Raw genomic sequence first — 144,179 nt, 5'->3', positions numbered from 1 at the left:
ACACTTCACCCCTCCACACACTCCACCCTCCACACACTCCACCCTCCACACACTCCACCCTCCACACACTCCACCCTCCACACACTTCACCCTCCACACACTTCACCCCTCCACACACTCCACCATCCACACACTCCACCCTCCACACACTACACACTCCACCCTCCACACACTCCCTCCTCTACACACTCCACCCTCCACACACTCCACCCTCCACACACTGCACCTTCCACACACTTCACCCCCCACACACTCCACCCTCCACACACTCCACCCTCCACACACTCCCTCCTCTACACACCCCACCCTCCACACACTCCACCCTCCACACACTCCACCCTCCACACACTTCACCCTCCACACACTGCACCTTCCACACACTTCACCCCCCACACACTCCACCCTCCACACACTCCACCCTCCACACACTCCCTCCTCTACACACCCCACCCTCCACACACTCCACCCTCCACACACTGCACCTTCTACACACTTCACCCCCCACACACTCCACCCTCCACACACTCCACCCTCCACACACTCCCTCCTCTACACACCCCACCCTCCACACACTCCACCCTCCACACACTCCACCCTCCACACACTTCACCCTCCACACACTCCACCCTCCACATACTCCACCCTCCACACACTTCACCCTCTACTTTCGCCATTGTTACACAACTGCCGCGCCGGGAGATTAAACCCGTGACCTCTGGATTTCAAGTTCAGCGTGCTGGACAAATAATGACCCCCACACTATATGTAATATGTATCGTCATGTTTCGTGTTTATGTGTAATAGTGTTTCAGTGACAAAATTGTAAAGTTCGTATATATATAAAAAAGTGGAACCCAAGTAAATCAATCTTTTGCGGGTAATTCAGCCCAGCGATCGAGACTCAATTAATCAGCTTAGGCCGTGTGATTGATGCTAATTATGTCGAATTTACAAATTGTGACGGTCGGGCAAATACCCTATGAGCTCATCCACGCTACCATATACAACAGGCGGCCGTGCGATGCGAAATCCCCTTCAAATATCTTACAATGAATAGGCAAGCGAAATTGGTTGCGAGGGAATTTGTTGGTGATTGTTTTTATAAATGTAAAGTTAGCTAATTCACTTTACAGAAGCTTCCGAAACTTCGGCGAGACTTTCCCTTGCATGTATTTGTTTCTCCTTGTTCTCACCCTATGCGGATGACAAGACTGCGGCAAGTAACCTCCACCCAAATGTGTCGCAGTGTGTCAGCAAGGCGCACAACACCACAGATGTCGCCTTCTCGACTTGCTTTAAGATACAGGGGCATACCTGTCAACCCCTTATCAGTGCTGCCTACTTCATTACAGACCAATGCAGATCTTATTGGTCACGCTGTGCCCTTATAAATATCAACGTTCATTCTACAAAATCCCATCACAAGGGAGAAACACAATCAAATAGACAAAAACATGTTTTTGCCCGTATTGACACGACTGGTGATCCGTATGGGTTGACAGCTATGGAGGGGGTGGGAGGCCAAGTTAATCGAATAGACGAAGACTGTGGCACTGCCTTGGCCGCGTTCCGCTATTGCTGGGTGCGGAGTGCAATTAGCAGCCTGCTTTCTGTCCTTGGGAACATGAAACGTGTTATTCGGCTGCTGTGTTGGAGGTGGTGCTCAAAGTGAACAAACTGAACAATCTGTGGCCTTGAAAGAAGCAACATACAACAGGAGGCGTTGCGGGAAGAGGCCCCGAGCAAGTCTGATCTCCCGAACACGCGCACATGAAGTACGTACTTGCTATGAATGAGGGCCATTGGCCGGAACGTCACCTACGATATGTTTTCATTATAAGGCCCCGCACACTTAACGAATGTGTCAACTTTTTGTTGGTTATTTTCTGTCAAGGCCGTAACCATCGAGTCAACATTGGGGGGGACCAAATCTTCCAGGGGGTCTAGGACCCCCCTACCCCCCAGAAAAAAAATCTAAATTTGAAAACGAATTTCCTGCCATTTACTGCCTAAAATATTTAAAATTCACTAACACATGGGTTTATTATTTCTTTTTTACAATAATGTCAAATAGTGTATTGTATTACATTGCTCTGTTTTTTTCTTTTTTACCTTTTCTTGTTTCATTGTATGCAATGACAGAGATTAGGGACTTATAAAGTACAACCATAACCACAATCATATAAACAGAAATCTATGCATTGTTATATGAAAACAAGTCTAGACATCTACATGACAAAGGCTCAGTCCCAGCAGCAGCCGTACTAACCATCTCACAACAACTCATCTCCCGCGGCCCACCCTGGCTCCTCCCCCCCTTAACCAGTATATATAAGGTCGGGTCTCTTGGGACTTCTCTTTACTTGATACAGCAATTGTGCTGTGACGGTTCCATCTGAAGACAGAAGCTTGTGTTGCCTCCGAAACGTCGTGATTTATTATTTTATTTCTAGATTTTTCCTCTATTATTTTATTATTTATTTTTTATTTTTTCCCTACGTGACTTTACCGAAAAAAACTAAGAGTATGAATCCTTGCAGTCACGAAAGAATTGTGGCCAAGGGTTAGCTAATTTTTATTTTTATTTACATAGCATAGAATTTGTTTTTATATTGTTTATAACAATATATTGGGGTGGAGATTTGGAACATATTTGAATATTGGGGGAGGTGGAACGATGAAATGAACTTCGTGTGAAGGAGCGAGGTGGATTTTGTCGCATCGTGAGACGGTGAGTTGCGTCAGTGGCCTAGGGGATGCCCGCCCCACCCCCTCTTCATCCAGCTGTGAATAGATCATGGCTGGTGATTAATGTTGATCTGAATCGCGCATTATAGGGGCAATGTTTGTGGCTAGGGTCACAATCCCAGCCGCCTTTGTCTCACACGCAGGGCACACTCAGGAGTTGGTGATTCTGAATTGTATTACGCTCACGAGCTGATTTTTTAAATCGCTCCGTCTCTCCGGCGTTCGTCCACTCTGACACGTTCCCTCGGTTGTCACTCCCTAATTGGGGTGGTCAGGGTGGTGAGATGTTAACTACCTCGCCTGGTATACAGGAGGTTGTGGTTTCGATCCCGACCCTGACGCTTGCTGCTGTATATGTGGAGTTTGCGTGTTCTCCCCGTGGTCGCGTGGATTTTTCTTAAGGTTCTCCAGGGTTCCCTCCACATTTAGAAACATTAATTTAGAGTATTTGGCTGTAATAAGTTTGTGGCCAGGTCGCTTCTGAAAAAGAGCTATATAGCTCAGTTGACCTTACCTGGTAAAATAAATATATATATCGGTCTATTCTCGACGATCAGCCATTATCATCATCCCCTCTAACCGTGGGATGATGATGGAACACGTGGATTAAAGAACACACGCAAGTGTGAGAGACATCATTTTGACCATGGAAAAAGTTATTAGGTGCTCGCAAACAACACTTCCTTTCTTTCTGATAAGAGTCTACGACTTGATACACATGATCGTGTTTCCAACATACCCTGCCTGCTACGTGTTTATGTATTGTCGGGAGCGGTGGTTTCGTGGTTAGAGCACTGCACTACGAACCCAGCAATCGGCGTTCGTTTGCCGCTCACGGCCAACACCGGTGATGATTATCTGAACCAGTCCTGCGCCTCCCCTAGGTCGACTCAGCCTCACATGAGTACCTGGTGCGATGTGTAAACATCGCCACTGGGGAGACAAAAGCGGTCGGGGGTGGTGCTGCCTTTCCGACCCCCTCCTCGTGTGCCGTGCCGGCCTTCACAGGTGCTCGCCAATAGCACTTGCCCCACCAGTCTGTTAAGACTGCGCTAAGAACCCGGCTACGGCTAACGTCGATGCCGTGCCTCCCATAGGTCAACTCGGCCTTAAAACGAGCACCTGGTGCAGTTTGTATACATCAGCACTGGGAGACAAATACGGCCTTGAGAGGTGATCACCAGGTCACGCCATCATGTGCCATGCCGGTCTCAATAGGTGCTCGCAAACAACACTTACTCTAACAGTCTGTTAAAGGCTATACGGGGAATATTTGTCTTTGTCTAACATTGCCGCTGGGGAGAAAAAGGCGGCCGAGAGTAGTTGTTTGCTGCCATGGTTGGTCATCATAGCATAGGTGCTACTCGCTAAAAACACTTTCCCCAACAGTCACTCTAGGGCGATGTAATAGGTTGGAATCTTTATGTGTGTGTGTGATGAGTGTATGTTTGTTAATATCTTTCAATCCTGACAAGCGTGTTTTTCTAGGCACTGAGAATCTACATCTTCGGTGGGAAATCTAATTTTACCACAAATCATCTTCCTCCGTGACATTGCGTACGTTTTGAAACTACAACAACGATCAACCACAAATGTAGTCGATTAATCCACCGATTTAGAACGTCGTCTACACCAATGTGTGGTAAATGACTCCTGACTACTTTCAAGAAAAAAAAGATGGCCATCCCCCCGGTGAAAGCGGGCAACCCCCCTCCCCCAAAGAGAAGCCACGCCCCAAGCGATGTGACTGATTTTAACCAAGCTCCGCCCATCACCTCCCCATCCAGTGGCACACTTATTGTGACCAGATGTGAGATGGTTCCCCCCCCCCCAAATATTTTCGCATTTATCCGATTACTCGATTAATAGAAACGCAAATTATCGGTAGAGTAATCCATTACTTAAACAACGGATTACATATTCAGCTAGATTGGGTTGGTTTTTACAAGGAAGGATCTGGAATGGAATTCGCACAGATTTGACAAGGAGAGAGAGCAGTCAGAGAGCTGGGTTGGATTCCCAACACTGTGGGGTGTGTGTATGTTCTCCCTCTGTTCTGCACAGTGAGAGTGTGTGTGGTATGTGAAGTTTGTATATTCTACCCTGCTTCACAGAGTGTGGGTGTAATTGAGTGTGTGGAGTTTGTATGTTTTTTGTGTTTAGTTTGTTGTCCTTCCCCCGCACCTCCGATTTGCACGGTGCGAAAGAAGTTTAACGTACATACGTGTTCTCCCTTTGTTCTGCACGGGTTTCCTCCGGGTTCATCGGTTTCCTCCCATAGTTAAAAGAAAAAAATAAACACATACAATGTACACGTACGGTTCACGTGTTTATTTTAAACAAATACCTGCAAACTACTCAATTGGGATTACACACAGCGGCAACAACATCACACTATTGGAAAAACTCAGCAGGACCCCCCCTTTAAATAGATTATTGATGCTCTCATTAGATAAACAGGCGCATATAGAATAGCAAGGAGGCACCTGGATGGACTTAAATGATAGTGTCACTAATATTTAGTACACTAATTTTATATGGCCATTTACCCACCCCCTCTCCACGACCCGCAGAGCGTGGGGGGCGGGTTGGAGTGACTGATCCAGCAGTGAATTGCCAAAATATCTGTACATGTGCGTACGTACAAGGGCAGTCGGGGTGGAGGGGTGGCGCAGTGGTCAGCACACTTGCCCCATGACCTGAGATCGAGTCACGGTCACCACGTCAATGGCCGAGCGACATCTGAACCGCAGATTGACCAGCGTGGTGAAGTATGGTCAAACAAAGCCACACGACCAACAAGGCGTGGGGAGGCATTCATCCAGCAGTGGATTGACAAATTGCTGCAAACAAAAACAAGTTAAATCGGTAGTAATCGATACTAATACAAATATTAATCTCATTGTACCAGGTGTTTCTTGTAACAGTTTGGGATTTCTACTTAAAACTTTTGTGACTATATTCTTGGGTCTTTCGATAAAGTCACGTAGATAGGTAAAAAAAAAATAACAAAAAAACTACGACGTTTCGATCGCGCAACACAAGCGGTCGTCTTCAGGAAAAGGTCCTGAAGACGACCGCTTGTGTTGCGATCGAGTCGTCGTAGTTTTTTGTAATTTTTTGTTATTTTCTTTGAACCTATCTACGTGACTTTACCGAAAGACCCAAGAATATGAATTCCTGCAGTCACCAAAGCTTTAAGTCAACTGTCGTGACTGCAGGAATTCATATTCTTGGTTCTTTCGGTAAAGTCACGTAGATAGAGAATAAAGATGAAATTAAATAAAAATTTAATTAAAATTAAAAGCAAAAAAACATGAAGTTTCGATCGCAACACAAGCGGTCTTCATCATTCTCTCCGCCTGATGAAGACTGCTTGTGTTGCGATCGAAACGTGTTTTATTGCTTTTATTTATAACATTTTTTATTCTATCTTCGTGACTTTACCGAAAGAACCAAGACTATGAACAGTTTGGGCATTAAGACTCGATTCTGATTTCACAATCAGGATCTTTGTTTAGACCGCAGGAGGAACCGATGAGCTTGGAAACTCGTTTTCACAGATGTCCGATTTGGGCGGGCCAGTGAGCGAACAACACCGAGCACGTGACAAGTTCTGGAAATGCTTCAAAGTTCTTTAATGAACCAGGTGGGGGTCGGTAGAGATTCATTATCTTAATCGGTGTCCTTAATTTAACCATGCAGATTATGTTTTCCTCGACTGATTTATATATAGATATATCCTTCATACTAGATAAGTGTCAATTGAAATTCATTGCGTCTCTTGATTGACGTCCTTTATGTAACCAGGTTCACAACAGCCGACTCTGCAGTGTCGTATTAACCACAATGTATTAACTACAATACAGTCTTCTAGTATGGTTCTTGAAACATGCACTACCGATAATTGCTTGTGGAAAACCGGTAAAAACCGGTTACCAGTTTTCCCCACGAGTAGAAAATATCCGTCAATAATTACTCGATAGCATTTGTTGTACCGTTGCGAAACAGTGAAATGAGAGGAAGCTGCCGCGACGGAGGTGGGAGTATTGGGCAACATGTGGGACTTCCCAAAGGTCACAGAGGTCACAGCCCATTCGATTTTGATCTCACGGAGCGGCAGGTGCAAAAATGGGGCACGTGTTTTTTTTTTCTTCAAATGCTCTACCCCCTCCTGCATCTGCGCGCTCCCAGCAGCGTAAATTCAGAGTCACGGTTATTAATGCCTGTGTAGTGACATAGAACGGTCACTACTGTGTTGGCCCGTACAAGGGCTGGGGGCCCCAAGGGGGTGCCTGGGGGGTCACGTGCTGGAGGGATCCGGACCTTCCCAGAGGTGGGGGAAGTGAGGCGTGTCCTGGGAAGGGAGGCGTGGCCTGGAGAGAGCCAGCCACGCCTGGGCGGAGCCGGCCACGCCAAAGCAGATATAAGCGTGGTGTGAACGCAGAGCAAGGCTGTTGTACTGTACTCCAAAGTGAAGACATCATCGGTCGTCAAGTCCCGAGTCGTCGTCCTGGGCCAGGCAGGCCGTTGCCTGCCTGGTCCAGTCTGTGTCGTGTTCCAGAGTGTTAGTGAGTTGAGGAAGGTTGTCACCACCTCATGTACAGTGTTATATTACTTACCGTTTAATAAATAGTGTTGCCTCCAAGCTGCGTGTGTGTGCACCTAATTCGAACCCATTACATTTGGCGTCAGAAGGTGGATAAATAAATATTGCTAGGTGTTATCCTAGGGAAGTAAAATGGGCACACGAAAAACAAATATAAAACTCATCTGGACGTCTTCGTACGACGGGGACGGTGTGACGACTATCCTTCGGACAGCCCCGGGGATGGCAGCCCCGGTGACAGAGAGAGAGAGATGGCGCTGCACGCGGAGCGGCGGGACTGGCATCGCACCGCTGCTTCGCCGCCATCGGGAACGGAGCGACGGAGCCGCGGGGAGAGGACACCATCGTCGCTGCGGGGGCTGGCGGGGGAGGCCCGGGCATGCGGGCCACGTGGTGGGCCCGCCATTTCGGCGGCTGGTCGGGGCGCGGTTCCCGCCAAAGCGCCGCTCCCGCCATTTCGGCGGCGGGTCGGGGCGCTGTTCCCGCCAAAACGCCGCTCCTGCTGCCAAAATGCCGCTCCCGCCGACATCAACGCCTGCGGAGGTGGAGTTCCACACGTTCGGGTGGCGCCCCCGTCTTCTGCTCGAGCGCGAGATGGTGGATGGGTTCGCAAGAGCAGGCCGTGTTCACCATGCAAGATTCTTCGGGGTGTCCCAGTGCTCCACCTTGCCGCCCTCCGCTATTCACAGTTTGCCAGGCGAGTCGTGACATGACAAGCACCCGGCCTCAAGAAAAATAATAATAACTTCACCCATCTTGCGTGTGTCGGGTTGCGATCGCGGGTGTTTTTTTTTTAACTCGCTGGTTTGCGGAGCGTGTTCGTCCGGTTGTGTGCGTGATAAAGTGACGCGGCGACCATGCGGGTTTCTGCTTGTAACAGTGTTGTTGTTAATTATGGCGTCGAGATCGGTATCTTCTGGGTGTAGTTAATGATTAATTCGTTGTTGGTGTCCCGAGCTCCGTTGATATCCTGTATGTTGCCGTGTTAATGACTCGTGTTGTTACATCGTTGTGTTGCGAAATCGCCATTGTTATTATGTATACTGTATGGAGTTTCGCTCGTGATTGTCTCTTGTAACTGTCAGAAACTTTGATCGTCATTGTTGCCAATGTACAGACCGTATGGAGCTTTGCTTGAAATTGTTAACAGTGTAGGGACTGTTGGGTACTTGCTTGTGATTATTTACTATGTACGGATTGTCTGGAGTATTGATTGTGTGTGTTGCCATGTGGGGACTGGATGGAGCATTGCGCCAAATGATTGACTGTACGAACTTCGTATACTGCATATACTGTATTAATCTATTCGGCGATTTTTGACGTTTGTGTCTAGTTTTTTTTTGCTCTCAAAATTCGAATGCCCTAAGTCCCATGGTTAATGTTGAAGGGGATTTTGAAATGACAGGTTCGGTTTGTTTCAAACTCACTGGTTGGTTCCTGTCCGTTGTTGCACAGATGATGTCGTTTGTGCGGGAATGCTCCTTGTGTTCTACATGGATCGGGGGTGCGTTTCCGTTAATTGCCGTCAAATTGCGTTGCTCTCTCCACTCGGTTGGTACAGCTGCATGCTGCAATGCGAGTCTCGGAGATGATGTGTACGGATACGGGATGTGAGGTGTATTGTTGTGACCATTGAATATTCGGGATCGTCACAAATTGTGCGTACCTGTTCGGCATTGGATCAGTTCTGTGGGGGATCATAATTCAAATTGTATGTGTTGTGATGGTGTTAAATTGCGATGGTGACATGCTGCCAGGGATTTGGAATTGTTGTGCTGGCTGTCACTTATCTTTGGGCGCAGATCCTGACCAGGATGGCCCAGTGAGTGTTGCGTGTCTAACATGAACGTTGTGGTCCCGTCATGCAATGGCTGACGGCTTGACCTGACAGCCCGGAGATTGAAACACTCCGTGGCATGTCTAGCCTAGTGGGCTGTGTGCTCACATGGCTCGAAGAGTGTGGTCCCGTCATGCAATGGCTGACGGCTTGACCTGACAGCCCGGAGATCGAGACACTCCGTGGCTTGTCTAGCCTAGTGGGCTGTGCGCTCACATGGCTCGGGGAGTGTGGTCCCGTCATGCTGTGTCTGACGGCTTGACCTGACAGCCCTGAGATCGAGACACTCTGTGGCTTGTCTAGCCTTGTGGGCTGTGCACTCACATGGCTCGGGGAGTGTGGTCCCATCATGCTATGGCTGACAGCTTGACCTGACGGCTCGGAGGTTGAGACCCTCCGAGGCGCGTTGAAACAGTGGGCTGGAGATTCGTAAGGTTCAGGTGGAGTTGTCCTGTTACGTTGAGACTGTATCCCTCAGTTGTTAGGGTGCATGTTGTGCAGTGAGTGAACGATGGGTCGTCTCAGCTTGGTCGGTACAGCTATATGCTGCGATGCGAGTCTTGGAGAGAGACTGGGTCGTCTCAGCTCGGTCGGTACAGCTATATGCTGCGATGCGAGTCTTGGAGAGAGACTGGGTCGTCTCAGCTCGGTCGGTACAGCTATATGCTGCGATGCGAGTCTTGGAGAGAGACTGGGTTAAAATCCCACCGATATGGCCGACGCGTGCTGCTGGTTGATGACGCCGCTTCGGAAAGGCGGTGGGGTGGTAACATGGAAATTCCCCCCCCGATATGGCCGACGTGTGCTACTGGTTGTGACGCCGCGTCGGAAAGGCGGTGGGGGTGGTAACATGGAAATTCCCCCCCCGATATGGCCGACGCGTGCTACTGGTTGTGACGCCACGTCGGAAAGGCGGGGGGGTGCTAACGGGTGACTGTCATTGCATGTGTGATTCTAACGGGGGGGGGGGGGCTGTGCTGGAGCGTAAGTGGGTTAGCCAGTTTTCATGTATATTTGTTGTTAATTCCCCGTTTTCTGTGCGGTTCCCTTCTACCCTCGTCGATTCTGTATATATTACGTGATTGTATTTCTTATCGGTCGCCGGTCATTTATTGATGTTGCTGGTTCGGAGGCACACCTTTTCGATGTTTCACAGTTGTGTTACAGCCGGGGACGGCTGTGTGTTTATACAGGGGGGGGGGTGATGTAGTGACATAGAACGGTCACTACTGTGTTGGCCCGTACGAGGGCTGGGGGCCCCAAGGGGGTGCCTGGGGGGTCACGTGCTGGAGGGATCCGGACCTTCCCAGAGGTGGGGGAAGTGAGGCGTGTCCTGGGAAGGGAGGCGTGGCCTGGAGAGAGCCAGCCACGCCTGGGCGGAGCCGGCCACGCCAAAGCAGATATAAGCGTGGTGTGAACGCAGAGCAAGGCTGTTGTACTGTACTCCAAAGTGAAGACATCATCGGTCGTCAAGTCCCGAGTCGTCGTCCTGGGCCAGGCAGGCCATTGCCTGCCTGGTCCAGTCTGTGTCGTGTTCCAGAGTGTTAGTGAGTTGAGGAAGGTTGTCACCACCTCATGTACAGTGTTATATTACTTACCGTTTAATAAATAGTGTTGCCTCCAAGCTGCGTGTGTGTGCACCTAATTCGAACCCATTACACCTGTATAATATTGTGCCCGTTAACAATTTGCATCATTACATATTATTATTTTTTTACTGCAATTCCGCTGGAGTCGCTTTACCGGCGGTTCCTTACTTTCTAAACCGATTTACCGGTGAGGATTTAACAGTCCTACAAAACAATGCACATCACTGTGGATAAAAATTGCTCTGGTACAAATTATTAAGGAAAGAGTCAAAGGACATCAGTGGGTTGTCAGAGATTTTGGGAAGGTGAACTTGGTAATGACGAGAAACGGATCGATGTACCCACCCTAAAGAAGGATTTTTTCTTTAATAAACTAAAATTAGTGAATGCTACCTGTCGGGGCAAAGTTCAGAAACGTGCCTAATCAAGCCAAAAACGGAACAAAAACTGAAGAAAAAACCCCATGAAGAAGCATGGAGAAATGCGTGCTGGGAACTAAAATCAGAGACAGAAAGACGAATACGCGGATTGGAAAAACGTTCACAATCTTTCACAATCCTGCTGTGCAACCGATCCATCGAGCACCAGTGCATGGACTGATCTCATTACTTCATCGCCACGGTGCACCTCCTTTCAGACGTGTTCCATTATAACAATAATTTTTTTGTATTTTACCAGGTAAGGCTACATACCTATTTTTTCAGATGCCACCTGGCTATCACCAATGATAGCTCAACGTAGTGGCTTATCAAGTTGATTCTAAATGTGGAGGGAAACACCAGAGGACCTGGAGAAAAAAAAAACACGTGACCAAGGGGGAGAGAGACACCGCAAACTCGAAATATAGAGTGGGCGTCAAGGTCGGGATCGAACCCACGACGTCCTGTAAACCAGGCGAGGTAGTTAACATCTCGCCGCCAACAAAGCTGCCCTGACACCGTACTCTAAATGCCAATGGGTCAGCTCTGACATTATTAAGAATCGTTAGGAACATTACAACGCCGATGGTATCTCTGCTGGCGAAGGACGGGTGAATTGCAATACAGTGAGGGAAAAAAGTATTTGATCCCCTGCTGATTTTGTACGTTTGCCCACTGACAAAGAAATGATCAGTCTATTATTTTAATGGTAGGTTTATTTGAACAGTGAGAGACAGAATAACAACAACAAAATCCAGAAAAACGCATGTCAAAAATGTTATAAATTGATTTGTATTTTAATGAGGGAAATAAGTATTTGACCCCCTCTCAATCAGAAAGATTTCTGGCTCCCAGGTGTCTTTTATACAGGTAACGAGCTGAGATTAGGAGCACACTCTTAAAGGGAGTGCTCCTAATATCAGCTTGTTACCAGTATAAAAGACACCTGTTCACAGAAGAAATCAATCAATCAGATTCCAAACTCTCCACCATGGCCAAGACCAAAGAGCTCTCCAAGGATGTCAGGGACAAGATTGTAGACCTACACAAGGCTGGAATGGGCTATAAGACCATCGCCAAGCAGCTTGGTGAGAAGGTGACAACAGTTGGTGCGATTATTCGCAAATGGAAGAAACACAAAAGAACTGTCAATCTCCCTCGGCCTGGGGCTCCATGCAAGATCTCACCTCGTGGAGTTGCAATGATCATGAGAACGGTGAGGAATCAGCCCAGAACTACACGGGAGGATCTTGTCAATGATCTCAAGGCAGCTGGGACCATAGTCACCAAGAAAACAGTTGGTAACACACTACGCCGTGAAGGACTGAAATCTTGCAGTGCCTGCAAGGTCCCCCTTCTCAATAAAGCACATATACATGCCCGTCTGAAGTTTTCCAATGAACATCTGAATGATTCAGAGGACAACTGGGTGAAAGTGTTGTGGTCAGATGAGACCAAAATGGAGCTCTTTGGCATCAACTCAACTCGCCGTGTTTGGAGGAGGAGGAATACTGCTTATGACCCCAAGAACACCATCCCCACCGTCAAACATGGAGGTGGAAACATTATGCTTTGGGGGTGTTTTTCTGCTAAGGGGACAGGACAACTTCACCGCATCAAAGGGACGATGGACGGGGCCATGTACCGTCAAATCTTGGGTGAGAACCTCCTTCCCTCAGCCAGGGCATTGAAAATGGGTCGTGGATGGGTATTCCAGCATGACAATGACCCAAAAAACACGGCCAAGGCAACAAAGGAGTGGCTCAAGAAGAAGCACATTAAGGTCCTGGAGTGGTCTAGCCAGTCTCCAGACCTTAATCCCATAGAAAATATGTGGAGGGAGCTGAAGGTTCGAGTTGCCAAACGTCAGCCTCGAAACCTTAATGACTTGGAGAAGATCTGCAAAGAGGAGTGGGACAAAATCCCTCCTAAGATGTGTGCAAACCTGGTGGCCAACTACAAGCAACGTCTGACCTCTGTGATTGCCAACAAGGGTTTTGCCACCAAGTACTAAGTCATGTTTTGCAGAGGGGTCAAATACTTATTTCCCTCATTAAAATGCAAATCAATTTATAAAATTTTGACATGCGTTTTTCAGTATTTTGTTTTTGTTATTCTGTCTCTCACTGTTCAAAGAAACCTACCATTAAAATGATAGACTGATCATTTCTTTGTCAGTGGGCAAACGTACAAAATCAGCAGGGGATAAAATACTTTTTCCCCTCACTGTACATCTGAAATTTGCAAGCAAAAAGCAGACCGCGACGCGATATTCATTGCAGTAATGTGTCTGCAATTTGTAAGGGCGCGGTGACACAGACCTATTTAATTAAAAGGTTACAATCACTTGTTCATCGTGACGTTCTTTTTACTTTGATGTCTCAACAGCATTACGGAGATCGCGTGACGTGAGGGTTCTGCCCTTGTAGTGAGGGTTGTAAGTTGACGCCGAGGAGGGGAAGGAGGCGCCTCGCCCCACATGTGGAGTGACGTCAGCCGCTAATTATTATGAATTGGGTGGGGCGGTGTCCATTTGGAGGACGTCACCTTATAATGATTATTAATGAGGGGGGTTGTTCGCTGTGGAGTGACGTCACTTGCGCATGATTATTAGTGAGGGGGGGAGCACTACATATTGAGTGACGTCACCCACTCATGATTATTAATGAGGAGGGGGTGGGGGGTGTCCATTTGGAGGACGTCACCTGCTCATGAATATTAATGGGGGGGGCTGGTCGATGTGGAGTAACGTCACGAGCGTTAAGGACAGACATTCCTGGGTGATTTTTGTAGGTATGTTGGCAATTATAGTGATGTCGGTGAAAGTGGTGATGTTATTATGTTGGTGGTGATATTATTTTATTATGTTGGTGGTGGTGGAGTTGCAGTGCTGGCGATGATGGTCATGTTGGTGATGATAGACAACCTTAACGATCATGCCAGAAGCTCCTTGGCAGCTGCTCCATTATTAGTCTCGACCATCGGCCATCGTCCCTTCTAGCTGTGACGACGCATCCAGCCCAAGCTCCGCTCACTTTGATCTTTGATTAACGGTTTGGATGATCGAATTATGAACCTCTACGCGTGTCCTCGAACCCGTGCCTCTCCCCTCTTTCTCTCTCTCTGTCAGTGGAAATTCCCAGCACGCATCTCTCCATCCTTCTTTGCGCAATTTGTAAGTTTTTTGTTTCGTAGTTTTAATTTAATTGTATTTGTTTTGGCAGGTATCATGTTTATCACCTTCGTGTTCCAAAGTTCTTTCCAAATAGTCGTCGGTTGTCATATCCACACTTGTTGACAACTTTCACGCAAAACTCTGCTGCCGTAATATTTAGCAAAATTATCGAAAAATGACATCCCAAAACGCAAAGGTATCTGCCACCGATGGAGCTCGCTTCTGATAATTGCGGCAAACGAGAAATATAATTACTAAACGGGAATTTGGTGTGCCAGCTCTTCCCCCCAGAAATAGAATATATTAATCAACGTTTAATCAATGTAACCCTAAATTGAACTCAATATTTTCAGATTGCGTATGAGTAACTGGAATGAAGTGGACAAGTGAGTAGGGTCGAGAAAAGTTTAGCTTTTACATTTAAATTTCATGTTTTTATGCTGTATTGCTTTTGCACATTAGATTTTTGTTTGCACTCACTTCCTGACTGAGTATTTATCCAAATTCCCCGGTGATTTGGTCCGTGGAGATGTGCTGCATGGAAGGAGGGGTATCAATATTACATCCTGATGATGATGAATGAGTGGGTGATTGAGTGAGTGAGCGGATAAGTTCGTGAGTGAGTGGGTAAAGGAGTAAGTGGATAGATGAGTGAGTGAGTTGGTGGGTGAGTTGGTGAGAGGGTGGAATGAGTGGGTGGGTGAGTAAATTAGGCGGTGGGTCAGTGAGTGTATTTTGTCTATGCTGTATTATTTGTGAAATTTGTATTTGGTCTGCAATCACTTCCTTACTGAGTCATTATCTCAAATTCCCCGTGAGATGTATTGCATGGGAGGGTTGGTATCGTCATTACATTATGATGATGACGATATGGAATTGGCCATACATCCCAATGCAGGACCCTCCTGAAAGGAGTCTTGAGACTCAGTGATCCTTTCCTGGGTAAATAAAGGATTGCTATTCCTCGAGCAAGAATATTGGTTCGCACTTTAAACTTGAAATCCAGAGGTTCTCGGTTCGATCTCCCGGTGTTGCAATTGTAGCAATATTCTTAAACTCGCCTTTGGCCCGTCCAGGACGGGTGTATTTCAGTAAATATGAAATTTGCAAGCGAAAAGCAGACTGTGACGTGATATTCATTGCATCAATTCATGGTGACACAGACTTATTTCATTTAAAGGTTATAATCGCTTGTTCATCATGACGTCCTTTTTACTTCTATGTCTCAATAGCGTTACGGAGATCGCGTGACGTGAGGGTTGTAAGTTGACGCCGAGGAGGGGGGAGGAGGCGCCTCGCCCCCCCATGTGGAGTGACGTCACCTGTTCATGATTATTAATGTGGGCGGCTGTTTGATATGGAGTGACGTAACCTGCTCATGATTATTAATGAGGGGGGGTGCTACATGTGGAGTGACGTCACCCACTCATGATTATTAATGAGGGCGACAGCGCCGCAGCTGGCTGCAGTCCCGGATCGCTCTCACAGTTTATCAACCGTAAAGCGACTCTGAGCTTGGCTCCGCGCCTCTGAGTTGCGGCCACTACGTCTGCAAATTTGCGCGCGTTACAAATTGAACTATTATTATTATGTGGAGTACGTCCCTGTTCATGATTATTAATGAGGGAAGCTGGCCGACGTGGAGTAACGTCACGCGCGGGACACACAGACACTCTTGGCTCATTGTAGTCGTAAATACCCAGATGCCCACCAACCCCGCGCCTCTGTCCACTCAGCAGTCTTAATGGTAACAACCACAGTCCATCAGCAGGTCGTGTGTGTGGTGGGGTAACGTGTCAGTACTCTCACTTCTTCCAAGATCTCTGTGTGTTTCAGTGTTTTTCCGTATGCGTGTGTCGGTGTGTGTGAGTAATTGTGTGGGAAGCAGTAATGTAGTGGTTAGCACAATGCAATCAAGAACCCAGCAACCCGATTCAAATTCCCGCTCACGGCCAATATCGGTCACGAATGATCTGAACTGGTCCGAGATCTCCCCTCGGTCGATTCAGCCTCAAATGAGTACCTAGAGTCCTAGACAAAGGCGGCCGGGCATCGTGATGCCTATCCAACCCCTCGTGTGCTGTGCTCGCTTTCATAAGTTCTCGCGAACAGCCCTTGCCCCAACAGTCTGTTCAGCCTATGCGGGGGATCCAGAGGCGTAGCTAGGGGGGGGGGGCAGGGGGGTACATCTGTCCCCGGGCGCCAAGGTAAAGGGGCGCCAAAATGAGGCTTACAACGTTACATTATAACTTATTGCGGCGGGCGCGGCAGCCTGAAACTACTGCACAAATCTACACCTCAACCTAAAAGTTTATATATCCCGCCACACACAGCCTACATGTCATGTAATTACATTTTGATTAAACGGGGGGGGGGGGGGGGGCGCCAATTTTATAGTTCGTCCCCGGGCACAAAATATCCTAGCTACGCCTCTGGGGGGATCTTTGGCTTTTGTTTTTGTGTTGGATTTATGTGTTGTGTAAATGTGTGTTAAGTCTTGATTTCACGTGTTCGATTGAACGTTCATACAACACATTCCTGCGAAGGGAGCTGGTAGGAACGTTGGGTTGCTCGGTCAATGGCCAGGGTCAACGGCGGCGTGGTGTATTCCGCAAATATGCCCGACTGTGAGGGCGAGCACAAGCCGGCGTGAGTAGGTTAAACGTTGAGTTTTATAAGGGTACCACGGGGTGACCAGCCCCTCCACACCCAGCCGCACCCCTCCCACCTCCCACCCAGCCCCACCCTCCCCACCCAGCCCCTCCCCACCCTCCCCTTCCCACCCAGCCCCTCCCTGCACGACGGACGGACACAATAATCCCCTGTGGGCTGGTGTAACCAGGAGGTTCCGACCAGTATAAACACGTGCATGAGTGTATGTCTACAGTTCTTGTGAGTGTGTAGCATTGTATATCTGCATATGTATCAGTGTATAAAAAATAATCATTGAAAAAGTGTGAGCATGTATCGGTGTGTATATGTGTATATTTGTGGACGTATGTATTTATATAGCAAGTATGCATTGTATTTACACAATGACAAAGATCACTTTGGTCTTTAACAGACTGTTGGGTCAAGTGGTGTTAACGAGCTCCAATGAAGGCAGGAGAGGGGATGGGTGGCCAGCGACCACGCCTGGCCAATGCCGAGGTTTATACACGTTTAAGGCCGAGTCGACCTAGGGGAGGGTCCCGTAGCGGTTCAGATATCCGCCACTGTTATTGACCGTGACGTAGAATTGAACTCGGGTCGCCGGGTTCAAAGCGCAGTGCTACCTAATGCACAAAACAAAGATCCCCCGTATAGCCTTGACAGATCGTTGGGGCAAGTGCTGTTAGTAAGCATCTATGAAGGCCGTCACGGTACACAAGGGGGAGGGTGGCCAGCACCACGCCCGACCGCCTTTGTCTCCCCAGTGGCGCGATTTACACATCGCACCAGGTACTCATTTGAGGCTGAGTCGACCGAGGGGAGGCCCAGGACCGATTTAGATAATCGCCACTGACATGTGCAATGAATTCACCTTATTGAAGTCCATACATATGCATATATGTACATTTATAAGTATGTCAATTATTGTATGTATGTGTATGATAATGTATGACTTTGGTATGTGTGTGTGCATATGCAACTTTCATATGTACTACTTACTCTAGCTTTCTGGCCTCTCTGCGTGCTGTAAAGAAGGGCAATTGCCCGAAACGTTGACCATTATATACTTTTTCTCTTTAAGGTCAGTGTTATTGACGAATATGTAGCGTTTTAGTTGTTGTCTGTGCTTGTGCACCACTACATTACCAATATAATTGGTTTAGTTTTCAGTACATGTAGTACACATGTGTATTGCATGTTTACACATACACGTGGGCAGATTGGTACATATGTGTGTGTCGCTAATGGAGTGAACTTAATGAACATGAATAGCTATAATAAGTTATTTAGCGCATGTGTGTATCCATACATATACGTGCACGCATGCATCTACACACGTGCGTATGCAGGTGGATGCATTTGTATGTGTTGTAGCAGTGTATGGGAGTGCATGCATATGCGTGAAAGTACATGGGAGTGAATGGCCAGTGTACATATGCACACTTGTGTATGTATATGCCTATACATGCAGGTGTATGCATATGCACACGTTGCAGCAGAGTGTTTGTATGGCAGTGGATGCGTATGCGTGAAAGTACGTGGAGTGAGTGGGTAGTGCATATGCGTCCATACACACACACGTGTCCACGTGCGTGTACACGTGTGTATGTACCCTGCTAACAGCCCTCCCTGCCCACTTGCATGCACAGAGAGATTGGGGCTGTGAGGGTGGGGGCGAGTGCAGTGCTGGGGGGGGAGAGAAGAAGGGGGGGGGGTGAATGGGGGGTGAGGAGGTGGGAGGGAGGGTAGGGAGGGAGGGGCGGGTGGGGGCTGGAGGGGGAGGGTGGGGGCTGGGGGGAGGGTGGGGGGAGGGGTGGGGGGGCACTCAGCCAAAGCAGCCATTTTAGGATTCACGTCACGTGACCCCAACTGAGCTCAGTGAGTGAAATGGAGGCTGCTTTTTTGGGGGGGGGTGTGGGGGGAGGGGTGTGGGGGTCGGGGGGATGTGGGGGATGGGGGGAGGGAGTTTAATAGGGAATCGAGGATAGAGAGGTTAGCACAATGGCGAGACACATGGAATTACACATGTATTGACACACACACTGACACATACACATTAACACAGGCACACAGACACATTAACACACAGGAACATTGTTACACACTAACACCGGCACACTGACACATACATACAAACATACTTACACTCACTGATAATAGGTGCACTCTCAAAAGCCCACTGATACACACAGACTGACACACGAACACACTGAGACACACTGACATATACACACAGCACACTCACACATGTTAATATATTAACACCCTGACACACATTAACAGGCACACTGACACATACACACAGCACACTCACACATGTTAATATATTAACACCCTGACAGGTACACTAACAAAGGTACACATTCACACAAAGATATCTCATGTAGCCTTTAACAGACTGTTTTTGGGGCAAGTGATGTTGACACATACACAAATACAGGCACACTGACGTACACAGGCACACATTAGCACACATACAAACATGATAAATACAATATATTAACAAGCACACGTGGATTAAAATACACATATGATCAGGGCAGGCACACTGACTGACACACTCACACGCCAACACACACAAACACAAAGATCCCCCATATAGCCCTAATATACTCTTGGGGCAAGTGCTGTTAGCAAGCACCACGCCCTTCCGCCTTTGTCTCCCCAATGCCGGACGTTTTATTCTCCCCACCAGGTACTCATTTCAGGCTGAGTCAACATCGGGGAGGCCAACGACCGGTTCAAATATTCGCCGCTGTTATTGGTCGTGAGTATCGAACTCAGGTCGCCGGGTTCGTGACGCACCGACACTGCTCACGAGCACCTGGGGGGTGGGTGGCCAGAGCCACGCCCGGCCGCCTTTGTCTCCCCAATTGTTTACACACCGGACCAGGTGCTCATTTGAAGCTGAGTTGACCGAGGGGAGGCTCCGATTATTGTCACCGGTGTTGGCCGTGAGCAGGAATCGAACTCGGGTCGCTGAGTTCGTTGCACTCATGCACACAGCAACATACATACACACAGCGACACGCATACACACAGCGACACGCATACACACAGCAACACACATACACACAGCAACACACATACACACAGCAACATAAACTCATACACACAGCAACATACATACACACAGCAACAAACATACACACAGCAACATAAACTCATACACACAGCAACATACATACACACAGCAACATACATACACACAGCAACACACATACACACAGCAGCATACATACACTCAGCAACACACATACACAGCAACATACATACACGCAGCAACATACATACACGCAACAACATACATACACACAGCAACATACATACACACAGCGACACGCATACACACAGCAACATACATACACACAAAAACATAAACTCATACACGCAGCAACACACATACACTCAAACCCACACACAGAAACACATACACACAGCGACACACATATATTCATACACACAGCAACACACGTACTCACACAGCAACACACATACATACTGGAACACATACACACAGCAACATACATACACACAGCAACATACATACACACAGCAACATACATACATACACACAGCAACATATATTCATACACACAGCAACACACATACACTAACACCCACAGACAGCAACACACATACTCATACACACAGCAACACATACACACAGCGACACACACACACACAGCAACACACATCCACTCATACATACAGCAACACGCATTCATACATTCATACACACAGCAACACACACACATACATTCAGTGACACAGCAACACACACACATACATTCATACACACAGCAACACACATACACTCACACCCACAGAGAGCAACACACGTACTCATACACACAGCAACACATACACACAGCAACACACACACACAGAGCGACATACACACACTCATACAGCAACACACATACACTCATACGACTCCTAATATTAACAAAGACCCAGGAGCAGTTTATATATTCGCCACTGATGTTAGCCGTGATACGGAATTAAACCCAGCGGGAACCACTCGGAATACACACGCTCACCCATAGCCACACAATCACGCCAGTACATGTACTCACACAATCCACAAACACACAACACAGATATCCCCTTTAACAGACTGTTGGGGCTGTTAGGGAGCACCTATGAAGGCTGGAACGACACACGAGGGGGTGGGGGGCCAGCACTATGCCCCGGCCGCCTTTGTCTCCCCAGTGTCGATGTTTACACATCACACCAGGTACTCATCGTTGAGGCTGAGTCGACATAGGGGGGGCCTCGGACTGGTTGCGTGTGAATGTATGTTGAACTTCTTTCGCACCGTACGTGGCCTCCCGTGCTAATCGGAGGTTTCGATAATAGCCGCTGGTTTTGGCTGTGAGCGGGAATCGAACTCGAGTCTGCCAGATCGTAGCGCAGCGCGCTAAACGATGCACCACGGCTCCCCACCCGACACATGACAACAGCTGTTCTTTGTCACGAAGTGGCGGTGACGTCACCGCAGCGCTGGTGCCAGGCTAGGTGCACTCTAAGCCCACGTGAACCGCCAAAGACTGACACAAGCTCTCGGGACAGACTCGAGTTGCCCATGGGTCGACGGACTGGGATGACTGACGGATGCATCGCCGGTGGTCCCCACCGCCCCCAACTCGCTGCGCCGCAGCCGCTCCGCTCGTTGTTGTCCGCGTGCCTCCTCCGCCCTCCGCTGTTGCTGGAGGGCGACTGCCTCCAATTGCCCAGTAGCAGCAGCAGCAGCGTCCTCACGAGCCTACTACACAGAGGCCGATCTTGACACCGCTGGCACCAGACATCGGCAAGTCCACTCAGCTCCATCTCTTCTCCAATCCGTGCCTCGCCTGTTTAGTCCCCTTTATTCCGGCCAAACAGAAGCTGCTTGGGCATGCGGTGGTTGGGCACGACACAGACAATTCGTGTCCGTCTGCGGGAGGAGCCCACTGATGGGCCAGTGTTCAGATCTTTCAGGGAGCTGTGATTTCCTAACAAAATCCAGCCTGGTTAAACCCAGGATGGATCGAAGGCACGCAAGCCTAAATGTTGCAAGCTGATACAGGTGTTCCTGAAAAGGGGTCCACATTTAGCAAGTATACAGAAGCGAGGGCATGTATGTTGAATTTCTTCTGCACCGTACGTAGCCAACCCTGATAATCGGAGGTGCGGCATCAGTTTGGCTGAGAAGACCAGGAGCTTTGTATGGAGCCATTGACCTGGTAGCTTCCTCAGCGTTACGTAGCTAAATTAAAAGAATGCTGCTCGACTGATTCGGAGACCTCCACTGCCAAACCGTAGCTGGCCATGAGTACACAGCTCAGGGTACATAAACTTCTCCACTCTCTCCTACAGCCACCCCATTACTCGTGGGGAAGTCTAGAGGGTTGTGCTTTGCTTTAGTTGGGCTGATAGTAAGCCTCTTGGTGACACGTCATGTTCAACAGCAGGTTCTCCAACTTCTCAGAGCAGTATTTACCAAGCAGAGCAGCATTTACTAAGCAGAGCAGCATTTACCAAGTTATCAGCATACGTAACAATGTTGACCAGTTGTGAGCCATACCTTAACTGCATCTGAGCATCGTTCAGCATCCCATTGAACCTGTAACAGATTTAATTCCACTGGTACAGCCATGGGAAGCTTCTCAATCTACGTGGTCAAAAAAAAATCCATGTTAAATAGTGTAGGGGCCAGAGGGCATACCTGTCACAGCCCAAGGTGAACAGGAGATGGCTCTGACTCCGGGTCACAGAGCTTTACCCGGACCTGCCCATCACCATATGTAGTTGACCCCTGCTCTCTCGATGGTATCGTAGGCATCGACCAAGTCAATAAAGCAGAGATGTAGGTTCCTGTTGTAGAGAATGACATTCAGGACTGCTGTGGCCCGAACCCACACTGAGACCTCCGCAAGCTTATCCTGAGCGTATCTGGCGAGGCAATGTTGCATAATCCTTGCCACGACCACTTCCTAGCACGCGGAACGTGTTATATTGGTTCACATAATCATTAGAACTCACCAGTGAGCCACAGCCAGATACCGACTGCCAAAGAAAGCCCAGAGTGTGATATCGGTCTTCGTAAATCAATACAACTCATTAATGGGCCATGTCCAGATGCAGACTCTCAATGAGAGCTCGGTGTTGTTATGAGTCATCATTATCATTGGGGTTCATCGGTCCACTCAGACTAAAATTGTCAGCCCCAAATGATGAACCTTGTTACTGGGAAAGAGCCACAATGTTGCACTCTTGGAGTTCACAATGTATGAAATAGGCTCCAATAAATAATAATCGTGTCAAAATAACATATTGTACATGTTTTAGCTCCGCAAACAATTCAGAAGAGATATCCGACTAGCGAATTAAGGGTATTTTTTTGAAATTATCATTGGCGGCTTTTAACTTGCCACGTAAACAGTGACTTTTAAATCAGAATAAAATTACTTGTTGAAAACAGTTTTGTGGCAGTGATATTTATTAGCCATTTCATGCACAATATTACTTTACCTTTGTTGGTCAGTTAAGTGCATTTTCATAAACACAAGGCTACTCATCTTGTTTGAGACTTTAATAAACAATTATAATTGAGGTGAGCTACTTCAGTTGTCAAAATTGCGTGCATTTTAATGGTGGCCTGGCTGAGACCATAGACTTACCACACTTGAGAACCCGGTTTAATATGGTTAAGCCATGTTTCTTGCGGAAGTGTGGAGTTGGCCTGATACCTTGAATCTAAATTGTCTTATGGTTGTTCTTGTTTGTCTTGCATCACACGGTGTTTTTTTTCTGGAAGATTTGCTGGTTTATCCAGGATGTTTCTGTTGCGCGTCGTCGTTTTAAGATGTTCTCTGTTCATATTTAGTTTGTTGCGGTTGCACCCGACTCAAGAGCCGCATGGCTCACAGGGCTATACCTAATAAATGAAACTTTAAATTAATTATAGGTGGATGACACATGGATTTAAACCTAAATCAGCTGTGCTGGGTCAGTGTCACCGACATGGCCATTATGAACCCCCTTGAGATAGACACCCAGAGACCCACGGCTTGAACCCAGGATCTCAGCAGTACTGGGCTCATTGTATCTCACACATCCTGCCGCCTGGCTCCCCAGGTACTCATTTCAAGGCTGAGGTCCAGGACCGGTGAGAAATTTGCCACTGATGTTAGCCGTGGGTGAGAATGAAACCAATACAGCCAGGTTTGTAGCGCAGTGCGATAATCACTACAACACATATATACACAAAGACAAAGATCCCCCGTGTAACCTGAACAGATTGTTGGGGCAAGTGATGTTGGCAAGCACGAATTCGGGATGCCGGGTTCATAGCGCATCGCGCTAACTGCTACACTACCGCTCTCCACCATATATGCACACACAGGGTCATATATATACATGGATATATACTGTACTCAAATGCCACACAAATGCACATGTACAGTTTGTACAAATGGTACATACACGTGCACATAATAAACATAAATGAGTGATACACGCACACGTACACAAAAAGGATAATGCATTTCAAAATATTCATGACAAAGTACCAAACGTAAATAAACACAAAGGGGGCCATACACATACACGGATAATGCATACAGATGGGTGACACATATGTACACATACACAAAGGGGATCATACATACACCCACCTAAACAGGTCAGACCGACATAAAGGGGTCATACAAATAGACGCACATACACAAAGGGTTGACGGAAACAAATACACACAAATACATAAAGGGGCCATGCACACACATACACACATAAAGGGGTCATACATATAACGAGGTCATTCACATACACACATGGGTGACACACATAAAGGGGTCACACATACACACAATGGGGGTTGACACACGCAGGGAGTGTTGCCCACCCCTCCCCTCCCCCACAGCCTCTCCGCCCCCTCCACTAGTTAACGCACACCACGTGATGCCGCCCCTAACTAAACTAGCCAGGTTAGTATTATGGGATGTAGCCGTCGCCCTGGCAACCGGCCCGTGACGTCACGCCCAACTTCCCCCCCCTTCCCCCCCACACCCCATCCCCCACTCACTCCCCGCTTTGTTCTGGGGGGAAAGGGGGAGGGTGGGGGTAGAGGGGAGGGGAGGGGCTGTTCCCCCCGCCCCGCCCCTCCCCTCCCCCTCCCTTCTCTTCCCCCACGTTCATTCTCCATTGGAAGTGGAAGAGTTAAGACACTAAAAGGTGGCGCTCCTCACGGCATCATTGTTATTCGCGTTATTATTAGTTACATTAATTATAACCGTGTTACCATTCGTGGTGGGCACCTACTGCGCGGAGTATACTGCGTTGTGTACTGTATAGCATACAGTTTACATGTACTGTCGAGTACTGTAGTCCATGTGGGTGGAGGTTACAGGATGTCATGTGTGGAAATCGTTTTCCATATCGTCTGGATCATCACCATCAGCTGAGTTCGAAGTTCTCAATTTCCCGTGAGGTTGTAATACGTAGTGGGAAGGTTTGGTTCAAGAATGTATAATATATAGGTTCATCATCATGATCGTCATCATCCTCGTCAGATCATCATCATTGAGTCTTTAACATCACCATATAGCATCCTCATCAATACTCATCTCATTTGAGTTTTACTGACTGTTAAGAGGTGTAGGATTCTGGTTTACGTCAACATTTACTGAAATTTCATTTGTAATTATCAACTTGGTGGGATTTTGATCACTAAATTTATCAGCATCACCACCATCACCAGCCATTCATTACACACTAACCCTCACAATCACCACAGCCATCGTCGTCGTCATGATGAGGAGCTAATCATGTAGGAAGAGACGAGAGTGGTGGGGGGTGTGGGAGGAAGGTCGAGGCATGGGTAGGAGGAGTCACAGTGATCACAGGCCCTGGGCCATCTTGATGCAGACCCTCCTCCTCATTGTGAGCTCACGGGAGAGGCGCCAGGAGGAAGTCCGCTCCTCGTCACCCAGTGAGACGTCACTGCTGAATATCGATCAATGCTTACTTTGGTAAAACTTACGATGATTGGTAATTAATACTGGGACGCTTTGTTAGGAGCTGAGGAGGACTGAAGCCGAGGGCGAGGGACAGCATGGACCCACTGGACGGCCTGGGAGGTGAGCGCCGCGTTTGTCTCCGTGCCTGTGTGCGACTTTGTCGTCGTTATGTGGTGCGGTCGTGGTTATTATGACTTTGTGTGGTGTCTTCGATGTGTGTGTGGTGTTGGTATGTGGTGTTGGTATGTGGTGTGTCTACCTCTGGTGTGTGTAGCGGTGTGAATGAGTGTGTCGTGGTTGCGTCTGTGGGGTGAGCTGGTCTTAATAGGTGCTCGCTAACAACGCGTTAGGAGGGTGATTTTTTTGTGCGATTGTCGTGGTCACATCGCATCTAACATTCCAGTACTGTCCATGCTCATTAATCCTGCACGGTGTAGAATGTTAAGCTTTTGTGTGTATAATGTGTATGCAGTGTGTGGCTGTGCACAATTCTGGTTTAAACTTTTGGTAATCCTGAATATGTAAAAGTATTGTACAGTACAATGACATTCTAGTAGAGTGGCGTGGTTCTTGCGTTGGGCATATATCTGGATAAGCAATGCGAGTTAAATATTCTTTAACGCCGGTATAAGAACTTAGATTATACTTCACCCCCAAACCCCTTCTGCTGCCATTGTCGCATGGCATTTGTTCAATCGTACCGATCTTAGCCGTATGCGTCCGAACTTTAAACCAGGTTTTAATGATCCGAATACCTAACTTCAACGCAATACTATATTGCGTTACGCAAATACTTGGTGATGATAATGTAATAATATGAATTGTGTGCTTTGACACATAATGCGGTATGTGGGGCACCCTACCGCTTAAATAAGCAGGGTTGGGAAAAGTGTAATGTGTTTATTGTAATGTTTACACGCGCTTTGTGTATTTTGTGTTTGTGTATTGTATGTAAATCATCGTGTCTACTTGTGTGAGAGTAATCGCTAGAAAACCTCAGGGGGTCCGAGTTTCCTTTATTTCGCATACCCGGCGTTCGGTGGCATTTCAGGCAAACATTTAGCAAATTTAGATTAAATTTTCGTGTTTAAAGTTTTGGCGATCCGAGACGGAGTTAAAGTAACGTTACATTGTGTGTTTGTACTTGACATTTTTAATAATTTGAAGCGAAATTAGTCGAGGGAAAGGGCGGGAAAGGCTCCGTGCCGCGACTAGGCCCCGGCGCTAGGCGAGGGCAGGACGCGTGCGCTCCCAGGCCACACACGTGCTTGGTCTTAAAAAACAACCTTAACATTTACACAATCGTTAACATTACTATTAGCTTTGTCATCAAAGTTATGAACATCGCTAACAACGAAACCGCACAATCTGAAATCCTCTTGAACATCCCTTAACATCAATATCATACGCAGCATTAACAATTGTTTTACACGAACGTGAATATCACGGACATCGTTCACATCTTCAACAATCATTAACGCATAACTTATCAAATATGGAACCTTTACATAGTAGCACAGTCATCGTCGTGAACATCTTCTTAAACAGTCACGGACATCTTCTAACCTTTAAACAATTTGCCTCGACAATGTCACAACGCTTCTTACCCTGCTTTTCACTATCACGTCATCCTCGGCATCTGTAGATGATCGTCTTCGTCCTCGGTCCTCTTTAAAATCTCCATAAGATCTGCACAGCTCACGCCATTACTCCCCGGGAGTCTCTAATCTCCACTCGCATCTCCGTGTTTCACCTTCCCCGTCTCTTCCCCCACCTGCCTGTCCTCTCATCCACATTTTACTTTCGCATCGCTCAGCGTCCCTACCATCTCTGCCCGCCTCTCAGTCCCTTTCCTGATCTCCACATGTCTCTCCTAGCTCTGGATATCCCATATACAGTACTGTACTGCTCGTATGCCCGTCTCATCTCCTAGCGTTTCCCGCATATCTCCGTGTCTCAATACGTCCCCGTGTTTCTCCACATCTCCCCCGTCTCGCCCCTCTCTCCATCCACCATAATATCACAATCACACCCCCTCTCTATTCACGAGACACCAAAACCTTTAAGGCAAGAGTTCCATAATCGACGAAACCCAAGATCCTCTTGCAAACCTAATCAGGACATGGCGTGCATGGACCCTTGTGATTGAGCTTTCAGCTGTTATAGGTCGTGGCGTTGTGTTCCGATTGTGTATGGTCATTGTGTCTTAGCATCCTGTGTCCCATATTTTGTGGCTTGTGTCTTATGTGTATTGTCATGTGTCTTGAGTCTCGTTGTGTCTGTGTGTTTTCTGTCTGGCAGTCTCAACGTCTGTTGGGGATCTTTTAATTGCCTTTATTGTATCGCAGCCTGCGTGTCTCTGTGCATATAACGTTTGTGTCTCAAGACGTGGGGTTTTTCCTTGCTTGTCAATGACATCTTTTAAGTATCGCGCGTTTGTGTTATTGTGTGTGCATATTACATAATGTCACGCATACACAACACGAGGTATGTTGTTTGTTTCCATGTACAGTATATGTCCATGTATTCAATGCATATTGTGTTCGTGTCGTGCATATTTCCGTATGTTCCGTGCCGTGTATGTTATCGTAGTTTAATCTCAATCCAGTGTCTGCCTCGTGTGTCCCAGTGTCGACACTGTCCCTTGTGGGTGCTGTATTGTACACAATTTCTTGTTGTCTCAAGATTGTTGTCTATGTGTTTATATATGACCTTCCTGTTGTATGCCTTGAGTATATTCACATCATGAGCTCATGTGGTGTTTTGTAATGTCAGTTTTTTTTCTGTATCCTGTGTGGGCTGTGATTATACACGTACATTCATATAAATATATTTCATCAATCCACAGATGGGTAAAGTTCTAAAGAGTGCAGCTTCTCTTGGTTTTACATATTTATGTAACACGCTTGTGTTAGTGCATTTGACATGTGTTTATTGTATAGAGTACATGAACCCAGATGATATGTATGTCTGCCCGATATATACATACGGTATCGCGATTTGGTGTTTTGTACACATTGCATGTTATGTCTGCGTGGTGGTTTTGTGTATATGTACATGATAATACTGTCTGCCTCTGCTCTAGTATTACAACATAACGCTTTAATGAGACTCTATTCCCCCCTATCCCCCCCGACCACCCCCCGACCACCCCCCATCCCCCCCACCACCCCCCATCCCCCACTCTCCCTCCCTTTGTCACGCAGGGCGAGGGGCGGGAGTGTGGGGGGGGGCTACTCCTCCTCCCCTCGTTCACCCCTCCCCTCGTTCACCCCTCCCCTCGTTCACCCCTCCCCTCGTTCGCCCCCTCCCCTCGTCCGCCCCCTTCCCTCGTCCGCCCCCTCCCCTCGTCCGCCCCCTCCCCTCGTCCGCCCCCTCGCCTCCCCGCCACCCCTCCCCACCACCCCTCCCCACCACCCCTCCCCGCCACCCCACCCCGCCACCCCACCCCGCCACCCCACCCCTTCCTCCACTTCCCCCCCCCAGCGACCCCCCTCCCTCCACTCTACCCCTCCCCCACTCGCCATCTTCCCCTCCTCCCCGCCACCATCACTTCGCACGTTTCTTGGGTTTCCGCGCTTTCCAATTTCATAGCGTGCTGACGTAGTGAATACTTACATCCCATTGGTCGAGGCGCTCTGCCAATCGCGTCCCACTTGTGGGGCAGGGGTGGATGTTGTGGGGGGGGGTCTAAATCGCTGTGGGAAATATGAATTCCGCTCCAGCGTGATGCAACTTCCGGTTGTCTCAGGTTATTATGTTCTCTGAACGCCCCCCACCCCCTTGTGATTGGTTGATGCTGGTAATTTAATGCGTGCCTCTGGTTGATTGGTCATCCCCCAACACCACGCTGTGATAATGCATTCGACGAAACGGGGTGGGGGGCTGCATGGTGACGTCATCATTTCGGCGCCTTGACGTTAGGATGCGACTCATGTGATTTTTGGCTATCAATTGACAATAGCGCATTGATCTGATACTCTTTTTAACTTTCTGACCTCTGCTATGAAGAAAAGCCCATTGGCTGAAAAGTGGTGGTTGTATATGTTTCCTTTGAAGGCCAATGTGTTATTGACGAATGTAAATTTTTTTTTGGTGTTTGTGCTTGTGCAACATTGCCAAATGCAGTATAACCAATTTGTTTAATACACAGTGGTGAATTGGTGGATGGCTGGCCTTGGTCGCAGTGTGGATATGGAATTTCCTCCAATGGTTCAGTGCTGCCAACAGCAATGCTTTGAGCAGAGACACTGACTTGTATTGTGTACTGCATCTTATCAATCTACTGCTGGATGAGGGCCTTCCCACATGCAGGTCGTGTGGACTATTTGATCATATTCATGCTGGTTAGTGTGGGCTGGTGAAGGAGTTGGAGGACAGGACCAGTTAAGACATCACTTGCCCAATGAAGGTAGCCGTGGCCCGGAATCTAACTCGTGTCACTGGGGTAATTGTGCAATCACTATGCCACCTATCGAGGTGGCGAGATGTAAACTACTTCGCCTGTTTACAGGAGGTCGTGGGTTCGATCCCGACCCTGACACCCTAATATATGGAGTTTGCATGTTCTCCCTCTGGTTGTGTCGATTTTCTTCAGAGTCCTCAGGTTTTTCCCTCCACATGTATAAACATGTATTTAGAGTATTTGGCTGCTATAAATTTCCACGTGATAAGCCACCTTGTTGAGCATTTCTTTTGTGATCCCCAGGGCCCTTCTGAAAAAGAGCTATATGGCTCCATGGGCCTTACCTAGTAAAATAACAAGTTTAGTTTTTTGAGAGAATGTACAGGTGAAAAGCCTAGATATTGGAGAATAGTACAGTACACCAATGGAATTTGGCAATTTAATTAGCGCCATGGTAATATCATTGAGGAAACATGCTATGTTTTAGGTTTCCATCAACAGTTATATTGCGGATAAGAATCTGCTTTTGTTGTCTGGATTGTGAGACCAACTCGCTGTACTTCAGAACCTGTTTTAATCATGGGCAGCTCAGACCAGGAATTGAACCTGGGACATCAGTGGCACTGGCTCAGCCATTTTGGACCTTCTAAGACATTCGGCCACATTTTTTAAAAGTGCATTCTTAAATGGCTAAATATGAAAGTCGTTCAACCAGTAAGTGACATTAAAGTAATATTTCGCACATACAATGAATTTCAGCAACATACTACTGCACGTCTGAAATTAAGCATTGCTGCATTTGAACGAATGTGAGATAAATGCTAGTAGGTTTTTATATGTATCATCAGCCATGGGTTATTCACTGCTAAATGAAGGCCTCCCCTTACACAAACACCATTTTTCGTGGTCTTGCAATTTCCATCCTCATCACTATTATCATCTTCTAGATTGTGCTGTCACTCATCTGTATCAACTTATTTGCGCTGTCTCATCTATACTTCTGCCTCTGCTGTCTTGCCTATTCTGTTTTGTCTGCGTTGTATTGCCACATTCTGTCTCAGACTAAAGTAAGAATTTGTGTTTATCTTGTGTAAATGTAAAAAAGCCCTTTTTAAGAGGACCGGTGCTGCCCTGATCCCAGCCACCTGCGTTTGATTCCTGGCCACGGCTAATTTGGGTTGTGAGTGATAATCTGAATTGGTCATGGTCCTCCTCCCGATACCAATCCCCACTGAGCAGTGTGAAATATAAGATAATCCCACAACCCTTACCGTGTGTGGAGGCTCTAATCCAGCAGTGGATTGACAAAAGGCTATGTACAATTGATTCGCATGGCCATGAATTGATTCTTGTATTGCGAGTGTGGTAATTAATTTGAATCACTGACTCATCACATGCCTGGTTGCGACTAGTTTCCCGTGCAGTGAATGCCTCCTGACCTCGTTTGTGTCGTGTCTCCTTCAGACGAATTTGACGAGGATGTCGACGTCCCATCGGAAAGCGATAGCGGCAAAGTGAAGAAGAAGAAATCGTCAAAGAAATCAAAAGAGAGGCCGGTCAAGACAAAGAAGAGGAAGAAAGAGGTGAGGATGGGAGTTGTGTGTGCTTAGAAAGTTTGCACTCCATTAAATAATTGTGTCGTGTCTGATGGGAGTCATGCCCGTTTGTGATATGGAACTTGGACGTAGTTCTTGCCACACTACCTCATGTGTCGTTCCGGCCTTCTTAGGTGCTCTCTAATAGCACTTGCCCCAACAGTCTGCAACTTCATTATTTAATTAATAGATTACGCAACTGATTTTCAGTTGGATTACTCGACGTTTATGTAAATAGTTTGGAAGCATTTCCCACGTTTGCCACTGGATGGGAAGTGATGGTCAAGGATTTGTAACGTCCATAATCAGGTGCGTCTCGCTGGTAGGCGTGGATTGTAGGTGTCTCAACTTTAGGACGCAGTATGCGAGTGTGGGCACCGTTTTAAAGGGTCTAATATTATTTACAAGTATCACACGTATCTATAGAAATTAATTGATACCATGTCTAAAATCTGGTCATTGCTGTGCTTATTGTGCAATGGAATTTGATTGGTTCTTTATATGGTGAAGTTCGTTGACATGCAAAGCATGATGTGAGGACCGATCCAATGGTCAGTTGTCACAGTTCTGCTTGTGTTGTGGAATATTATTAGTTACATGACTACGAGTGACATACAATTCAATTGGTACTTTGTTAAAAACTTCGGAGTCGTGTTGCACTGATGTGTGTGCAATAATGATTTGTTAGTGATGTGCTTAAGCGCCTTATGTAATGATATTGGTGCAGTGGGTAAGTTAACTTTAGTTTAATTTCTGGTCTATAGCTTAAGATTGAGCTCTTCTCCAGTCACATAATTTCCCGGCCTTGTCATGGGCTGCCACATACTAGTTTAAAGCTTCCTCGGTGGGAAAATACTTAAAATTAGCTTGTCAGCAATGTAGCCTTCATGCTGCGGTGATGTCACTCCAGTGATGTATTAAACAAGGGGAGTGTTTGTGCATGTGGTATGATTGTATGTTGCAGTGTGTTTGTGTGTGCCTGTGTTTGTGGTCTGGCACAAGCGGCGTGGTGACGTCACCGCCACTTAGTGGCGAATGGCGGTTGTTGTGTTTGTGAGGGGAATGTAAGTGCAGTGGCTGGTACACTGCGCTACAAACCTGGTGATTTGAGTTAAATTCTCGTTCATAGCCAGCATTACTGATGAATATCTGATCCGGTCCTAGGCCTCTCCGAGGTTGACACAGCCTTAAATGTGTACCTGGTACGGTGTGTAAACATCGGCACCGGGGAGACCAAGGTGACTGGTGTGCTGGCCATACCCACCCGTGCACTGTGCCAGCCTTCATAGGTGCTCGCTGACAGCACTTGTGTCCCAACAGTCTGTGCCAGCCTTCATAGTCTGTGTGGGATTGGGTATGAGCAAGCGTGTGGTTGAAAAGGTTCACGAGGGGTTGGATGTTTGTGTTTGCGATGACACGTACAGGAGAGCGAGAGTGAGCTGACTGACGCAGAGGACGAGAACAAGACAGATAGCGAGGGCAGCGACTACGCGCCCAGCAAAAAGAAAAAGAAGAAAGCCAAGGAGAAGAAGGAGAAGAAGAACAGCAAGCGGCGTAAGGAGGAGGCGGCGGCGGCAGCGGCGGCTGCAGCAGAGGAAGAGGATGACGACGATGACGACGACGCACCACAGGTTGGTAAATTGCTCGGTCGATCTCCCGGCCAGTGAATCTGTTCCACTATCGTTTGGTCGGTCACTTACACACTCGGTTGACCATTCGGTCGATTGATAGGTCATTCGGTTATTGTGAGTTTATTTTGGTCGATGTCTCGGTAGACTATGGCCAGATCACCAAGTTATTGCGTACTCCACCATCTGTCCCTGTGTTTACTTGGCACACCATCTTCTTGCGTGCTGTGATGACCATAATTGGTGTTTGCTGATGTGGCTTACCCAACATGTGACTCGTGAGATCTTGGTTTTTGTCCATTTAGATATAATACGCTTTCTGTTTGTTAATTAGAATGTTTGTCATATCCGTTTATATTTCTGTATCTTCATTGGTCTGTTCATCATTCGTTTCTTCACTAAATTCAGCAAGTAGATGAATATTTGTGTGACCATGATTTTCCTCCAGTAGAGGGCAATGCATCTAAACCCATTGTTCCACTACGTCTATGCCTCCATATTTTTATGCTCCCTGCATTCACGAACCAGCATTCACTAGCGTGATCAAGTGCGGTCAAATAACTCCGTGATCTGCACGGCTTTAAGGGAGGCCCTCATCTAGCAGTGGATTGACAAAAGGGCTGTTAAGATGTGTGCATTGTTTAATGCTACCTTCTGTTCTCTGTAGAAAAACGCTGCCCAGATGCTTGGAGACTGGGGCTTCTCAGACGTGGACCACGTGTACACAGAGGATGACTACCGCACGCTGACAAACTACAAGGCCTTCAGCCAGTTTGTACGGTGAGTTCAACACTCAGCCCATTAATGGAGCCTCCTGTTTTCTTGTTAGGGAATAGAATCGTATAAAATGAAATGTATGTGTGGAAATGGGCAAAGAGCTCACAAACGTATACACACATCAGGTGTGCATAGCCAGAACTGGAGTCAAATACAATTACAGTAAAACCTTGGATTGCGAGTAACTTGGTCTGCGAGAGTTTTTCAAGACGAGCACATTTTTAAAATAAATATTAATTTGATAAACGAGCGAGGTTTGTAGTACGTACAGTATACGCTTTGTCTGCGGAGCATCACGTGATCACAACTGAGCCAATAGTTCTCTCTCTCTCGCTGCGGAATTGTGTGTAATCGTCTCCCATGCTCGGTCTCAGTCGGCGTGCCTCACTCGTATAGTCAACATCTGTGCGAGCGTATACTGTTTACTATAGTGTTGTGACCACGAGTGTGCGTAAAGCATTTTATTTATTTTGTGTCCAAGTGTAGTGACTGTTCTTTAGTAACTGTACTGCAATTGAAAGTCGTCCTACACAATTCCCTCCTCTCGTCTCCCTCACACCAGCCACGATTAAATTGAATTAATAAATTTTATTACTTTATATTAAATTTCAATAATAAAAATATAAAACGGTATTTTGTATTAATCATTTTTATATGAATACAGTATTTTTGGGTTGTGGAACGAATCATCTGAGTTTCCATTATTTTTTATGGGGAAATTCGCTTTGATATACGAGTGCTTTGGATTACAAACACGTTTCCGGAACGAATTATGCTCGCAATCCAAGGTTTTCCTGTACAAACCTGTCATCCTTACTGAATTGCAACCGCAATGTAAAAGTATTTTCGGCTAACGATGCTGCTGTATTGTAATTATAATTCACCCCAGGTGTGGCTTTGGTCACACTCAAGTAAGGGCAGTGGTATGCAGCACAATTTTTGATAAATATAAACACCTTTTTGTGCTGCCGCGGGGGATTATTAGAAGTGAGCTGGAAACACTGAGATTCTACTTTTGAGGTGTACAAATATTTGTTTAGCATAGCAATACATATAATCGGGGCTGCCTTTGCACACCAAACCTGTCATGGGCATTGCTACTAGAGTTTCAGTCCTTTGGGATTCAGTTATTTTTTCCTCCAAAACAATTTTTTAGTTTATATAAAAGGGAAATTTGTGAATATGTGTCTGTTCGAAATGTTTAGCATACTTCCCGACATGCAACAAAATTGAAATTTGGCATGTGGGTAGCTTCCAGACTGTACACAATGCAAAAAGTATAAAAGTTGACTTTTGTATTTTGGAGGGGGGGGCGCAATAATGCATATAATATTTTTCACGGAAAGTGAGCGGAGACGTCACATCTGTGATGTCACCCGCATGCGGCAGCGTTACGTAGTGTGCCTGCTGACGTCACGCATCGCCCCCCTCCAACCCTCCGCGTAGGCCGTGTATTAATCCAAAACAAGAATCCAAGTCCCGCGCGAAGCGGGTAGTAAAGCTAGTAGAAAATATTTTAACGTCATGGTCATGTGACTTTTCAGTGCTTCTATAGTGCCCTCTAGTGGTAGAGCAAACGAGATGGGAGAGGACATTGACAATTACAGAACTGAAAAATATTTAATGCGCAAAAGTCAGAATCGGAATCTTTATTATAATGGAGAAATCGGCTGAGCTATAAAGCTCTTTTTCACAGATGTCCAGCTGCTTGGTGAGATGTTACCTCACAAAAAAATATAATACCTCATAGCCTTGAGCAGTAAGACAAATTGATTTGGCACTGGTTTTTATCACAAAGTTTTGCCCGAATCTTGCTGTTACTCGGTTTTCACCAATTCGCCTGGTTCTTTTCTCGGGCAAGTACCTAATAGCAACACAAATTTCAACTGAAGTGAAATTCATTTTGGATTAACTTTACGAGAGTTGTCACCCCCCTTTGCAGATAGACCGAGCTAATGCACAAACACTTTAAACTTTTAATTTAACAACTGATATGAACATGTCATTTGGGTATTTTCAACCTGTTGTGTAATTTTTGCTGCCTGTTGGTCCTTCATTTTCTTCTCTCCGTTTTTCTGCACTTGCCAGCCTTATATTTTGGCTCCTTATAGCTCCTTCAGATTATGCGTATCATGGTTCTGTTTGTTTTTCTCTGTTTGCAAAACGAACATCGCTAATTCCATGGCTACTTTTCTCTTTCTTGCCACACCAGGCCTATGATAGCGGAAAAGAATCCCAAGATCCCCGTGTCGAAGATGATGACCGTGCTGGGAGCCAAGTGGCGTGAGTTTGGCGCCAACAGCCCTTTCAAGGGCTCCACGGTAACCGCCGCTGCCATGGCGACGGTTCCCAGGGACCCAGCTGCGCCACCCTCCGTCTCCATGCCCACTATCGCCCCGGCAACCGTCACCACGGAGACGACGCCAGTCACAAGCGCCACCACCTCCACTGAGGAAGCAGTAGTAGCAACACCCGCTGCGACACCGGCACCACTTGTACCACTGAGGAAGGCCAAGACCAAAGAGGGAAAAGGTCAGGGCAAGGGGTGCAAGGGTGGGGGGATAAATCACAGTTGCTGTGCACAGGCCCCCATAGAGACAAAAACAATCCGTCTGGTCTTCGGCTTGTGTGGAGGAATTGAGGAGCAAAGTCTGTGGGAAAAAGAATCCATGGTGTTAAGTGATAAAAGAGTGATAAAGAGGTATATGAACGCTGATGAGCGAGCAAATGGACTGAATCAGTGATGCTGGATGAATGGCGGGGGCGGGGTTCGGAGGGATTGGCAGCGTTGCCAACTCAACGATTTTGTCGCTAGATCTTTCGTGGCCTTTTGGTTTTCAAAGCGATGAGCAACAGTCTCTCGACTTTCTGGGAAAAAGGACATTGTGCAGACTTAGGAGAGATTCCAGGTGTGTCTATTCAAGCTCCAGTGTGGTTACTGTCTGAAATATTGGGAATTTTTTGGGGATATTTTTTACAACTTTAGAATGTCTACTTCATGATTTTTTGAGATTCGTTTGGCAACTTCCCGCTTGATGGGGAGAAGTTAGTTTGATCGTCTTGCCCACGTCAAAGCTCGCCACTCAGGTGTATAAAATTACCTTCTATAAAGTATAGTTTTGAGACAGAGGCTAAATGTGGCATCTTTGTTCGAGTGTGTGCATGCATGTATGGGTCTGGAGTTGCGTGTACACTTGTCCACATGCATGTGTCACCGTGCGTGGGCTGGCCTTCATAGGTGCTCACTAACAGCACTTGCTCCAACAGTCTGAAGGCTATATGGGGGATTTTTGTCTTTGTTTGTCCATACAAATATGTTTACATGCACACAGAGTTCGGCAACCCATGTTCAATTCCCACTTGCGACCAACTTTTGTGACAAATATATAAACCATTTCTGGGCCTCCCTATTTGTCTTGGTCTCAAAGTACCTATTGCGTTGTCTAAACATTAACATTGGAGAGACAAAGGTGGCCAGGCACGGTGTTACCCACCCACCTCCCCCCCCCTTGTGTCCTCTGTAGACCTTAATTGGTGCTTGCAAACAGCACTTGCTTCAAAAATGTGTTAAACTCTATAAGGGGGATCTTTGTGTGTACGTAAATAAGTGTGCCCGTGCTTTTTTGCGTATTTGTGTGTTCTCGAGTTCTGGCGGCCTGTGTACAGATTATACTGACTATTATATGTAGGGTATGTAGGCGTATATGCCTACAAAATACATTTCTTTTTTTTGGGGGGGGGGGGTTGGGAGTCGAACATTTTGTAAACCTGTGGGATGAACTTTTTACCCCCACATCGGGGGGTGGGGGGGGTCCACTTTCTATAACTTTTTGATTCAAGCCTTCTGAAAGGCTTTCAATATAGTTAACGGACAAACGGAACGCTGCGATTTTATAATAGACGTGTTCCCTTATGTGTTGGTGCATTATATGCCTATTGTGTGCGTGCACACTCAAGTATGCGCGCTTGTGCGTATGTTGCCCACAGGCCCCAATGCGCGCCGACGAACTAAGAGCGCACGTGTGGGCGAGGGAGCCAAAAAGAAGGTCGTGACGCCGGCCACCAAGGCCAGTAAAAAGCTGGCGCCACTCAAAATCAAACTGGGTGCCTTCACCAGCAAGCGCAAGAAGGGCTCCTCAGTGAGTAACATGGTCCATACTCGATCGCTCACTCGTCTACCAGTCAACGTGCTGATCTGCTTGTTCACTCATGCAAAGCCCACCCACCTATTGTCTATGCATTCATCAGCTTGTCTACTCACTCGCCCACTGCTTGTCCATTCGTAATTGTTTTTTGTCCTGCTACTTGTCCACCCGCTCATCTTCTTGTCCACTTACTCGCCTGCTCGCCCAACCACAATCCAGGCATATCCGTTGTGTGCTCAATCGCTCGCTTTTCATCATTGTCATCAGCGGTTATCTGTCCACTGCTGGATGAAAAGCCACCCCGATCTATTGGTCCTAGTTTGATAAGCGTCTATTGTCCGCTGCCGTGTACGTGTGCGTGCTTTGCGTTTTCTTGCGCATGCGTTGAAGAGCGAGGAGGAAGAATTTGAGGAGGAGGAGTTTGAGGACTTTGACGAGTCGAGCATCAACAGCTCATCGGTGCGGTCCGACAGCTCGCAGGGGAAGGTTCGCAAAGCCAAGAAGAGAGTAAAGATGGTCAAAAAGAAAAGAAAGGGTATGGGGCCCATGTGTGTGTGCGCATTGGTGTGGTTTGTGCCGAGGGGGGAGTAATTGTGTGGTTGCATTGGGTGGCGATAGTTTGCATGCTTGTGTTGCTTGTTTGGATGTCTTGCCGTGGTTGTGTTGATGTGGTTCTTATTAGTGCGCGTGTTTACATGGTTGTGTTTTTGTGGCACGTGGCTTGTTGGTGGAAGTTTTGTCCGTTGTCGTGGTTGAGTTATGGAATTTTGCAGGGTCACACTATTTAAATTGTGGTCTCTAAAAGTATCCGGGCAAATCCCCAGTGGCTTTTGATTAACGTGCCAAGCCCTGCTGATCAGTGTCAGATTATTTGGAACTTGTCCAGGATTTATCTTGCTTAAACAAATGCTTTTGGGAAACACTGGTCCAGAAGGGCAATTTATGAACAGATCAGAATTCCCAAAAAAAATTTTGGAGGTTTAACAGGCCCTACTTTTACTGATGTTGTGTTTGTCGTCGTGGTTATTGATTTATTATTGATGTCATCATTTGTAATTCTTCTCTTGTGTATGTTTCCCCCTCCCCCCCTTCCATGTCGTGCTGCAGTGGGGGATGATGAAGACGGCTATGAGACGGACCACCAGGACTACTGCGAGGTGTGCCAGCAGGGCGGCGAGATCATCCTGTGCGACACGTGCCCGCGCGCGTACCACCTCGTGTGCCTCGACCCCGAGCTGGAGAAGGCGCCCGAGGGAACTTGGAGCTGCCCGCACTGCGTAACGCGCGCACTCACACGCGGCGGAGACGTGTGTACACGCACTCATGTGTACACTCGCGTACGCGTGTACACATGCACGCGCACACGCTCATGCACGCACGGATGCACAATAATGCATATACTTAAACACTTTTTTTCTGTCACGGTTATTCCTGCAGCTTGTATATTCACCGTTAAATACTACGGGTATCTTGCTGTACAGCAAACTTTAAAATAGACCTTTGACGTAATTTGAAATGAGTACCATTACCTGCTGGTGTTGTGGACCAAATTTGCCAAAATCTAAAAGTTACACCCCAAATTACTCATTTGGGATTACACATAGAAACCCCCAACTGTTTCTGTGAAACAAAGTAGCTTCCTTCGTGATAGCCTCGTGTATAAGAATGGCGTGAATTTCACGTAATAAGTTTATTCTCACATTGTCATCTCTGTCAGCATTATTTTCCTGGGTACTTGTTGCTGAGTGCAGAGTAACTTCTCATGTGCAAGCGCTCATGTGCATGTACGCACGAGCATGTGCACACACGTGTACACCCGAACGTATGCATGCATGCGTACACACGTGTTGGTGAATATGTATAAATGGGCAAACACACAAGACAGATCCCTTGTATACCCACAATAAGCGGTTTAGGGCAAGTGCTGTTAGCAAGCACCAGTGGGGGCCAACATGGTACACGAGGGGAGGTGTGGCTAATACCACCCCCGGCCACCTCGCTTGCTCCAGTGGTGATGTTTACACGCCGAGTTGATCGAGGGGAGATCCAGGACCAATTCAGATTTGTCACTGACATTAACCATAAGCGGGAATCGAACGCTGGTCTCCGGGTTCAGAGTGCAGTGCGTTAACCATTGCATCACCATTCCCTATATGTACGCGCACACACAGTGCCACACACTCGGGGTCATTGTTTCATAGGCAAAGAGCCAGAGACGCAACGGGGGAGAGAGTCGATCACCTTCACTTGTTCACCTGCCTTTTGTCCCCGGTTACTCCCCCAGGAGAAGGAGGGCATCCAGTGGGAGGCCAAGGAGGAGGGTGACGAGGAGGACGAAGAGGTAGTGGGTGGAGAGGAGGAGGAGGACGACCACATGGAGTTCTGCCGCGTGTGCAAGGATGGCGGGGAACTGTTGTGCTGCGATACGTGCCCCTCGTCGTACCACATCCATTGCCTCAACCCTCCACTCCCCGAGATACCCAACGGGGAGTGGCTCTGCCCACGCTGCACGGTGAGGGGCTCCCTGGGCAGTGGGCACAAACAGGGCCAGTGGGCAACACGTGGAGCTAGTGGAAACACCCGTTGCGAGCTGTTGGGAGAGTGGTCGCACGGGTGGGGCATAATGGTCTAGTGGTCGGCTGAGCTTTGTTGGTGGGTGGGGACACAGTTTTGTGGGTACATGGGCTCTGGGGAGAGGGTGGGCACATGGGTTGGCTGGTGGGAGGGTGTGCACAGGTTGTTCGGCACATGTGGGCTCGCTGGTGGGTGGGCATGGTTTGGCTGGTGGTGGAAGGGGTGTAGGGACTTTGCATCTTGACCCTGATGTTGATGTCTAATTGCTTGCACTCACTAGAGTTTCCACACACCACTGACTTCAGTCATCGGCATCATCTTCCCCTGTGCTCTCCCACACTCCTGCCCACCATTACAGTGCCCCCCAGTGGAGGGAAAGGTTCAGAAAATCCTGCACTGGAAGTGGGGGGTGGCCCCCCCTTCAACACCCGTGGCGAGACCAGCGGATGCCCCTCCGGACGCGCCAGACCCCAAGCCGCTGGAGGGGAGACCGGAGCGCGAGTTCTTCGTGAAGTGGAGCAATCTCTCCTACTGGCACTGCTGCTGGATCACAGAGCTGCAGGTGTGAGGCCAGCTTGTCGTCCCCCAGCATTCTGTCCATTTGTTTTTGTCCATCTGTCTGTTTTACCTTTGTCCATTTGTTAGCTCATTCTGCTGTATGTCTGGTTATGTTTTTGTCGATCCCTTTATCTGTTTATCATTCTGTTAGTTTATTTTTATCTAGTCTGTGATGCCTTTTCGTTTGTTTATCTCTGTCCATCTGTACACATGTATTTACCTCTGACCCATCCCTCTGTTTATCTGTCTGTTGGTATTTCGGTCCGTTCATTTCTCTGTTTGCTCACATATGTCTGCTTGTTTACTCGCCCATCCTTCTGTCCTTTTACCTTGTTACATCCAATCTTTCCATTTGCTTATCGCTGTCTGTGTCTTTCTATATTTTGGTTACCACTGTCCGTCAATCCCTTTTTACTTTCGTCTCCCTGTCTTCCATCCGTTTTTGTCTGTTGCTCTTTTGTCCGTCTGTGCTTAATGACCCGTCTGTCCAACACTTTCAAACAAACCCGCACCCCCGTGCCACAGTTGGAGATCTACCACCCGGTGATGTACCGCACGTACCAGCGCAAAACCGACATGGACGACCCTCCGGCATTTGACTATGGCTCGGGCGAAGAAGAAGGGAAGGTGGAGCGGCGGCGCAAGAGCAAAGACCCCAAGTTCGCCGAGATGGAGGAGAGGTTCTACCGCTTCGGCATCAAGCCCGAGTGGCTCATCATCCACCGCATCATAAATCACAGGTGATGACTGTGCACGCGTCCGTAATGGAGCACTGTGGAGGTGCATGTTGGTGGTTACGCGCACATTATTTAGCTGTTTAAATGTGCTGGGCTGTGCAGATGCCATTTCCTGGCCTTGTATGGATGCAATACAGCAAGTGGGCTTATCTTTGTGGGGATTGAGTGTAACCCTCCTCTCGCACGTTTGGGATTTCTCCTGGGACTCTGGTTTCCTCCCAGCGTAAATAAATACTCCTCAATGGGAGTTGGCCAAACATCCCAATATAGGGCCACAGAGCTTGGGCAGTCGGCACCCATTCTGGCTGCCTTTCCTGCCTGTCAGTGGTTGACTTAATTTTGGGTCTTTTTGAAAACTGTGTTTTAAACTGCGCTCTACCGGTACAATGCCGTTTTTGGTGGGTCGCAAAAGAGCACCTGAGACTTTTGTAAATTTTTAAATGAGTATTCTTTGCAGTCACGGAAGTACAGAAAAACACAACACAAGCCACCGGTGATGTGTGGCTTGGCACATTTTCCAGGCTGCCCCAAAGTTGATGTTTGCATCTAAATTGCAGGAACACACTTTAAGCTACTGCAGCGCAATTATTGTTTATTTGTTAAAGTGTAAAGGTTCAAATGTGTTTTTTTTATCAACCCCTACCGTTTTCCCCTTCCCTTCAGTATCGACAAGAAGGGCAACATCAGCTACCTGATCAAGTGGCGCGACCTCCTGTATGACCAGTCAACCTGGGAGAGCGATGACTTGGACATCCTTGATTACGATCTCCATCGCACCTCCTACTGGACGCACAGGTGCGGAGGGCTCTCACCCACGTGTGGGTGATCATCGTTATTACTCGAGTTTCTGTTGCCGTTCCACGTCTTTTGTCTCCCCAACATTGTCTCGTCTTGCGGCGGCGACATATCTCTGCTTGGTATGCAGGAGGGTTTGGGTTCGATCCAGTCCCTTGACGCCTGTTGTATATTTCGAGTTTGCATATTCTCCCCGCGGTCATGTGGCTTTTTCTCCGGTTCTTCTGGTTATCTCCTCCACATTTAGAAGCATGCGTTTCAATTAGAAAGCTGCTATAAATTTTCACTTGATAAGCTGCTTTGTTGAGCTATAATTTGTGGCCAGGTTACTTCTGATAGAGCTAATAGCTTCATGGGCTTTATCTGATGAATACAAATAGTTACGTTTTTAGTTGAATCTTTACATCCATTTTCCGTGATTGTGAAGATGTCATAATGCGTGGTGTCATCTTGCGACGTCACGCACCTTGTGACATAATTGCATTCATAGCTTGCGTGGCGCATAAGGTAACGTTATCGTTGTTACCGTCAGCCTGTAAACTTCCCACTCCTGGGCGAAGGCCTGCCCTATTCAGATTCCTCCTTTTTCCCCAGTTGCTCCTCTCTAGAAGTTGCCTACAAACTCTGGCTGCTACCATTTCTTCACCTCCTCTCGATCTCCAACTCCGTAGTCCGTTTGTCACTCATGACTTCTCATGACCCCTTCCTTCCCCATTTTACGCTTTATTTCCTTTGAGTTGACAACAACCGCATCAGTTACCCTCGACCTTTCCTTGTTTCTTAATTCCTTAACCCATCTCTGGAACTTGCATTGTTTTCGTTAATTAAATACTTCTGAGGACAAAACGCACGTTCTTTGTGAAGTGTTAGTGTCCGTGCATGTGCGTGATTTTAACTTCCACCTTTTTTATGCGTGATTTCTGTCGTGCAGAGAGATGATGATGGGCGAGCCGGGCAAGTGTCCCAAGAAGCTCAAGAAGACCAAGAAGTTGCTGAAGGAGAGCAACAAGTCTCCGAAACCTCCAGACACCCCTATCGTTGATGTAAGTTTCCAGTACACAGCCAGGGGCTCTCATGGAAATTTACCCGAGCTGCTGGTAGATTGCAGCAGGTATCACGTCACTAGTAGCCAAGGTGGAGAGTTACTACAGCCGTAGCGAGCACCTTTAGCTAATGGCACTTTCCCCCAATGAGCGCTCTGTGTTAAAAAACTACAGGGGTTTCTTAGTGCAGTGTGTTTTAATGCCGTGTCAGGTGTGTTAGTCTGTGTGAACGTCTTTTGTTTGTTTCACGTGCCTGCCTTGCCTTGTGTGTTCATGTTTGTGCGTAATGTGTGTCCCTGTGCGTCTGCATTCGTTTGAGTGTTAGTGTGTTAACGTGTTAGTGCTTGTCTGAACCGTCCGTATGGCTATCTTTGCTCACTACCGCCACCCTCCCTCTCCATTCCCCACAGCCGACGATCAAGTTTGAGAAGCAGCCCGACTATGTGGAGGTGACGGGAGGGCAGCTGCACCCCTACCAGCTGGAGGGGCTCAACTGGCTGCGCTTTTCCTGGGCCCAGGGCACACACACAATCCTTGCGGATGAGATGGGTCTCGGAAAGACTGTGCAGACTATAGTCTTCCTCTACTCGCTCTACAAAGAGGTGGGAGTCGCCGTGACGTGGAGTCGTCGGCGGTTGTGCTTCGTACACAATTGCCCATAACACACGTTCATTCACATGCTTCAGCATGACAACGACAGCCGCCTAGGTCATGGCCATGTCGCCACATCGCCTGTGTGAGGTGAGATTTACGGTAAAGATGTGTTAGCCCCCTCAAAAAAGCAATACGTACATCACGGATCTTGTTGGTGACGGGCTGGGGCAATGGTAACACTTGAGCCTCGCAGCAAGGAGGGCCTTGTTTCGATTTCTGACTTGGACACTTTTCTGTTTTAAGTTTGGGTTCTCACTGTTCTGCATGGGTTTTCGTGTTCTCCGGTTTCCTCGCAAGGCAAAAAAAAGCCAGCACATTCAAACTAATTTTTTTATTTTACCAGGTAAGAAAGGCCCACTGAGCTTGACAGCTCTTTTTCATAAGCAACCTGACCACAAGTTAGTGGCTTATCATCTGGAAATTTATAGCAGCCAAATGCTCTTGAACACATGTTTCAGGGTCGAGAGCAAACCCACGATCTGTATACCAGGCGAGGTGGTTAACATCTCGCCACCGTGGCGCCCAATGCAACTGGTTTTAGCCAAAACATCCCAGTGCCAAGAAATGATCTTGAGGTGTCTTAATTAGTTTTACACATAGCAAGGACCACTCTTACATCACTGGTAAGAAAAGGAGGGTGCTAGGAAAACATTGCGTTGACCACGCCGGTGTCTATCTCTGCAGGGCCACTCAAAGGGCCCGTATCTGGTCAGCGCGCCGCTCTCCACCATCATCAACTGGGAGCGTGAGTTTGAGATGTGGGCGCCTGACTTCTACGTGGTGACGTACACGGGCGACAAGGACAGCCGCGCCGTCATCCGCGAGAATGAGTTCTCGTTTGACGACAGCGCCATTCGCGGTGGCAAGAAGGCCTCCAAGATGAGGGTGAGTGCGTGCCCGCCTGCCCGTGTACGATTGTGTATGTGTGGGGAGCGTTAGTGTCGTGGTTATAACGCGCTGCTGTACGAACCTCGCGACCTGTGGTTCCCGCTTACTGCCAACATTTGTAGCGATTTTTTTTACCGGTACGGGGCCTCCCCTAGGTCGACTTGGCTATAAATTAGTAGCTTGTGTTGTGTGCATACATCAGCACGGCGGAAATAATGGCATGTGGGTCTGGTGTCGGCCACACCTTGTCCGCTATTTCGGCCTTAATTGGTGCTCGCTAACACTGCTGTGGTCCTGGCAGTCTGTGTAGGTTGCAAAACGAGTACTGTAGTGTACGTACAGTATACGCTTTTGTCTGCAGAGCGTCACTTGATCACAACTGAGCCAATGATTCTTCTCTCTCTCGCTGCGGAATTGTGGGTAATCGTCTCCCATGCTCGGTCTCGGTCGGCGTGCCTCACTCGTATAGTCAACATTCGTGCAAGCGTATACTGTTTACTATAGTGTTGTGACCACGTGTGTGTGCGTAAAGCATTTTTTTAATTTTGTGTCCAAGTGGAGTGACTGTTTTTTAGTAACTGTACTGCAAGTGAAAGTCGTCCTCCACAATACCCCTCCTCTCCTCTCTCTCGTCTCCCTCACACCAGCCACGATAAAATTTAATTAATAAATTTGATTACTTCATATTAAATTTAAATAATAAAAATATAAAAAGGTATTTTTTATTAATAATTTTTATATGAATACAGTATTTTTGGGTTGTGGAACGAATCATCTGAGTTTCCATTATTTCTTATGGGGAAATTCGCTTTGATATACGAGTGCTTTGGATTATAAACACGTTTCTGGAACGAATTATGCTCACAATCCAAGGTTTCACTGTAGTCTATTGGCAGCCTAGCAGAATTAGTCATTGACACACTGGGTTTGCCTAAAAGGCTTTTGGCCTTCAAGCAAAGACTGGATTCATTCCTCGATGAGAATCGACTCTTGCACTCGGGACTTGCGCGTCGAACCATGCGAGGGAGGAACGGTTTCTTTCGAGTCGTATCGCTTCTGTGTGTAGTTGGATCGTGTGTACCCTGCAGCCAACAGAGACCATAAAATCGCCACACTTCGGAGAGCCCAGTTTAATTGTAGGAGGTTGAAAGCGCAGCGTCTCAGCTGGTGCTGGCTCAGTGTCTGACTGACATGGCCATTATGAACCTCCTTAGTCTCCTGGTCAACTATTGTGGCTTTATTTGTCTTCATCACTTAACCTTTTGACAGTATTGGGGATGATTTCAGTTTTGCTGTTTTTCCAGAAACTTCCTCAATGATTTGAAAGAGTCCTTTTCAGGAGGATGCTGTTTGGGAAGTTTGTCAAGTGCTGGTTGAGTTGTTCGTTTCTTAATTGAGGGAATGGGAGAGCCCGGGGAAAAAAACCCACGCACACGAGAAGAGAATACTCAAAGATCCCGCACATGTTGCCCCAACAACCTTCTCGTTGCGTGTGCCTGGGGTTTCTCCGGGGTCTCTGGTTTCCTCCAACACGAAACAAAAACACTCTAAAAATTGGCTAAACATTACCATGCGGGACTCATGAAAAGTAGTTTTCGGATACAAATATGTTAACTTTTTTCGGTCCCACAGCGAAGTTAATGTTATCGACATCCCCATTTCCGTGCTCTTGAGGTTTTTTTACCAAAATCCACAATTGTAAGGGTTGTGTTGCCACAAGTTATCACAACTTCACGTAAAACTTTGTGGTGCATGACACGGAGGTTTCTTAGCAAGTCTTTGCATTGTCAGTGTCGCGTTTATATTCTGTGTGTACTGTTGCTCACGTTGTCGTTTGTGTAGCTATTGTGTGTTGTATGTATTAATTTTGTTGCTCGTTGATTTGTTGTTGATCATTATTGTCTATTCTCATTGTGGTGTCGTTTTTGCTATCCTTTGCATTGTCTTGATGGTCGGATTACTTTGTCATCACATCCCATTGTGTTGTCTGCTAGTGTTTTTTTCCTGGTAATATATTGTTGGCAATGTAATGTGTCATTGTTACATGTTCTTAGTGTTACGACGATATTGTTTTCGCAATCATGTTTGCAAGTTTTCTTGTTACTGCCATGTTCTGATTTGTTTATTGTTGTGGTGTTGCTGTTCATTGCCCGTTTCGTTGTTGGGTTGTGGTGTTCCGATTGTAACGGTGATGGTGCATGTTGTGGTGGGGATGACATTGTGGTGGTATGGTTGTTGTGATATGGTTGTTGTGGTTGTTGTTGTGGTCGTGGTGGAGAGCAGAAGGACGCAATGGTGAAGTTCCACGTACTGCTCACATCGTACGAGCTGATCACCATCGACCAGGCTGTGCTGGGCTCCATCGACTGGGCCTGCCTTGTGGTTGATGAGGCCCACAGGCTCAAGAACAACCAGTCCAAGGTGAACTAGCTCACCTCCTCACTCTCATCCACTTGCTCAACCAATTACCCACTTGCTTGCCCAAGCAATCAAATCTCTTATTCAACCAATCACACCCGTCTGCCTGCCTGTGTCCTCATTCCCCTTCTCTTGTGCCATTTCAGTTTTTCCGAATCCTCAATGGCTATAAGATCGACACGAAGCTCCTACTCACAGGGACACCTCTGCAGAACAACCTCGAGGAACTGTTCCACCTCCTCAACTTCCTCACATCCGACCGATTCAAGTACGTGTCGGTCCTCGTATCGGTCCTCGTCTTGCCCCTCTTCTTGCCAAATCTTAAGTAAATTGGAGCAGCGATGGGAAAGTGTCTGACGCTGAGAGCAATGAGTAGCCTTGGTGAAGCTGTTTTCGTTCTGTGCACTGGCACACTGAAAACACATCATCGTCAAGCCTTGAATCCCTACCTAGAACTTGTTTGTTCCGTTAGCCTAACGGTGAACACGTGCGTGTACTCCCCATTGGTTAAATCCACTGCTGGATAAGGGCCTCTCCATGTCATGTGGGTCGCGTGGGCTACTTCACCCTACTTCACCACGCTGGCGACCTGCCGATCAATTTAACTGTGGAGTACCCATCGAATTCGTATCAATCGTAACAAATGTATTCTATCATCCAGCATTTGAGCCCATTCTGTGTAACTGTCCGAAACGAAACGTGTTTGTAAACTGTACGTGCCGTCGTTTCGTGCAGCAACCTGGAGGGCTTCCTGGAGGAGTTTGCTGACATCTCCAAAGAGGATCAGATTAAGAAGCTGCACGACCTCCTGGGGCCCCACATGCTGCGGCGTCTCAAGGCCGACGTCTTCAAGAACATGCCCTCCAAGACGGAGCTCATCGTGCGCGTCGAGCTCAGCCCCATGCAGAAGTGAGCGTTGACGGCACCGGAGGGTTTCCGCTATCGAAAATGCTCCCCCCTCTATCTAGTACCCGATTCGTGCGGCTATGACACTCGCAATTACAGACCTGGGTTAGTCTTGACATTTGACTTTGAGTCCCATCAGGCCATTTGGATGTGATAAGTCTCTTGTGGCTCTATCTATCTCATAGTGGGCTTGTAGGTTCCAAACCCCTGACCTCAATGGCACTGAATGTATCTCTGACGGTCACGATTAACTTAATGCGCACCAAATATTACTGTCAAATATAATTTGGCTTGTCATTTCAATTTGGGCGAATTCTAGAGAATTAAAACATATACTGGTAAGTTTGATTGGCACGCTCTACAACAAACACTTTTTGCAAAGCTTTTACAATATTTTCCAGAGTTACTTTTCTTTTCCCTGAACAAAGTTGCTGAGCACGGGCCCAAAACATTAATCGTCCAGCAACAAACGGCACGATCAAAGTTGTACTGGATCAGAGTTATCACGTGTCTTGAATTGAGCCAGGTTGTTGTGTAAGAGTTTGGCAAGATATATGATGGGAGTGATTTCCAAATTCGAACAGTGGGCGGGATGAAACAGAAAGAGGCATGTTGTGACTTGCAGTGTATATATTTTGAACTTCTTTTGCACCGTACGCAACCAAGTGTGCTAATTGAAGGTGCAGCGTGTGGTGGTTGAGTGAGTGTAATGACCTGCAGTGTGGCGGTAGAACACAGGTGTGGGTGAGACGAAACGGAGTCCCTTATGTATGTGTGTGTTACGCTATGGTGCAATCTCAGGAAATACTACAAATTCATTCTCACGCGCAACTTCGAGGCACTGAAGTCCAAGGGTGGTGGCAACCAGGTGTCGCTCATCAACATCATGATGGACTTGAAGAAGTGCTGCAACCACCCCTACCTCTTCCCGGTCGCAGCCATGGTAACCACCTCGTTGATTCGCTCTTCCCTACATGCACATGTGCACGTGTAAATACGTACGGATGCATGCGCCTGTTCACACGACACATACACGCACTCGCACACAGATATTCCCATGTAACCATAACGTCTGCCATTCAACCACTTAAGTGGAGGTGACCTCACAATGATTTGGGCTATGCGAGGCACACTCATAAAGGCGTTCTGTATGTATAACTGTTTTCGCACCGTATGTAGCCAATCATGCTCATTGGATTTGTGGGGCAGGGACAACAAACTAAACACAAGTAGTTCTAAAGAAATTCTTTTTAATCTAGATTTAAAAGTGCATACCTCCAGTGGCTTCCTAATATCAGAAGAAAGAGCGTTCCAGACAGTCGCAGAAGCTCATCTGAAAGCGCGATGCAGTTTGTGACCGTGTTTGTACGATGGCTTGCCAAAAGCTGACGGCTTGCCAAAAGCTGCTTCGAGGAGGAAAATGCACACGTGCACACACTCCCACGTAAACACATATGTCGGGTCATGGGGTTCCGTGTAAATGCATGAAACTCACACCCCAAATCATGCATTTAAACATTCTCAGTTTTTAATTGTGAACACCTAAACACCGATTTAAAACGCTGAAAACCAAAATCAGACACCGTTGAGGATTCTCGGACTCCTTTGTCAATGTTGAAGACTCGCAGACCCAAACAAAGGCACACCGGGTCGGAGTGTCAAGGCTGAGATGACACACGCGTGTGTGCTCTGCTAATCGTGCCATGTGCTGTCTCACCATCCCCCACGTGCAGGAGGCACCGAAGCTGCCGAACGGCGTCTATGACGGAACATCGCTGGTGCGCGCCGCTGGCAAGCTCATGCTGCTGCAGACGATGCTGCGCAAACTAAAAAATCAGGGCCACAGAGTGCTCATCTTTTCCCAGGTCAATTGCCGCTCATCTCTACTTTGAGCCGCGTCCTGTCTTATTTACGGAGGCACTGTGCCCATCTTCTCCCAGGTTCATTGCCATGCCCGCCTTCTGTCGGCCTGCTGTCAATCATCTCCAGTCATCAGTAATCGCTGGCCACCACCAGTCACCAGTCAATTGCAGTTATGAGTCATTTCCACCCACAATCTCACTGCTATCCACCACTACAAGTCACTGTCGGTCACTACGAGGTATTACAGTCACCACCAGCCATAGCCACTCCATGTTCCTCTGACTATGCTCCTCCTTTTGTCTGTTCAATCAAACTTAAGTCTGTTTATCTATCCACTTATCCATCTGGCTATCACTTCATTTCTCCTCACCCACTTGTCTCTTATTTTGTCAAGCTGGTCACCATTTTATCCACTTGTATGTGTGCGTGTATCATCCACAAACTCGTTTTGTGATCCTTCTGTTTTTGCGTTTACGTGTCCATCTACTCATGTCCATCTCCCTCGTCCCCTCTCGCCACACAGATGACCAAGATGCTGGATCTGCTGGAAGACTTCCTGGACAACGAGGGCTTTAAATACGAGAGGATTGATGGAGGCATCACTGGCAGCCTCCGGCAAGACGCCATCGACCGATTCAATGGTGGGTACCTTCACTATCGCCATCACCATAGTCTCCACCAACATCACCCCATCATCACCAACATAACTAATATCACAAGGAGCTTCTGGCAGGATCGATAAGGTTGTGTATCATCACCAACATGACCATCATCTCCAGCAATAACAACACCACCACCAACATAATAACATCACCTTCACCGACATCACTACAGTTTCCAACATAACTAACATCATCACCATTTCCGTAATAGATACCATCGGTGTTGTCATGTTCCTGACGATTCTTAATGTCAGAACTGGCCCATTGTCATTGAGAGTGCGGTGTCAGGGCCGCTTTGTTGGTGGTGAGATGTTATCTCCCTCACCTGGTATACAGGAGGTCGTGATTTAGATCCCACACTTGACGTCTGCATATTTGGAGTTTGCATGTTCTCCCCATGGTCATTAGGATGTTTCTCCCGGGTCCTCTGGTTTTTTCCTCCACATTTAGATTCAAAAAGGATGAGAGTATTTAGCTACTGCTATAAATTTCCACGTGATAAGCCACTTGAGCCCCAGAGCTTAGTGCGCTTTACCTTGGTAAATAAAATAGTTTTTTTGATGTCTAATGGTGCCGATCTGCCGCTTGTGTCGCCTGCGTTAGCTCCCGGGGCTCAGCAGTTCTGCTTCCTGCTGTCGACGCGAGCGGGAGGCTTGGGCATCAACCTGGCGACGGCCGACACGGTCATCATCTACGACTCTGACTGGAACCCCCACAACGACATCCAGGTGCCCGACATGGCACACAGGGGGGGAGCTCTACTATTTGAGACACACGGGGGGGGCTTGATCTGAATCAACACACGGAACTGCAGAGGGGCGGCAGGATGGCGCTGTGCTAACACTCGTGCCTCACAGTCGGAAGGGCCTGGGTTTGATTCCTAACTTTGTATATTTTCCCCATTCTGCATGGGTTTCCTTCGGGCTCTCTGATTTCATCCCATAGCTAAAAACGTACAGTGGAACTGGTATTACACAAACATCGCACTGCTGAGAAATTACTTGCAAATTGGGATTACACAGATCTTCATGCCAACCGTGCAGTGCATGTCCCTCCACCATCTGCAGAAGTGGCAGTGGCAGTTATGCGATTCGGGCCGCGTGCGTGGCATTTGTTGCCCCCGCCACTGGGAAAACCTGCCAGGACCTTCCTTATGAAAGCCTTTTAAGACTGAAGCTTTACTGAGGAAACACACGAATCGCATGGTAACATGACACGAGACACGCAGGACAATGAGATAAAGCAGCGTAAACCGAAACAAAACACGCGATTCAATACACGGCAGACAACACAAGAATGTGAAGCTTAATAACAAAGTCTCTTTTCGAAAGTGAGACCTGGGCACCCTTAACTTTGTTATTGTTGTTGTGTGCCAGGCCTTCAGCAGAGCCCATCGAATCGGGCAGGCGAACAAGGTGATGATTTACCGATTCGTGACCAGAGCCAGTGTGGAGGAGCGAATCACACAGGTGAGATGTCTGCATTCAACTTCAGGCGGGGAATGAATGTTAACGCGTGTGAGTGTATGGGTAATGGGGAGAGAGCAATAGCGGCTCGTGTGCTGCGCTACGAAATCCATCGACCTGAGTTCGATTCTCACTCTCGACCAGCGTCGGTGGCGACTAATTGAACTGGTCCTGGGCCTCCCCTAGGTCGACTCGGCCTCAAATGAATACCTGGTGCAGTGTGTAAACATTGCCACTAGGGAGACAAAGGTGGTCAGGCATGGTGCTGGCCATCCACCCCCTCGTGTACCGTGCCGGCCTTCATAGGTGCTTGCTAATAGCACTTACCCCAACAGCCTGTTAAGGTTACACAGAGGATCTTTGTCTTAGTAATGAGCAGGTGGCACAGTGGGCAGCAGAGGTGGTGCATCTGCCAGTGGTCTCATTTAACCCTCAACGTCTGGGTCTGTCTCATGAGTTGCCAGCAGCCAGCCTGCATACTAAACGTGTCCTCAACGTGTGCCTAGCAGAGTACAACTACCATGGTGAGGTCAGTGTCTATTCGTGGTGAATGGCAGCTGGAATAATGAAGAGCGGTATTGAAGTGGTTCGTATCTTCAACTATAAACATGCCAACCTGAGTTTGATTCCTGGCCACAGCTAAGATCGGTGGAAAATTGTGAACCAGTCCTAGGCCTCCCCTAGGTTGACTCAGTCTTAGAAGTGGATTGGTGTGTACAGTGCTGAGCAAAATGTTTGGATGCAGCAACCTCTTGACCCTCCTGCCCTGAATCGCACAGGTGGCAAAGAAGAAGATGATGCTCACTCACCTGGTGGTGCGCCCTGGTCTTGGCTCCACCAAAACCGGTTCCATGAGCAAGCAGGAGCTGGATGATATCCTCAAGTTCGGCACAGAAGAGCTGTTCAAGGATGACGTGGAAGGTAGAGATACACGTGGGCACATTCAGAAATGTGTGGGGAGGCATGGAGACAGTAGGCAACAAGGATGCAGGGATGATGAACATTGGGCCATCTGGGTACACAGGGGATATGCTTGGGGGTGTACTGGGACACATGACACGAGGACTCAAGGAGATATTCAAAAGCCAGCGGCAGTGGAATAGTCCTTTGGAATATTGGGGGTGCCCCCACGTCATTTATACAGTCCTGTTCAGTTCATTAGCCTCAGCGAGACATTGGCATAACATTGCATGAAAAATAAATTTAATTGCTAATTACTCTGTTATGGATCGGCTACGTGCCTCATGGTGATGTCGATATTTACAAGTATCTTTCCGCTGGCAGGTGAGATAAAGGAGAATGACGAGCTGAGCGTGATCCACTACGACGACAAGGCCATCGAGAAACTGCTGGACCGGGACCAGCAGGACAGCACTGAGGTGGAGCCAGACATTCAGAGCATGAATGAGTACCTGAGCTCATTCAAGGTGGCGCAGTACATCGTCAAGGAGGAGGAAGAGGTGAGGGGGTGTGCCTCTACAGAGTACCCAGAGTACATGTGCAACACGCACAACACAGTGCATTGTCGAGGAGGCGAGGGTTGCACAAAGTGACGCCCGGATCCTTGCACTTGAAGAATTGCGCCGATACAATATTTACAACATTTATGAACTCATGATAAATTGTGCTCCTCCCTCCGTGCAGCCCGAGGAGGAGGTGGAGCGGGAGATCATCAAGCAGGAGGAGACGGTGGACCCCGACTACTGGGAGAAGCTGTTGCGCCACCATTATGAGCAGCAGCAGGAGGACCTAGCGCGCAACCTCGGCAAGGGCAAGCGCGTTCGCAAGCAAGTGAACTACAACGACGCGGCGCAGGAAGACCCGGGTATGGAGCACGCACGAGGAGACACGGGAACGCATGGAGAGACACGGCGAGTTTGGAGGGAGGCACGGGAGATGTTATGGAGCAATAGAGGGATGCACACAAGACAAATAAAATGACGTGGCTTGGGAAGGACCCCGGGTGTACGGGAGACACGGGTGGGGTGGGGATGAACGAGGAGATAGTGGGGAGACACGGGGACATTGAAGAGACGCTGAGACATGGGGCGGGGGGGATATATGGGTCCGGCGACATGGCAATGCACAGGGAGGGACAGGAGGTTAAAGGAAGTCTGAGAGGAAACGGGGGAGATGCGGATAGTTGAAGGCCGACATGGCGAGTCGCTGCAACACGACACAAGACATGGGGGGGGGGGGACACGATGGTGATGGGGACAATGAGGGTGTGGGGGGAGAGACGTTCGAGCACGCCAGTTGTATAAATGTGGTACGTGATGAGGCCTTGAAGGCACAGACATGGGTACAAGTAGGTGAGGACATGAGAGGTGGAAACACGAGCAGGAGTGACTACAATGTTGTGCAGAAACTACGGACGGACGTGGAATGGAGACGTGGGGAACATGGAGATGCATGGCGACATTGAGCACAGGAAACACGGGGGGAGGGGGGTGTACAGGTTTTGTGGACATGACTACATCATTGTAAGACATGATTAATCCACTGCTGGATGAAGGCCTCCCCATGCCGTCGCCATCTCCCATGGGTCCAGCGATGTAACAATCCATCTAGCTCCTGCACACGTGGTGGACGTAGTCTTTGAGACATGACGAGGAGACGGCGGGTGGGGGGGGGACCCTTAGTTGGAGACGAACACGAGGGGACGCAGGTTGATGGACGAGACTTGAGGTGTCCGTGTGTCTATCGTGTTTCAGACTGGAGGGACGATTTGTCGGACAACCAGTCAGACTACTCGGTGGGCTCCGAGGAGGAGGACGAAGACTTCGAGGAGAGACCAGAAGGTCCGATCACTCATTCGTTGCAAGGCTCACTCATTCGCTTAATCACTCAATCAGTTTTTTCGCTCTTTCGATTATTCGCTCAATCAATCGCTCTCGATTATCTACTTGTTAAATTGTTTGATGTTCACTCAATATCTCGTACATTTTCTCCATGCATTCCTTCATTATAAAGCTCACTCAAATAAATGAGTCGCTCATTAATTTGAGGTTTGACAAGCATTCTCTTTCCTTAGTTTGCTCATTGCTCATTCACTTGTGGTTCACTTGTTAGATTACTTTCTCATTTAAACTGGCTCATTAAGTTAATTTATCTTGAATGAAAGCTTTCGTGACTGGAGGGATTCATACTCTTTGGGTCTTTTGGTGAAGTCACGTAGAAAAAAAAAAAATCACGATGTTTCAATCGCAACACAAGCAATCGCAAGCAATCGTCTTCAGGTGAAGACGATTAAAGACGATTGCCCCACTATCTCCTCGTTCATCTTCACCCCACCCATGTCTCCTGTGTTGCGATGGAAATGTCGTGATTTTTTATTTTATTATTTTTCTATCTACGTGACTTTACCGAAAGACCCAAAGAGTATTAATTTATCTGTTAATCCTCTTTCCTTTTTATCTGTTTACTCTTGTTTTTCTTTGCGTAATTTAATTTGCCTGTTTTGTGATTTGGTAATTCACTCTTTTTCGATTTCTCACGTGTTAATCAACTCTTCAATCAACTTTCGTCCACTTGTTTATTTGCCTGTCCAAGTGAGATGATCTCATTCTTCTGCTCTCTTGCTCGTTTATTGGCAGTCCTGAGCCGGCTGTGGAAAGCTCCACGTTCCTGTGACGTGGACCAGTTTATCCTTATCCTCTCGTGTGTGTATGCGCTGCCCATGCGGCGCATGTTTGTAAAATATTTCACGTTCGGTTTTTGCAGGCGGCGGACGACGCCAATCCAAGCGCCAGCTGAAGAATGAGCGCGACAAACCGCTCCCCCCTCTACTCGCCCGCGTCGGAGGGAACATTGAGGTACAAGGGGGTGTTCGTGGGCAATGGATAATGATTTGCAGTGACACTATTTGTAATTATAACTAGATTATTTTTTATTTTACCTGGTAAGGCTCACTGCGCTATGTAGCTCTTTTTCAGAAGTGACCTGGCCACAAATGATAGCTCAACGAAGTGGCTTATGTAGAAATGTATAGTCGCCTAATACTTGTAAACGCATGTTTCTCAATGTGGAGGGAAAACCAGAGGAGCCGGAGAAAAATCCACGCAACCACAGGGAGAACATGCAAACTCCAAATATACAGGCGTCAGGGTTGGGATCGAACCCACGTCCTCCTGTATACCAGGCGAGGTAGTTAACATCTCCTAGCCACTGTGGCGTCCACTATAATTGTCCCCAAGTCCTGGCATAGAGTGGAGGGAGTGAGCACATGGGAGGAGCTGAACTGTTTCTCGTGTGTTAGGGGGAGGATGAGTGTTAGACACGGGGAGCTTGTGTAAGTGGCAGAGTTGTTAGTTTAACACGTAAGCTTTCGCAACCAATATAAAATAAAAACTCTTATGGTTGTTGTTAGTTGTGAGGCTTGGGTGTTTTGTTGATCTGCTCGTCCCCCCCTCCCCGCCCCCTCCACTGCACAGGTGCTGGGCTTCAACGCACGGCAGCGCAAGGCGTTCCTGAACGCGATCATGCGCTATGGGATGCCTCCGCAGGACGCGTTCGGCTCCCAGTGGCTTGTGAGAGACCTCCGTGGAAAGAGTGAGCGCGAGTTCAGGTATGCGAGCTCGCAGGTGTAACGTGTACGCTCACGCACACACTTGTTGCTGCACACACCACAGTGTGTCATGCCCAGCCTCGACCCGGTCTCCAGCAGTGGACGTGGTCACCCTGGTTTTGACACAGAGCAACGTTAACTCCGTGAATCATGGAGGGCGGGCAGGAGGGCCGACCTTAGCTCTTAAAGGCTTCACGGGACAAGTGACTATCGTCATAGCTTGCACGTGCCTGCAGTGCGCCTGAATTATAGAACGTACACACATGCATCCCACTTGTAGCTCACATGGTCTGTTTGGGAAAGTGCTGTTAGCGAGCACCTTTGAAGGACCGTGTGATACGTGGTCAGAACCACGCACGCCCAACATTGGGGAGGTCCAGAATTGGTTGACATATTATTCTCCACTGGGGCTAGTCCTGGCCGGTAAGAAAACTCGGGTGGTGCAGCTTGTAGCGCAGCATGCAAGCCGCTGCACTTCCACTCCCCACAATGACAAACGCACATAGACACATGTGCAGATTTTTGCACGTACACAGACACCAATATTGGAGGTACATTCCTCTTCACGGTACCTATGTATGCCCCACTGCAATATATTTGTGTTTGTGTGCCAGCTGACGTTCCTTGGTCTTTCTTTTGTCTCCATGGCAGTTGTCTTTGACTGAGACACCAGTAACGTGCTTGTCTCCCTTCCCTCCCGTATCTGTAGAGTGTACATCTCATGTTATGAAACACCAGTGTAATATGCTTACCTCCCTGTGTGCCCCCCCCCCCCGTGTCTCACCAGGGCGTACGTGTCTCTGTTCATGAGACACCTGTGTGAGCCGGGTGCGGACGGAGCGGAGACGTTTGCAGATGGCGTCCCGCGCGAGGGGCTGTCCCGTCAGCACGTGCTCACCCGCATCGGCGTCATGTCTCTCGTTCGCAAGAAGGTGGGAACGCACACCCCCCCCCCGACGATGGTGGCAGTAGTCATTGACGGTCATTAAGAGGTGATGGTTATGAGATGAAGATGATGGTGATACGACGATAATGGTGATGGCGGTGAAGAGATTCTTCATGAGACAATGACTGATGATGATAAGATTAGAATGATTAATATGATCATTATTCTGATGATGAGATTAGAATGATTAATATGATGATTATTCTGATGATGATAAGATTAGAATGATTAATATGATGATTATTCTGATGATGATGAGACAATGAGAGCCAGTGTGGTTGGCAATTTTCATGGTGAGGCGATATTATAGTAATGATCAATTGATGATGTTGACGATGACGGTGAAGTTGATGGAATATACAATTTTTCTTACTAAAATCAATGTCTCCAAAATACATGACTTGGGCTCATGTTTGCCACTTGCCAGCACACACAGGGTGTTGTAGGTATTTAGTTCCCACGTTGTCACTTGTTCTAACCCGCATCGTGTCGTGGGCGAAGGTGCAAGAATTCGAGTGTGTGAACGGCAAGTGGAGCATGCCAGAGCACAAGCCTCCAGAGGGCATGGAGGTAAAGAAGGTGGCACCCTCGCCCGTGGACAGCCAGGCCAGTACTCCGGCACCCTCCAAACCCGGTGGGTACCGGTCGTACGTGCCACGCTGACGATACACACACACGCACACAAACCCCAGTGAGAAGGCTGCACGCACGTGGCATGGATGTGCACAAACACGCCGGTGCCATCTAAACCCGCTGAGTAACGCACGCACGCACACCAGCCCCCTCTGATCCCCCAGTGCATTACATCACGCACATGTGCCGACATCCAAACGCATTGCAGCGCACGTGCACACTCAACAGGCACTACTCATAAACCTGCTGAGTTGCTCAAGCGTTGGTAGCGCAGCGTGCTAGTCGCTATACTCCCGCTTCCCACTCACGCATGCTTGCATGTTCATGCACACGCATGCACAGAGCTGTATGCGCCGCATGTACACTGGCACGCGCTCGTATCTATACAGGTTTTCGCTTGCCTTATGCGGTCGATGCATTCCAACTAAAGGGCGCGCAAAGCGGCACAAGACAGCTGCCTGTCGATCAGAGCAAACGGTGCACTCACAATGTTGTCCAACGTCTGACCGCATAGCTGCATATGAGTGAAATCAAACCGCATCCCCTCGGGAATCTTGGGTAGAAATATGGTTAACCCCGCGTGTACGCTAAATTGCACAAACCAAACCTGTATAAAGCGAGGGAAGCCTGTATACACATGCATAAACGGAAAAGGCAAAGATCCCCCATCTAGCCTGTAACAGACTGTTGGGGCAAGTGCTGTTAGTGGGCACCTAAGAAGGCCAGCACTTCAAACGTGGGGGTGAGTGGCCAGCACCATGCCTGGCTGCCTTTGTCTCCCTAGTACTGATCTTTTCGCACCACACTAGTTACTCGTTTGAAGTTGAGTCGTCCTGTATATACATGCCCACACACACACACGTATATACCTGGAATAAACGTGTCCATGTATGTGATGTGACCACAGCCACACCGGTTCCGGTGGACAAGGCTGTGAGCGAGCCGGCCACTCCTGCTACTGACACAGCGTCGCCCGCAGAGAAACCCACGGAAGCCGAGGCATGCAAGGAAGAGCCAATGGAGACTGAGGTACTGTCACTGATCTTGCAATCTCCCAAATGTCTTCGAGCATGCCAGTGGATAAAAAGAGTTGGCTTCAATCACGTTTGAGCAGAGACACCCAGGCCTGGGGCTCAAACCCATTACGAACTCCGTGAGAGAGAGCGGGAGAGACGCCAAAATTCAGCGATTGATCCCGAGATTCCCAGTGGTGATGACCAGTGGTGTAGCCAGAGGTGTAGCATGGTTGTGTGTAGACCCTGGTGCACGTAATGAAATGGGGGGCTCCCCCACTGTCCAATTTCACACCCCTCCCAGCCCCCCTCTCCCCTTAATCACCTGGTGACTGGAACTATCCGCCCCTTTGTTGCCAATGCAGTCGAACCACCTTCTCACTCCCTCGATAGCTATGCCAGCAGTGCTGGCTCAAGTGTCTCCAACACAACCCATTATTAACCTGCTAGCCACTTATTGTTGTGACTGACCACTTCTCTCTCTGCGGTCGCCTTCCATCGTACCCTGTGCAGGCAGCAAAGCCGACAGAGGAGCCCACCCCCTCGGCATCCCCGACCCCTTCAGCCGAGCCCTCCGACCCCACGACCTTGCAACTGGAGAAGAGCGAGAAGACTGACACCACCGATGCTGCAGCAGCAGTAGAAGCAACCGTGGAGAAAGAGGAGGAGGAAGAGTTGATAAAGACGGAGCCGGCAGAGGCACCCGGTAAGAACCCATGATGTTGCCGGGCTACGGCATGAAGCTGAAAAGCCAGCGCCTATCGCCATTGCTTCCTTCCTTCTACCAGATAATCCACCGGTCCTTTGCCAAGTCGACTCCTGACCTCAAAGGACAGTTCTCAGGCTCAGCACTGCTATCTGACTATGCGTCGTCTTGTAATACAGTAAAAACGTCCTTCCAAGGGACCGCTCTTACAAGGTCTCATCGCATCCAACTGGCTTAGGGGCTTCACTCAGTTGCCGACCTCAGAATCGGAATATTTATTTATACTGGAGGAGGAATTCGATGAGCTATGCGGCTTTTTTTTCACGGACGTTCAGTAGGGTCAGGTAAGTTATAACAACAAACACCTGAAGACGACCGCTTGTTGCGATCGAAACGTCGTGATCTATTTTTTTATTTTCTATCTACGTGATTTTACCGAAAAAATTAAGTATAAGTTAGGAAATGCAAGCAAATCACGAATAAAACAGCCTGCATTGCTGACTTTTTATGAGTTCCAGCACTCGTTCTCAAGGTGTCCAATTCAGGGATTCATCGTGTATACTTACACTGCTGAGGTCCTAGATTTCAACGTCCCTGCTTTTTATTTTTCATTTTCACTTGCTCACTCGTGCGTTTATTTTTTTTGAAAAGCACTGGCCAGCGGACTCTTGTTTTGCAACACTCATCCAACGTGAAGCAACGGCGTTGTTAATTTCTGAACTTTGTCCGCACCCGTGTGCATGCTTGACTTTGCTTGCCATGATGGTGCCAGCTGATGTTTATTTTGCTTAGTTTGCTGGCTTGTTAATCTGTAAAATATAACATTGCTGCTTCATTGACATTAATAATTGTAAAAAAAAAGCATTGGAATAAAATAAAACGGCGAGTTTTACCCAATGAGAGATTCTGTTAGAGTCCTTTAGACAACAGAAGAAAGACGCCATGGGTACATTGCTGCATGGAGCACAGCGATGGGATTTACCTTGATTAAGGCTCATCAGTGTTAGCCTTGCCCATTTAGAGACTACCAAGAATACCCATGCAAGAGTTGGCCAAACATCCGAATACAGGACCATGGAGCTGGGGTAATAGTTTGGCACGTTTTGCTCGTCCTGTGGTTTCCCGTGTCTCGGTGCGAAAACTGCGTGCATTACAAATTTATCAGGTGTTTTGAGATGTCAATTTGTCTGACCGACGCTAGATAAAACTAGAACGTCGTATTAGCTGTGTATTCCCCTTTTGTTGGCCAAAAGATGGATGCAGCAGAATTTTTCTGAAGGTAAAACTCTTGACCGTTTTATTATTATTATTTCCAGGAAGTCGCAACCCGATAACAGTTGAGAGTGCCGTTTTGTTTAGTTACGAAATCAACACGGCCCCGAGCCAGCGTGGTCGTTTATTTTTGCCGCTGTGAAATGACCAACTGTGAATTTGCTTTTTACGCCCCCTTCCCATTCACCTCCCAGAGCCCCCAGCATCGCCATCTATTTTCAAAATTTTCGGCGCCCACTGAGTCTCATTGGATCAACATGGCCTGCTCCCACAATCCCCATTGTAGCTTTTTCGTGCTGGTCCCCCACAATGCGGCTCGTACCACGCTTGGCAACAACGATAGTAGACCGCAGTATATATGATGGCTTTCTTGATAATCACATAACCACAACTTGAAAATAATTTTTTGACCACGAACAAAGTTTTTACGTTCATGGGGGACAGCCAAGCTTGCGAGTCTGCCGCATAATATCATGAGCTGTTTAGGGTTGTGTCCTTCTTTACCCGAATGTGTGATTTTTTTTGTTTAATTCATTTATTTTTACGTTCACCCATCCGTGTGCCGCTTATAATTCATACGCCGCGACCTCCTTTTTGCGCGTCGACCTTCCTTGCCCCCCCGTTCAGCCGAAAGCAAATCGGAGGAAAAACCGCCGGAAAATCCAGTGGAAATTCCGGTGGAAAAGCCGGTGGCGGAAAAGCCGGTGGCGGAAAAGCCGGCGGCGGAAAGTCCGGCGGCGGAAAAGCCGGCGGAAAAGAGCACGGATGCGCCCAAGGAGGGGACAGACACGGAGGCAGCTGCCCCGGAGAGGGAGGGTGACGGGAGCAAAGGTTAATGGAACCGACACGATCCCCTTTAATCAACCTTTGACCTGTCTCTCCCTCCACCTTTCTGTCTCTTGGGTTAGGGCAGGGCGGCAGTGGTCGCGTTGTTGGATGGTGGTTGTTCGTGGTGGGTTTGTGGGTGACGATGGTGATTTTTTTGGAAGTCCAAAACTGTGTGGTAGGCAAACCACAAGCATATTAATCATGTTGGGTTTGTCAGTTGATTTTGGTTAGTTTATTTGGTAATCGTCATTGATTTTTGCAATCGATAATTAAATCTAGTTGGATTTTAGTTGCGATTGAACCGATTTGGCACATGCGAACCTTCAAACCGCATGGCTCGCTCCAATGCGGTTGCATCGGAATCTTTACTTGGACTGGAAGAATCCAATGAGCTTTTTCATCGTAAGGCGTCATCGGTGGAGACTGGTACAAGCACGACATTAAAACACTACAAATACAATAACAATTGAGAAAAAAAAGGATACTTGTTGAATTTAAAAAATAATTTATTCTTCCATCGAATCCTAATTTGAATCATGGCACCACATCTCAAGTGCTTGTGTGGGTTGAGAATTGTTAGAAGCCTGATAAAAATGGTTGATATTGTTTTAACATTTCCTGCTCTTCATTTGTCTAATTTATTTTTCATAAATTTATTTCATTGTCATGGTATTCATTCCTGCCTCCTCACAACAATCCTTGGGGGTGGTTTTGTAGCGGTCGGAGCACTTCCATCGCAATCACAATGAGTTAAATTGTGGTCCGGTATGACTGATCCCATTATAAAATAATAATAATCGTCATCATCCACTGGCATCAATGTCATCATTTGTTAATGGATCAATTAAATAATGCTTTCCGGTAAGTCAACAGTGGTTGTGCGATTAGTAGGCTGTGCACCGCGGGGTCAATGTGGGATTTCCACCACTGGTTGAGGGGACGAGTGCTCTGACCATAGGGCACCACCTGCTCATCGCACAAGCAACAATCATCCTGACGCCATGCTGAGCAAGGCTGCTTTACTCGCCGCTGAGCAGGACCACCCCCCTCCACCCCTGATGTTCACCGCAATCCTGTGCTCTCCTTCAAGTAACGAAATTGTGAAGTTCTAACACAGCTCGCTTTCCTCCCCTCCCCGTTGCCGTTGTTGCTCCTCGCGGAATGTCGCGTGCAGACTCCACGGAGAAGCCGGTGCTGACGAAGGACGTGGAGGAGGTGGTGGTAGCGGCAGCGGCCGCGGCCGTAAAGCCCGCGGAGAAATCTGACGAAAAGAAGGAGGAGAAGAAAGAAGAGAGGCCCGAGAAGCCCAAGTTCATGTTCAACATCGCCGACGGTGGCTTCACAGGTGAGGGGGGGGATGCTTGTTGTGGACTGCTCTGAGCACGGGGGAGGATGGATTGCAGTTGGGGGGGGGGGGGGGGTCCTCGAAGGAGTGAACTGAGAGTAAGCGGGGTGCTTCGCATGGGATGGCAGGGGCGAGAGAAAGGACTGGCAGGCTAGCTAGGACGAGCAAGAACTAAATCGTAATCGCAATATTTATCCTGGAGAAATCCGATTAGCTATGAAGCTCTTTTTCACAGATATCCAAGGGCTAAAGGCTAGCAAACACAAGTGCGGATATGCTGGTATTCGTGGGATGTAGAGGAGATGGAGTGAGGTGCCAGGCTTGACTCGGGGTGTTAAAGCTGAGTGTGTGTACGCAAACCTCTCTGTTTGCGCGTGTGCTTTTGTACGTGGCTTTGAGTGTTCATGCATGTACATGCTTGCGTACGTAGCTGTGAAATGTGTTGCGTACTTATGCGTACACGCCCATTTGTGTCCACGCCTGTGTTTATGCATACATCCCCACGTCGCCTCAATCCCCCCGCCTCTCCCTCCTGCAGAGCTGCACACACTGTGGCAGAACGAGGAGCGAGCCGCGACGACTTCTAAAAAGATGAACGAGATTTGGCACCGGCGGCACGACTACTGGCTGCTCGCCGGCATCGTCACGTATCCTTGCGTCTGCCGAGCGTTGCCATCCCATTCTTTCATCTCGTTTTTAAAGTAACACCACAACAATAATACGTGGCCGTATAAAGACTCGTGTGTTGGGGAATGGGTGAGTTGTAACAAGCATTTGTCGATATGTCCATTTGTTTTGTCTGTTCATCTCAGTCGATCCATTGGTATGTCAGTCTGTCTGCCGTCTGTCCGTTTAATACAATTTGTCCCATATGTCCTCACTCTTACGTTTTTGTATATAATCGATTTTTGGGTTAGACCATGTAATGATCTGGACAAATTTGTGTCATTTTATGATCCTCCACCTGCCACAGCCAAGCATTTTAAATGGTCACGCGCACAAGCATTTAACGTGCCGGTTATTATTGTTCCAACACGCTGGTAAGTTGAACAATCCTCTCGCAACCAAATCTCTCTCGATCTCGTTTATTCATTGGTCATTCTGTCCGCCCGCTTTGCTGTCAGTCAGTATGTATGTATGTATGCGTGTCGGTCCGTCCTTTGTTGTTGAGCCTTGACCCCCCTTTGGGAATGGCAGGCATGGCTATGCGCGCTGGCAGGACATTCAGAACGACGCTCACTACGCCGTCATCAACGAGCCCTTCAAGATGGAGATGAGCAAGGGCAACTTCCAGGAGATGAAGAACAAGTTCCTGGCACGCAGGTTCAAGGTGAGCAGGGTGTGGAGTCCGTGCGTAGCATTGTTGATGTTTGCTATATTTATGACCTTGATACGTCATTGTTTATAGCAATACATCATTATTGATATTGTCATCGATTTATCGTTCAAATTTGGCTAGTTGTTAACATTCATATTGATAAACATGATTTTTTATTGACTTAAAGTTTTCGTGACTGCAAGAATTTATATTCTTTTGGTCTTTCGGTAAAGCCACGTTGATAGAAAAATAATGAAAAATTAAAATATCACGACGTTTCGATCGCAAGAAGAAATTGTCATCAGGTGAATGACGATTTGCTTGTGTTGCGATCAAAACGTCGTGATATTTAAAATTTTTTATCTTTCTATCGATGTGGCTTTTCCGAAAGACCCCAAGAATGTGATTTTGTTCATCCGTGAAATTATTGTTTATATTTGAGTGTTCTTGCATAATTATAACCGGATTCTTTACTCCCACTTCACAAAACATGCGATTTTGTGAGGTACGAAAAGTTTACAGGCCATCCACCAATTTCGGACTCGCTGTAGGAGGGAGGATGTTTAGTTTCGTTCAAGTTAATTTTGTTTAACCCAGGTGAGAACTCAGACAACCACGATAAGTCTCTTTGCAGAGAGTGACCTGGGTCACCAAAAATTACGAAAGCAAAACGAATGAAATTAAAAGTTTTGCAAGGAAGCAAATGTAAATTGGAGCAAAAGCAACAGCTTCACATCAGAAGTAAAAAAAAAACGCTCTGCATCTTCCTGCACCTACCACCACCGGTCTCTTAACATCCTTACCACCACCCCCCCACCTCAGCTGCTGGAGCAGGCGCTGGTCATTGAGGAGCAGCTGCGCCGCGCCGCCTACCTCAACATGACGCAGGATCCCGGCCACCCAGCCATGGCTCTCAACGCTCGCTTCGCCGAGGTCGAGTGTCTGGCAGAGAGCCACCAACACCTGTCCAAGGAGAGCCTCTCCGGCAACAAGCCGGCCAACGCCGTGCTGCACAAGGGTATGCGCAGAGACATGCGGAGACACACGGAGACAGCAGGGGGAGATGTTGAGAGATGCATAGAGACGCACGGGGAGATGGTGTGGGTGGGGATACAATAAGACGTGGTACGCGGTGGTGATATGGGAAATCAAGCCGGCCCGGCCCAGTGCAGTGCTGCGCGAGGGTACGCGAGGATACCGGGAGGCCTTGAACGATACATGTGTAATATGAGGATATATCCGGCTCACTGACGTATCACAACTCGTCATGGTGATCGGCTCTGCCGATCCTGGTTTACAGCCAATGGGGGGAAGCCTGGGGGCATGGCCCTGACGTGATGGAAAGGTGACAGCTATAAGGATTGGTTCTGCTGGCTTTGGCCTCAGCCAATGGGGAGATGAGTCAGGGGCGTGGTCCCGGGAGCTGACGAGGGAGCCTGGAAGATTCGATGCAGGCTAACGAGGATTGGCGGAAACGTACCACGTGACCCGGGTATTAAATAGGGGTGGAGACGAATGACACGTGGTCAGAACGGGAACGAACAGAGGAAGGGGGCCACGCGGGTGTGTCTCTCTCTGTCAATCTGTCCCTCTCACGCTGCCTATCAGCAGCGTGAAGTAACTGTAACATAAGTTGAATAAAAGACGGATTCCAGAAGTCGTCTCAACGAGCTTTATTACACATGGAGAGAGATACGAGAGACATGGGGAGGCACAGGGAGATGATTCATTAGACATGGGGAGGCACAGGGAGATGATTCATTAAACATGGGGAGGGGGGTGGGGTCATGGGGGGTTAGGGGGATACAGGGAAACAAGTTGGCCATATATTGTGCTACAGAAAGGGTATTGTGGACACATGGGAAACATAGGGTGCATGGCCATACAGTGGAAATGGGGAGAGCCGTATGCAGAACTTCTGGAATCTAGGAGCATGAAATCATCCTCACAATGCACAAGGGTGGCTCTTTTCGCCTTCTTTCACGCCGCCTACCCAAACAAACCATCGTGAGCATTTCCCCATTGCTCCTGCTCCCCATTTTTATATATTCCTGTTACCTTTCAACAATATCGTTCCCGACGTTTCTTTACCTTCAGCCCCTGACATCTGAACATCCGACCCCGTGATAGTTTCACCCCATCCTACTTTTGACCACGGACTCCTCGTTAGTGCCGTCACCTCACATTCTATCTCTCGCCCTTGGTCCCTCCCACATGCCGCCACCACCACCACCGGCGCCCCCCATTTCTTCTCCAATTCGACCTCTAACCTCTCCCCCACGCGTCTGCCGCACCCTGTCCCCTCCCCGCAGTGCTGAACCAGCTGGAGGAGCTGCTGAGCGACATGAAGGCAGACGTGACGCGTCTGCCATCCACGCTGTCCCGCATCCCGCCCGTGGCGGCGCGCCTGCAGATGTCGGAGCGCAGTATTCTGTCCCGACTCGCTAGCCGGGGCGGCGGCGGCGGCGGCGGCGGCGGCGGCGGCGAAGCAACCGCCCCTCCCGGCGCCACACAGGTGCGGCGCCACTACCACCCCCACCGTAGCCTTGCACGGATGTGCAGCTGGGTTAGGTCTGGTGATGGCCGGACAAGGCTCGAGCAAGACGAGAGCTGATTGCCTGAGCAATTATGAGTTGGCCGGCGCTGGCCTGAATTAGATTAAAGCTGCATGTAATGAGGCAGACCTAGCTGGAATTGGAGCAAGGAGCTTTGTGGAATTAGCCAGAGTTGGTTACCTGGAGCGAGTAGAACAAAAGCCGGACGCAGCCAGAGATAGTTGTGTAGCGAGCTAGTCATCGCCAGCTATATATGGCAAGCGACAGCGATTCCATGATAAAGAATGTTGAGTCCGTTCCTTTGTTTTGTAAAAACATTGACTCCGATGGTAGAACAGGTCACTTATAGTTTAGTAATAAAATAAGAACAATAAATATAAACACGCATGTAAGTTGGGTTATAAAACGTGTTTACGTTGTGTGAGGGTGAAGGCGTAATATAAGAGACAAAGACCCCCCATGCATACTCTTTGGTTATTTCGGTAAAGTCATGACAACCGCTTGTGTTGCGATCGAAGCGTCGTGATATATATAGATTTTTTCCTACGTGACTTTACCGAAAGAACCAAAGAGTATGGATTCCTGCAGTCACGAAAGCTTCAAATCAAGACCCCCCATGTAGCCTTAACAGACTGTTGGGGCAAGTGCTGTTACCGAGCAGCACCTATAAAGGTCGGCATGGCATACGAGAGGGGGTGGGTGGCCAGAATTGCGCCTTTGCCTCCCCAGTGGCGATGTTTACACCGCACAAAGTACTAATTTAAGGCTGAGTCGACCGATTTAGATAATCGTCACTGGTGTTGGTCGTGAGTGGGAATTTAACTTGGGTCGCCGGGTTCGTAGCGCAGCGCGCTATAACCGTTGCACTACCACTCTCCACACACGAGACAATAGACTAAACGTCTTCACGTATCTGTGTCTCCACATTAAAATTAGATTTTTTTTACACAACTCATTCGCCTTCTGGTCAGATTTAGTTTCCGCAGCATTGATTCACAACAATAAACTTTAATCTGCTGCCGCCGAAACTATGCACTCCCCAGAAGACAGTGTAGCTGTAAATAGTTTCATTTGTAAATGAGACATCTGATTATTCATTTTGTTTTATATATATTCTCAACAATGACGCTAACTTGGAATGTGTGTTATCAGTTAATAATAGAACAAGTAAGCACATACAAGGTGTGAATGAGCTTTTACCCCCCATTGTTAATATTCTATTCGTTTTCTTCTGTCGGTCCAGTGAATCTGCTTGTGGAAAACTGAGTGAACTGTATGACCAACAGCTGTTTGCTCTTTGGCTTGCGTCTTCATTTACCCGTGGATACGCTGACACTCGAATGTCTCTGTCTCGTGTAACCGCCGGCAGGCTGGGGGTGGAGGCACTACAGGGGGAGTGGCAGTGGGGGGTGGTAACGGGACCCCCCCTGTGAGCCGGGCTCCCAGTGGCCTTCCTGGGACTCAGGGCGGGGTCATCAACTTCAGCCAGATGCCAGCGGGGCCATACGCCACGGGTAGGGTTCAAACCTCTGTTCACCTACTCCACTCATCCACCCATCCATCCACTTAACCACCCATCCATCATCCACTCACCCATCCATCCATCATCCACTCTCCCATCCATCTATCCGCTCTCCCATCCATCCGCTGACCCATCCATCCACTCTCAATTACAACCCAAGCTTATTATGACTGGAAGGGAATTTGAGATTAAACTATCTTTCTAGGTTTATCACATGCAAGGCTGTTGTAGCCCAGCTTCTTGTCTGGAATATTTCATGTTCCCATCCGCCCTCCCAATCTTTACCGTCTTTGCCTCTGTCCCCACAGCTGTGAACGGGATGTCCGGCACAGATAAGAAAGGGGGGGCTGTGGACGGCTCCTCGAAGGAGGGGGGGGTGAGCGGTGGCGCGGACAAGAAGGGGAACAACAGCGACGTCGTCATCTGTCTTGATTAATTCGCATTGAATTAAGCCACGTGCAAGAAGAAGAGACGGAGGAGAGCTACCTTCGGTTTTGTCGGAGGCTTGAGAAAGGCCAGCTTGTGATTCTCTCCTTGTGTTGTCTGTCTCCAACCTTCACACGTAACTTCTATATCCCCTTTTCCTCATTCTTATCTCCCTTCTCTATCTCATCTCTCCTCGTCAGCGTTCTGTTTCTATCTTGCAGCTGCCAACTTTTGTAATTCACTGGGGGAGTGTCCAATGTAAATTTCCGTTTGTCCACCCAATTTTATTTGGGGTTCTTCTCAGAAGTTTGCAGCAGTGGCTGTTCAAAACGGTCTTGGATACGACAATTACACTACGACGCCAATTCACAATCGTAATAAAGTGATTTTTTTAAGAGCCCAAGGAAAACTCTTTTATTTATTGGGGTTTTGTCTTGATTTGTGATGCTCACTGAACCAGACTTAAGGTGCCCACAAGATGTTTTTCGGGTTCATTATAAATTCCGAAGTCTCCCAAGAACTAAAAGGGGGACGCCCTTGCAATCGTGTTGCTTCAGTGTTAATTCTGGAGTTTCATAGACTCAATCCCAGAGCCCTCTTTCGGAATACGGTTCAGGGGTAATTCCTGAGGCTCTTATGGCTTATGTATGCTGAACTTCTTTTGCACCATACATAGTCAACTGTGGTAATCGGATGGTTCCGCATTGCTCATACCCGACTCGACTTGAGCAACCTCGCAATTCTTAGGGCTTATTGCTAGTGGTTTGCACTTGCGTAAAACTTTCCCTTCGCTTGCCCCCCCAGCACCCCACACACATTTGTGGCAATCAAACCGGAGGAGATTTGCAAACTTTTGTCAAAAGTGGCGATTCTTTAAGTGGCTTTTTGGGAGTCTGGCAACTGTCGGCTGTGTCTCGACCTCTGATTTTGGTCCTCGTTTTATTTTCTGCTGCTGCTGCCATTGTCTCTGCTCCGCATTGTGGACCCCGTGCTGTTTTGCCGTTGCCTCTTGGATGTGGAGACAGGGTTTTGCAAGGGAGCCGCTCGTTCGGCGATGGATTTTAATTTTACCAAAACATTTCCATCCACAGACTTTGAGTATCCCCCCCCCATCATCATAAAAAAATAAAAATCGATATCAGCATGGTATTGTCGTCTTGTACAAAATGTTATTACATTATTATTGTTATTTTTGTTAAGTTTATCACCCACCCAAACTATGAAGTGGCCTGATTGATGAATCTTCAGGAAGGCATTTTCCCCATGTTTTTTTTTATTTCTGGAAAACAATAAACATGTGAGAAAGCCGACTGGGTTGTTTTGCGACCAAGTGTCAGTGGAAAAACTGCCTTTCCACCAACAGGAATTGAGTCTGTTGAGCGTCCGTGGGTCTGCATCGATTTTGTTGTTTCACCTTGCCGCGGCTTCTCACCCCCGGGCGCTGTGCGAAGCAGTGGATGGGGGGGGGATGAAGCTAAATGGGGGATGTCCTGCAAGTCTCTCCCAATCCAGAGTTTGTCTCAAGTTTAAAATGGCTCGAGAAATCCCATTACGCACAACGTGTGTTTATTTAAAAAAAAAAACTTTTCCTGTAAAAATAAATTCTACACGTCCAGTCCCCCCCCCTTTCCCCCCGGTCAGGGCGTCGTGCAACGGCGATGCACGGCATGCGAAAATGATAAGTGTACGCGATTTTTTTTTAGTGAACGTTGAAAAGCACGTACGATTTTGAAACGACGTTTGGTGATGGACAGACGTTGGTGAAACAGCTGGTGGAGCACGTGGATGCGTGTGTGTGCGGTGGGGGGGGGGGCGTCGTGCGTGTATTTGTGTCGCCACTTTTTCTTCACTAGGTCGTGCTCTTTTATCGGGTGCGGAATTGGAGGTCGTGCCGTGTGCCTGGGCCACGTGGAACCCTCCCTCGTGCGCGAATTAATCGGTACCAGGACTCAGGTGGACTGTCGTTAGGTCCCATTCCAAAAGAAAACTCCCGTGACCACGTTTCTTTGTGCGTGAATAGCGTCATCGTGTTATTGTAATAACTAATAACAGCATCGGATTGAATTCGTGTGTAGACCAAGCAAGTGGCTGTTTTGTTTGCTCGCTGAGTTCAGATTTTTCATTTTATGTATTTAGTTTGTGTTTTTAGTGCTCGTCATCACCTCGCCTGTTAAAGGAGACCTACAATTTGGAGTCTAAGAAATAGATGCAAGTCATGTTGCAGAAATGAACTCAAACGTAAGTTTAAAACTTCCCCCTCGATGAAAAAGTGAAAATATTAAGCGAAATTCCCAATAGCTCTGCAAATACGGAAATATCACTGGGTTAAATTAATCAAATATATATTGGGGCTTCAATTGAATTTAAGGTTTCGTGTGTCGCGCTGTGTTCTCTGGAAGCTCAAGGGGGCCTCAGTTTGTGTGGTCAATCGGTACCAGTGGGCATCGGCATGGGTCCAGATTGTTAACAAACATTGGGCAGCATCCTTTAATTTCAATAGAAACTCGTTGATAAAGTATTTGGCTGCTATAAATATCTGCATGATAAGCCACTACGTTGAGCTATCGTGTGTGATATGCCAGGTCGCTTCATAAAAAAAATAAAAAGCTACGTTGCTCAGTGGGGCCTATACCTGGTTAAATTAAATGAAAATTTAGTTTAAAACCACCTGCCTCGTTTGCAGATGCTGCTGTATCTGCGTGAAACCCTGCAGAATACGTCGTAAAAGTTATCTCTGTTCTTAAATTAGGGCAAAAAAAATCGTGAAATTGACCAAAAGCCCTGTTTGCGTTGTTACTCCGTGTGAAAATTGACGGAAGTTTTAGCTACAGGAGAAAATACCCAACGCTTATAATAATGGCGAGGAAGTTAAAGGATCTTTGTGTGGCGGGGTTGGGGTGGTTATTTGGCGAGTAGGTCAAGAATGGAAATGGATACTAGGGGGGGAGCGGGGCGGGGGGTGAGCCATGGTTGCTGGAGTTATTAATAAAACCACAACACTGTATATATTGCTGAAACTTAGTAGCATCTTGTGTCGTAAATCCCTAGAGAGACGTCGGATGTGTTGGGAGGATTGTACGAGGGATTTTAACCGCGTTGTCAACTTGGGATGGCCAAAATAAAATAAGTTTTTAAAAAGTAACCACCTGCGACGCATTTCAGTTTTTAGGTGGTCTGGATTTTTTTGAGGTGGGTCTGCTTCTCGAGGGTCGACTTGTCCGTCTGCAGCATACATGTACGCATGTTGAACCTATTCAGCACTTTACATATCCAACCGTGCTAATTGGAGGATCCGTCGGAAAAAAAACAATCTCAATCCGCTGCTGGATGGAGCCCTCGCCAAGCTGTGCCGCCATCCCCCACGGTTCCGCGATGTTGCAATCCCATCGAGCGCCTTTCTGCACAAGGGGTCCATTTCGTCGCTCCATCTCTCTGCGGCGCGTACCCTCATTTGGCTGCCAGTTATTGACTCGTCGACAAGCAACGATGGAATGTTAAACGTAATTAACGTCAATTTAATATCGGCAGTAATTAACACAATCATTAAAACGATCGTCATCCTGGAAAGCAAGTGAATAATTCACCATCCACAATAGTGTAATGGTAGGTACCGTCTTCTTGGTTCTTTCGGTAAAGTCACGTAGAATGGAAATAATAAAATAATAAAAAGAAAACGTCTCTGACGTCGATCTGTCAGCAGAGGGCAGTGCGGCAATAGCCAGGCGCACCAATGTCGATTCCTTGAACATCCGCTGAGCAGCAGCGTGGTAAATGGGTCAACCATGTGGCGTGGGGGACCCTCATCCAGCAGTGGATTGACAAAAGGGCTGTACGCGTTCACGACAACCCAATGGGAGCAGCAGAGGAGGAAGCGACCCCCCCCCTCACTGAACGAAGACTGACTTGGGGATGTGGGAAGGCTTCGACAGAAAACCCTTGTCTGCTAGAGCAGAGAGGACTTGGAGGGGAGTAGTGAGATGGGAGAGGAAGGAGAGAGCGTGGGAGTAGTGAGATGAGAGGGGAGAGGCAGGAGAGGGGGTGGAAGGGAGTGGAGTGAGATGAGAGGGGAGAGGTAGGAGATGGCGAGTCGATGGGGGGAATATTTGACAGCAGTGAGTCTGGAATTTCTCATTCACATAACTAATTGCCCGTGCGGTTTCTCACACGATTAGTCATTACGGGCGTTATTGACTCCCTAATTGTCGACATGACTCATTTTTAACGCCTCGCCCTTGCCTAAATCAGCATCTCCGCAATGACGTCATCAAAACCTCGTCCTGACGTCATCTTGTAGGAACGTTTTCACTGCGCGCCATGACGTCGTGACTGTTTAGCGATGACATCACGTGGCGTCCGTCATACGGAACGTCTGTGCGCCACTGTCCCGTGAAGTCATCGCGAACACGGGGGAGGTGGGGGTCTTTGCGTTGTTAAGTCATCACGTTTCCATCGTTTGGGCTGCACTAGCGTCATTAAATGGCTTGATTCCCCCTCGTGTCGTCTCGTTTGTATTGTGTGTCGGTGTTTAAGCCTCGTTTTAATCGCATCCTGCTCTGAACACTCCAGAAGCCTGAAAGTTGCATGACAATACCGTGACGTGAAGGTGACTCAAATGTGCGTTATTTTGTCATCGTGCCTCGTGACCACGCCCGGCCTCCTGCACCTGAACCTTGAGGCATGGGGAGAAAACCCACATCATGACGTCATGTAAAGGCCTTGTACGTCATGACGGCATCACGTTCAGTGCATGCGATTTAAAGACCCCCCCCTCGCGTCACGACGAACGCCCTTGCGTAATGGCGTCACACCGCACCCTCGTTACACTTGCGTCGTGACGTCACCGCGTTCTCCGTCACCCCCCCCCGTGCGTCGTGACGTCGCTGCGTTCTCCGTAACCCCGCCCCCTCCCGTGCGTCGAGGACGTCGCCGCGTTCCCCGTAATCCCGCCCCCCCCCCCGTGCGTCGTGACGTCTTCGCATTCGCTCATTTGCGTCGTGACGTTCCCGCTCAATGTCTCCCGCGCCACAACCCGCGCGCAAAGACGTCATTTATTGTGACCCCGCCCTTGCGTGACGTCACGACCCCCCAAGTTATATAAGTCAGAGCCCCCCTCCGTCCCTCTACGCGCTGGAGCGGAGGCCTCAGAGCTCGACCGCTACGAGCTCTGATAACACAAAAACCTCCACGAGCCGCACAGACGTGAGCTGTGCACGTGTCAAGGTAACTTGCTAAGGGGGTAGAACTCGCGGGAGTGTAAAGAGTACGGCAGAGGTGGGAGGGAGATGGGAGACGGTGCGAGGTGATGAGATAGTGCGACGTGAGGAGAGCTCCGAGAGCACGAGTTGTGGTGCAGAGGAGTGAAAGAAGAAGAGGAGGAGAGAGACAGAGGAGTCTGTGAAGAGTGGAAGAGACCGGGCGAGGAACTCCGGGGTTGGGATTGTAACCTTCACCACTCAGCCGTGGAGCTGCGCCGAGTCCCCTCTGAGCCTGGTGAGTGACTAGAAGGGGGGTAGTCGGGGGGCACAAAACCACGCCATGATCGATCCACTGCTGGATGAAGGCCGCCTCCGCCACCTCCCGTCACGTTTGACGTGAACCCAACTTAACCTCCAACCCCCTTCGGCCGACCCCACAGTCAGCGCGAACCCCTTCGTTTACCTCAACTACAAACCTCGTTACGGCTCTTGACGATGTTGTTTGTGTGTAGGCTTAGATGCGGAAACTCTGTGCATTGCTGGCTGTTTCACTTGTATGCACCTAGCCTGGCACACATTTGTGGATGCTGCTGCGTTGGCAGTAGGTGCACAAGCACGATTAATGAACTAACTCGACACGTTCGTCAATCACAATGTGGCCTTGAAAGGGGAAACATGCGACGTTTTGGGCATTGACCCTTTGCAATACATGGCGTTGTTGTTGGGCTTGTGTGTGTAGTGTGTGTGGTGTGGTGTGTGTAGTGTGTGTGTAGTGTGTGTATATAATGTGGTGTACTCCGTGTAAGATATTTGAGAGGCTTGGGTGCAGTCGCGTGGGTGAGCGGCAAAGCGACATGGGGTGGGTCACGTAGCTCGCGAGCTCGAGCAGCTCCTGTGTTGGGCCGCATCGAGGGGGCGAAACGGGCGCGGTACGAGCTGGAGAAGAGATGGAGCTGGTGGGGTTCACAGCAGCATGGAGCTGATGGGATTCACAGTAGCATGGAGCTGGTGGGGTTCACAACAGCATGGAGCTGATGGGGTTCACAGTAGCATGGAGCTGGTGGGGTTCACAGTAGCATGGAGCTGATGGGGTTCACAGCAGCATGGAGCTGATGGGATTCACAGCAGCATGGAGCTGATGGGATTCACAGCAGCATGGAGCTGGTGGGGTTCACAGTAGCATGGAGCTGATGGGATTCACAGCAGCATGGAGCTGATGGGATTCACAGTAGCATGGAGCTGGTGGGGTTCACAGTAGCATGGAGCTGATGGGATTCACAGCAGCATGGAGCTGATGGGATTCACAGCAGCATGGAGCTGGTGGAGTTCACAGCAGCATGGAGCTGATGGGATTCACAGTAGCATGGAGCTGGTGGGGTTCACAGCAGCATGGAGCTGATGGGGTTCACAGCAGCATGGAGCTGGTGGGGTTCACAGCAGCATGGAGCTGATGGGGTTCACAGCAGCATGGAGCTGGTGGGGTTCACAGCAGCATGGAGCTGGTGGGATTCACAGCAGCATGGAGCTGGTGGGGTTCACAGCAGCATGGAGCTGATGGGGTTCACTGCAGCATGGAGCTGATGGGGTTCACATCAGCATGGAGCTGGTGGGATTCACAGCAGCATGGAGCTGATGGGGTTCACAGCAGCATGGAGCTGGTGGGGTTCACAGCAGCATGGAGCTGATGGGGTTCACAGTAGCATGGAGCTGGAGTGGACCGGTAGTGGCGGTGTTAAGTTCGGCCCTCCGTGGAGGAGGCTCGTGAAGGACGCTGCTGCTGCTACTGGGCAATTGGAGGCAGTCGCCCTCCAGCAACAGCGAGCGGAGCGCCGGGCGGCTACAGCGCAGCGAGTTGGCGCAGTGGGGAACACCGGCGACGCATCTTGCCAGTCATCGCGGTCAACCCGAGGCACATTGGGCCTTGTTCCGTGCCCTCCTGCCAGCGAGCCCTCGACACTTGACGTGGCTTACGAGGTGCACCGAGCCTGGCACAAGCGCTGTGGTGACGTCACCGCCACTTGTGTTGTGCGTTCAGGACGAGCAACCCGCAGATTTGTGCGGCCTGGAGCGCGGAAGCGCATCGATGACGCACTGTACACACAAACATCAACGACAATCTGGATAGAGATCCCCCGTGTAGCCTGCACAAGCTGCTGGGACAAGTGCTGGCGTTAGCTCGTATTAAGAACGGCACGTCGCGATTGGTGGAAGGTGCGAAAATCACTTAGCACAGCCGCCTTTGTCTTCCCAGTGCCGAGTCCCTTGCGGAGGCCCAGGGCCGGTTTCGATGTCAGCTGCCCACTGAAGTTGTCCGTGGTCGGGAGTCGAACTCGAGGTATCTGTAGTTCAGTGTACACACACAGCCTGAAGTACAGTGCACACACACAGTCTTTAGTACAGTGCACACACACAGCCTGTAGTACAGTACGCACACACAGCCTGTGGTACAGTGCGCACACACAGCCTGTAGTACAGTGCGCACACACACAGCCTGTAGTACAGTGCGCACACACACAGCCTGTAGTACAGTGCGCACACACACAGCCTGTAGTACAGTGCGCACACACACAGCCTGTAGTACAGTGCGCACACAGCCTGTAGTACAGTGCGCACACACAGCCTGTAGTACAGTGTACACACACAGCCTGTAGTACAGTGTACACACACAGCCTGTAGTACAGTGTACACACACAGCCTGTAGTACAGTGTACACACACAGCCTGTAGTACAGTGTACACACACAGCCTGTAGTACAGTGTACACACACAGCCTGTAGTACAGTGTACACACATACTATACATAGACAGTATACCCTTACAGCGCTGTGTACTGTACATAGACAGTATACCCTGTTCAGCGCTGTCTACTGTACATAAACCGTATACATGTACAGTGATGTATACTGTACAGAGACAGTATACCCTGTACAGTGCTGTATACTGTTCATAGACGGTATACCCTGTACAGTGCTGTATACTGTACAGAAACAGTATAACCTGTACAGCGCTGTATACTCTACAGAAACAGTATACCCTGTACAGTGATGTATACTGTACAGATACAGTATACCACGTACAGTGCGGTATACTGTACAGGTACAGTATACCCTGCACAGTGCTGTATACTATACTATAGACAGTATACCCTGTACAGTGCTGTATACTATACTATAGACAGTATTCACTGTACAGTGCTGTATACTGTACATAGACAGTATACCCTGTACAGTGCTGTATACTATACTATAGACAGTATTCACTGTACAGTGCTGTATACTATACTATAGACAGTATACCCTGTACAGTGCTGTATACTATACTATAGACAGTATACCCTGTACAGTGCTGTATACTATACTATAGAGAGTATTCACTGTACAGTGCTGTATACTGTACATAGACAGTATACCCTGTACAATGCTGTATACTATAGACAGACTTATTCTCCGTTCTGTAGCAGTCCTCGGTATCCCACCCTGTGGGCGACATGAAATGCCACGCTCTTGACATTTCACATTCTTCCACACATAGTTCATCAGCGTCACGGTTGCTACTTTGCATTTCCCATTGAGTCCGCTGCGTGTGCGATGCTGTTTCAATGTCCCTTCTTAGCGAATTGTGTTCTCGTGCGAGTGGGGCGTGGAGTGTTTGTAATGGGCATTGTTTTAGGGTTCTCCAGCGATGAGTGCCCGCGAGTTATCAGCATGTCAGCCGTGGTCGTCGTCATCACGACACAGTCCTCGTTGCCGTGATAATGATCACAAGTGCTGTTCGCAAACACCTATTAAGACCGGGTACAGCTCATAAGGAAACGGTGTGGTCAGAAACACACCATAAGGGTGTACACGGTATAAACACTGCCAATAGCACAGTGTACAGAGCCTATACAAAGACAAAGATCCCCCGTGTAGCCTTAACAGACTGTTGGGGCAAGTGCTGTTAGCGAGCACCTATGAAGGCCGGAACGATACACGAGGGGGTGGGTGGCCAGCACCACGCCCGACCGCCTTTGTCTCCCCAGTGGCAATGTTTACACACCGCACCGGGTACGCATTTGAGGCTGAGTCGACCTAGGGGAGGTCTTGGACCGGTTCAGATAATCGTCACTGGTGTTGGCCGTGAGCGGGAATCGATCCGGATTGCCGGGTTCATAGCGCAGCGTAGCGCTAACCGCTACACCACCGCTCCCCACAGAGCCTATATCACCGTGTACTACACACACAGCCTATATCGCACCGTGTACACATACACAGACAAATATCGCCCTTTAACAGGACTTGGGGGCAAAATTAAAAACATGTTGTCAGCTAGCACCTGTAAATGCTGGCACAGGGCAAGATATGATGCTGTAGCCAGCACCAGTCTTGGCTGCCTTTGTCTCCCCAGGGCTGGTGTTTACACAATGCACCAGGTACTTGTTTAATGCTGAATCAACCTCGTGGATTGTCCAGCACCGGTTTTCATAATTACCACTGACGTTAACCGTAGCCAGGAATTGATCTCGGGTTGCTGGGTTTGTAGCGAAGTGTGCTGACTACTGTGCCACCACTGCTCCCAAATATCTGTGAGTGAATAATACAGGTTTTTTGCTTAGATCGAGTAAATATAAATGTGTCGTTAAACCTGCCACCACCCGACACAGCCAATTCGTAAGGTTTGTCACCTAAACAAAACATGGCAGTTCGTTGCTAGTACAGCACACGATGTGTTGGAGAGTACACTCGCAGCATTTATAATTCGAGTGCTGTGACATTTCGCCAGTAAATACAACGAGCGTAATCAGGCGACAGCATCATCAGGCTGTGTCAGGTGGTGATGGGTTTAACGACACATTTATATTTACGCAATCTAACCCAAAAACCTTATGGGTAATGTTGGTCGTGAAATCCTCTTACGTTGTTAAACTGATCTGTAAGTGAATACCGCAGTCCTCTATACGTCTCGATAACGTTAACAGTGTGCGGCTGTGTCAACCCTCCGCTGGTTAGAGGTCTCCCCAATCCCCCACGCCATGTCAGTCCACGGGGTCGTGTGATCAAACTCCACGGTGATCTGTCCCGGGGGGCTAACATCAGCGGCGAGTCAGTCACTCGCCACTGATGTTAGCCATGGCCAGGAGTCGAACTAGGCCTTGTTGGGTCCAAAGTGCGGCGCGCTAATTTAACTAAAAGTAAAAACCTAGAAAAGTGTTTATTTTTTTACACGCTTTCTTTTAACTCACTGTCTGTCGTTGTTGTTGTATCCTCAAATCTTGTAACTCAATTTTAACCCACTTCCCAATGTGGTATCGACTGCAAACTTGGTATACTTATGTCATACTGATGACAATACTATAGTCTATCATAAAAAAAGTATTTATTTTTAAAAAATATTCTTTCGTGTTATGTTTCAGCTTTGGTCTAATTGTCCACGGTCAACTGACGTTGGCTGTAATTGGCCACTGTCCCTTACGTTATGGCAAGCTTCGGGGCCACTTCCTGGAGTCGTGGAGTTCTGCCATTACTAGTACATTTCATAAAAGCGTGTTTAAAAAAAAGTTTTTAAAATATTATTTATTATTTAACCGGGTAAGGCCCACTGAGCTGCTATACAGCTCTTTTTCAGAAGCGAATTGGCCAAAAATGATAGCCCAACGAAGTGGCTTATTGTCACATGGAAATTTATAGCAGCAAAATACTCTGAGCATGTGATGTTGATTCTAAATGTGGAGGGAAAAACCGGAGGACATGGAGATAAATCCACATGACCACGGGGAGAATATGCAATCTCTAAATAAAGAAGCGTCGGAATGAAACCCACGACCTCCTGCATACCTGGCACGGGAGTTAACATCTCTCCACCGTGGCGCCCTAATAAATGGTCCACGACGTCCCGGTGGGTTTGTAAAAGCCAATGAAGTTTGTGGTCCCTTATCGTGTCGTTACTCTTATGCCTTGTTCTTTGAGCACGCATGTTGGTCAACCTTCATGTCGTGTACGCATCTTTTAGTTTAATGTGTAATTTAGTCACGTGAAGAAAAGTGCTGCGTTAAAGATGCAGCCTTGCGATTGCTCGCCCACACCACTGCTGATGGAAGGGTCTCTCCCCACCAATTGGAGAGTATTTTAGCCAATCTTCCATGCTGGCCAGTATGTGGTCTTGGGCGAGGTGGCAGTACCTCCACTTGACCCCACTGCATGTGACCTGCCAGTCGACTAGCGTGGTGTACTGCACTGTATTTCATTGGCACTGCTGAGTGGACAGGTGGTGGAGATGGGGTACCGTGCCGGTAAATCGAACCAGCTACCTCTATGATAATTGGTTTTTTACCCTTCTATCTGGCAACAAAACTGACACCTTTTTTACAAGGAGTCATGTTTACATAGACCACAATACCTGCAGTCATAATGCAAACAAAAAACATAACTCTGATAATGTGCACTGTCCTTGAAGTTGATTGGTCCACACCCGACACAGCTTTCCTTAGAGCCTAGTCTCACATGGGTTGGACCAGATGACGCCTTTTGGCGCACAACTCAAAGACAATGCACCATCAGAGTATGAGAGCTCGGGGTAAGCATTTACACCATTGAGATTCCAATGGCAGCTACCTCTAGCTTGCAAGTTGACCGTGCGAATCAAAACACCACGGCAACATCCCCCAATGTGTATTCTAGCAAAATATATATCCTGTATATGTAGTCGTGGAGTGGTGGCGAAGTGGTTAGTGCACTGCGATGAACCCAGATACTCAAATTCAATTCATTGTCACGGCTAAAATTGGCTAGCGACGGCTGAACCGGTCGTTGGCTAGAACGACACCCCCCCCGTTCCTCTCTTCCGCCACTTCTCCAACCCGCACTGATCGACACGATGAAGTATGGTCAAACGATCTCCGTGCCTTGCCAGTCATGGAGAGGCCTTCACCCGCCAGTGGACCGACACCAGCGTTGTTACAATATCATCGCCCTAGACACCTTAATCTCTCAGCGCTCATCGCCCGCCCCTGCTCCCGCCCTGTCACACCCTCCCTCCCTTACACTTGAGCCGAGGGAATGGTAATCCTCGCGCGTGTCTGCACGCTGGCGTCTGGAATGTGCCGGTGCGTGATGAGGAGAACAGGACGTGGTGCGCAGTTGAGCTGCAACTTTGGGCGGTGACGCCCCCCGCAGTGAGCCACGTTCCCAGCACACGTTGCGGAGGTGTCGCGGTGTCCCAACCGCCCAGGCCACCCTGGTTATTACCATTGGCGGAGGTGGGGGGGGGCACCAGTGGCACGGTGGTGCAGTGCCCCCCCCCCCCAACCTGGACTCCTTTATTAATTTATTTTCAGTAGTTTACAATTCCGCAATTCCTAATGTGAGGGACAAAGCGAACCTCTGCCTCCCCAAACATTGAAGTGAAACTCTGCCTATCATTATTACCGTGGTTTGTATTAACCGTAAAATGTTATGCTTCGTCTGCTTCACGTTGAACGTTGAAGATGTCACGTCATCATTTGAAAGGAGTAGGCCATTGTGTGCCCGAGTCATGGCTCCTATCAATCCGTATGTGAATAGTTAGACCACAACTTACCTGAGTTGGGTTAATGCATGGCAACATTGCTCCCTACTCTGAAACATATCGGCTTCCTTTGTGGTGATGACAGTTGCTGAGCGTAAGCTCAAATCGCTAAGCGGCCTGCAACAAACGGCGCGCTTGAAGTTGTTGTAGATAAGGAGTTAACGCGTTCCTTGAATTGTCAAAGTTCTTGCAAGAGCTTGGAGAAAGGAGATTGGGAATGAATTCCAAAGTGGAGCAGCGCATGGGAGGAAGTGGAGAGAGAATTGTGGTGACCTGCGGTGTGGCGAGTGGGTAGGTTAGTTGGTTAGCGAGTGAGTTGAGGGACCGGGTGAGTAGATGAGTGAGTGAATGTTTCGTTGTGGCTTGCAAGTGTAGTGGAAGAACAGTGTGAGATGAGGTGAAACGGTGGGTCTGGCATAGAGTTCTTGGCATGGGTTGATTTCGAAAAGATGCGTAAAGTTCGTGGGTACAGTAAACGTGCAAATAGTAGCTTTAAATTCGAGGTAAGGAGGGGGTTGGGACCCCAGGTGAGTAGTGACTCGAGTGAGTCAGCAGGGGTGGTTTGGTATCTCGAACGAGTTTGAATAGTGCGGGGAAATATGCGTTTGGCTGAATCATGTGGAATGTGAATGAGACTCGGAGCTTCAGGTGCGGGATTTCTGCAGCCATTGTTCTGCACTCTGCACGGACACTCGCGGTCGGCGGCGCTGTCATTTTGTCGTCAATGTTTGCGCACCTTTTGCCGTCTCGATCTGCTGACCGTGGCTATGACAATTCGTGATGGCATTCGAGAATATTCAAAGATCGCTTTGGCCGCCCGTGATTGGCCAAGCGAACTCTTCAGTGCAGTTTTTCGTCATCGTGACTTTTATTTTCTGCTGAGACACCGAAATGTCGAAACCGGCCCAATTTGGCTTTCATTGAATCAATGCTGCTGGGAAGATGCGCTCCTAGAAAATCGTGTAGGCGATCAGTTGTGTAAAAAAAAAAAAACTATCGTACATTTTTTTGTGGAGGGACAGAAATAGGCTTTTTCTAATTAAATTTCTGCATACTGACGCTTAATGCGGGTGCTTTAACCAACACCGCGGTGCATATTAACCGTGACAATATTACTCGCCGTTTGCTGCGCAGTGAACATCAAAGATATCGTGACTTCAGTCACAAGGGTTTGTCTTTGCGTGCCGGCATCCTGGTCCGCGTTTGCCAAATAAAAAAAATGACACGTAACAACGCAGCAGCAATAATTGCTCCTACCACCCTAAAAAACATTGACGGTACCCTCCTTCATAGGGCACTGGAGTTTTGCACTTTAAACTCTGAATTGATAACTCATTTCTTTTACACCTGCTTTTTGTGTTTAGTTTGGTATCCTTCCCCCCCACACACCTCCGATTAGCACGGTTGGCTACGTACAGCGCGAAAGAAGTTCAACATAAGAGTCGTGGCAATTGTTTATATCCAAAATAAATCTGAACAAATGTGATGCTGCGTTGGCAGTGGTGCATAATAAGCACAGATAACAAACATAGCTCAGCGCATTATTAAATGGCACCGTAGCCTTGAAAGCAAAATATATTACAAGTGAAGTTATTTTTTGTGACATTTTGGCCTGCTGTGTCATGATTTCCCTTGATAGGGGCTACAGGGTCATTGACGAATGTGCTGAGTTTCTTCGATAACTGTGCTGGCTTTGGCCCCCGCCATGTCATTCATTACGGGAGTGGCGGGCGGGTAGGTTGGTGAGGGGGTAACGGCGAGGACAGCGGCTCGTTAGTTCATCCCCGCGTGACCGCGAGCAGCTTCCGAGTGCCATGGGGGCCAACTTTGGCGTCGCACTAAAGGCATGGCATCGGCCGAGGCTTAGAATTACTCCAGAGACTATAGATAGCCAGGGGTTTAGGTTGAGGATAGCGATGGGATTGACGTTAGGGCTAGGGTTAACGTTAGGGCTAGGGATCAGGGCTCAGGTTAGGATCCACGCTAATGTTAGGGCGAGGACCAAGGTGAGGGTTGGAGCTGGGTTAGAAGGTCAGACGAAGGACTGAGATTAGGTTTAGCATTGATTTGGGTTAGGGTTTTCGATCAGGATAAGGGTATGGTTATTTTTCGATTTAAAGCTTTCGTGACTGCAGGGATTCATCTTCTTGGTTCTTTCGGTAAAGTCACGTAGAAGGGAAATAATAAAATAATAAAAATAAAACATAATAAAATAATTCTCACGACGTTTCGGCCACAACGCAAGCAGGTCTATCGGGGAGACAGCATTCAGACGCTGTCTCCCCGACAGACCTGGTCTTCACCTGAGGACGGCTGCTTGCGTTGTGGCCGAAACGTCGTGAGAATTATTTTATTATGTTTTATTTTTATTATTTCCCTTCTACGTGACTTTACCGAAAGAACCAAGGTATGGTTATTTTTAAGGTTAAATAACACATAGGTCTTAGCAGCCAATATTATTTATTTTGGTTAGACCGTGTAATGATCTTAACAGTTTTTTTTTGTAAGACCCTCAACCACCAGACATAGCCAAACAAATAACATTTGGTTATGAGAATTGTTGTTCAACTTACCAGTGAGCTGAAACAATAATAACCAGTGTATCATTAATCGCTTGTATGCAATAATATTTGAGTTGAAGTTAGGTTTGTGTAGCATTGGGCCACCATGCCCATTTTAAGTTGACATTGACATTTGTTGTCAGACGCGAAGTTAATAATTATTGTTAGAAGAACCAAGCCCGGCAGGGGTGTGAGATCACTGGGCTGGTCCGGTTTGGATTGGGCCTTGTGGATACGGGATCTCTGGGCCAGTCCTGTTTCTCATGACCATTGCTGGGGCATCATTGGCTGGTTATCGCACTCAAGGCTTGGTCCGACCACTCCTGGGCCATACCGGATCCTGTGGGAGATGACAGGAGAAGACGGGAGGAGATGCTGGCACAATACCGCACAGGGACAAGTTGATCTGGGAGGGGTGGGGGGGGCAGACGATGAAAGGTTCAGTGGCACGACCTGTTCACCTGTTTACCTTTTATCGAAACACCTGTCGGAGTCGGTATGACCACAGCCTCCTGTGTGTGAAGCCCGTAATACGGGCGTGCGTGCGTGCGCATGTGTATACACGCTTATGTAGTGTACTTACACACATGCGTGTGTGTGTGCGTGGGGAACAACAGCGCAGTGGTTAGCGTGCTGCGCTGCGAGCCCGATGACCCCGAGTTCGATTCCTGCTCACGGCCAACGTCAGTGACGATCATCTGAACTGGTCCTGGACCTCCCCTAGGTCGACTCAGTCTTAAAATATGTACCTGGTGCCGTGTGTAAACATCAGCACTGGAGAGACAAAGGCGGGCGAGTGTGGTCCTTACCACAATGCCCTCGTGCAATGTGATGGCCTTAATCAGTGCTACCCAGGTGGGATCTTTATTTTTTGTGTGTATACACATCCTTACGTGGTGAACTTGCAAGCTAATGTGTCGGCGTGTGTGTGAGTAGTGGGGAGCGGTATTGGGGAGTGGTGGCATCATGGTTTGCGCACTGCACTATGAACCCAGCAACACGAATTAAATTCTCGCTCATCAATGTTGGTAACAATTATCTAAACCGGTCCAGGACCTCCCTTAGGTGGACCCAGCCTTAATTGAGTACCTGGCGCGGTGTGTAAATACCGCCACTCGGGAGACAAAGGCGGCTGGGCGTGGTGTTGACCACCCACCCCCTCGTGTGCAGTGCCGGCCTTTATAGGTGCTCGCAAATAGCACTTGCCCCAAAAAGTCTGTTAATGCTATGCGGGGGAATTTTTGTGCGAGTGAGATTATGATGACGCTGGGAACATAATTGAACAAAAATTTTGGGGGGGTGGGTGAGGGTGCGTAAAGAGGAAGTACATTTGGAACCAAGCAAAACAAATTCCGCTGTCATTATTATCGACCTCGTTCACGGTTCTGAAAGTCGTGAATTGGCCAGAGGACTGCACCTGTGAGCACGTGCGTGTTTGGACTTAGGGAGGGAGAGAAACTCGTTTGTCTGAATTCCTGTTGGACTCTCGGTGAGACGTGGGTGGGGGGGTTATTTGTCCGCAGCGCGTCCGTATCCTCCATTGTGACCGGCAGGTGCGTGCTAGAGAGCGGCTCGGGCGTGGACGCCATCGGCATTGTCGCCGTTGAAACATTCTGGTGTACGGTTGCTCATACTGCGCAGATGGGCCGCTGAGGCCAGCGATGGAGGTTCCACAATCCTACGACGAGGACCAGTCTCAAGAAGGCAGCGGTCGCCCAGTATCGTAAGGTCGCATCGTGCCAGTGTAGTTGCGCTCATCGCTGCACCACCGTAGTCGCCCTTGCCGAACCATAGTCACAATCAATGCCTTCTTTATATTGTCCGGACAAACCTCGCATGGGAACCGGTCCTGGGCCTCGTCCAAGGTCGACTCGGCCTTAAATTTAGCGTCTGGTGCAGGTTTCTGTAATGCATCAGCACTGGGGAGACGAAGGCAGCCGGACCCTTCCGCCCTCTCATGCGTCGTGCTGGCCTTCATAGGTGCTCGATTAACAGCACTTGCCCCAACAGACTGAAAGGGACATAGGGGGGATATTTGTTGTCTTATGTGTGTGTCAGAGTATGCGTGAGTAACAGATGCGGCTGTCTCGTTCCACACCGATGAAAAATTGAGAATAGCTGACAGTGCGACTGCCACCACCAATGTCAAACCACGGACCACATTGTCGTTCCACTGCCCTTTCCATCATTGAGTGTCTATTTAAGTCTACGGGTGTCTATGTGAGTCTATGGGTCTCCATGAGAGTTTCTGGGTCTCCATGTGAGTTTCTGGGTCTCACTGTGAGTCTCTGGGTCTTTCTGAGTCTGCGTGAGTTTACGAATCTCCGTGATATTCACCAAGGCTGCTGGAGAGACGGCCACTGGCTCACTGACCAACAGTGCCCATCAGCTCCCCGCCCCACTTTGAGAGCCGGTACAACGAGTGCCTGTCTTGTTTTATATTTAAAAGTAATGTTGACGTACGAAAATAACACCTTAGCTAATTCAAACGTTACTTGTGGCTTTGTTATAATTTGTGACATTTTAATTCGGGTTCTACGTGTCTTCATCATCATCACCACGGTCCATGGTCAGATAGCCCGTAGTGTCCGCTGCACATGTGTGTGTGTGGTAACTTTAATCCAGTCAATAATAATAACAGATATAAAATCAGGTTAGATACCCCCCAGATACTCAATTTGACCCCTAACACAACCTCCACCCTCCACTGCAGAGGTGTAAAAAAACGAAACTTTCAAACTTTTATTTTATTTTGCCAGGTAAGGCCCCACTGAGCTATGTAACTCTTTTTCACAAACGACCTTGTCACAAATGATAGCCCAACGAAGTGGCTTATCACGTGGAAATTTATAGCAGCCAAATACTCTAAAACGCACGATGTTCATTCTAAATGTGGGGGGAAACCGGAAGGACCCGGAAGAAAAACCCTCACAACCATGGGGAGAAGATGCTACTGGGGGTCAATTACAGACGTGTGCTGTTAGTGAGCACCTCTATGAAGGCCACACGTGGGGGTGGGTGGCCAGCACCACGTCCCACCGCCTTTGTCTCCCCCGTGCCGTTGTTTAAAAACTGAACGAGAAACTCATTTAAGGCTGCATCGACCTCGTGGAGGTCCAGGACCGGTTTAGATATGCGCCATTGGTGTTTGCCCATGAGTGGGACTTTAACTCGTGTTATACAGGGGTCCATAGCGCACTGTGCTAGCCACATACGCAGATCGCACACACACACGGACACATACCAATACACACACAGACATAAAAAGGGCCGCAGGCACGCCGGTATACACACACACAACACACGCTCACCCACGTTATACACATACAGATTTATACATACAAATACAGACACACGTCACGTAATAATAATGCAATCTATAATGCACACATTATCTTAACAAATATAAATGAGCTTTGACTCTTAAGGCATGGGAGCCAAGGTCATTGTCATGGTGGGGCTTTAGGAAATAGATGGGACCTTTATTACAGAGGCAGGGTCATTAAGATAGAGGTGGGGCCTTTATGTGTCTCTTAGAAGTAAGGGTGTATTGAATGCTGCTGCGAATGTGCACCGGTTTGGCGTTGATGCTGTCATTGCCCGGTCTGAGATCATCGCCCGGCTGCACTTGAGAAACCCGGTTCTTAATCCCTGGCGGCTGTAAACCCGGATCTCACTGCAATGTACGCATTCTCCTTGCGTGTGACAACCTCATAACGAATTGCGAAATGGGGATAAACCTTGGCCTAGGCAATTTATAGCATTGCGCAAGACGTTTGGTACTTGGGGGTGCCCCCGGGTTCTCCTCGGTACCGCCTCGGTGTCTCGAACACGGCCCTTGTGAGCCCCGAGCCCCGAGCCAGCTCGCCCCCATTCAGTCTCGCCGGTCTTTTGCATGGATCCCCGCATTGTGTTTTTAGCACGAGCAAATCGCTTAACCATTGGCAGCGTTTCAAATGAAGACGAAAAAAGAGGTTTAAAAATAAATTAACCACCGTCATCATCATTACCCGGCGATAATTGCGGTCAAACGTTGCATGGCGCTGTCTCTTGGCAACCGTTCCCGTTACCGTTGTTGTGCGTTTAAGATTTAGCGGTGAGTGAAGGAATAAATTATCAATTTCCAAAACTAACTTTGTAGCACTAATCTCTTTGTGTGTATGTGTGAGACCTGCAGCTAAATAAAAACTGCTTACGTGGTCTTTTTTTTTTACCGGTGCAACTGACGTTGCGTGCGTGCGATGTGGGGCTTGTGTGCACGAGCGTGGGCGTGCCATAAAAAATGTGCGTGTATATACGCGTCTGATGAAATAAATATAGCAATACTCAGATTTACGCCCTCCCGCTTTACGTACTTTTGCTGTAACGTGCTCAACTTATTGATGCCCAATCCCCTTTTTTATGGACTGTGGTACCTCGCCACAACGCACTCGAGATTTACCAACTTAACCACTAAGCCCCACATATTTTACGTTCCACAGGGAACATTCGGGCGCCAGATGTCGCCCAAGCGTGAGCGTCCCTCACTGGCTATGGTCTCTTTCATGTGTATACTCGTATCATAATTTTTTTTCATTTCGAGGTTTTGTTTGGGGTTAGATCGCATAAATATGAATGTCGTTAAACTTGCCACCACCAGACACAGCCAACTAGTAAGGTTCGTCACGTAAACAAATATATATATAAACATATATCGTATCCTTCCCCACACCTCTGATTAATTATCACAGTTGGCTATGTACGGTGCGAAAGAGTTCAACATACAAGGGACTCTTCTACTTACGAATGAGTTGGGTTCCAGACGTCTATTCGAAAGTCCAACTTTACTCCTGTCGATTCCAAACATGTGTAGTGACATCAGGGATGTCACTATGGTGCCGGCCTGAGAGGGCCGTGGCGTGCGAGGCACGGTCATCGCGTACACCCCGTGGGCGGGTGTGGTACCAGCCCGAGCAGGGCTTGGTGAGCGCTGGGATAGCGCGGGCACCACGCACGGCATGTAATGCGGGCTCCCACCAGGGGGAGTGGGAGAGTGTCAGCCCAGGGGCAGGGTTGCCCCGGGCCATGGCACTCTGGTTGACCCCGTAGACACGTGATCCGGAGTGTCCACAGAGAGGCCCCCAGGTGGGGGGGCTAGGGGGTGATCACGTGTCCAGGGAGAGCTCTCGAGAGGGATGGAGAGGGAGCTAGAACGCTCGAGAAGGCGGGCGGGGCCAAGGGCGAGCGGCCCCGACGGGGGGGGGGGGGGGATATAAGGTGGGTCCCTGAGAGGGACTGGGGTCGCTTCATTCTAGAAGCTGGAAGCTCTACGTCCTACGAGGCATCAACACGTGGTCGGTGACCCGAGTGAGGGTCTGACCCTTCGTAGCTGTAACTCCGACGTATAGAGTAGTTAGCTGGGTGGTTACCACCATAGGCTGTATCTGGTGAAGGGGCAGTTGCCCCTTTGTGTTAGCGGGTTGATGTTACAATAAAAGTGTTGCCTCTAAAGAACAACGTCTGCGACTCAGTTGGACTCACTACACATGTATACCATTTACACTAAACACGGGGAATGGCTTTAAAAGTTGGATAATCTCCTGTAGATGTAAATGCCACTGGTTCTTCACGTTCTGCAGATGTTGGTGCCACCACTACCATCTATTGTGCGGCGGTTGAACTTATGACGCTCGGTCCGAACGGGCAACTGGACATAGAGAGGTTTTTTGTATCCCTGAACGTTCCTAAGTCGAATGTTCGTAAGTAGAAGAGTCCCTGTACATACATACTAGTGTTAACTATGCTTATATGATAAACAACTAAAATACATCTAGTAGAATAGACAAGGTAATGTATCGTAAAATATTAATAATTAACACTTTTCAAACAGATGGTTGTACAGTATAGGGGTTGCTGAGTAACCTCTGTTTAGGCACTCTACCACGTAACGATCCACCATCCCATCTCTTTGCTTTGATTTTAAGTGATTCAATTAACTCCGTTATGGTTTTCAGGAACGCATCCTGGGCGTAAACCGAGGCATGCCTGTAGTAATGTAGACATGCCAAGGGTTTGCAAAATAATTACTAAAATAACATTCCCGACCAATCTACTGGACATCTGTGAAAAATATTACTGGTAGGAACCTCCTGGTTACACCAGCCCACAGTGGATTATTCTGTCCGTCCGTCGTGCAGGGAGGGGCTGGGTGGGGAGGGAGGAGCTGGGTGGGGAGGGAGGGGCTGGGTGAGGAGGGAGGGGCTGGGTGGGGAGGGAGGGGCTGGGTGAGGAGGGAGGGGCTGGGTGGGGAGGGTGGGGCTGGGTGGGGAGGGTGGGGCTGGGTGGGGAGGGTGGGGCTGGGTGGGGAGGGTGGGGCTGGGTGGGGAGGGTGGGGCTGGGTGGGGAGTGTTGGGCTGGGTGGGGCTGGTGGGGAGGGTGGGGCTGGGTGGGGCTGGTGGGGAGGGTGGGGCTGGGTGGGGAGGGGAGGGTGGCGAGGGGCTGGGTGGGGAGGGGAGGGTGGCGAGGGGCTGGGTGGGGAGGGGCTGGGTGGCGAGGGGCTGGGTGGCGAGGGGCTTGGTGGGGAGGGGCTGGGTGGGGAGGAGCTGGGTGGGGAGGGGCTGGGTGGGGAGGGGCTGGGTGGGTCACCCCGTGGTGCCCTTATAAAACTCAACGTTTAACCTACTCACGCCGGCTTGTGCCCGCCCTCACAGTCGGCCATATTTGCGGAATACACCACGCCGCCGTTCACCCTGGCCATTGACCGAGCAACCCAACGTTCCTACCAGCTCCCTCCGCAGGAGGAATGTGTTTATCGCCCATCGGATTCCTCGAGTGTAAATATTCAGATTCTGCTCAATCAGCCTGCAGGGGCTTGTACATTGATGTTTGACAGCAGCGTTTGTTTAAGCAGGCGACATGGGGACCCAGTTTTCAACGTTATGAGGCTCATCAGCAGTGTGCGGCCTGCTAAGTTTGTTCCAGAAGACCCATAGGATGTAGGATAAGAATCCGATTTTTTTGGTGTAGTATTACATTTTGTAACAAGGGAACGAGGGATGTTGCCGCGGTATTAATGGTCAGAACGCTGGACTTGCAATCTGGAGGTCCTCGTTCGGTTCAGTGTCCCTGGCATAGCCGATGATGACACAATGGGGCACATTTCTTCAGTCTGCCTACCCAGTGGTTGGCCGAGTACCCCCCACCACAGTTTTATTGATCTGCAGTTCGCGTGGGGGTAAAGTGTCGGTGCTCCCACCTCTTCCATGATGTCTGGCTGGCGTGGAAGAGTAGGCCAAATTCCCTATAAAGGGGACCTCTGGAGCCCACTGTCGTGGAGACTCTTCTTCCAGCAGTGGCGTGAGCAGGCACTTACAGGGGCTGCGCCTTCACCTCTCTGTTAAGTCACGTGATCTGTGGACCAACATTTCAACCGTTTTGAGTATCAACAGCAGCATGTGGCCTAGTCAGTGTGTTCCAGCAGGCCCGTAGCTTGCAGGATATAAATTGTAATTGTCATGTGGACAGACCTTTGCTGTTTATTTTATGCACACACTGCCACAGCCCAGAGTAATAAATTATGTATTTACGTGTGTTTTTTTGTATGCACTGTATATGTGGATAGTCTATGAGTATGTGGTGTATGTATGTATGCGTGTGTGGGTTGTTCATGCCAGACGTAATACGTGGTCGCTAATAGCACTTTATCTTGGAATAAGGCTAAACGGATGCTCTTTCCGTTTGTGGTACGTTTGGTTAATTCATTTTTGAGTGCTGAAAGTGCACCTAGCCTGGCACATGGCTAAGGTGGCACGGTGGTGGAGTGGTTGGCGCACTGCACCATTAACCTGCTTTGACCTGCGTCGTTCGATTCCCAGACACTTATCTGAACCCGGTCCTGGGTCTCCCATAGTTCAACTCAACCTCAAATGAGCTGTGCGGTGTACAAGCATCAACACTGGGGAGAGAAAATGCGGCCTGGGCGCGGTTTGGGTCACCCCACCCCCTTGTGCACCGTGCCGGGCACCGTAGATACTTTCTGTTGATACTTGGCCCACCAGTCTGTTAGAGGCTATACGGGGGTGGGGGGAACTTTTGTATGTGTGTGGGTGGTACATTGCCCGCCTTATTAGGTGTCGCTGGCAGCACTAAGTGGTGGCTCTTTGCGGTACGCGCGTGAAATGGACTTTTTGAGTACTCAAGCGAGCGCCTATCTTGGCGCAAGCACCACGTGTGACGACGACACTGCCACTTAGCAGGAGGACGTGTGTTTGACAAGATGTGTGAAATGCAATATTGCTACTTGGAGCACTGTAAACGCGTGAATAAGATGATGCCAATAAATTCGAGCCATTCTCAAGCCGTCCGACGGGTGAGGCCCCTCCCCATGCCATGTTGGTCGGAGGGGTTTTTTGGCCATACCTAACCGCGCTTGTCAATGCGGAATGTGGGAATGGGACCAGGGGCAGTTCATATATTTAACTGCTCACTGAAGTTAGCCGTGAGCAGGAGTCAAACTTGGGTCACTGGGTTCATGGTGCAATGCTCGCAGACCACTGAGCCGCCTTCCGGCTTACACAGCCGGGTGAGAGAATGTACAGGGCGATCCGATTAGAAATAGCCCATGAATATACCGGGGAGAATAAATAATAGAGAAAATACCATTTTATCACAAAGGATATGGAGCCATCACTTCCTTGATTACCAATATTCACCTATTTCGAACAATGCGAGAGGGTCGTTACAAATCGGAGGGTTTGCCACGATCGGCATTGACAAACAATCCGGAGTGCGCTTCTTTGCCAAGTCCTGTCCACAAACCTGGATGACACGGTACTGATAATGGTTAACAATACAGTGATAATGGTTGAGTTGATTTGGTATTCTCGCCCTTCAGAGCGCAAGGCAATCGTTACGAGGGAAGGCACCACGGTGGTTTCACGGTAAGGGGGGGGGGGGTGTGGGTAAATTACTCTTTGGTTCTTTCGGTAAAGTCACGTAGGTGAAAATGCAAAAAATTAAAATATTTTTATTTTCTTGCAGTCACGAAAACTTCAAATCTAGAATTGTGGGTAATTTTCAACCTTTGGCGCAAGCGCCGAGGCATATGATGGGCATCGCTATTTTCAAAGACATCACGGCATCTTTAGCGTCCACCCAACGTCGCATCTTGTTTCCGCGCTGTTTCCTCCATCAGGGTTGACTTTTCTCACAGTGACGTCGTCACGCGGCTGCTGGCGCTGCTGCGTTGGCAGCGGCGCGCAAGCACAACTGGAGTGTCCGTGTCGGCCTTTAAAAGGGATAATATATGATAGGCAATGTTTCGCGCAATATTCCTTATATTAGCACAACCTTCACATTGTGCAGGTGCTGTGGATGAGGGCCATTGCCCTTAACGTTGCTTTTATTTAACTCGCTGTGTGTTGTTGTCGTGTCCTCAAATCTTGTAACTCAATTTTAACCCACTTCCAAATGTGGTATCGACTGCAAACTTGGTATACTTATGTCATACTGATGACAATACTATATTCTATATAAAAAATATTTTTAAACATTCATTTTTATATGTTATGTTTCGGTTTGGGTCTAATTGTCCACGCTCAACTGACGTTGGCTGTAAATCACCACGGTTCCTTACGTTATGGCAAGCTTCGGGGCCACTTCCTGGAGTCGTGGAGTTCTGCCATTACTAGTACGGTACATTTCATTAAATAGTGTTTTTAAAAAGGTATTTTTAAATGTTACTTATTGTGTTGTTAATGGCGTGGCGGAGACGCGGGGTCCGCGGAGCGTGCAAAGTGGCTCGTGCTGAGCCAAGCGTGGCTCTCCGAGGGGCGGGGCTTGTGGGCCGAGGGGAGGGGAGATGGGGGAAGGGAGCACGGGGAGGGGCAGCTCGGAGTTGGCCGGGGGGAGGTGCGGGGAGACGCGGGGATTCATGAGATGACAGCACGCTGGCTGCTGTGCTGGGTGGTGCTGTACTGGGTGGTGCTGTGTGGGTGGTGCTGTACTGGGTGGTGCTGTGTGGGTGGTGCCGTGTTGGGTGGTGCTGTGTGGGTGGTGCTGTGTGGGTGGTGCTGTAGTGGGTGGTGCTGTAGTGGGTGGTGCTGTACTGGGTGGTGCTGTGTGGGTGGTGCTGTGTGGGTGGTGCTGTGTGGGTGGTGCTGTGTGGGTGGTGCTGTGTGGGTGGTGCTGTGTGGGTGGTGCTGTACTGGGTGTTGCTGTGTGGGTGGTACTGGGTGTTGCTGTGTGGGTGGTGCTGTGTGGGTGGTGCTGTACTGGGTGGTGCTGTGTGGGTGGTGCTGTGTGGGTGGTGCTGTACTGGGTGGTGCTGTGTTGGGTGGTGCTGTGTTGGGTGGTGCTGTACTGGGTGGTGCTGTACTGGGTGGTGCTGTGTGGGTGGTGCTGTGTGGGTGGTGCTGTGTGGGTGGTGCTGTGTGGGTGGTGCTGTGTGGGTGGTGCTGTGTGGGTGGTGCTGTACTGGGTGGTGCTGTGTGGGTGGTGCTGTACTGGGTGGTGCTGTGTGGGTGGTGCCGTGTTGGGTGGTGCTGTGTGGGTGGTGCTGTAGTGGGTGGTGCTGTACTGGGTGGTGCTGTACTGGGTGGTGCTGTGTGGGTGGTGCCGTGTTGGGTGGTGCTGTGTGGGTGGTGCTGTGTGGGTGGTGCTGTGTGGGTGGTGCTGTGTGGGTGGTGCTGTACTGAGTGGTGCTGTACTGGGTGTTGCTGTGTGGGTGGTACTGGGTGTTGCTGTGTGGGTGGTGCTGTGTGGGTGGTGCTGTACTGGGTGGTGCTGTGTGGGTGGTGCTGTACTGGGTGGTGCTGTGTTGGGTGGTGCTGTACTGGGTGGTGCTGTGTGGGTGGTGCTGTGTGGGTGGTGCTGTACTGGGTGGTGCTGTGTGGGTGGTGCTGTGTGGGTGGTGCTGTACTGGGTGGTGCCGTGTGGGTGGTGCCGTGTGGGTGGTGCCGTGTGGGTGGTGCTGTACTGGGTGGTGCCGTGTTGGGTGGTGCCGTACTGGGTGGTGCTGTGTGGGTGGTGCTGTACTGGGTGGTTGGTGCTGTGTGGGTGGTGCTGTACTGGGTGGTGCTGTACTGGGTGGTTGGTGCTGTGTGGGTGGTGCTGTACTGGGTGGTTGGTGCTGTGTGGGTGGTGCTGTGTTGGGTGGTGCTGTGTTGGGTGGTGCTGTACTGGGTGGTGCTGTGTGGGTGGTGCTGTACTGGGTGGTGCTGTGTGGGTGGTGCCGTGTGGATGGTGCCGTGTTGGGTGGTGCCGTGTTGGGTGGTGCTGTGTGGGTGGTGCTGTGTTGGGTGGTGCTGTACTGGGTGGTGCTGTGTGGGTGGTGCTGTACTGGGTGGTGCTGTGTGGGTGGTGCTGTACTGGGTGGTGCCGTGTGGATGGTGCCGTGTTGGGTGGTGCCGTACTGGGTGGTGCCGTGTTGGGTGGTGCTGTGTGGGTGGTGCTGTGTGGGTGGTGCTGTACTGGGTGGTGCTATACTGGGTGGTGCTGTACTGGGTGGTGCTGTACTGGGTGGTGCCGTGTTGGGTGGTGCCGTGTTGGGTGGTGCCGTGTTGGGTGGTGCCGTGTGGGTGGTGCCGTGTGGGTGGTGCTGTGTTGAGTGGTGCCGTGCTGGGTGGTGCTGAGTGCTATTCTATGTGGTACTGGGTGGTGTTGGGTGCTGTGCTGGGTGGTACTGGGTGGTGTTAGGTGCTGTACTGGGTGCTGTGCTGTGCTGGGTGACTTCCTGACAAGTGCTATGACCTATTGTATCTAACCCATAAAATGATGTCTCTGATGACGAATATTGAATGATGAAGAGGATGGTGCTCCTGTTTTATTTAGTTCTGACGACAGTCGTGGTGGTGTTGATGGTGGTGATGCCGTGCTGGCCTTCATAGGTGCCTACTCGCTAACAGCACTTGCTCCTACAGTCTGTTAAGGCTATACGGGGGAGATCTTTGTCTTTGATGGTCATGATGGCGGTGGTCGTGTTGTTGGTTAGCGCGCTGTGCTTCGAACCCGGCGACCCGAGTTCGATTCCTGCTCACGGCCAACACCAATGACGATCATCTGAATCGGTCCTGGGCTTCCCCTAGGTCGACTCGGCCTCAAAGGAGTACCTGGTGCTGTGTGTAAACATCGCCGGCATAGCTTTGTATTCGCTGGTGGTGATGGTGGTGGTGATGACAACACTATCATGATGGTTTTAACGATGACGGGAACTCTATCAGAGTGGTAACCAATGAGGTAACAATCGCCCCACGCTCTCGGGATTCCACAATTTATCACGTGATCAATATAATAACACTAACTTAAAAGTGTTCCTGGGTAGTAAGTGTTATTTCCTAATTTCTTATGCCTTAAAAGTACAGAAAATGGCTATTATTCCCCACAAACTTTGCTTTTGTGACCAGGACAGTGATATTTTGAAATGTAGCTATTTTCAATGACAAAACGTGTGCATTTGTGTCTTTTGTTCAATGAAGTCCTGGTCACAAAAGCAAAGTTTGTGGGGAATAATAGCCATTTTCTGTACTTTTGAGGCATACGCGGTTAAAAAATAACGGTTAATACCCAGGAACAAAAATAGTATTCCATAGTGTCTAATCGATTATTCTCTCCGGCCTCGTGTTCATCGCCTGCCCCGTCCCGTTTGTAAAGTTCTGCTCTCTGCCTTTGGCAAAAAAGCAAGCATCATTAGCATATCATTTGCGTATCATTTGCATGTATGCTAATGAGTTGGCAAGTGGGGCTCAGCATAAACACCACCACCTCCACGCGAAAGGGGAGCGCGTGTCTAAGTGGCCAGACGTTTCGGGCAACGACCCCCCTGCTCTTAGCAGGGTTCACCAAGGAAGGACAAGCCTTGCCACTTTTGCTCAGCAGGGTTTTGCCAGTGACCGCAGTGAGTGGGTGATGGTTACTTTGTCGTTGTCATTTTTTTTATTACATGCTTTGATTTAACTCACTGTATCTGTCGTCGTTGTCGTATCCTCAAATCTTGTGACTCAATTATTACCCACTTTCCAATGTGGTATCGACTGCAAACTTGCTCTACTTATGTCATACTGATGACAATACTATATTCTATCATAAAAAATAAAAAAACACATTTTAAAACATTCTTACACTGTTATGTTTCGGCTTGCCTCTCATTGTCCACGGTTAACTGTTGTTGGCTGTAAATGATCACGGCCCCCCTTACGTTATGGCAAGCTTCGGGGCCTCTTCCTGGAGTCCTGCACTGCTTTCATAACGACAGTACATTCATGTTTACCATGTGACGATACATCGACTGCTGAATGGCTAAACACGCTTTTAGGTAATGTACAAAAAAGTCTAAAATCATTTTTTTCTGCTCTGTTTTGCCCCCGGTGTAATTGTCGATGCTCAACTCGCCTTGCCTGTAATTGTCCACTCTCTTTTACGTCATGGCAAATCTTTTGTTTTCAGCATTTCTATGCACTAATTTGATATCAAACATTTTCGACATTCAATAATGCCTTTCATTTATCATTTACTGTCCTTATTGATCGACGTCCAATTATTTTATAACAATATATAACATGTTTTGCACATATACTAAAAAAAACTGATAAATCGCTAGCACACCATTACACACTAATGATGACTTTCTATTCTTTGTTGACGCACTGTTTATTTCTTTACTGCACATTTTATTGACGAGGGCATGGGTACTGTAGTTGCAGTGTACTGCTGTCATGTGCACATGCATCTTTTAGTTGTTGTTGTTCTACAATGTAAATGTACGGTAGCATTGTGTTGTTCACGGGAAAGAAGCCCTGCAACACTGCTGCCCGAGAAGAAATGGGACGAATGGGAAAGTACGACCCCAATCAAGAGAACAATTAGCTTTCATCAAAATGCTTTAATACTTATAAATGTTTTAACTTTTGTACATAATTCATCAAATATTATTTGGTAACAGTATTTGATGCCACTAAAAAGTGCTAAATAAAATATATTAAAACGACTTTTTTAAAACACGCTTTTATTAAATGTACTAAAACGTTGAAAATACATATTTTTTGTTCAAGTACTTTGCATTATATATGTTTCATATACTCTTGTTGTAACTGACTAAATAAAAGCGTGGGGCGCTCATTAATCCACGCATATTTACTAAACAAACCGCTTTCAAAACTTAACCTTGTAATTACAACCTATTAACAACACATGACCAGTTACTTGCCAATGCAGACATTCACAAAAATAAACGCCATAAAAATTTGACGTTTAAATTCAAACATAACCAACATATGAGCAGTTACTTTCTATTGTAAATACAGACATATTCACAAAAATAAAGGGCTTAAAAATGTTACCTTTACATTAGAACATATACAAACAACTTACGAGCAGTTACTTTCCCTTGTCAATGCAGACATGTTCACAAACATCAAGACATGAAAAGCTGTACTTAACAATAATATAATATTCACTACATATGAACACTTACTTTACATTCTCAATGCAGACATTCCCAAAAATAAACAGCTTAAAACCTTTACGTTCAAATTACTACATATTATCAAGATATGAACACTTACTTCCCATTGTGAATACAGACACTTGCTCAAAAATAGTACGCGCGCCCCAAGCATTTATTTAGAGTTACAACAAAAGTATATGAAACATATAATGCAAAGTACTTGAACAGAAAATATTTGTTTTAAACGTTTTAGTACATTTCATAAAAGCGTGTTTAAAAAAATGTTTTAAAAATATATTTTATTATATATATTTATTTCCTTGTAAGGCCACAAACGGTGTGGTTGACGACCGCCTTGTGTTTGTGACGTAAACGCACACATCTCTTGCCGATAACGACTGCAAACTCGAATGAGACGGGAGCAGATGATGCATTTAGCACGGGTGCAGTTTCATTTAGCGTGCTCATGGCATCGTGCGGTCGTTCCAGGACCCCCCCCCACCAGGGCCTTACAAAGCAAGCCCACAGGCATGGGGCAGCTTCCTGTTTCTTAACCAAATTGCGGTTTGCATCTTTCTGAACTGGTCACCCCTCGCGTGTAGCATTGTTGTCATGCAAAAACACTTACAGTAGTTTGATTATGATCATAATAATTACGTAATAGTCCAGGAGAGTCACGCAGGGCCGAAGGACTCTTATTCAGCAGGGTCCTGCTGCCTTGTTTTTCGCACACTTGGGAGGAAATCTACGCAATCGAGCGAGGGGGCAACTCTCTTATCCTCTTACGGATATCATCAGATGGAGATTTGTCCACATGCTGTGTACCGCCTTCTGGTGGGCCAGGGTATGACACCTCCTTGATGCCCACGGAAAGGGAGTTTCACAGCATTTTTTCCATCTATTAACCCTCCGCTGCCTACACAGTGCTGGATTACAGGCCATGTGCATAGCCATCGCTGTTCAGCCAATGCCATAAGCATGATTGTGTTTGGGCGGCAGGGTGGCAGCACAGTGGTAAGAGGTGTGGCTCGGCAATAAAGTCCTGGGTTCCGTTCCCGACTCGGGTACCTTGCTGCTGTGTGGAGTTTGCATGTTCCCCCCTTGTTCTGCATGGATTTTCCCCGGGTTTCTCTGCTTTCCTTCCAATGCTTAAGACAAAACATTCAATGTAACTGGTGTTGGCCAAACGTCTTGGCAATGCTTAACAAAATTACACTGAAATGTAGTAATTTGGAATAGTGCATGGCAACATTGCCCTCTACTCTTTAAAATTTGGCAGGACCCTCTTGAAAAGATGTCTTGAGACTCGTAGGCTTTCCTGGGGAAACAAACGTAAAAATAATATATTTAAAAAGATCTATTCTGAGTCCTTGTCAGATGGATTTCTAGTTTTATGCGGCTGTGTTTCAGACAGATCACCACATTCAAAACGGGACGATGAACGTTCAGATGAGTGCATCTTTAATTGAACGGAGGCTTTTCCCGTGCCTTCCTCACTCCGTCATCGGCTGAGTCCAGCGAGCTGCATCCTCCGCTACACGGGGGCATTCGCCGGTAGTCGAGAGCCCCGATTGGTGGAGTGCGGGGTTCGGGAGGGGAGAGGGAGCGTCGGTGTAATTACATGACCCCCGTGTCAGGACATAAAGTAAAGCATACGGAGCATCCTTGTAAATGCTCTCTATCTCTCTAAGCCATTTAAACGGGGCCACTGCACCCTGCAGGATAATTGATGGACGTAGGGTGAGTTGCGTCTGCTTGTGTACGCGAATATTGGGAGCTGAGTGGACATGCCGATGCCCAGTACCATCGGTGTTTAGATGGGCCTCTGTGGAGGATTGTAAAGGAAAAGCTACTGACTGGGCAGTTGGAGGCAGTCGCCCTCTAATAACAGCGGAGGAGGGATGCTCACAACGACCGTAGCGCTGGGCGGCTAAAACGCAGCGAGGTGGCACAGTGGGGAGCACAGGTGCTGCATCTCAGTCAACCCATGGCACCTCGGTCTGTCCCGTGACCTCTTGCCAGCAGCGAACATTCCACACTTCACGTGGGCTCAATAGCCTTGTATAAGTGGCACAGTGATGTCACTGCCATTTCGTGTCGAATAGCAGCTGTTGTGTAATGATGAATAAACAACATTATTCATGGATGTATTTGTATATGTGTGTGCCACAGCGGTCAAGGCATTACCTCGTTTAATTCTCAGCCACGGCCAACATCAGTAGCAATGATTTAAAATGGTCCTGAGCCTCCCGTAGGTTGAATAAGCCTTACATTAATACCTGATGCTGTGTATAAAACAGCAATACTGGGGAGACCGAGGCGGCCGGTTGTGGTTCTGGTCACACCACCCAATCATAATGCGCTGGGTCGCCCTTGATATGTGCTCAGTAACAGCACTTACCATTACAGCCTGTTGCAGTCGACAAAATGGACCTTTGTCTTTCTGTGTCTCTCTTTACATCAGTCTGCGTGCGTGTGTCTCTCATATGTTTCTGTCATACCTTCTTCGGTACTTGTGTGTGCCTGTGTCTCTCTCTGCCTCGCACTGTGTCTATCTGTCTCTTTCAGCATCGCTTGTTTCTTCCTTTCCCCAGCGGCCTGTGTAGGGTTCATCACGGGGCATGGGGGGTGGTGGAGAATTGTCACGCGGTGCCATTGCGACGGTTGATTAATCGGCGGTGTCCTCTCCCAAGACGTTGCTAAACGACTCCCGGGCAGCCCCCCGCTTTGCGTAAACTGCTTGGAGTCGTTAAATATAAATCATCGCTTTGGTAAAGCCATGGTGTGGTTTTGCGAGAGCCTGACTCGCAATCAGCTCCCAACTCGTAATCCCATGATCTGCTGTTGACTTAGCCGAACGCCACCAAATAGTGTGGTCAACCGGCGGTGTTTTTTTTGTCGTCACGCGAGAAACCGTGTTATATACTCGGCCGTGGGAATGTGGATTTTCCACTACCGTTCCGGAGGGCTCGATAGAGGCGAGACACCGCCCCCTTTGCTCGTGAACGCCGTTCGGGGGCGGTGGGGGGGTGACTCTCTGACCTTACCGCTGCGTAACGGTTATTGCCCTGTGGCTCGTGACTCATGGAAGAGCCTGGTAGCCTGGCAGGGGAACGGGCGCGTCCGGGCGCGTGCGGTAACAGCGGCGCACGTCACGACACTCGTGCGCGGTCACCGTGTTGAGCCGCTGTGTGCCGGGCGTGTCGTCGGTATGGTGCTTGCTGTGTGTTTAAGAGACGGCGCGATCGATGCCGTGCAAGGCGGAGGCGCCGCGGTAGGTTTATGCGCTGTGCTATGAACCCGGCGACCCGCTCGCCACGGCTAACATCGGTGGCGAGTTATTCAAACCGATCCTTGGCCTTCCTACGCCTCTGCCTTAAGTAAGTACGTGGTGCGCCGTGTGAACATCACCGATGGGGAGACGAGGGTGACCGGGCATACGTGGCTTTGCATTGCAGTGGCTTTCATAGTTACTCGCTAACAGGACTTGCCCCAAGAGTCTAAGTCTATTGCAGGGGATCTTTGTCCCCTGTAATAGCCTTAACTATTACAGGGTGTCTGCGTGCTGTGGGTGTCGGCGTGCCGTGTGCCCCGTGTGTCCGTGTTGCTGGTGTGTGCCAGTAATGTGATATCGGTAAACCGCTGATGCGTGGGGCTGGAAACCCAATATTGTTGACGGCGCAACTGGCGGTTGTTTTGTGCCACTAATTGGAAAACGGTACAGGTGCAGTGCCGCGTGTGGCACATTGTTTACTCGCTTACAGCTCTTGCCGCCGCAGTCTGGTAAAGGCTACAAGGGGACCGTTGTCTTTGCATGTGTGGGTAGCATATTCGCTCTGCGATAAGGCTAAACGATGGCCATTCGTTGACACACCGCCCCCTCATATGCATTTCCTTTCTTCATGGGCGCTCGCTAACGGCACTTTCCTCTATGGGGCCATAAAGCCCACCCCAGCGATCTTTACCTTTGTTGTTTTTGTGCACCTGTGTGAACGGGAAGCGTTGAATCTGCACCTAGCCTGGCACAAGCGGCACAGCGACATCACCGCAGCTGTGTTTTTTTATGAGATGGCTGTTGCACGCGAGTGTCTGCTTGTGTTCGTAGGGGGAGAGCGAGAGAGAGTCCGTGGTCTCCGAAGCAACTGAACGTGCGAGCCGCGTCGTTTGACAATGCGAGAGGGAGGTGGCTTGCAATGGCCTCGTCAGACGCTGACCTGGCATCGTGCAGGTCCAAGGTTCAAGTCCTGTCTGGGTGCCTGTCTCCACAGCGGAGGGGGTTTAGTATAGCCTCGTTATAACCTGAGGCTTATTGCTTTAAATGCTGGGGCCTGTGTGTGTGTGGGTGTCTCTCGTTTCCACAGGAGGTGCATAATGGCCATTTCGGTGCCACTGAGCTAGCACCACCGAGACCCCGATTTCAAGCTTGGGGTCTGAGTGCCTCGCTCTCAGGGTGTTCATAATGTTTGTCAGGTTCATAATGAGAGTCCCCAGAGCCATTTAGCCCATGTCGAGAGCCACTAAACTGGCTGGCAAGGGGTCTGTGTGCTTCTCTCCGTCTATTTCAGAAGGTTTAACACGTCGGCTTTCGCGACCAATATCCATAATAGAGGGTTTTTTTAATCTCTCATCAACTTGAGTTGCTGGTTCACACCCTGAGGGATGTGGGCGTCTTTGTCTTTGTCGCTGTCCCTCGCGGATCCAATGGGGCTTCAGAATGGCCGGGCAGCAACTGTCCCCCCCCCCCCCCCCAAGAGTTGCACCACCTACCCCACGCGGCTTTTCTCTCGGCTGTGGTGACTGCTTGCACTTGGCAGTCGCTTAGCGAGCGACACGGTTGGCGAGCAACGGGTTCCTCCATCTCCCGCGGAGAGAACACAACAACAAACTCTCTCCGGTGGCGGCAATGGCCCCGGGTGATGGGGCAATAGACGCACACCTCGAGACGAGTTGGCTGGCAGGGGGGGGCGGTGGGTGGCGGGCGGCGGGCGGAAAATCTATTCAGGGACCCTGCGTTTTAATAACTGTCAGCAATCGTTGAACCCGTGGCTACGCGACGCGGGAAGGAGAGCAGAGTCACAAGGATGCGGGCAAAGAGAAAAGGAATGGGAAAGGGAAGAGGATTAAAGAATGGGAAATAAGAGAGAGAGGCCTTACCTAGTGGTGGTAAATTTGTTTTTTTAAATCGTTTAAAACTATCGAATCTCAAAGTCATAATCGTTTTCAACTGGAAGCTAATGCAGTCGCACGACCCATCGGTGTTGAGATATGGTTGCGCTCTACGAAGGAGCTTTACACGGGGTTCCAGAGAGCAGGCCATTGGAAATAGTCAAGACGTCAGGAGATGAATACCCGAACCAGTCTCTCGGCATCTTCGGAACAGAGAATGTGGCACAGCTGGGCAACATTCCTGAGATGATAGATCGAGAATCCCTCGCCACTCCGATTGATCTGTGAATGGAAAGGCAAGGACTGATCCGAGACAAACTCAAAAATGTCAGGCTTCGTGTGTCGGCTGCTGCTGGGGGTCCCCTCTGCTAATTTGTAAGGGGGGGGGGGCATCGAAAATGCCTTTTGAGGTGAAACTCTGCGAGGCACTTTGAGTCGCGTGAAACCTCGCCCCGATGTACGCCAATTCTACTGACGATAATCCATTATTTTGTTCGTCTTCAACGAACATTGTTTCCTTCCTTGAAAAATGTATTTAAATACCTCTAGTGAATGTATCCCATGTCATTTGTCCGTGCGTGCATTTTATACTGTTCCAGGCCGTAGCCTCACCACTTGTTTACGAGCCATCCGAATTCAAACTACCCCCATGGGTTCATCTACACTGCCCCCCCCCCGCCATCACTCTCACCAGTGACCCCTCCATCCCTCAGCCACTCTCCTTGCAGCATTACCTCGTGGGGCGGTTTGCCAACCATTTTTAAGTAGTCCTTTACAGCGTACAGTATTTGCTTTTAATTACCGGTCTCGTCTTGATTCTCCACATTTATGAATGAAAGTATCTTGGTTGTGTTGAAAAGTGTTGTTATTTTCGTAGGTTTAAGGTCAGAAATATGTTTCTTTGCAGTGCAACCCGGACGTGTATATCTGCGTATATCGAGGTAGGGTCCCGTTTTTGACATACGCACGTCCGCTTGTGTTCCCGTCTCAGCTGGGCAGAAGAGTTGCCGGTGCACTGGACGGGCACCCATGCCGTTGGGCGGTGCCCTGCGCGCCCCTGCAGGCTGTGCGCCTTCGCTGCGGGCCTGACATCGGCGCTGGCAGCGCCGCCTCTGCCACCGCCCCCCCCTGCCGCGCGAAGATGGACGGGCGACTCGGCGACGCCGCCGCAGCCGCTGCCGTCGCCGGTCTGAACTGCCTACCCACCGGCGGCGCTGCCAGACGCATCTTCGACCGGCACAAGCGGCGCCGGTGGCTGCGCCGGGTCGCGCTGAACCGCTGGAACCGGCTGCGCAAGCCGCAGGTGGCCGTCCGCGGCTCCAGCTGGCTCGTCGGCGACCTCCAGCCGCGAACGCCGCAGGCACAGGCGGCACAGGCGGCGCAGCCGCGGCCAAACCCGTCCCAGCGCATGTTCCTCTGCTCGTCCCCCCCGCTGCTGCTCGCCAGGCAGAGCGCCCTGCTGTGCGTACAGATGCTGTCCGAGCAAGTGGCGGCGACGAACTTCCACGACGTGGCCGCGCCGCAGGTGGCGCCGGCGGGGATAGGTCATGGCAGAGCGCAGGCAGGCACGCGCGTGCCGCCGTCCCCGCGCGCGCCCGCGCCCGCTTCCTGCTCGCCGCTTCCGCCGCCTCCTCCGTGTGCCCAACCGCCCGCTCCTCCTTGTGCCCAACCGCCTTCGGTGCCGGCACCACCACTTCCTCCTCCGTGTGCGCCAGCGACTCCTCCTCCGCGCGCGCCGGCGCCTCCTCCGCCTCCGTGTGCAACACAACCTCGATGCGTGCTGCAGCCAGCATGCATGCTGCCCTGCTCGGGAGCCGGCGAGAAGTTTGGAGGCGGTGACAGCTGCGATGGGAGCGGCGTGGAGAAGATGGACTGCGACCCCGCGGGATCGTCGGACGAGGATCTAGCCGTGACAATGGACGACCTGGATGCGATGACCAAGCTTCTGCAGGTCGGTGTGTGCGTAGCTGTGTCTTGGGCCTCTCCCCTAGGTCGACTTGGCTTGAAATGAGTACCCGGTGGTAAGGAGGTTTGCCCGCAGGCGATGGTATAGTGGCCTGTCGTAAGAATGAATGTTGTGATGTAAAAAAATATACAGTGATACCTCGGTTCACGAACGCTTCTGTTCACGAACAACTCGGTTCACGAACAGAAAAGTTCATAAAAATATGCTCCGGTTCACGAACTCCGCTTCGGTTCACGAACAGGAGCCGCGGCCATTTTAATGCTATTTCCAGGCTGTCACATGGTCGTGCCTTCCTGTAGGAAGATCGTGGAGAGAAGAAGAGACACAGAAAGAAGTACTGTGAGTACTGTGAAGACACTTTCAGTGACTTTTTGCTTTTTGGTGTGCTTTTTAGCACCTACAGTACTGTACTGTACTACTGTACTGTACAATACTGTACTTACTGTATTGTACAGTTCACCCGTTTGAGTGCTTACTGAAGTCATCTCAAGCAAGGTTAGTGTTCTCTCTTTATACATTACTATACTGTACAGTACTAATGTGTATTGTAATTTGTTTCATATTTTTGTGCTTCAAAAACCAAAAAAAAAGGTCAGAACGGATTAACCGGATTTACATTGAACCCTATGGGAAAATGTGCCTCGGTTCACAACCAATTCGGTTCGCGACCAGAGTAAGTTCACAAATTAAGTTCGTGAACCGAGGTATCACTGTATTGCGGAAAACGTCATTGGTGGAGATGATTGAGTAAAAGCAGGTTTAACACATAGGATTTCGCGACCACTTTTATCCATAACTAGTGGGAAGTACCCGGCGTTGCCCGGGTCAAATTAAAAAAGAAAAACTAACTGTGGTGGTACCTGCTATCACTACAGTAGTAAATGTTGATTCTATAGCAGTATTTATCGACTCTATAGCACAAAGTACTCGCTTGACAGAGTGGCGTGGTGAGGCCTAGTCCCGTGCAGAGCCTCCGGCCTCGCCTAGATTGTCCAGTTGGCCGAGGTGGCACCTTGGCAGGCTGGGGCTGGGCTGCTATCCCTGACCCCCCCCCTCAGCCACGATCTCCCCGGCTGCTCTGCAGTAATATCTACGGCCTATACGACTGTGTAGTAGTAACTGTACGCATCGGGGTGGTGGGGGGACATCGCACAGTGAAGAATTTACCTGAGCGTTTAGTGTATTTTTTAATAGCATTTTTAACGTGAAAAAAAATGTTCCCTTCACTCCCACCGAAGGCGTGCGACTTGGCATGGGCCATTCTCCCCACCAAAGGCGCGTGAGTTGGTATGGTCGTGCACGCTGTCATAAAAAAAATTATAATAAGAAATCACACAGAAATCGCACAAAGTCGCTAATTAAACTAATTAAAAGTTGACGTATGTGAAAAAGGAATAGCGCTTGCTCACGGCGGGGCTTACGGCGTGGTACCTGGCTATTTTTATTTTACGTGGGAGAGCGAACACACAAACAAACCCACAAACCCCGCTACAAACAATTTTTGACTTTTATATATATAGATAGAGGTTTTTGGGTTAGAGTGCGTAAATATAAATGTGATCGGGGCAGTCGGGGAAGTTAAGAGGCTGAGCCACGTTGGGTGGTGAGGAAAGATCCGCGCCATCGGCCACGTGGCCGAAGGACCTCTGCACGCCGTCGGCCAGCGGTGTGCGGAGTGCTGGAATAGAGGAGCTAACGGAGGAGCGTGCGTGGCACGCGAGAGGGAGCGTGCGCGGGGCGCGCGCGGAACGACTCTGGTCCGAGAGGAGGCCAGTGGGGGTGCGGAGAAGAACCTGAATAAAAGACAAACGGAGACCAGCATCGCCTGATGGAGTCTTTTATTACATTGGGGTCAGAAGTGGAACGAGATGTCGAAACATCTCAAGAAAAAGAATATACCTGCACCATCTTCAGAAGACGAAGAGGACCTTCCTCCGGTGGTGGCGGTCCCGACCATGGAAGGCGTGGGCAAAGTGGCGGCGAGCGACACGACATGAGTACAAGATGTCGTCGGAGCGGCCGGGCCGTCTACGTCGATGGGCGCCGAGGACGGCTGGCGACACGTGGCAGATTCGCTGCGGGCCGTTCTGCTGTATTTGGTCACCCTGGTCGTGCCAGCGACGATGCCGGATCGGCCACGCAGCGGGCCTTCAAGCGGGGAGCCTTCTGGGGCCGAGCCGTCCGCCATTAGGGCCTCTGCGACGCTTCCCGCCCTCTCCGACACGCGGCAGGACACCGCCATCTTGGGTGTGGTCGCGGACGAACAGCGGCAAGCCGCCATCTTGTCGCCGCTGCGGCGGGAAGCCGCCATCTTGTCGCCGCCGCGGCGGGAAGCCGCCATCTTGTCGCTGCCACGACGGGAAGATGCCATCTTGTCGCCGCCGCAGGAGACGCCTGCATCGGAAGACAGCAGCTCGGGGACTCGCAGCCATCGCCTGACGACGATTAAAGAATTCTCAATTGGAGGAGATTGGAGCGCATTTGCCTGGCGTTTTGAGTCGGCCGTCCGATCCGCCAAGTGGACGGATGCGGAGGCCTTAGAAGTTCTGCCGACGCTCCTGGACGACAAGTCTTTGAAATTCTTCCGCTCCATCAAGGCCGCGAAGAAAGCGACGCTGAAAGGGGCGTTCGAAGAGATGGCGGAAGTGTACGAGCCTCCGGACGACGCACACCGCAGATTCGTCCAGAGGCAACGGGCACCCGAGGAATCGCCTGTGGCTTTCCGGGGCACTGTGCTTGAGCTGGCCATGGCCGTGTATCCAGAGACGGAGCCCGACTTGTTGGAGCCCTTGATACTGGGTAAGATGTTGGAGCTGTCCAAGGACTTGGGCATTCCGATGCCGATATGCGGCCATGAGCAGCTGACCTCCCAGATGGCAGCCAAGTGCCTCGACGCGCAGTTCAACTTGCGCCGTTGGGCACAGGTGACCGCCTGGACGGCGAGCCCGACCGTGGAGGGAGGTGCCGCCGGGTGGACTCCGTCAAAGGCCGTCTTCATGCCGGACAAGAGGGGGCCTGGCGATCTCTCTGCAGCGGCGGCCCAGTGGGTTCCTCGAGGGGGAGCGGAGTCGGGCTCCGGCCCGCCGCTGAGGGATCGTCGAGACGGGGGGGGGAGTCGGGCGGCGGGCCGACTCGTCGTGTTACCGCTGCAGGCGTCTTGGACACTTCGCGCGGACGCGACGTCAACGCCATGAGAGTCAACAGTGTCACACGGGCCGGCTATTATCCTGCCGGACACAGGGATTCCTGCACCGGGTGGGCCTACTACGGCGACGGGGACACTTGGCCCCGCTGCCCCTCCAACCCCGCTGCGGTTGCAGTTGCAGGGGGCCCCGACTACGGACCTCTCTGGGGAACGGGGTGCTGGGACGGACAGGCCTCCACCAGCGGCGGATGGTTCCGGTTTCGCCGCTCCTAAAACCCTGTCGGGACTGCAACCTTTGAGGGCGCCGCCTCTCGTGAAGGATGGGCCGGCGACCCGCACTCGTTCCAAATCCCTTCCCTTTCGTTAATTGTGTTGTTATACTCTCTGTTGTGTCTGGTGATTCCTGATTGTGATGCTGTTGCTCGCATTATTTTGTCTTATTGCAGCCGGGACGGCTGGCTTTTTCATCAGGGGGGGGGGGTCATGTAATGCGAGCGTAAATGGGGTTGTTGCTGGGCTCTGGTCCAATCACACGGCCCGGGGTATTAGGGGGCGGAGCCTGGTCTGCGGGGCGTGTGGGAGGGGCCACCGTTCACCTCGGCTCCAATGGGAGGCGAGGTGAATGGGGGCGGAGCCAGCGGGGTAGTATGGGAAGGCCAGATCTGACGATCCGGAAGGGGAGGAGTCAGGGTCACGTGGGGGGAATGTATATAAGTGGGAGCCCAGAAGAGATCGGGACAGTCAGGGAAGTTAAGAGGCTGAGCCACGTTGGGTGGTGAGTAAAGATCCGCGCCATCGGCCACGTGGCCGAAGGACCTCTGCACGCCGTCGGCCAGCGGTGTGCGGAGTGCGGGAACAGAGGAGCTAACGGAGGAGCGTGCGGGGCACGCGAGAGAGAGCGTTTATGGCACGCGAGAGGGAGCGTGCGCAGGGTGCGCGCGGAACGACTCTGGTCCGAGAGGAGGCCAGTGGGGGTGCGGAGAAGAACCTGAATAAAAGACAAACGGAGACCAGCATCGCCTGACGGAGTCTTTTATTACATAGGTGTAGATGACATTTCTGACAGGGTTGGCTTGCTTAAACAAGGTAAAGTCCAAAGCAATAAGTCTGCGCTAACGCTCACCATGCGCGCCACCACGAGACGGAGTCATTGTTTTGGTCATGGCATGCGGCGTCGCTCCACGTGTATGCCGAAATGAGACCATTCGGCTCGTGGTGAATTACTAATATACAGGAAATATGCCGAAAGCGAAGCCGTGCTGAATTATCCCCAATTACGAATGATCAAATACCGAAATAACATAGTTTTACTCTACCATAAATGCTGTGATTCAATAACTTATTTGATTGACGTTCGTATTGTTTTGCTGCACACTCGAATTCAGTTCAGTTATTGTCCCAAATAAGTCAGTGATGTAAGCAAGGAGACTGCTGATCACAAGACAACATCAACAAATTCCGTACTTTTTTAACATCCATTGCAAATGCCATCAGCTCATTTCGCGGTTCATGAAAATCTCTCCACAACAGCCTTCCTCTCGACACCCGAGGAGCCTTAGTGTGAAACTAAATCCCATTGTGATGATCGAACCCCCATGCAAAAAGACGTATGGCAGACTCTCGAAAATCTCAGGGTGTGCCGGTTAATCCGCAAATCGGATAAACTGGCACACACTGAGATTTTGACATAAATTTATTAACTTGTGGATTTTCCTTGAAGCCCAAGTTAATAATCTAAAAACAGTTGTACCTTGTTATTCTTGGAAATGTTTATTACAAGTCACGTGCATAAACCGAACAAATATGTTGCACCAGTTGATCAGAAATCCAAGTGATCGCCTCTACAGTGCAGTAGTCGCCATGTCTTTACAACAGTGGGTGGAGTTTGATTGACTTGGATTGGCGTCGCTCTGCTATCCACTTAGTGGGACGAGTCCTGCACGGGAGCAGGAAAGTTATTACTGAGCATGCGCATCGAGCGGTCGATCGTTAGTATTCATTCTAAATCGAAAGCGTAACAATCGAAATCATCACTTGTGCTTAATTTAGTGTGATTTATCCGATTATTTATTTAGTGAGTTTTAATTTACACCTATATGATGTAGGTTTTGGTATAGAGACCCATGAAAAATGGTTATATTTTTGGATTATCCGTGATTTGGAATTATCCGCAGCCGACCTCCCCATTATTAGCGCAGTAATCGAGTCTAATGTGGTTCACAAATGACGTCTTACCAAGTTCTGCGCTATGTTCTTTACCTGCCAGTTCCTTAATGCACATGCTCTGCGTCGAAAGAACACGTGGAGAAACACTGTTCACGGAGATGTGAGTTCCTTATTGTGCCACAGATGTGGAGCAGCATTTGTGTAGAGAAGCCAAACCTGCCATCCCAAGGAATCGTTTTGCCCTCGGTGTAGCCACACAGCACGCACGGAACATTCGGTTGAGCGGTTTCGTGTTCTGGAGGTGTTCGACAGAAAAGAATGCCCTCAAATATAAGCAGCATCCTCACAAGCATAGCACGCAAAAGCCACTCTGTGTGTGTGTGCGCATCACGGCTGTCGGTGTTCACATGAATTTGAAGAGCACAATCAGTGCGTTTCGGGTGCTCCAACTCGTGTCTGTTCCTGATCACCCGCTGTAGCCTCAGTTTTCTGCTTCAGAGCGTTTGACGGTGGTGTAGATATCAGTTAAATTGCGTCCAATTCTCGCACACATTATTTTCACCGTGTCGATCGCAGCGGGCTAGAAACCCAACTTCCCACGGTCGTATGCATGCTCCTTAGCCTGAGAAATCCTGTAGCGCACCTCGAAAGATCCCCTTTGAGCATCGGTCAGAAACAGTCTGTCCCGTCCATTTTAAAATGTTCCTGCCGACACAACACTCTCCTCTTTTCCACGTTGAAAAACCGACGACTTGGGGCCTTCCCTACGCGTTCTTCGCGAACGGCTTCCAAGTGCCGTTTCGGTTTGTTTGGTTTCACACTTGTCGCTCGACAGCACAGCGAGATCCTTGAAGGCATTTGGCTTTTTTTCTCTTTCTTCATTTCTCCTGCCAAAAACACTTGTGGACGCCACGCTCAAGAAAATGTCGTCGTCTCTCCATCGTTCTGTGGTTTTGCGAACGCGTTTCTTTTGAGTTTCTCTTACTCGTTCACCGACGCGATTTGGGAAGTGATGACTTTTCTCGCCCAGACGTGGCACACGACTAATTCGCACAGTGCCCAGACTTCATCCACCAATCGTAAAGACATGCGGTCTGATTTGGATCGACATACCGTGCTGGTTTCCTATATTGTGGAGATGTTTTGGGGCTAACGTCCAGTAAAAAAAACTCCTTCGTTTAACTCACGGTCGAAGTACGTCAATGGCGCCTGAGACACGCGACGCCTGCTTCTTGGGCAAGCCGATTCCACAGTTTAGGGGCCATGGTGTTTTTGACCTACACAAATATAAAAATAATAAGGCGTCCATACAAAATGTAAATTGCTTTTAAGTAGCGAATTAATTGATTTTGATACAGGCATGCATTGTCACCGGATCTTGGTACGTGTGCAAAATGTGTAATTGATTGAACAACAGGAAGTGGATGAAATTTAGATTACAAGATTTGACCACGACAAACAGAAATCAAGTGAAGTAAAACCATTGAAAAAGCCTCACGTTGGGAATGTCCCAGACGTTTCTCTCTGTCTCCCGTTTTGCTTTACGCCACCAAGACTTGGCATTTGCAAGCGTGACATGAGGAAGCTTCTACTGTATTTCTCAGACTCCATCCTCCGATGAAGAAATTGGAAACCGCCAATCCAAAGAACGAGTGTAGCGGTCCATTACTAAAAGAATCTCAGCCTGGATTATGATTATTGTCGTGCTGGTTTACCCAACTAAGCCCTAACCGAGTCTCAAGATGCTCTTTTTTAGGAGGGTTATTGTTAAGAATTCTCAGTAGGGAGGAGGTGGGCGACGATTGGCACAGCGCGTGTTCCTAATTGAGTCTCCGGCGTGTCTCCCGCAGACGGTACAGCGCCACACGCACCACGTGGACGGCGTGGAGATCTGCGCGCCCTTCCTGGCGGGCGACTGCGACTTGTGGGCCACGTGCCCTCGCCACCACACCACGCTGCCCTTCCACTGGCAGCTGCGCAAGCGGAGGTCCGTGGCGAGGCCGGGGCCCTGGCCAGGGCTGCCCGGCGGAGACCGCGGCGGCGACACCGGCGGTGGCACGGTCGGCATGGCGAAGGCCGGAGGGGATGAGTGGGAGAGCCTCCCCGAGCACGCCCAGGACCCGCTGGAGAAGCTCTACTGTGACCCCGACCGCAATGTCATCGTGCTGCAACACGGGTGAGGGGCGAGCGGGGGGGGGGGGGGGTGAGGGGCGATTTGCGCGGGGGGGGGGGTTTGGAGGGTCGATTGGGGGGGGTGGGTAGTGAGGGGCGAGCGGTGCAGGGGGTGGGGGGTGAGGGGCTTGGGGGGTGAGGGGCAAGCTGCGCGGGGGTTGAGCGGCACGGGGAGTGGGGGGTGGTGAGCAACATGCCGTTGGCGTCATGAGCACGGGTTAGGCGGCGGTAAGCAGGATGAGTTTGAGGGACGTGGGATGAGGGCTTTGGTGGGAGAGAGGGGCGTCGTGCACGGGTGGAGGCCACGGGGTGAGCGGCGCGCTTGTGGCGTGAGGAGCATGGTGAGGGTGGTAGGGTGAGGTGGCGCAAGGTCGAGAAGTTGGGGTGAGAGTTGTGGGGTCAGGGGTGAGGGCGGTAATGATATCACTGCTTTTTGTTGTGTTTAGTTTGTTGTCCTTCTGCACCTCCGATTAGCACGGTTGGCTACTTACGGTGCAAAAGAAGTTCAACATACGTGGTGATATTGATGGTAGTGACGATGATGGTGAGTGGCAGTGGTGGTGATCGTGGGGGGATGTCCATATTAGATTTGCCATTCCACTCATGGCGTTTGTAACCACCACAGCGGCCAAATGGGGGCTCTGGATGGGTGCGAGGGGCTGGTAACCCCTCCACCTTGAATTAATTACCACAAAACCAAATCTAAAATATCTAATTAATAAGCTTGTGCCAGAGGCCCCGGGGGGACAGGCGTCTATGACGTCTCCTGGTCAAACCCCATTTGGCGGAGCCAGGAGATTGAATCTTTACCCTCGGGGCTCCTCCAGAAATTATTTTTAAAAAAACACTGAGGGTGGCCACGTGGAATGTTCGAAAGCTCATTGCGGAGGAGAGGTTGCCACTACTGTGTCGGGAGCTGGACCGGTACTGCCTGGATTTTTGTGGTATTCAGGAGGTCCGGTGGACCGGCTCGGGCTCCTGCCACCATGAGGGGTGGACAGTCCTCTACTCGGAGTAGGAGACTACCAAACAACAGGGAATGGCTCTTCTTCTGAACAAAATAATGAAGGGGACGTGGGAGCCTGGTGGTGTGGTGTGAGAAGCAGTAAGCCCCAGACTACTTTGGGCTCGCCTTCCCATCAACTGGAGGCGAAGAGTTGTGGTCATGGTTGCTTATGCCCCCACCGAAGACGAACATCCATGGAGGGATGCAGGCAAGGCCGATGAGTCAGAAGGCTTCTATGACTTCCTGTCACAGGTGCTAGCTAAAGTGGTCCCTCGGCATAGAGTCATCCTGTTGGGCGACTTGAATGCCCGAGTTGGTCATGATACTGGTGCCTGGTCTAGAGTTATTGGAAGGCATGGGCCAGATCAGCTGAATAACAACGGTAGGAGGCTGCTAGATTTTTGTGCAGCCAATGGGCTTGTAATTACCAACACGCTGTTCCGGCATTGGCGCATCCACACAACATCATGGAAGCATTCCGGGTCCAAGCAAGAACATCTACTGGACTATGTAGTGACGGAACAGCGGATGCGGGCCCATGTCCTTGACACCAGGACCTACCGTGGAGCTGATCTGCCCACTGACCATCGACTTGTCATCTGTAATATGCGCTTGCCATTCTTCCACTCCGGTGGTGGGTGTACACCCAGGACCCCATTCAAACCCAAGGTGGCCTGGTCTCAGCTAGCTGATGAAAGTTGCAAGCGAGAATTTAATCATCGCTTGCGGCTGGGGTTGGCATCGTCCCCCACTCCTCCAGATGTCGAGGTGAAATGGGCGAGGTTTAGGGACTGTGGCTCATGCAGCTGCAACGGCTGATTTGGGTACACGGTCCAGACCTCCCCAGAGACCCTGGCTGACAGAGGAGGTGTTCAGGCTGGCTGAGAAAAAGCGACAGGCCCACTCTCATCGTCGACAGCATCCCACGTCAGAGAATGAGGAGGCTTACCGGAGCCTTCGCTCGGAGGTTCGGAGAGCCGTGAGGCGCTGCAAGGATGGGTGGTGGTCGCGGGTTGCTGAGGAGATGGAGTCTGTCTCAATGGCCCGTGATCACAAATTGCTATTTAACGCCATCAAAAAAGTAACCTGCAGTGCCACACCTATTACCATCATTAGGGGAAAAAACGGTGATCCAATCTCCGACCCCCAGGAACAGGTTTGCAGATTTGCTGAGCATTTCTGTGAAGTCCTGGGGGAGGGGAAATCCCTTGGCATGGAAAACATCGTGGGACAAAGTGGGGATGACCTTGCTGAGGCTGCGGTGTCTCAAATATTGGAAGAAGTCACCCCCGGTGAGTGGCTGGCTGAGGTCCCATCTGTTGAGGAAGTACTAAAGGCGATCCAGAGTCTGAGACTAGGAAAGGCACCGGGCAGAGATGATCTCCCAAACGAAATGCTGAGGGAGGGTGGCGTTTGTGCACAGACTGCCCGACATGATATCATGACAACAGTCTGGACCACTGCACGGGTTCCGCAGGATTGGAAGGATCCTCTGGTGGTCCCCCTCTTTAAGAAGGGGGACCACACAGACTGTAACAACTACAGGGGCATCTCACTCCTCAGTGTGCCGGGAAAGGTCCTGGCAAGGATTATTTAATATCGCCTTGCCAGGCACGTTGAGGAGAGGCTTGCGGAGCCTCAATGCGTTTTCAGGAAATGGTGATCCTGCACAGATGCCATATTTTCTGTCCGTCTGCTACAGCAAAAGTGTAGGGAATTCCAACAAAACCTATATCTCTGCTTTATTGACCTGGTCAAGGCCTATGATACCATCAGTAGGCCTGGGCTCTCGGTTATTTTTCGTGCTTTCGGAGTCCTTGACCCTCTGCTCACGATCATTAAGGACCTTCATGATGGTGAGCGGACCCGGGTCAAACTATGTGGCCGGCAGTTGGAGCCATTCTCTGTTCACCTTGGGGTGTGACAGGGATGTCCTCTGGTTCCCACATTATTTAACATATTTTTCGACCACGTAGTTGGTGAAGCCTTCGATGGCTGTACCGGAGGATTTTCCATCTGGTACAGATACAATGGGAGGCTGATCGATGCCCGGGTGCGGTCAAGGGATGGCTACCTATTGGTCAATCACGTTATGTATGCTGATGATCTGGTAATTGCCGCTCACTCAGAGTAGGAGTTGGAGGCGCTGCTGCTGAACCTGGAGCTTGTCACTAAGAGGTGGGGCCTTACCATCAGCCCCACCAAAACTAAGCACCTGCTTGGGTATTTTGTACCATCGGACACTCCACCCCCACAACTCCCAATAGGTGACGGGGCAGTTGTGGAGGGAGTGGAGAGTTTCCCATACCTGGACAGTGTGCTCATGACCGGCTCTGGTTTGACAGCAGAGCTCTCACTCCGAATCAGTAGAGCGGCATTATATTTTCATCGGTAGCGTAACGCTGTGTGGAAGCTACCTGGTCTGTCGCTCCACATGAATCTTCTGGTCTTCTCGGCGACGGTCATTCCCTCCCTTCTCTATGCTTGCTTAACGTGGACCCCCCTAATGGAACATCTTCGCCGGTTAGAAACATTTAGACTGACCTGCCTACGATCCATCCTGGGTTTAACCAGGCTGGATTGTGTGAGGAGCTCACAAATCCTTGAAAGATCTGGACAAAGTCCCCGGCAGGCAAGGCTGCGTTGGCTGGGTCATGTAGCCTGCATGCCCAGCCACTGCATGTCTAAACAGCTTTTGTTCGGCCGGATCGAGGGGGCTAAACGGGCGCGGCACGGGCTAGAGAAGAGATGGAGTGATGTGGTACAGGCGCTCGTGGAGCTGAGTGGCCTTGCCGATGACTGGTACCAGCGGTGTCAAGATCGGCCTCTGTGGAGGAGGCTCGTGAAGGACGCTACTGGGCAGTTGGAGGCAGTTGCCCTCCAACAACAATGGAGGGCAAAGGAGCAATGCTCACAACAACAAGCGGAGATAAAGCACAGTAAGTTGGCACCGTAGGGGGCACAGGTGGTGCAGTCATCTCAGTCAGTCGACCCGTGGCACCTGGGTCTGCCCCGTGACCTGCCAGTGGGCGTTCGACACTTCACGTGGCCTCAACATGCACATGGCCTGGCACAAGCGTCGTGGTGACGTCACCGCCACTTGGTGGAGAATATCGATTGATGTTGTTGTTGATAGTGGTAGTGAAAGTCATGAAGGCGAGTTGTGGTGGTGATGATACAAGTGGTAATGGTAATGAGGATAGGTGCGTGGCTTTCCACTGGTAACCTCTGTGCTACATCCGGCTGCCTTCCCATTATCAGCACGGAGGGACATCCACTGGTCCAAGCTCATCTTCAGCGGGTTCACGGAGGACCTGGCTGTCTTATCTGTTTTGACTAAGCCTCATTAGACCCGCGCAATGTGACACGCACCTCTACGTGTGTGCGTGTCGTGCTCCTAAAATGAACGTGAGGTTCAGATTAGAATGTTCCTTCAATTCACGCAAGGCTTTAAGCAAATGCTTTGCACATTATGCCCATGCATACTGTGCTAAACACGCCTTACGAACACGCACTAATGCATAACATGAACACAAATGCCTCACACCATGTTGACTAGAGGTGTGGGCATGTGACCTCTCTGGTTGGTGGAGGGGCCACGGGGATTTTGGGGGGTGTGGGAGGCAAGTTTTCCCCGTGGTCGTGTGGAGTTTTCTCCGGGTCCTCCAGTTTTTCCCTCCACATTTATAAACATGTGTTTATTAGCCACTTTGTCGAGCTGTCATTTGTGATAGCCAGGTCATTTCTCAAAAATAGCTACACAGCGCAGTGGACCTTACCTGGTAAAATAAAAAAAATGTTGTCTTAGTTTAGTCATTGTAGTGGGGGACCCTCCTGGGAAAAACCGGGGTTGGTGGATTGCGATGAGATGGAGATCATGTTGTGCATGAGATGGCGGCAAAAGTTGTTTTTAATCAAAGGCAATACAGCAAGTAGGTTCTGCATGACAAAAAATGCCTGTATGTTGAGCATGTATATAATAATTTTTTGGCCAGGCGCCTATGGTATCATCCTGCTGTGTTGAGACTGTGCCGTGGGGGAAGAGGGGTCTTCCTGGATAAATTAATGACATTTTTGTTGTTTTGTTTGTTCAGATAAGTTGATTCCTGTTATTTATAGCAAGCCGAGTGCTCATTGAGAGGCCCGAGGAGTCAATATCGCAGGGGAGGATGATCTGGGCATGAATAATATTTTAAACAAGATGCAAAAAGTGTGTAAAAAGACCTCAGGCCTTTGTGCGTTTATACAACCAAAACCTTTGGCAGTTCCTGAAGAAATGCATTGTGGTCCTCTTGTCTGAGGTCACCATTGAAATACATTTGAGGAAATGTGACCTACTGACAGCAGCAGTGACGCAGCAGACAAACTGTGGACCGGTTGTACACGTTTGCGCGTCTCGTTTCCCAGCCTGTGCTTTTGTGCTCCGTTGTGATGGGGGTTTTCTCCTTGTGTACAAATTTGATTTATTGTTGTGTGCGAACACTGTGGCAGAATTAGGGAACACAAAACCACCGTTGCCAAAGTGCCGAGCACAGTGCCGCTAATCACTTCCGCAGCGCAGCCATTGCCGTGCCACGCCGCAAACTCAGCGACCTGAGTTCAATTCCCGGTCGCGGCTAACGTCAGCCGCGAGTGAAATCTGAACCGGTCCCGGGCCTCCATCCCCTACAATCTCTCCCCGCCCCCCACCGCACAGATGCTGCAATATCATTATTAATTATGATCTTTATTGTTACAATGACAAATATGGAATGTATTAAACATTAAATATTAATGCATGTGTAATCCCCGTACATCCCGTCATTCGGGTAATCAAGGGAGCCAGCCTCCTGGGGGGTGCCAGAAGGAGGGCCTAGCCAGAGGGCGTGGGGAAGGCCCCGCTCGGGGGATAAAAGGGCAGCAGGGATACGGTCAAGGGTCGTCATTGTGGGTCACACTCGGTGGGTCGGGTCACGCCGTCGGGTTGGGATCTTCAATAGCTTCGTGCGTAAGGGGGTTACACAATGTTACACGGCGTTACACGGCGCTACACGGCATTACACGGCGCTACACGGCGCTACACGGTGTTACACGGTGCTACACTGTGTTCAATAGACTCGCCTCAACTCGCGTCGTGTGTATGTCTTTATTGAAGCACTACACATGCATGCACCTTATTAGTTTTTCAAACGGTTATATTTACAATCGTGCAGTGGACACTCAGGAGTAAGATGTCACGTCCCTTTGTCAATCCACTGCTGGATGAGAGCCTACCCGTGCAATACTTCACTACGCCAGTCACCCAGGGCAGGTTGGCGAAGGGTTGGAACGTAGACGGTACCGCATGGTACAGTACAATAATGGTTTTTGTTGCACTGCTGGGCCCCTCTGCTGCCCACAACTTGGGCCCCGCAAACCGCATATAGCGGCACCTGCTCTTGTGTACGGTCGGTCGCCCATCCAGGCGCGATCTGGGCTCAACCCTGCTTAGGTAGAGTGAGGCGGCATTGTATGGATTGAGAGGGAAACAAAACAAGTGCCAAATTTAGCATTATCTCTTTGGAATGGGGTGAAGACATTTGAAAACGAGTCTTAAATTACAGGTGCTTGAGTTACGAATGTTGTGACTTAGCAGTGTGTCACCTCACAAGGGGACACGTGTAGTCCCACCCGGCAGCCAAATAAACCCCCACTTGGAAATTATTTTTGTCCCTCCCATGAAATGTAAAAGTACAGCAATGTCCAGCGAGAGCCCCAAGCACAGCTGTTTCCTGTTGTTGCCATAATCAAACCAGTGCCGAGTCAGGCAAATCTGACGGCCATAATCTGCTTGTGCGTTTAAAAGAATAAAAAATAACTGCAGAGTCACCTCTCAAATCCGGCTTCGACGTGGGGCTATTAATACTCGGCCTGAACAAGTCCCCCTTCCATGCACCGTGTTCCATAGACGATTGTGGAGCGGCTGCCATATCGTAGCCCGGTGCGGGTTGAGGCTGTGGGTTCATGTTGTGGCTGTGGGTCGGTTTTTAGACTGTCAGTGTCTAGATTGTGTCGGTGTCTAGACTTGGTCAATGTCGAGGTTGTAACCTCAGGCTGGAGTCATTTAGGGGAGCTACGGTGGCGAGATGTTAACTCATTCGCCTGGTATGTAGGAGGTTGTGGGTTCAATTCCAACTCTGACGCCTGCTGAATATTGGGCGTGATTTTTTTTCCCCTCCATATTTAGAATTGTGGAGGGGCGTTTAGAGTAATTTGGCTGCAATCAAAGTCAAACGTAATCAGCCACTTTGTTGTGCTTAACATTTGTGGCCCGGTCGCTTCTGAAAGTGCTGCATAGCTCAGTGGGCCTTACCTTGTAAAACAACAAATAGATTAAAAGTGTAGTTTAGTCATTGCAGCTGTAGGCTCCTGGCGAGGCTGTGTGGGCTCCTGGTGAGGTTTTAGGTTTGTTTTGAGGCTGCGATTTCACCTTGGGTGGACCCTGACATCTCTGCAGAGCAGTGTAGTGAGTCACCTGACGAGTCACGAGGCCACAGCTTCAAATTCTTTCAATTGGTAATGCAACCTCACGCCGGGCTGGGCGCCTCGTTTGTCCCCCACACCGCCCCTCCCGCCACGTGTTTGTATGTAAAGTTGCAACACCTCGTTTGGCAACTGCGGCGGCGGCACGGCGCGGGAATGCAGCGAGTGGCAGGTTGAAGGCCACCCGCAATGAATGCGTCATAACGCGAGTTCACAACTCGGTTTGCAGGTTTTGACCTGGGGGGGTGGTGGGGTTTTTGGTTGTTGTGCAACGGGTTTTGAGCCAGAGGCGTCTTTGTCTTTCTGTGGTAAACCCCCTCCCTTGGGGGATTTGTTTTGTAAACACGCAGCACTTTTTTGGCACATTTTTGTTGGCGACTTTGTCGCATCAAGAATTTGGGGGGAAAAAACCGACGGCGATGCTGCCGTGCGGTTGACGTTACCGTGCATCTCCCGTCGCTTCTTTTCCTGCTGCCAGGATTCTTGCATTGCGGTCAATGCAGATGCCGCGGCCTCCCAGGAAAGCTCTCTCGTGGTTGTTATTCGAGGCTCTGTTCTGGCCCAAGCCGCTTGGCGACTTCCAAAGTTCGCTTTGAGTGACCCTCTTAGTCGTGGCTCGGGCGCTCAGCTCTGGCTTGGCTTTTTAACACTCAGGTTGGACTCTGGCCCAAACCACTCGATGGTTCCCAAAGATCGCATGAATGAGCGGCTCAGCTGTTGCTCGGGGCTTGGGCTTGTGGGAATCCTGAGCATGGCCCGGACCGTGCTCAGTAGCCGGCTTAAGTGAAGCGTGGTGGCTCGAAGCCGGCTCGCCCCAGCCAGGGCCAGTCCAGAGCCAGTCCTGAGCCGAGCCGCGACCTCACAATGGATTTATGTCCTCCCCTTGTAAGGGCTGCCCTTGGTCTCAATAGCCCCACCTGGCTTCGGTTCCTTTATGCGGCAACTTTGGCCTTGAGTCGGCTACGTAATCACCCACCCACCCGCAAGATCATCAACGTGTCCACACTCGCGCCCACTTGCCCATTTACTCTGCCATTCACTCAATAATTCACCCCACCCCATTCACCCACCCATTCACTCATCCACAATGGAAGTGGGTCACCCATTCAGCAACCCCACACTTGAAGCCACTCGCCCATTAACCCGCCCATTCACCCACCCACTCACGCATCCACACTGGAATTCACCCACGCATGTGAAGTACCGTTGATGACTCTTGGACACCGTTGGTGAGGCACACGTATTTATTCCGTACAAGTAGTCACAACTGTGGACATACAATACTAGAGGGGGTATCGGCCCCCTCACCCGGCTAGCTGGGAATACACTGCTAGCTATCTCTGACCTACCTCCTAGTCCTCCACTAACGGGCTAGGGGAGGCTGTCTGGCCCGACACTGGTAAGTCGGGCTACGGTACCCGGAGTCCCAGAGCACTAGCTCTGGTTCTCGGGACCACGCCGCTGGCTCGGTCCTGCGCGGCCCTGACAAGGGCGGCGTCCCAGGGGAGTCCAGGGCTCTAGCTAGACGATCTTCGGTCTTCACTGGTTTAGCTTTAACATTCTGCCCCGAGCCCTCTGACACATCCCCCTTTATACTCCACCCCCGCTGAGGGGTGGGGCCCCGGGCTGCCTGGTGCGGACGTCGTTGAGAGCACCCCCCCCCGTGCACTCACGGTGCCCCGCCCACTGTGTTTGTTTCCCATAAGCTGCCATGCATAACGGCTCTCTCTCTAACACCCCTACATCACCCCCCCCCGCATAGCTTGCAGCCGTCCCGGCTGCCAACATACAAGAAAAACGACAATAAAAGCGCATTTACCCCCTGACCGCGCGTGTGCCTCACTATTTTTCAACATAACGCGAAGAGAACAACAACAAGAACCAGAAAACCCCGAAGGGAAAACAACCCGACGCACCCCCCCGAATAAATACGAATTCCGTAAAAGCAACGTATATACAAATCGCAAGGAACCCCCAACACACACACAACACAACACAATGTGCCAGGAGCACACCACCGACGCAGCGCACAGTAACCATACACGTGAAAATAAAAAATAAAATAAAAATTCTTCTTTTTGTGCATCACAAGAGTCTGCGCATTCTTGCGCGCGTCCTTGCCGCAGGCCCGTCACACGGGGCAACCCCGGATGGCGGACCATCCGGTGGCAGCTGTCCATTTCGAAGTGAGTCTGCGCTTGATGTCGCGAGACCCTCGGCATCCCCCGTAGGGGTTGTTGGGCGGGAGCCCGTCATTCCTGGTGCACCTGGGGGCGGGACAGCCGGCAACACGTCAGGCGAGAGCAGCAGAGACGGACCCTTTGAGTCGGCCGACCCCCCACATGTTTGGCCACGCATGTGTGGAGTGGGGCCTCACACCGCAACGAAGGGTTTCAGCCTAGAGGGGTGCACAAACCACCGGCGCTTCCCCCATTTGATGCCAACGCACTGAGGCCGCAAAACCTCGACCACCTCGACGGGGCCCCGCCACGGCCGCACCAGTTTTGAGGAGGTCGCGAGTGGTACCTGGGGACAGTGCAGCCATGCCCTGTCCCCCGGCTTCCACTGTAGCACGTGCGCGCGACCCAGTCTGAGGCGCTCATTCGCTTTCTGACGCCTGTCGGAATTTAGCATGGCAGCATCCCGTGCCTCAGTCAATTTCGCAAGGTTAAATTTAACATGGTCGGCCAATTTAGTTTTTCCCAGCGGCGCGGGGATCTGCAGCTGTGCCCGAACAGGTGGGTCAGGTTCGCGGCCATACATGAGAAAGAAGGGTGAAAATCCCGTTGCAGCATGGGGGGCCAATCTGTATGCTGCCAGGACCCCTTGAATTTGCAAGTCCCAATCGGTCTGTGAGTCCGAAACCTGCTGTGACAACATAGACGTGATGGTTCGATGCAGACGCTCGACCATCCCGTCAGTTTGCGGGTGATAGGGAGAGGTACGAATTTTTTTCGTTCCCAGGAGCTCACAGACCTGTTGGAGGAGTTTGCCGGAAAAAAATTTTCCCTGGTCGGTCAGCAGCCGCTCCGGAGCACCTTTGTCCATGACGTAACCTTGGACAAAGGCCTCCACGATGGCTGCTGCCGACTGGTTGGCCAGGGGCCAGGCAATAGGCCAGCGCGTAAAGTATTCCACCCCGGTCAACAAATATCTATTGCCCCTAGGGGTGGCGGGAAATGGCCCCAGAATATCCAGCGCGACAAGTTCGTTCACTCTGGAGACTCTGATAGACTGCAAAGGCGGGTTTGACTCCCGTGCTGGTGGTTTTCGCTGCGCACACCGAGGGCATGATGCCAACAGATCTGCGACATCCCTCGTCATGCCTGGCCAAAAAAAATCAAGCTGGAGCAAGGCGAGGGTCTTTTGGGTACCCAAGTGGAGGAGGCGCTCATGAGCAGCCCACACCACCCTACCCCGTAACCCAGAAGGGACCACCAGCCGGTGTCGATGGGATTTCCCGTCCCAATGCATCAGCAACCCCGCGTGCATTTCCCATGCGTCGGCATCACCCGTCCCCCGCCCCGCCTCCCCGGCGCGACGACGCGACGCGAGGAGGGAGGTATCCTCCATCTGGAGGCGCCCCCATTCATTAACAGGCAAACCCAGCAGGGAATCTTTTCCCTGTTGTGCGATAGAATTTGGAAGCAATGTTTCGTCGTCGGCGGCGGCCGCCAGGACCGGAACCGGCATGTCCCCTGCTGGTTTGCAACGTCCCGACCCCAGGAGGCATGCACATTCGGAGGTGGTTGGCATGCGCGACAGAGCGTCCGCGTTGGTGTGGCGAACGCCCTTACGGTAGGTGGTTTCGAAATCAAAATCCTGGAGGATCTCCAACCATCGGGACAATTGTCCCGATGGCTGTTGAACTCGCAGGGCGTACTGCAATGCCGCATGATCTGTGCGGACGGTGAAATGCCGACCGTACAGATATGGGCGATACTGTTGGATGAAATAGACAATTGCCAACAGTTCCCTACGGGTGACACAATATCTTTGCTCCGCTGGAGACAACACCCGACTGCCGTACGCAACCACCCGTTCCACGCCGTCAACCACCTGGGAAAGCACGCCCCCAATATCCGTGTTGCTCGCATCGGTGTCGAGCAAAAATGGTTCCGAAAAATCGGGGTAAATCAAGGGAGGAGCTTTTACCAGGGCGTCCCGAAGGGAGCAGAAAGCAGCCTCCTCCTCCTGACCCCAGTGGAACCGAACCCCTTTTGATGTTAAAGCGTGTAGGGGTTTGGCAATCGTCGCAAAATCAGCGACGAACCGTCGGTAATACGACGCGAAGCCAATGAAACTCCTGACCTCTCCCACCGAGGTGGGAGTCGGCCAGGAGCTGACACACTGCGTTTTGGCGGGATCGGTAGCAATACCTGAGCGCCCCACGATGTGCCCCAAATAACGCACCGAATCGCGTAACAAATGGCATTTTTGGGGTTTGAATTTCAAATTAGCAGCCCGCATCTTTAGGAAAACCGCCCGCAACCTCTGGAGATGTTCGTCAAAAGTTTTACTAAAGACGATAACGTCATCCAAATAAATCAGGCACGACTCCCATTGCAATCCAGCCAAAACCAATTCCATCAAACGCTGGAAAGTTGCCGGCGCTGAGTGTAAGCCCATCGGCAACCGGTTGAATTGGAACAGGCCGTGCGGTGTACGGAAAGCAGTTTTAGGCTTTGAATCATCGTCCAGAGGAAGCTGCCAGAATCCCGAAAGTAAATCCAGTGTGGAGAAGAATCGCGCTCCCGCCAAGGCGTCCAGCGATTCGTCCATCCGTGGGAGCGGGTATGCGTCGGCAACCGAAATTTTGTTAAGGCGCCGAAAATCAACGCAAAACCGCAACGAGCCGTCCTGCTTTTTAACCAGGACGATCGGCGCTCCCCAAGGGCTGGTGGAAGGAGAAATGATGTCGGCGGCTAACATGTCATCAATAGCCGATTTGACATGGTCCTTTTCGGCGGGACTTAACCGAAACGGATTCTGGCGTATTGGCGCGCTGTCACCCGTGTCAATATGGTGACGCAGCAGATGAGTGCAACCCAAATCGTATTTGTCCCGACTGAAAACGTCGGAAAATTCCCGCAGTAGCGTTCTAAGCTGTTGGTGCTCTGAATTTGACAGGTCCGTCGATCCCGCACAAAGCGCATCGAGCCCTCCTCCATCACTGTCCGAATGTGGGTGCGGCCGGGGAGCAGTGCCGACGTGATTCGCAACAGGTTCCTCGCAGGGCACCGGCGTCGCGTGAGCAAGCACCGTCCCTTGAGGAACTACCACTGTCTGCGACCCCATATTGAGGACCGCGATGAAAGGGTCCCCGTCCCCTCTTACGACGGTCTGGGCCGGAATCAAATAAGGTCCACTAACCCCGGCCCTAGATGGTCCCAGCAGAATTCCCTGGTCCCCAATGCCCTCAGCGAAGGGCCGACGAAGTTTTAGAGGCACCAACATTTGAGCTCCCGGCGGCACACGAACTGTTTTAACGACGAACGCTGGTACTGTTACGAACGCCGTCCGAGCCGCAGTAGGGGAAGGCAGGAACGCCATGCGTCGTCCCGACGGGAGCTCAATGCATCCCTGGTCTATTAAAATACGAATCGGCATTTTGCCCAAGAAGTCCGTCCCCAGCAGGCACGGAACCGCCAGCGAGGAGGAAACAAAAATCGGGCCCGACAATTTGATATCCCCGATACAAATTTGCGCTCGAATCTGTCCAATGATGCCAAGAGAGCCCCTGTTAGCAGCATAGAATGGGACGTTAACCGGCAGTAAAGGACGGCTCTGGACAGGTAGAATATTGTAAATGAGTTCGGAAATGATGGTCGCCGATGCCCCCGTATCGAACAGGATGCGTACCTCCACCCCGTCAATGTGTCCCACCACGGCCGACGACCCCGACGACGCGGCCACAACGCGATGGGCCAACATGGACCACTGCCTGGGTTCGATTTGAGTCCCCATAGTGGTGCGTGTTGGCCCGTCGCAGCGCAATGTCGGCCCCCCGTTCGTTGCGGTGTGCGAGTGTGTGACGAGTGTGTGCTTGGGCCAAACATGAGGGGTGCCGCGACTCGCCGGATTATGTTGATGGAGCTTGGGAGGAGGAGGGCCGGCGTCCTGTCGAGGCGTCGTCCCGCGCTGCCGAGGAGAGCGGCACCCCGAGGCGACATGGCCCCGGACGCCGCAGTTGAAGCAACGCGGGAGCGCCGGCGGCGATGACGGACGGTCGAAGCGGCTCGACCCATCCCGGCCCGACCGTGCTCCCGTCCCCTGCTGCCGTCGACGGTCAACGGCGTAAACCTCCTCCGCCGGGAGGGTGGCTGCAGCCACCGCACGCCCGGCCGCTGCCCTGCTGGCTTTCCGACGCTGTGACAGCAGGTTGGCGTGGAGGAGCCGCGCAGCCTGGAGGGAACTCATCTCCGTGTCCTCCTGTGCAACGACGGCGATGTCCAGGTCGTCTGCCAGCAGGAGGATTTTTTCTGTGACCATGGCGTCCACGCCGTCGTCGTCCATTCGAGGGAAGGCCGTCTTCGCCAGTGCCAGGAGACTCGTCCTGTACGCCAGGGGCGACTGCTTTGCACCCCGCTGGCGATCGTAAAACTGCTGCCTGCATTCCGCTGAAGGTCCGTAGACCCCGGCCAGCAACTGCAGCGCCATCTGTAGCGTGGAGCGCTTCTCCCTCGGCGCCGATGTAAGGGCGGCGAGTGCGTCGCTGTCGAGGAGCGCCGGCAGCGCGCAGAGAGCCTCAGCATCCGACCACCGTGCCATTTCTTGGTGGGCGAGGAAGCGTCGCTGGAAGCCGCCCCAGTCGCCCTCCGCGCCAACAAACTCTTTGAGCAGAGGCAGCCGTTGGTGCAGCGCAGCGGTCGCCATGGAAGCTCGCAGGCTGCTGTCCCCGTAACTCGGCTGCGATTCGGCGCGAACGGCAGATGGTATCGCCTGTCGCAGCCGTGATGACGCTCCCTCCGCTGGCGGTGACGCGGCAGCCCCAGCGAGAGCGATGTTGAACGCGAGGTTCAGGCCGGCCACGCCCTCAGCAGCTGCTGCGGCGATGGCGGGAGACTCAAAGTTTGAATCCGTTGAGATGGCGGGAAGGCGCATCGGACGTCGGTTCTCCTCGCCCCGTGGTGGTCCACCAGCCCCCAGCCGCGTGATGTGTTCGAGTGTGGCGCTCCGCCAGCCTCGCGTGAGCCAGCCTCAGCCCTTCTGATGGCGGCTCCTCTTCATCCTGATGCCCCGGTAAGAATGCGTCCGGCCCCGGCTGCACGATGTCTTCTTGAGCCGTCTCGGGCTCGACAATTTCAGCGGTGTCCTCCACCTGCGGTACTCCGGCTCGAACTGTCCGGCGCGTGTCCATGTTCGTAGTTGTTCTGACACCAGATGAAGTACCGTTGATGACTCTTGGACACCGTTGGTGAGGCACACGTATTTATTCCGTTCAAGTAGTCAACTGTGGACATACAATACTAGAGGGGGTATCGGCCCCCTCACCCGGCTAGCTGGGAATACACTGCTAGCTATCTCTGACCTACCTCCTAGTCCTCCACTAACGGGCTAGGGGAGGCTGTCTGGCCCGACACTGGTAAGTCGGGCTACGGTACCCGGAGTCCCAGAGCACTAGCTCTGGTTCTCGGGACCACGCCGTTGGCTCGGTCCTGCGCGGCCCTGACAAGGGCGGCGTCCCAGGGGAGTCCAGGGCTCTAGCTAGACGATCTTCGGTCTTCACTGGTTTAGCTTTAACATTCTGCCCCGAGCCCTCTGACACATCCCCCTTTATACTCCACCCCCGCTGAGGGGTGGGGCCCCGGGCTGCCTGGTGCGGACGTCGTTGAGAGCAACCCCCCCCGTGCACTCACGTAGCCCCGCCCACTGTGTTTGTTTCCCATAAGCTGCCATGCATAACGGCTCTCTCTCTAACACCCCTACACATGTGTAGGGGTCTTACGGAGGAAATATGTGTAGAGCTGATATGTATGGGATCCTACGGGAAACTAGCACAGTGGGCGGGGCTACGTCAGTGCACGGGCAGGTGCCCTCTACGACGTCCGCGCTTCGGACGCTACGATCCCCCGGGGCCCCACCCCTCAGGGAGGGGGATGTATAAAAGGGGAATGTATCGGGGGGCTGGGGAGAGTTGGGTTAGCTAAGAATAGAAGACGGAAGACGTCCTAGATAGAGCCCTGGTCTTCCCCTGGTACGCCGTCCTTGTCAGGACCGCGCAGGCTCGAGCCAGTGGCGTGGTGCCAGAGCCAGAGCCAGTGCTGGTCTGGACTCTGAGTACCGGGCCCGACTGACCAGTGTCGGGCCAAGATAGCCTCCCCTAGTCCACGAGAGGAGGACTCTGAGGCAGGCTAGGGTTAGCTAGGAGGTGTGTCCTCAGATAGACGGGTGAGGGGGCCAATACCCCCTCAAGTGTGTATGTCACAACGTTTGGTGTAATAAACCTCAGTGTGCCTCAACCCCGGGTGTCGACCTGTATTCGACGGTACTACACATGCACCGACCCATTGACTCCCTCATTCACTCACCCAACCACACTGCTATTCTTTCACCCATTCACATATCTGTTTACTAACCCACTGGCCTCCCCCCACGGTGTGCAGGCTGCGCCGCATGGTGGTGGACCTGCACACGATGCTTGTGCGCGACTCCGGGTATGACCGCCTGCGCCGCCTCTCCGTGTCTGAGCCCGGAGGCGCGAACCCCGAGTTCTGTACCCTGTGGAAGATCTACTGGAAGGACCAGCTGTGCTGGAAGGAGTACGATGAGGTGGGCACTGCCCTTCCTGTCCACTGCTGGTCCCTGCTGGTCCCTGCTGGTCCCTGCTGGTCCCTGCTGGTCCCTGCTGGCCCTTGTTGGGCCCTGCTGGCCCCTGTTGGGCCCTGCTGGCCCCTATTGGACCCCTATTGGCCCCTGCAACCTCCTGCTTCTTCTGCTTCTTCTGCTGTCTTCTCCGGCCTATTTCTGCCCCCTCCTGTCTCCTCTGCCTCTGTTTGCTTCTTCGCTTATCTACCCGATCATTCACTCACTCATTCATTCTTTCACTTATCTACCCACTCGTTCACTCACCCATCTCATTATCATTGCCCTTGTTGCCTTCCGCACCCCGTGACCGTGACCCTATGACCCCCTCCCATGACCCACCCCCCACCATAGCCACTGGCTCTGCAGTTGGAGGCAGCTTGGCGTGCGGGGCAGCGGGAGGTGGTGGTACCCGCCCGGCGCGAGCAGAGCGGTGCAGTTGCTGGTGTGGCTCTTGGTGCTGGCGGTGGTGCTGGTGGTGGCGGTTGTGTTGGTGGTGGCGGGGTGGTCGTGGACCTGGCGAGCTCCGTGCAGCACGACCTGGCCTTGGGGACGCAGCAGCGTGTGGCGCGGCGCCCGCTCTACCGCTCGCCCGTGCTGCTGCTGCCTCTGCTCAGGTGAACGATGCCCCACCATGGAAAAAGATCCCCCCCCCCTCCCATGTAGCCTTTAGCAGACTGTTGGGACGAGTGTGCCATTGTTAGCGAGCGCCTGTGGAGGCCGATAACGGTGCACGAGGCAGTGGTGCTGCTGGCACCGCGCCTGGCTGTCTCTCCGGTGCCATTACTCACCACACCAGGTACTCGCCGAGTTGACCTAGGGTAGGCCCGGCACTGGTTCAGGTATTCGCCACAGATGTTGGCTGGGAGCAGGAATCAAACGCTGGTCGGCAGGTTCATAACGCAGTGTGCTAACTGCTACATTACCACTCCCCACATTTTGAACACACACGTACACACACACTCGCGTACTCACACGTACACACTCGTACACACACATACACACACGTACACACACACTCGCGTACACACACCTGTGACGGTGACGTCACCACGATGCCTCTGCCAGGCCAGGTGCACTTTGAGGCCACGTGAAGTGTCGAAGGCTCGCTGACAGGAGGTCTCGGGACAGACCCAGATGCCATGGGTTGGCTGACTGAGATGACTGGTAGATGCACCAGCTGGTACACCCTGCTGTGTCAACTTTCTGCATTTTAGCGCCCGGCGCTCCGCTTTTTCTTGTGAGCATTGCTCCTCTACCCTCTGTTGTTGCTTGAGGGGGACCGCCTCCAACTGCCCAGTAGCGTTCTTCACAAGCCTCCTCCATCGAGGCCGATCTTGACACCTTTGATACGAGTAGGAAAGTCCACTCAGCTCCACATCCTCCCGTACCGCATCAGCTCCATCTCTTCTCCAACCCATATCGTGCCCGTTTAGCCCCCCCTATGCGGCCAAACAGAAGCTGCTTGGGCATGCAGTGGCTGGGCATGCGGGCTACATGACCCAGCCAACCCAGCCTTGCCCGCCAGAGGAACTCGCTGATGGGAATGTGGCCAGATCCGGTACACACACACACCCACGTGTTGTGCAGAGAGACATGCAATGGGGTAGCTATCGAGTGTGCAGGTGATGCAACTACACCGAAGGGGGCCATGCAAATGACTATGCCACTGATACATATAGACGAGCATAGAGTCCCATTGACTTACACGGAGACCCATAGACAAACATCGAACCTATGTTTTGTACGTGTAACTTCTTTCGTACCTTACGTAGGCAACCGTGCTAATCGGAGTATACTCACAACTATTTCCTGCTCTAATTAGTATTGAATAAGACTGTTCATCCCCAGTTTACAGCCCTGAGCCAGTGGTGGAATTTCCACATTCTTATGGTAGGGGCAAGTCTTTATTATTGTAGACCACCCACTTTTTATATTCTTGGTTCTTTCGGTGAAGTCACGTAGATAGAAAACAAAAATCTAAATTAAAAGCAAAAAACCCACGACGTTTCGATTGCAACACAAGCGGTCTTCTTCAGGTGGAAAGAAAAGAGAGAAAACCTCCAGATGTAGCTGCTTATAAGGGCTCCAGAGTGAGTGGGCGGGGGAAAGGGCTGCGCGGGAGACAGGGGGAGAGACAGGGTGAGAGAGAGGGGTGGGGCAGACGTGGGGGGGAGGAGAGAGGGGTAGAGATGGGAGGAGGGAGGATTTCACCTCGGTACACCCATCAGACAATGGGGGAGGAGGAGGAGGAATGGTGACGCACCTGCTGCGAGAGGGACTGCTGACAGGAGAGTTTGACAAGGAAACACAAATTAATATCATGACCCAAAGTGGTTGATGCATCTTTCCAATGATTCTTGAGTTTTTAACCATCGTCTCGGTTGAAATTGTGTTTGTGTCTGTATATATGGATGGCTTCGTGAATGACTCTTTGTTGATAGCCAGTCGGCTTGCAAAGTTTTCTATCTACGTGACTTTACCGAAAGAACCAAGAATATGAATTCCTGCAGTCACGAAAGTTAAAATTCCTGCAGTCACGAAAGCTTAAAGTCTAAATTTAACCACTTTTGACTTTACCACAAGGGTGGTAACTCACTCTGTAGACACCGCGGTTTTAATCGTGCTGTCGCACCCTTAACGGGGACTCGAACCTGCAACCCCCGACTTATGAGCCGACCCCAGCGTGGGAGACAGCAGAGCGGAGAGAGAGATGTTGTAACCGACCGTGCTACCACCCTTTCGACCCTTCCGCTCCTCCGCAGGACATTGGCCGACCCGGCAGAGTTGGCGAACCCCATGCTGGTGACTCCATCGCAATCCTCCTCCTCCTCCTTGTCCTCCTCATCCTCCTCGTTGTCGTCTTCGTCATCGGCGCCGCTGCTGCCGGCCACGTGGGTGCCAATGGAGCCGAGCGCCGACTTTGTGCAGGTGGAGATGTCGGCGAGCGAGCATGCCTTCCGTACCGTCTACTCGCTCTTCCACAAGACGGTGCCCGAGACGAAGGCATCCATCGTGTCCATCCACCGCGTACAGAACCCCTTCCTCTGGGAGAAGTACTGCAGGTGAGGGGGCCTCGCGACACACGGAGGAAGATAGTGAGACAGAGAGAGTTCACTCGGTCAACCGCTCACACGTCCACTCATACAACCAACCGCTCACACGTCCACTCATACAACCAACCGCTCGCACGTCCACTCGTACAACCAACCGCTCGGTCAACCACTCCCGACTGTCTCTCACACCACCTCTCTCTTGTATCTCTTTAAGTCGATCTCTTTCTCTCTCTCTGTCTTGATGCCACTGGGTTGACCGTGATTGCGAGATGGAGCGCTTTGACCAAAGCCACATCCAAAACCCACGAGCAGTGATATAACCACTCGTCTACAACTCTCTGTCTCTCTTTCTCGCCTGTCAACTGTCTTGGCGCCACCAGGAAGAAAGAGCACATGTGCCGCCGGCTGCCGGAGCCGCTGTGCCGCACCACAGAGCGCCACCTGTTCCACGGCACGTCGGCCGAGGCGAGCGCCGCCATCTGCAAGCACAACTTTGACCCTCGCGTATCGGGGAAGCACGCCACGGCCTACGGGCAGGGCTGCTACTTCGCGCGCCGCGCCGTCTACTCGCACGGCTACGCACGGCCCTCGGGGGAGCGCGGCCTCCGCTGGATGTTCCTCTCCAAGGTGCTGGTCGGCAGGCACGCGCAAGGCAGGCCAACGCTTCGCAGGTGAGAGCCGGTTGACGGATGGGTGGGTTGGCGGGCTGGTTGGTTGGTTTGTGGGTGGGTTGGTGGGTGGGTTGATTTGTGGATTGGTGGGTGGGTAGGGTGGATTAGTGGGTGATTGGGTGATTTGGGTGGGTTGGGTGGGTTGAGTGTCATTGTGTGGGTGGGTGGTTGTTTCACTGTGTCTGGCTCTGTTGGTACGTGGTTATGTGTGACACTGTGTGGGTTGTGATGGTTGGTGTGTGTGTCACTGTTTGGGGAGCAGTAGTGTAGCAGTTGGCGTGCTGCAGTGCTAAACCCGGCATCCTGAGTTCGATTCCCGCTCGGGGCCAACACCAGTGACGATTATCTGAACCGGTTCTGGGCATCCGCTAGGTTGACACAGCCTCAAATGAGTTCCCGGCACGGTGTGTAAACATCACCACTGGGTAGACAAAGGCGGCCGGGCGTGGTGCTGACCACCCACTCTCTCGTGTGCCGTGCCGGCCTTCATAGGTGCCCACTAAGAGCACTTGCCCCAATAGTCTGTTAAAGGCTATACGTGGGATCTTTGTATTTTTGTGTCACTGTGGTGCTGTGTGTCACTGTGTGGATGGGTGGATTTGTGCGTATGGATGTGTGTTACTGTTGCAGTGTCACTGCGTGTGTGTGTTCTTACAATGGTGTCTATGTGCCATAGACACGTCGTGTTGTATCTGGTTGTGTACTGATTTATGTACTTGTGTGTCTGTGTATCTGTGTGGCTCCATATTGTTTGCATTTGTACTTATCATTGTCTGCATATCTGGTTGTCTGACTGCATTTCTGTTGTCTATCCGACTTGTATTAATGTCTGACTTTAACCCCTAACCTTTGCGATCCTTGACCCCACCACCTTCAGGCCGCCTCCAATCAACCCGTGCGACCTGACCTCCGACCTGTTCGACTCCTGCGTAGACAACCTGGCCGACCCACAAATCTACGTCGTCTTCGACAATGACCAGTGCTACCCATACTTCCTCATCTGCTACCGAGTGCTGGAGGACGTGGTGCAGATATGAGCAGTCTATCCCCGGGGTGACCAGACTAAGTGGGTGACCGGGCCAAGTGGGTGGACCAGGCTTGTGAATGACCAGGCTATTTGGCGACCCAGCTCACGGGTGACCGGGTGAAGTGGGCAACTGTGGCGAGCAGGTGGGCAAGAAAGTGGGGGGCGACTGACTCGCCGGGACACCCAAGTGAATGGGAAACCGGGGCTAGTGGGCGACCTGGGCTAGTTAGACAACTGTCCAGCGGGAGACTGGGTGAGCAAGAGCCTGGACAGTCATTGCCACGTGCTCGGAAGAGGAGTCCTCGTTACAATTGGGAGTCGTCGGCTGCGGTTGGAGCACATTGCCGCAAGTTGGGGCCGCCAAGCCCCGCTGCTCGAGGAAGACGACAGCAATGCTGGGGTTCGCCATCAGTGGGAGTCATCGCTTGACCACCGTCGTCAGTGTTTGGGAGCCTTTGACGTCTCTTGGAAGGATTTGTTGCTGATCCTCACCCCCTGTTTGCAGTCATCGCTTAGGAAGATCCCCGTTGATGGGATTCGTAGCTATCAGCAGGAGCTGTGGACTGCCGGCCGCGGGCTAGGTATTACCGCAACAGCAGGGTTTCACCAGCGTTGGAATTCTCCTTACCCTCGGAAGCTGCCGCCACTGCTGTCTCAGAGTGATCGCGGGAGTTTTGGCACTCATTGGCACCACAGCAGTTGGGAGACATCGCCATTGTCTCGGTTGCACGACGTGGAAAAAATACTAAACTCTGATGGGGACTTGTGACTTCACTGGACCGCCGCTGCTGGAGTTTGCAGTTATTTTGTTTTTATATAAATGTCCAAAACTGAAAGGGGGTTACGCATTGGCCGAAAGAGATTTTTCCCTACGGTTTTCTCGCATTTGTTTTGTACGATCGCAATTATCAAACGGTAATAATTTAGCGTTATTTGTTATATATATTTTCGTTTGGCTGTCGAAATGAATGCCAGCGGGGTTGGGCGTGACTGACAGATGCATGCACACGCGCACATGCACGCACAGTTGTAAGCACATGTTAAACGCATACACTTGTGTACGCGCATGTATGCACGTGCACACACGCACGCACACACACGCACTCACTCATGTCCAAACACCCACAGACGTAATCGTACACACATATGAATGTACGCGCACACGCATGTGCTCGTATATACACTCGTGTATACGTTCTTACACGCACACACACAGATCTAAACTCGTATGTATTTACATGCACACTAATACAGAAGCCGTGGTGACAAGATGTTATCTCCCTCGCCTAGTACGCAGGAGGTTGTGGGTTCTATCCCGACCCTGACAATGCCTGCTGCTGTATATTTGGAGTTTGCATGTCTCTCTCCCCGTGGTCGCGTGGATTTTTCTGCGGGTCCTCTGGTTTTTTCCTCCACATTTAGAATCAACATCACGCGTTTAGAGTATTTGGCTGCTGTAAATTTCCACATGGTAAGCCACTTCGTTGAGCTGTCATTTGTGGCCAGGTCGCTTCTGAAAAAGAGCTGTATAGCTCTGAGCTTTACCTGGTGGTAAAACAATATTATGTTTTGTTTAATAGAAGCACATGTACACTCACTATATTCACCACACAACACGTTCAAGTACAAACACGTGCACATACATAATACACATCACATGCACGCACCCTGCACACACACAAGTCAAACAAACATAGCCTTTTCAGACTGTTGGGGCAACTGATGTTAGTCGCACACACCACACGAACACACACAGACAGACACACACCCCCTTTTACACACACGTTTTCCACTTTGCTGGCGTTAACTTGAAAATTTCTCTGGGCCCATCATCTGGATTGAGCTCACAAACGGTTCAGGCACCCAAGCCCTTGCTTGTGCGTGGATTACAATTAGCGATGCCCCCACTTGGGCGGGGGGCGGCGGAGGGGGAAGAGGTGGGGGCGGGGGGAAGGTGGTGGTGGGGGGGGGATACATTGACCTCCCGGCCTCTGACACGGCGGGCAACCCACACTCACGCTTCCTGCCCGCCGTGAGGCGCTGATGCCAATGCCGTCGAAACGGTTGCGCGCGTTGCACGGCTCGCGGTGGCGTTGATTTTAAGCGGCGAATTCGCGCTTGGTAACCAAGCAGGGAAATCTGTTTATATTTTTAAAGTTGTGACACAGACTGTTGCAGCATTATTAATATACAGCCACCTATATATGAGGTCAGCCTGGCTGGCTCGGCCTGTTCGTAAAGGCCCGTGTCGGAACTTGGAGGTTGGGTGTCGACTATGCGTCAGCTCTGGGATCTGGCAGAAGCAAGGAAGTGATTTTGAAGTTGTCACCTTGGTGGAGCGAGGGCTGATTTTGTCACAGCACTCAGCATTGCTGAGATGGTGGGTTTTTTGCGTCTAGGTTTCCGCTGCCCGTGCTTGCGACTCGTATTCTTACCATGTCCGGCTGTGACTGCGAGTGACTTCATAACCACTTGGTTGCTCAAGTCGCCTGCCCACCTTCCACCCGGTTTCCATCGACGGCATAAGCAATGCTTGCGCACGCACGCTCAAACTCTTATGTACGCGGGTGCGCCGGTCACGAAGGCAGATGGACGTTGTTTTGCGATTCATTTGATATCTTGGGCGAGGCCACATAACGATCTGACCGAGCCATCTTTTTTTGGCCCCATCCGGTGGTGAAGGGATCTTAACACAAATTTCGATCGGATCGTTTGTGTGGCCGGCCTAAGTACAGAAATCAATTATGGATCCTCGTTATTGGCTGAGAACCACCAGCCGCGTTAAGGTTTGCGCTTGACCTTTGTGGTGGATGGAGACCGGGTGAATGACTGGATTGTAATCAAGGCTGCGGAAACCTTGACTAAAAACTCCCACGACGATTTAAAAACGGTGCCCTGTCAAGTGTAGCGAGTGGACGGCCTCGGCACGCTCACCGGTCGCTTGACTGTGCAATGGAACCTAACGGCTGCGAGCGCCGACTTTACAAATTGAACATCGGATAACCGACACGTGAAGGGGGGGGGGGGACCACCGGTTAGGGATTGTGAACAAGCGACCGTCTAACGTTGGTGAGAGAGGCCTGATGGGAAGAAGAACGCCGCTATTGGTGTTGGAGGGGGGGGTCTGAGTCCCTTGAGCCCCAGGCGAGATATCCCACTCGTCGCTACCACCTGAGGTTAGTGTCATTTTTCGGTTTCCAACAGTGCATTGTGTGAGAACCACTGGGAAATGGGTGGTGTTTTTGAGTAATTCGCACTTATAAATGGGGTACTGCATTGGTTTATGGCCTACTTTGGGTGATACCAGTTTATCCTCTTTGCCCATGGGATGTCATCTGCAGGGCCTGTTCCCTGGTACAATGCGAATCAGCTGATTGTGTGTGGGGGGAGTGGGGGGGGCATCTCTTCATCTCGTGGTACCACGACTCTCCTCGCGTCACAGGCGGAAGAACATTATTTGATAAAAAGTCCAACGTTAAAAATCACTAGTAGAGTAAGGTTCGTTTAACAAGTGTATGATACTAAAACAAGATGATATACCATTCATGAAGCTGTATTTGTGAAAGTATCAAATGCGTTATTTTAAAGTCCAGTAATCATCGTCACCTCTGGTCAATCCATTGCTGGACGAAAGCCTTCCTGAGCTGCCACCACCACCACCTCCTCTCACGATCCTGAGATTTGATAATCCACTGAGCATGATCTTATTTCATCCATCTCCCCGGTTGACGTTCCCCTCGAATTCCTTCCTTTGCTTAGCTGCCAATCGGTTCGCACAATTTCTATTGAGAGAGAAGGAAACGAGATGATGATTAAGCTTAAAGATGCGCATGCAGGCCTATGAAGTCTGTATCACCCCTCTTCATCCACACCTCATCATACATCAGGTCACTGGGTTTCTCATTCAAATTGATCGGACATCCACGAAAATTTGTAAAATATTTTTTTATAATCCACCCTCAAAGTAAGGCAAATATTTACGCGGCACGGTGGGTTTAGATACGTTGAGAAGACGGCCAGTGAGGAGCGATGGGCTTCACTGCATAAGTGCTGTCGTCATCGTGCTGCCGCGCGGCTCTCCGATGCGTTCTCGGACCGCGCCGTTAGCGTGTAGTTTTGTCTCGGCACGATGTTCGACGTTTCGCCCCACGTGCTGGCACGTGGGGCGAAACGTCCGGACGTCACGCCGAGCGACAGCGCGGTTAGGCACGCCCCCCCCCCAAGACCGCGTCGGGGGGAGCCCACTGGTGTTTGTTGATTGTTCTTGGAGGAAGTGGCAGTTGCTCGTGATGAAAATAATAATACGACGTTGGCGCTCACCACGAAGGTAGAACGAGCGACGGCTTTTTTGTGGCATCCATCTCGACGGTGGATCGTGGGTTTCGAGAGCTTCCATTTCCTCAACGTGTTGCGGTTGTGCCACCGTACGGCACTCCCAACGCTCGTCGTTCGGCACCGCGTCCCCCGCCGTTTCACTCCACGGTGCTCTCCGGGAGCTTCTTCAGGAACCGGTTCCCCCTGACGGCTCGTCAGGTCTCGGAACCATCGTTCCTGAAGCGAGCTCCCGGGGCGCGTGGTGCGGACCGTCGGACGTCGCGCCGAACGTCACGCGGTACGAAACCCGGAACCGCGCATGAGAGCAGCCACGCAACCACCTCTTGTTCAGCCACTGGCCCCGGCAGTGTCCTGGGTTGTCCCCTCTCGAGTTTAAAGATCGTTATTGACGGGAGAAAAAAAACATTTTCAAAGCGACTTTGAGGGGGTGCCGCGGTGACGGATTAAAAAGCCACTGCTGCTACACAGGCGGCAGTGATGTCACCACAAGTGCATGTACAGCTGTCTTAAGTCGATCCACTGCTGGATGAGGGCCTCGCACGCTTTCTTCCAACGCCACGTTGGGCATGCGGAGTGTTATTTGCTGGCACGTGCTCTCAACCACGCTGGTCAGTGTGCAGGTTGGTGACGGCAGGAGCTGAGCGCGGTACAACAGTGGATGTCGCTGCACTTTCCCCTTTCTGCTGCCTACAAGGTGGCCCCTCCTAGCAGCCTGCAACTAATTTTGCGCACGCTGCTTGTGGTGTTTCCTTGCGCGCTTGAAGCGGGGCCCTCCCGTTAATCGTCGTCGTCACCATTGCCGACTCGCCACCTGCGAGGATAAACGCGTCGCAGAACGTTGCGCAGTCCATGCACGCACACGATTGTTCTTCCTGGTTGCTCGTGAACAACCCGGAGCTCGCCGCGTCAGTATGTGGTGCCTGAGCGAGTGAGCGAGTTCCCTGCGTGTTGAGCTGCGTCTTCTCGCTTTACCCCCCTCGAGGTTCGTCGCTTGCCGTTACTCGACCGGCAGCGTTTTTTTTAAGTTAAATGAAGTATTAATGTGTTTTTTTTATACCTTAAGCAAACCTCATTTGTATTATTCACAGCTGACATTGACCACCATATTATTCCATACGAGCCAATGTTGCTGTTTATTATTTTAGGATAAGCGGGCAAAGCTCACATTCTAAAGGCTTAGAGAGAGTCCCTTCCAACTGTTACATCCACACTGCGCCAGCGTGGGGCCCCTCGTGCTACCGGTGGCTTTTTTGTTTGTCCGGCTATTTGCCGAGCTGAGCCACAACCAAACGGCTCCACCGCTGGCCTCGCAAGGCAACCGAATCTGGCTCGGGGCGCCATGCAGGGGCCAGGGGCGGGTGCTCGTGACCCCCATCGCCACGCGTCACCTGCGCGCGTGTCCGAGTCCCAGTTCGTTGCGTGTGTCGGCGGCACGGTTCGGCTTATGCAGTGGAAAAAACAACCTGGCGCCTCCTTGAAACCGGGCCCTGCTGGCGTGGTACGCCTCGGTCGTACAGTGGAAACGTCGGAGCAGTAAGAAAGTCTCTGCTCCTCTCTCTGTTGGTGCCCCTGCGACATTGCTGGAAATGCTGCATTCCTATGGCGGGTGGGGAGAGGGGGGGGGCATTTTGTGCATAGGGAAACGACTGTTGAGTTACCTCAAAATGGTACGTATTTTACCGACCCAGGAGCATGGTGGTGCTGGTGGGCTGAGCCGATTCTCGGTTAGGATTTGAAATGAGAACTTTTGAGGTTGGGAGTCGAGTGCACTGACCAACCAAACTTGCTTGAAATTACTTGATTTTATCCACATGTATAGCCATGTTGTAAATCCACTGCTGGATGAGGGCCTCTCCACCCACGCCTTGCAGCTCGCGGGGGTGGTGATTTGACTGTAATCAGGCTTGGCGGTGCCGGGTTGGTGAAGTCATTGATGTGGCGGCATAGAACAACACTTGCCCACCGTGTAGACCCTGCTGGCTGCTGCTGCAGGGCACGCTTGAGTCGCGCCCTCCGTTGATCCTAAGCAGCCTCGCTCAGTCTCTCGAGGCTTATTTTTGGAAGAGGGCCCCGAATTGGCTTCGGGATGTGTCCTTGGTGTAACGGTTCACGCCCCGCGCACTGCAATCCAGTTAAAATGACGGCGCAGCTTGTTTTAACGGACCCGCCTCGGTATAGATGGGTAACTACCCAGTTTGTCGATCAGCGTGTGGGTTATCCCCCACCTCTTACACGACGTCTGTCTCGCCGGCGTGGATGAGTAGGCCAAAAATATAGGCCAATATATCGTCTGGAAGGGCTCCCTCTCATGGAGGCTGCTCTACCAGCAGTGGCGTGAAGCGAGTTATTGCAGGGCCCTCTGCACCTCTCACCACTTAACAGGGGTGGGGGTTGGGCAATATCCTTGGACGCAACCTGCTCGACTGTTGCATCCGCCGATGACAGAATAGGCGGGCGTTTTGCGGTGGGCACCTGATGCACACAATATAACACTATCCCATCGCAATCCACCAACCTTGCCTCTGGAGTTTGCCCGGTTTAGACCGCGTCGAACGCCGCACATCGCAAACGACGAGAGGCATGGGAGTTTATTTTGTTATACTTCGACTGTCGGCTGTGTTTATGATCCGCAGAGTTGTTATCGGCGTCACGAATAAGCGTGTTTTGCAAGTTTAAAAGTCGTTGGGTCAAGTAAAAAAGTTAAAGTTTAAAAAGTTTCTCCCCATTTTTAAAGCGTCGGAGGTGAGGCATTCTCACCCCTTCTGAGCCACTGGTGGCAATTTCACATTTCCATGGCCAGGAACAGGCTTAAGTCTGTCCATCATTTAACATGTTTTAATTTAATCACACGGCAACTTTTTTTTCTTCATAAGAGAAAGTTAATACATTAAAGTTGATTGATAGGATCGGCCTTGTGAAACCGATGAGTTTCCTTCTTCCCTGGATTATAGACGAAACGGAGTCCAGGTATTGACTTCACGGCGAGCCTTATCCAAGCGGGCGGTGGCCCGGTCTCAAAAAAAACCATCGCCACTTACACGCATTTAAACACCACCCGGCAACCACGTTTACTTATTTAAACTATTTACCCACAGTTCAAAATCTGTTGTTTCGAAACCGCTCTTGCTCACATGAATATGTTCGTTGCTAACATTAATATTCCACAAACTTCAGGTACAGTTATGGTTTTAATTTTGGCGGCGGAGTTGGCGCCGTCGCCGGCGGCCATCTTGGTGGTCACTCCCTTTGGCCACCAAGATGGTGGCGGTGGTTCCCCTGCCGTGTGGACCACACGATCGTTTACGAGGCGTTTGAAATAAAAAGGCAAAAGGTTTTTTGCGAAATATATACACGCGTGCATTGTGCGTCAGGTTTTTTTTCCTCTTTTCGTGAAAAAATGTTTTTACTAGTTGCGTCGAGTTTTTTTAGGTTATGGCGATTGGTGCTGTATTAGCTCTTCCCAATTTTGTTTTCGGGTTGTACTTTGAGTGGTGCGTGGTGGAGGTGAGTGGTGCGTGAGTGAGGGTGAGTGATGGTGAGCGGTGCGTGAAGGTGAGGGGTGCCTGTGGGTGAGCGGTGATTGGTGAGGGGTGCGTGAGAGTGAGCGGTCCGTGGCGGTGAGCGGTGCTTGAGGGTGAGCAGTGCGCGAGGGGCTTTGTCTTTTCATCAGCTGGGTTTAACCAGGCTGGATTGTGTGAGGAGCTCAGCTATCCTTGAAAGATCTGGACACGGTCCCGTCATCAGTGAGCTCATCCGGCAGCTGAGGCGACGTTGGCTACGTCATGTCGCCCGCATGCTCAGCCACCGTATGACCAAGCAGCTACTTTTTGGCCGGTTGGCTACGTACGGTGCGAAAAAAGTTCAGCACATGATCGAATTTGCTGATGACTGGTTCCAGCGGGGTCAAGATCGGCCTCTGGAGGAGGCTCACGAAGGACGCTGCTGCTGCTGGGTAGTTTGAGGCAGTGGCTCTCCAGAAACAGTGGAGGGCGGAGGAGCGACGCTCACAACAACGAGCAGAGCACCGGGCGGTTAAAACGCAGCAAACTGGCACCGTAGGGAGCACAGCTGTTGTGGGTCGGCCAGCCATCTCAGCCCATGACACCTGGGTCTGTCGCGTGAGCCTGTCCGCAGCGAGCCGACCACACTTCACGGGGCCTCGGTGCACGTA

At 50.2% G+C, this 144,179-nt stretch overlaps 2 protein-coding genes across 8 annotated transcripts; both read left to right on the top strand.

The window, feature by feature from the left end:
• Positions 1-25,176: 25,176 nt before the first annotated feature.
• LOC144730804 (chromodomain-helicase-DNA-binding protein 5-like) lies at positions 25,177-71,586 on the top strand. 5 transcript variants are annotated; one of them, XM_078611570.1, is made up of 42 exons: positions 25,177-25,246; positions 26,090-26,151; positions 31,901-32,019; positions 33,456-33,662; positions 34,327-34,439; positions 36,649-36,968; positions 38,424-38,575; positions 38,972-39,116; positions 39,689-39,888; positions 40,866-41,093; positions 41,514-41,717; positions 42,239-42,453; positions 43,114-43,245; positions 44,177-44,288; positions 44,699-44,890; positions 45,627-45,827; positions 48,114-48,251; positions 48,395-48,516; positions 48,984-49,157; positions 49,956-50,097; positions 50,888-51,019; positions 51,541-51,658; positions 52,283-52,407; positions 53,056-53,148; positions 53,925-54,066; positions 54,430-54,605; positions 54,790-54,970; positions 55,860-55,946; positions 56,869-56,960; positions 57,579-57,712; positions 58,500-58,644; positions 59,160-59,292; positions 60,199-60,320; positions 60,818-61,010; positions 62,910-63,113; positions 64,285-64,455; positions 64,994-65,102; positions 65,653-65,785; positions 66,596-66,791; positions 68,086-68,288; positions 69,698-69,842; positions 70,159-71,586. In XM_078611570.1, the coding sequence occupies exons 2-42, from the start codon at positions 26,127-26,129 to the stop codon at positions 70,284-70,286; spliced, it is 6,303 nt and encodes a 2,100-aa protein (XP_078467696.1). In that variant the 5' UTR covers positions 25,177-25,246; positions 26,090-26,126; the 3' UTR covers positions 70,287-71,586. The 5 variants fall into 5 exon arrangements, with proteins under 5 accessions (XP_078467696.1, XP_078467698.1, XP_078467697.1 ...); XM_078611572.1 differs by having other exon boundaries at positions 25,209-25,502; XM_078611571.1 differs by lacking the exon at positions 25,177-25,246 and adding an exon at positions 25,862-26,003.
• A 3,814-nt stretch (positions 71,587-75,400) lies between these two features.
• Positions 75,401-136,944, top strand: LOC144730803 (protein mono-ADP-ribosyltransferase TIPARP-like). 3 transcript variants are annotated; one of them, XM_078611568.1, is made up of 9 exons: positions 75,401-75,766; positions 94,446-94,491; positions 106,150-107,109; positions 114,286-114,611; positions 130,721-130,886; positions 131,274-131,536; positions 133,685-133,984; positions 134,356-134,646; positions 135,524-136,944. In XM_078611568.1, exons 3-9 carry the CDS (start codon positions 106,300-106,302, stop codon positions 135,681-135,683), a joined length of 2,316 nt encoding a protein of 771 aa, XP_078467694.1. In that variant the 5' UTR covers positions 75,401-75,766; positions 94,446-94,491; positions 106,150-106,299; the 3' UTR covers positions 135,684-136,944. The 3 variants fall into 3 exon arrangements, with proteins under 3 accessions (XP_078467694.1, XP_078467693.1, XP_078467692.1); XM_078611567.1 differs by lacking the exon at positions 94,446-94,491 and adding an exon at positions 77,723-77,806; XM_078611566.1 differs by lacking the exon at positions 94,446-94,491.
• The last annotated feature ends 7,235 nt before the right edge of the window (positions 136,945-144,179 follow it).

The sequence above is a fragment of the Lampetra planeri genome, chromosome 36, assembly GCF_965212315.1.
Source record: "Lampetra planeri chromosome 36, kcLamPlan1.2.h2, whole genome shotgun sequence".
Classification (NCBI taxonomy): domain Eukaryota; kingdom Metazoa; phylum Chordata; class Hyperoartia; order Petromyzontiformes; family Petromyzontidae; genus Lampetra; species Lampetra planeri.
Note: the sequence above shows the minus strand (reverse complement) of the source record. Positions and strands in the feature narration are given on the sequence as shown.

What these genes read in the sequence shown, in the direction of transcription:
- LOC144730804 (XM_078611570.1), top strand. Translation starts at nt 26,127, where the DNA reads ATGGACCCACTGGACGGCCTGGGAG. An exon ending in ATGACGACGACGCACCACAG is followed by an intron (nt 33,663 to 34,326) that starts GTTGGTAAATTG and finishes TGTTCTCTGTAG; the next exon opens with AAAAACGCTGCCCAGATGCT. An exon ending in TCTACTCGCTCTACAAAGAG is followed by an intron (nt 44,891 to 45,626) that starts GTGGGAGTCGCC and finishes CTATCTCTGCAG; the next exon opens with GGCCACTCAAAGGGCCCGTA.
- LOC144730803 (XM_078611566.1), top strand. Translation starts at nt 106,300, where the DNA reads ATGGACGGGCGACTCGGCGACGCCGCCGCAGCCGCTGCCGTCGCCGGT. An exon ending in CGATGACCAAGCTTCTGCAG is followed by an intron (nt 107,110 to 114,285) that starts GTCGGTGTGTGC and finishes TGTCTCCCGCAG; the next exon opens with ACGGTACAGCGCCACACGCA. An exon ending in GTCATCGTGCTGCAACACGG is followed by an intron (nt 114,612 to 130,720) that starts GTGAGGGGCGAG and finishes CACGGTGTGCAG; the next exon opens with GCTGCGCCGCATGGTGGTGG.